General features: G+C 37.2%; 2 pseudogenes; both read right to left on the bottom strand.

Annotated features, from left to right (window-relative positions):
- Window positions 1-42037: 42037 nt before the first annotated feature.
- LOC149207071 (protein CHUP1, chloroplastic pseudogene) lies at window positions 42038-107736 on the bottom strand (annotated as a pseudogene).
- Window positions 107737-108255: 519 nt separating this feature from the next.
- On the bottom strand, window positions 108256-108856 carry LOC149207070 (uncharacterized; annotated as a pseudogene).
- Between the last annotated feature and the right edge of the window lie 35323 nt (window positions 108857-144179).

Below are 144179 nucleotides of genomic sequence, written 5' to 3'. Positions count from 1 at the left end.
TTTGGGTGTTCACAGCTACTTGTCGTCTTGCCAGTCTAATGTTAACGATACTTGTCTTCTCGTTATTTTTAACAGGTCTTATGCGGTACTTGTCTTCCCGTCAGCCTAACTTTTAACAGATCTTTTGCAAGATCGCAAGAGAACAGCTACTTGCGACAAGAGAGCAGCTACTTGCGACAAGAGAAGAACACTACTCAAAGACAAAACATTAATGTTATTGAGGGAGGCTTGCCTCTTTCTGGTTACCCAAAGATTGTTTTGTTAACACCATCAAACGAAAACATCTCCTCGGCACTGTCTACCGAAGTAGACAATGGTGAATGACCTTTGTCAAACAAGTAACCTTAACAAAAGAATCATGTTCCAGAACAACCCCTCTTCCTTCTTTCGGACGGGGTACGGACTAGTCATATTCTCCCGCGGAAATTCTACCTTATACCCAAGGTTTCCTCTGCCCGAAGCAGACCAGGATGCATGCCCCCTGGGTTCCAGTCCCATCTTTCCGAATCACTCGCGCTCATCGGGAAGGAGGACTGGGGGTGGAGACATTTCTTGAGTGAATAGACCATTGAGGGTTGGTATATGACTATTTGCGATGCGTGATCCCGGAAATGAAAGTTGGTCTACGAGCTTGACCATTCTTCCTTCGTGTGGAAAACACATTACTCTAAAGAGTGAGGAGACTATAGCTCCCATGCAATATATATAGTCTCGTCCAAGGAGTAGGTTATAATCCAAGGGTCCTTGAACGACCATCACGTTCATTTGAACGGTCTTCCCTTTCAATGTAACAGGCACATTGGGGAGGATCCCTAATGGTCGACTGGTTCCTTTATCAAAACCCGAGAGATTTCTTATCTCAGGCAAAAGCGCCGGGGAACCCAGTGCTTTCCAAGCAATAGAGGAAAGGATACTCACAGATGCCCCTTCATCAATGATAGTTCCAGCCATTACCATTCTATAAATTTGGACGATGATTCTGAATGGTATACTGGCTGGCAACCGGGTTCTGCCTAGTTGGTTCCAATCAAAGGACACAACCAGGTTGCTTGGTGGTTGGACCGAATACACGGCCGGATATGACCCTGACGATGTTCCTTCCTGCGATAAAGGAATGGGCGCATTGCCCTGATGCTCATCAGAGTCGGTGTTGATGAAAAGAATCTGGATGGTGTCATCCTTATTCTCTTCAGTGAGGGTGTCATTTGAAGATGAAACCTCTGAAGGCGGAACCGGGTCAACTGCCGTATCGACCTTTAGACTTTCGTCTGGTCTGGATTCAGTAGGTTCATTTTCAATGACTGACGCTTCAGCTGACCATTTGAGCGGGCCAGCTGTATTTTCAACCAACGAAGGACTTGGCACGAGTTTTTTGTATCCAGGAGGAAGTCTCAACGGTGAAACCGGGCGATCTTCCAAAACTCTCTTCGCTTCGTCTAAGAAGGGACAACGGTGGATGGCGTGATCGCCTTCACACAGTTTGCAGGGGGATCTTGCTCCCCCCCTTTGTCTTGAACCTTCACTTTCGCTGGTTGACGGTAAGCATTCAACATGGCTATCAGAGGTTGATGCTCCCGAATTGTGCAAACGAGGGGACCAGTCCCTTAGTATCCAGGGAATACAGGGACAATCTCTATGGAAGTGGTCTCCTCTACATATGACACATGGCGATTTAGGCCCGGTCTGTGCTGTGTGTGGATTTTTGTCAGATGTCTTTTGCTTGCCCCCAGTCGCCTTAGGCTCCTTCTTCTTCTTCTCTCTCTTCTTCTTCTCCTTCTTCTCCATGGGAGCTTGGCTTTTGCCGGCTCTACCTTGCGAAGATGAAGGATTGGAGGAAGAGTTATAGGAAGTAGAAGGCTGGTGGGCAGTTCTAGACTGATCTAACAGTTGACTCGACTGTTCAGGAACCATGGTGTTCTGAACTACATTGGTTGAGAATAGCCAAATCGGCAGGCCAATTGTCAGTCCTGGAAGCGACAATGTGGCCATGTGGGGCGCACCAAATTCTCCCCAAGAGGAGAAAGGACTAGGATTTCCATCATGTGGAATTCCTTGGTTGGGGCGTTCCATGTTCTCAACCTACAGATCAACGCAGGAATAGGAGGTGATTATGTTCCGTTTAAAATAAATTTTATAACGATGCTTTAGACACAACTTGCTTTTTCACTTTTTAAGAGTCGAGAAAAAGCTAAAGATGACTCTAGTCTCCTTCGATGTTTTAACGAGCCCGAAGTGACAAATGCTCGGATGGACTTTTTCAGTTATAGAGTTTGAAAAAGGCCAAAAGAAACTGCTCTGGAGATCTAGGCAGAGGGTGTGCCAAACCTTTCGCAAAACCACATAATACATTTTACGGTACGAGTGGTCGATCTTCGTGAATGCTGTGTTCACTGCATTGCGATCAGTAGGGCGGCCGACACGGTTTCCTATGGATAAAGGCTTTGTTCCTATAGGGGTCTCCCAATATATACGCGACGGTACGTGGGAGCACAAGTCCGTATTGATACTTATCGCTTCACCGTGGAGGAATCACCCAACCACTCAACGCTAAGATATCACGTTTAACGACGCCGGAACACGTCTCTAGCTTAGACCTCTATGTGTTTGCGTTATGTTTCAATGCGTTGTTATGTAAATTCAATTTATTTTAAGGTTGATCTTGCTTAGCAGTTTGCCTTTATGGATCACCACGAGATGTATAGTAACACTCCTAAATGCAGTCTAAGATGATAAGCAAGCTTTTCAATCTTTCAACTTTGAAAATCTTAACTACTGAGGGAAAAGAAAGACAACATCTTTTCACACAGATCATAGAGCACACACTAATGCACTTTTTTCCTAAATCAACATGCAAACTGTCATAATGCACATGCACAATGCAGGTATTTCTTTTCTCTTTCTTAATGTTGGTGCAATACAAAAAGAAAGCTGTTGTATAAATTCGAATTCAATTTCAAGTGAAAGCAAACAAGCTTGTCCAAAATCAAAAGACACCTTAAGATTTACTTGTTTCGACACTAGAAATATATAAATTCAAACCATATGACGAAAGCAAAAGCTCAATCAGCTATGAACAACAAATAAACTAACTCTTAAGATCAGAACGACACTTTATCACAGGTCTAGATCTAAGAGGCCACAGCAAGACTAGTTCACTTTCGTTATGGGAAACTGCAAATGATACAAGAAATACACAAAGAACAAACACAGTTTCTTTATACAACCGAGGCGGAATAGTGGCAAGGAAAGTTGGTTTCAGATAGGTACATTAACTGGTAACAGGCTGCAAAAACAAGAGTGAAAACAGGGCAATAACAGGAGGGAACCCCAGTAGCACTAGGCAAAACTGGTTCAGCGCAGGTAGTACACTGGCAGTTTGACCTTCAGCGCAGGTAGCCCCTTCGGGAACTGCGCTGAAATGCAGACTGCCTTCACAGTGCCTGCACTGAAGATTCAAACTTTCGTTTTCTTAGTTTCCGGGTCACAGATTGCTCAAAAATTCACAGTTTTTGGCCAAATCAGAAGCTATCATTCAAGTACACACTAAGGGATGAAAAGGAGGATGAAAAGCTATCACTAAGAGCTGTTTAGAGTCCTTGTGAATCAGCTCTTCAAATCATAAACTTGCCCAGAAACTGAGCTAGAGTAGCTGCCCTCTACTTTGAATTTGAAAGATCCAAATGCAGTTCGATTCGGTACTCCCTGTGTTTATGAAATGAATAGCAAAAACACAAACAACCAACAAGATACGATCCCCAGTGGAGTCGCCAATTTGTTGTTGGGAAAAGTATCCAATACGGAATGACCCTATCCCACTCTAAGGGTGATAGTACCTCAACAACAATCAAAGCAAAGCTATTCGAGATTACTTCTTTATGAGATGTAAGAGAAGGGAGAAAGAGATCCACTAACCGTTGTCTTTTGCTAATGATTGATCCAATCTTCCCTCTTTGCTGCTTGCTCCAGCTCCTTGCTCTTTCACTGGCCCAGCTACACCAAGATCCTGCAAAATGACAAGAGAGGGAAACTACAAGAAGCATACATTCATAATTGATTCAAGGATTAGAATAAATCAAATACACAAGTATAAATACGCCATTGAGACACATGCATATAGAAGAACCTCAAATGCTTTATTAATGGAAGAAGTAAAGTTCAGGAAGTGATACAACCATAAAAGGCCCAATCCAACATCACCTCCCAGCAGAAAGAAATCTCCTCTTCACCTCCTTCAAGCAAATCACCCAATAGTTCTATACTCAAACCAACAGCACTTCCTTACATTCACAAGATTCCAACCTCCCTAGACCTCATGAGAGAGCTCTATATATAGGAGTTTTGGAGAAAGGATGAGTCAGCTTGAGCTTGGCATGGAGCTGACTAGTGTCCTCTCCCACTTCAGTTATTCTTCAGTTCTTGAGTCCACTTGGAGATCTAGACCCTCTTACTCATCACTAGTCGAATTCCCTGATCCAAGTGTCATTTTGGAAGCTTCCTGGGCATTGACACCTTGAGGAATGACTGTGCCACTTGGCCAAACTCGCCTAGCGCAGGTAGCCTTCTTTGCAGTCGACATTCAGCGCAGGTACAGAGTGGAGCAGTTGACATTCAGCGCAGATGCTCAGTGGAGCAGTTGACATGATCCAGAATTAGCCTGTTTTTGAGTGTTTTCAGGTGGAGAACTGATATTTAGTGTTGTGGTTTGCTGACCTTGTTCCTCTAGGGGTAGGAACAACATGTTTAGGGACTTTGGATCCCTTAGATTATCGACATTTCATGCTTCATGCTGTAAGGCACAAAAATGTCTATAACAATACCCACCACATTTATACAGAAAAGGATGTGAGACCTGTTTGCCAACCCCAACAGAGACTTAACCCTCACCTCAAAGACATTGTGAAAGATGAATTACAAAAAATTTTGGATGTAAACTTTATTTATCCGGTCTCCAATAGAAAATGGGTCTCTCCGCTAGTAGTGGTACCAAAGAAGACTGGAAAGTGGAGGATTTGTGTAGATTATAGAGAATTATACAAAGCAACCCAGAAATACCACTTTCCCCTTCCATTCATTGACCAGGTATTAGATACATTAGCAAGAAAGAAATTCTTTTCTCTCTTGGATGGCTTTAGTGGGTACAATCAGATTCAGATTGCCCCTGAAGACCAGGACAAAACTACTTTTACTTGTCATTGGGGAATGTTTTCCTACAAAGTCCTACCCTTTGGGCTATGCAATGACCCTGCCACATTTCAAAGGGCCATCGTCAGCATCTTTTTAGATTTAATAAATGAAGGGCTCGAAGTATACATGGATGATTTCACACGATACGGAGATGATTTCGACCCAGCACTAGACACATTGGAAAAGGTGCTGCAGCGATGTATCGCCACCAGGTTCTATTTGAGCCATGAAAAGTGCTATATGATGATGATTGAAGGACTCATCTTAGGTCATTATATCTCAGCAACTGGAATACAAGTAGATCTAGCCAAAATTCAAATAATTTTGGTAATACCTACTCCTACCACATAGATAGAGGTATGCAGTTTTTTTGGATTTTCTGGTTATTATAGGAGATTTATAAAATATTTTTCTCAAATAGCTGCACCTCTATACGCACTAATAAGGAATATCGATTTTGTTTGGACAGATAAATGCGACCGTGCTTTTGAGGATCTAAAAAATCTTGTGTCAACAACCCCAATGCTCAGAAGCCCAAATTGGGATCTGCCATTTCAAATTTTATCAGATGCTTCAGACACAGATATTGGAGCAGTCCTTGGGCAGGAAGAAGACAAAAAACCATATGCAATCTATTACATTAGCAATAATTTGTCTCCTGTTGAGCTAAACTATACTGTTACTGAAAAAAAAAATAGCTGTAATACATGTCGTAAATAAATTTAGGCATTATATCACTGGATATCCTGGTGTTTTATATACAGATCACTTTGCCATAAAATATTTAGCAAATAAACCAATTACAAATGGTAGAGTAACAAGATGGTTGATTTTATTGCAAGAATTCGACATCATAATAAAAGATCGGCCTGCGAAAGAGAATCCTATAGCTGATTTTCTCTCACGAATGCCGAAGCCAGTGGAAGATCAATTTCCAGATGAACATTTATTCGCTGTTACTGTCAAGACACCCTGGTATGCTGATGTTGCAAATTATTTAGCAGTAGGCAAATTACCAAAGCATCTAACCCCCAATGAACGAAAATAGATTGTGCAGCGTAGTACCCAATTTTCTTGGATTGGGGGCTACCTATTTCATACAGGGGCAGATATGCACATCAGAAGATGCGTCCATGAAGACGAAATATTTGACATTCTGAAAGCCTGTCATGATGGACCATGTGGCGGACATTTCACAGATTGAAGAACTAGTCACAAAGTTCTGCAAATAGGGTATTACTGGCCCACAATCTTCAAAGACGCGAAGAAATTTGTTCAAGCCTGTGACAGTTGCCAAAGAGCAGGACACCCTGGACAGTCCAACGAAATGCCTTTGAACCCACAGCTAGTAATCGAACCATTTGAGCGTTGGGTGCTCGATTTTGTTGGTCCGATCAACCCATCATCAAACCAGAAAACATATATTTTGGTAGCAACAGAGTATGTTACCAAATGGGTTGAAGCAGAGGCACTTCCAAGAGCTATAGAGGACTCTGTCATTCATTTCATGTTCCAAATATTTGTGCGATATGGCCTCCCAAGAGACATAATCACAGATGGAGGACCACAATTTGCAGGTAATAAAATTGCTGCAACATTAAAAAACTATCATATTCAGCACAAGATTACCACTCCGTATCACCCACAGGCAAATGGCCAAGTAGAGAGCATGAATAAAGTCATAGAGGAAATATTAACAAAAACCATTGCGTCACACAGACGCAATTGGGCTACAAGATTGTCAGAAGCCTTGTGGGCATACCGAACAACGTGGAGAAACACCACCGGTTATTCACCATATCAGCTAGTATTTGGAAAGGAACCCATCTTTCCAATAGAGTTCGAAATACAAACGCTAAGAACAGCACAGGAAGTCAGTCTAAATTTAAATGAGGCCCAGACTAATAGACTACAACAAATCAACGAGCTAGATGAAATGAGGCTCTCAGCTCTTCAACATATTGCATTAATCCTACAACAGAAAACAAAATGGAAAGACGCCCTCATCAAAAAGAAAATCTTCCACGAAGGAGATTGGGCACTCCTATATGATTCCAGGTTTCAAAATTTTCCGAGAAAACTTCAGACTCGCTGGCTGGGACCGTATGAAATCCAGAAAGTGAATGATAATGGCACTATTACTTTAACTACTATTGACGGATCTGGACATACCTTTAAAACAAATGGCCACCGAGTTTGACTGTACCACAAACTGCTTACTCGGGAATCCTTGTACCAGCAACTCCGGGAAGATTCTAACATGCAGATTCTGGCTAAGGAAGGGAACTCTTCCTCGCCTTCGGTTCACTAAGTAATTTGATTTCTTTTAAAATTTTTTACATAAATTTTTCTGTTTTTTTTGTTTAAATTACTTTCTGTGCAGATTTCTACATTTCTGCAATTTTTTTACATTTTGTTGTTCCTTTTCAAAGGAACAACACTTTCACTGCTTTGTTGTTCCTTTTCGAAGGAACAACACTTTTTGCATTTTGCTATTCCTTTCCGAAGGAATAACACTTTCGTAGTTTTGTTGTTCCTTTCCGAAGGAACAACACTTTCATTGTTTTGCTGTTACTTTTTGAAGGAACAACACTTTTTCATTTCGTTGTTCCTTCAGAAAGGAACAACATTTTCGCCATTTTGCTATTCCTTTCCAAAGGAACAACACTTTCATGTTTTGTTGTTCCTTTCTGAAGGAACAACACTTCCGAATTTTTGTTGTTCCTTTCCGAAGGAACAACACTTTCGTTTTTGTTGTTCCTTTCCGAAGGAACAGCACATCCGCATTTTTGTTGTTCCTTTCCGAAGGAACAACACTTTCGTTTTCTGTTGTTCCTTTCCGAAGGAACAACACTTTCGTTTTCTGCTGTTCCTTTCCGAAGGAACAAAACTTTCGTTTTTTGTTGTTCCTTTCTGAAGGAACAACACTTTTGTTTTCTATTGTTCCTTTTCGAAAGAACAACACTTTCATTTTCTGCTATTCCTTCCCGAAGGAACAACACTTTCATTTTTCTGCTGTTCCTTTTTGAAGGAAAATCAATTTCATTTTTGTTGTTCCTTTTCGAAGGAACAACATTTCCGCATCTTTTGTTTGCACTTGCTTTATTTTTTGTTCCGATTAAGGAACAGTTGCTGTTCCTTGAGAGGAACAACAGTTTCGAGTATGTTTTTTTCCCTTTTGCTTACGGTTTTTGTGTGCAAATATTCCTTTGCTATCCCTCTAAAGAAACAACAATTGTTCCATCTAAAGAACAACACTTTTTGAATGCATTTTTCTTCTTTTCATGTGTATGTGTGCTTCACCATTTAGAAGATTTTTTTGAGCAATGGTCATCTAAGGCATAGCTATACATTTATGCAAGAATATAAAAACTAGAGGATATTGAAATCAGCAAATCAAAGAAAAATGTTATCTTTAAAAGAAATTGCTTTGAATTGATAAGAGAAAAGAGGAAAGGACACAACTATTTATGTTACTTTGTTGTCTTTATTTTCACTAATACCGATGTGATTGATTATTTTTATCATGATGGCTCTTTCTAAATCCCCATAATTCTCTTTGATCATTTTTATTGAATAAGAATAAGGCCATATCTTTCTCTATTGAGATGTTCAAACTTCTTCCACCATCCATACTCTTAAGAAGTGCTGAGTCACCCTCTATATATAAATAGGAAAGTGCTATATAAAAGAGAAAAAAGAATAAGCAAAAGATACATATCTATATGATTACTAACATGATTTGTCAGATGAAGGATAGGCGGTTTCATCAAGAGCTAGCCTACCATGATCATAAGGTAGAAAGTGAATTGGCATTCCCACTATGGCCACCACACCAGGGATATGATCTAAGAGGCACATCAGAAAAATAAAGATTCCTTGGAACAGGAGGTCTTATCATGAGCCAGTCTGTCCACCTTTCACTCCTTCCTCGTGAATGACATTGTGATTCATCTAGTTACGAAGCCAGCACAATGGCCTCCATTCTGATATCGCACAACACTTTCCTAGGCATACATAAAGGATTATGGTTCCAAGCGTGAAATAAGAAACTCTGTCAAGGTTATGGACACTTGTGGGCAATGAGCTCTGTTGATGGTATTGAAGTCATATTTCTTATACACCAATAGTCATTATAAACCCTTCTTCTTATATCTTTATAGTGATTTCAAATGAGATTATGTCATATCACCCTTTCGAACCTTTGATACATGAAAATAATTTACAAATCAAACATGACGATTAAAGTGGATAATGACTGCATAAGAACTTTTATTCACGTCAGATGTCTTATCCTCCATTTTTCATTTCATATCATGGAATTTCCATATTTATTAGCGATTTCCATCATACGCCTTGATTTTGGTAATCGGCTCATTTTTGTAAACATGTCATATATCTATACATGTTCCTTTATTCCTCTGTACAATTTCAGTTCAGCATGCTGCTCGTTTATTTGACGGCTGAGGATGGCCTATCACATTATAGGGGGGCGCGAGTGATCTCCATAATTCACTGGCATACATGTCAGCTCATTATTCAGAGGTATTATGACTTCACCAAAACTCTGGAACAACAAGTCTAATGGTATTTTGTTTCGCAATATGTATGGCTTGCTGTTCCAACACCATTTCCGTGTTTTGCTCTGCAAAAATTAGCAGTGAATTAAAAATTTGAACAACATGCTGTTTCATCATCTTCTCTGTGTTTTCTTAACAGTGAGCTAAAAATTTGAACAACTTGTTGTTCCATCATCGTCTCTGTGTTTTTACAGTGTGCTAAGTGTGAACAAGATGGGAGGAAGATCAATTCGTAGTGAGCCACAGGTGTTAATGGTCTCTAACGCTACATGAGAAATCTGAGCAAGGGCGGGATGGATAGTCTACCTTAAACGTCTACAACAATCTAATGAGACGGTGGCAATTGAGTTTCTGCAGAATTTGCAAGAAAATCATTCCATGGTGAGAGGGAGACAGATAACAGTCGCAGATGACATAATTACTGAAGTTTCGGGACTGCCAGCCGTTGGACCTGTGTGGACTCTGAAAAAGGTGAGACTACAAGATGCCATAACCATCTTCCGAGACAAAGGGCTGAACCTTACTATCAAAGGGAAAGGAGTCCTACCGGAAACCCTAGGAGAGCCTTGGGCAGAATTGGCAAGAATTATCCAAATCTACATCACTTGCGATGGTAGAAAAGATGTGGTAAGACCATGCCATCTCAAACTTTTAGCCGTGTTAAAGCAAAAATGTGCTATGAATTTGCCTGCGTTCTTAAATTTTTTATTACATGATGTTGCCCGAAGCATGAGAAAATCTCGCCATGTAGAGTCAGTAGTAAGCCATCATGGTTTAATTTAATTGATAGTTAGTTGCAATCTAGCCCAACAGCAGAGTAGTTGGGAAGAATTGATTTTCTTGATAGATGGTGGACTGGCCTTGCCAGCCTCAAAACGAAAACCTATTGCTAGCACATTGAGTAGACCACCGAAACGAAGACAATCTGTCAGATTGGCAAGGAGCAGAGGAATGCTGGGAAATTCCCAAGGAAACATTAGCTAACCTGTGGAAATACATGATTCAGAAGACGAACAACCCCCACAACTTGAAGGTGGGGAGAATGAAGAAGAATTAGAGGAAAACGAAGAAGAAGAACCAGAAGAGGAAACTGAGCAATCCGGTCAGGAAGAAGGGGAGGAAACAGAGAAACGCAACGAAAGTCCACTGCAAAACCCTCTGCAAGAAGATGAATTGGCCCAAATTTTGGCCAATATGGGCAAGTATGTCCAACCTCATAGCCCACTCAACCCCCATACCGAAGAAGGGCCGTAGGAACACTCTGCTCATGATAAAAGTGCATCCAAGGAAATGTGTGACGAGGAGGAATAAGAGGAAGATCACTCTGCTCATGATAAGAGTGTATCTGGGGAGAAGAGTGACGAGGAGGAGGAAGAAGAACAATCTGTTCCTAGTCATAATACACCCAAAGAATTGCATGATGAAGAAGAGGTAGAAGAAGAAGTTTCCCAGGAGACAACAGAACAAACCAGGGTTTCTACCCCTGAAAAACCTTATCAACAGAACACTAAGGAGGTGTTCCAAGAAGGAAACATGGAAATTGGCCAAGGCGAAGGTACAATACCTGAAGTACAAAGCCCAGGCCTGAGAAAAGAAATGGCTGTTCCTTCTAAGAAAATAGATGAAATTAAAAAATTGCGAAAGGAACAACAGAGATTGCTTAACGTAATTAAGCAACTTTAACAACAAATAAGAGTCTTAAAAATGGGGAAGAACTCAAAAGGAACCTCTGGAATAAAGCATGCAACCACCTAGGTAAAACCCCATAAGAAAAAGACCAAGAGGACTCAAGTCAAACTTGTTATTCAAAATCGCAAGGAACAGAATTTGGCTGTTGCAAATGCAAAATCACAAATGGACAACACACCGGCCTGTGATAAGGAAGTCCAGACAGACCAGACAGTTCGTGAGAACAAAACTCAAACCATAAAAACTAGATGTCGTAATAAGGATATCCAAGTAGATCTCCAACCCAAAATTGTCATGATGGATAATTACCAGAGGATAGTAACTCTGCAAAAAGATGTGGCACAAGCCCAACAAACGATAGAGAAACTCACAAAGGAAATTGTTCCTCAAGAAAAATATCAGAAGTTACAACAACAGTTAAAGGACATCAATGCTTTGGAAATTCAGGCCTTCGATGGATGGCGAAGGGTAGAGGAAAGAGTCAAAATGGTAAGCCATAGACTAGACACAATTATAAATCAAATGGATACCTTATGTTCTCTGTATACTGATGTTCTAGCGTGTAGGGCACCCGCTAGAAAGTATGCTTTTTTTATGGAAAAATATTTACAATTGAAAATTAAGGCTATCAAGGCAGGAGTGCCTATAGAGATAAAAACCATTGATGATTTCATAAACTATTGTAAGCATTACAGGGTGAAAGTTCAGCGATTGTTATGTGAATTTTATCTGCACAATCTTGTGTTAGATGGAGAAACAGAACAGAACCCTTGCCCTTTTGTAGGTGTTTTCCAACTACAGGCATTTATTTCTTTTGGTGCTAATTACATAAAGTGGCTTAAAGCCTACAATGTCTTCTAGAGATAGGAGAATGGATTAGATCTGTGGGTAAGGGGTGAACCTAGAGACCCATTGCAATTATGGAATAAACATAGGAGCTTAATGAGAACTCAGGGTGTAATCCAGACATTGGGACCTATTCACACAGCAGTCATCCGACAAGGGGTAGAATACTTCCTAACCATCAAAGACCTTGCCATAGCAGCAACCAAATTCTGATACCAGACTTCTAATCAGAATATCCAAAACAGAGAACCATTCAATTATGAGAATTTTAAGCTAGCTGCTGACTGCTTGGTTATCTATGGTGACCTCATCTTGAGAGAAGGCCCGTCTTGGTTAGGCTGTAGGTTCCGAAGTCCAATCATTTGGTATCCTGCACCAGGGTATAGAGCCTTATATGAATTGCCTGAAGGTCAAACAGGGCATATTTTTGAAATCTTAGCTAGGAACCATGGTTGTAGACCACCGACTAAGAATCGTTCTCCAGCCTATTCCCTAACTGCTTTTCATGTCAATTACAATGTTTTCATGAGGGCATGAAAAAGGGTATCAGGGGGTGTGTTGAACATTAGAAAAGGTATGTAATTTCCACTTATTTCATTATCTTTTCCTTTAATTCAAAATTTCTTTCCATTATGAGATGGGCATATGATGAAGGATTATGATAAAGTTTAAGAGATTTGTGAGTAACGTAAAATGAATAATTATTACCTTTTCTATGCAAAAAATGAAGAAAATGGAAGATCGCCATTTCAGAGGAAAAGACAAGGCAAAACCAACTATTGTGCCTTTGACAGGGAACCGCATCCAGACGAGGCAATCTAGATCAGAGTACATGAGCCAGGAAAAGGAAGAAGAAACGCCATATTAGCGCAAGAGGACGAAGAGATAACTGAAGGATAACGATATGGTGAATCCCTCAAGATCCTTTGATCCTGAGGGATTGCTACCTTAAGAATATCTGTATCTTTGGTATTTCCACCTGGCCACTATAAAAAGGGACAATGTTGCTAGCCCAAGGAGCAAATTATTGTTGTTTTATAGAATTTGTTGTTGCAAACTAAACTTTGATCAACGACTCTCTTTAAAGAGCGATTACTGAAACTATGTTTTTATGATTAATATATAAATTTCATTGTTGTTCCATCCTTGATTCTGGAGTAAACGCAGCAGTGCGTCCCTGGTGGCTAACGGCCCGACCCCAGTGGATCACTTGCTTTTTTTACCATTATTTTCGATTACAAGTCATTTGTGGTTTGATTTCTTTTACTTGCTTCATTCAGTAATCTGTTGTTCCTTGTCATTTCATTTACTAGCTCTGTTATATTTAATTCGTATTTGAATAGTAAAGTTATCATTTGCAATTGAAATGTTATGCTAAAATCATATCGCATTGATGTTCCTTTACAGATTGACATTACTGTGTAACATTGTTGTTCCTTTACAAATTGACATTACTGTTCATTTACAGAGTAACATTGTTGTGCATTTACAGATTGGTATTGTTGTTCATTTAGCTACGGTTTACCTCTAATTGTGATTGTTGTTCATTCGGATTACCGTTCCATTGCAACTGCAATTTCTGTTCCTTTATGACCGTAGTTAATATTTATTATGCTAAACTTAGATTACTGATTCCATCATTATAGATTCGTTGTGTGTTAACATTTGATTTAGTTCGTTGTGTGTTTACATTTGATTTAGTTCATTGTTCAATATTTCGTAGACTTACTTAAGTTTGTTGTTCCATTCTTGGTTTGTTGTTCAAATCATTTCCTAGTTAAAGATTTCTGCTCAATTCCTTTAGATTATGATTGCTTCTTAATTCATTCCTATAAGTTAAAGCTTTGCTGTTCGATCTTTTCAATAGATTAGTTGCTATTCCCTTTTCTGTTAATTGAATTATCATTTCAAGTAATTGCTTTAATGTGAATAGAACGATCTGCAATTGTAGTGAACATTGACTATTGCTGTCTGGTTCCTAGATTGGAGGTCTTCTCTTTGATTGCTTTTCATTTGCATTAGTTTACAAAGGAAAGAGTTATCATTACTGCATCCTTGATTGATGAGTGTTGCAGTTTCTTAAATGAATGATTTAGTTACAAAGCATTTCAATTTCTTGCCATTACATTTAGAGTTTGTTTCTAGCATTTATTTACTTTTGTAAAAGCACTATACTACTAGCATTACTCTTGACAAGTGACCACCTCAGACTGAGTACACTCTTGAGATAACAAATCATACCTGGATTGATAATTAATGTAGGGTAAATAGAGGTTAAAAAGACCCTTTTTACTGCTCAATAGGGGGTTTGAGGGGGGAAGTTAGGTCCCCTCTATGGGGTCTGGGGCAACGCCCTGGGGAAATTATTTTTTTTGGACCTATGGTTTTGTCCATGGTTTTGTGCATGGTTTTCACACATGGTTTTGGGAGCAATGGTTTTTGGTCCATGTTATTGGATATTTCAGCATATATATATATATATATATATATATAACATTGAAAGGAATATAATGAAAAATCAATCTAGTAGTCCCGGTTTTGGGATCAAGGGGAAAATCTTTGTGTATATTTTTTTTATGTGTTGTGCTCTCACTATTGTTTATTTTCATTTTTTTAGAATTCGTATGTAGGTAACTTCTGTACGGGATTAAAACCTACATTTGGTATCAGAATTATTTTGGCTTCAAGGGGACACCTTTGTTGCTGAGGGGTTTCGCTTGAGCCTATGGTAGAACCTGTTCAGTGGGAGATCTGTGAGATCGATTCTAGTGGTGAAAGAAGATGGTGAGCAGTGGAAAGATAGAGATCGAGAAATTTAGTTGACAAAGTTTTGAGTTATGGAAACTCAAGATGGAGGATCTGTTGGTGGATAAAGATCAGTGGATCGTGGTATATCTAGGTACTAAACCAACGGGATGTCTGATGAAGAATGAAAGAAGTTGGATGAGAAGGAAAAGAGTACAATATGATTGTGTGTCTCATATTCAGTATTGTTGAATGTATCAGGGGAAGCTACTGCGAAGGCGTTGTGGGACAAGTTAGGGACTTTGTACCAATCTAAGTCTCTGGTGAATAAATTGTTCCTACGGAAAAAGTTGTATAACTTGAGGATGAAAGACGGAGACTCGGTGACAGAGCATCTAAATGCATTTAATATTGTGGTAAGTCAGTTATTATCTGTTGATATTAAAATTTCAGAAGAATATGTGCATCCGTTTGTTGTGTTCTCTACCAGATTCGTGGGATAGTCTAGTTATTGCAATACGTAGCGATGCAACTCCAAGGCACTTTGTTGTGTCCTCTACCTGATTCGTGGGATAGTCTAGTTATTTCAATAGGTAACAATGCAACTACCTTGAAGTTTGATGAAATAGTCTCATCCTTACTAACGAAGGAGATGAGATAGAAAAATATGGAGAGCCAGATTGGTGATGCCTTGTCTATACGAGGATGTTCTCAGAACATAAACAAAAATAAGTCATCAAGTGGGAGATCTAAATCTCTAGGAAAACCTGTAAAAGTGTGCTGGAAATATGGAAAGGAAGAGCACTATAGAAGGGATTGTAAATCTATAGCTCCTGTCAAAGGGAGGGGATCTGATGATGCTCCTTCTACAAAGGCAAAAACCACCTCAGATAAAGGTCGGGATGTGTACTTGGCTTCTTCTTTAAGTACACATGTAGATCATGAGGCATGGTTGATTGACTCAGGTGCATCCTTTCACTTCACTCCCCATAGAGAGTGGTTCTACAGGTATGAGAAATATGATGGTGGTGATGTCTTATTAGGGGATGACATGAAGGCTAGAATCATTGGTCGCAGAAAATTAAAGTTGAAGTTGCAAGGTGGAAGGATTAGAACACTTTCGGGTGTTCTGCACATTCCTACATTAGCCAAAAATCTGATTTATGTAAGAAATCTGGATGATGCAGTTGTAAAAATAATGTTCGAGAAAGATACCTAAAGATGGTTCAGGGAGCACTGGTATTGATGCGGGGAGTTGAGATTGGAACTCTGTACAAGCTGCAAGGTAGCACTGTTTTTGATGGGTGCAACAGTTCTGTGGTTCTTGAAAGTGGAGCAAAAATGCTAGTGATCTTTGGAGAAAAGATCATGCTATGGCATCAAAGGCTTGGACATATTAGAGAGAAGTGCCTTCGAATACTTCATGGTAAAGGTATGGTAGAATATATGACTAATAGCTCTCTAGATTTTGATTTCTGTGAAAACTTTGTATATGGGAAGTAGAATCAAGTGAGTTTCCTCTCTAGTGGTAAGAGGGCGAAATAGATATTATAGCTTGTACACAGTGATGTGTTTGGACTTGTGAAGGTTGCATCACTGGGTAAGTCTATGTACTATGTATCATTTATATATGACTTCTCAAGGAATACATGGATATGTTTCCTCAAGAATCTGAAGTCTTTGACAAGTTTAAGAAATTTAAGGCTCCTGTGAAAGATAAAGGTGCTGAGGACAAATAACGGTGGAGAGTTTTGCAAGAAGGAATTTGAAGAATTCTGTAAGAAGTGTGGTATAGCATGGCAGAAGACTACTCCATACACACCTGAGAAATATGGACTTGTAGAAAGGATGAACAAGATGTTGATGGAAAGGGCAAGAAGCATGCTCAGTGGTGTCGGGTTAGGACATGAATTATGGGCAGAGGTAGTGGAGACTGCATGTTACTTGGTCAATAGATCACCCTCATCAGCTTTGGAGGATAAGACTCCATAAGAGGCATGGACTAGTAAGAAACCCTCTCTTTCACATTTGAGGGTATTTGGATGTGATTCATATGTACATTTTCCAAAGGAGAAAATAACAAAGTTGGATAGTAAATCTGAAAAGTGCATCTTTATTGGGTATAAGGATGGTTTAAAAGGTTATAAGATTTTGAACCCAGTAACAAGAAAGGTTTTGTATAGCTAAGATGTGGTGTTTAGAGAGGTGAAAGATGTTATTAAACATGAAGTCCCTTCAAAGGAACCTGAGAAGATAGAGTTTGAGCTTAAGGAAAAAGAATAAGACTCTACAACAGAAGAGGAATCAGAAGATGAAGAGCCACAAACTCTGGTTGTGAGAAGATCAGTTCGAGAAAGAAGGCATCCAGAAAGGTATAGTCCATCTGATTTCTGTTCAAATTTTTCTTTATCTATTACTGATGATGATCCAAGAACTGTGAAGGAAGCAGTAGATTCAGAGGATGGAAAACTCTAGAAAGAGGCCATGGTTGATGAAATGGCATCTTTGCACAAAAAATATGCTTAGGATCTGGTGGGGTTGCCAGCTGGAAGGAAACCCGTTCGCAACAAATGGGTGTTCAAGAAGAAGACAAATGTAGAAGGAAATGTGGAGAAATACAAAGCTCAGTTGGTAGCAAAAGGTTATTCTCAGATGTCAGGAATTGATTTTGGTGATAGTTTTTCTCCTGTTGCCAAGGTAGCTTCTATTAGATTACTTTTATCTGTTGTTGTTGCTTTTGATTTTGAGGTAGAACAGATGGATATGAAGACAACATTTCTTCACAAGGATGTGGAAGAAGAGATCTACATGAAGCAACCTGAAGGCTTTGCAGTGAAGGGTGAGAAAGAACTAGTATGCAAGTTAAAAAAGTCAATGTATGGGTTAAAACAGTCACCAAGGATGTGGTATCACAAATTTGATAAATTTATACAGAGACTTGGTTTCGCTAGAAGCAAAGAAGATCACGGTGTGTATTTTAAATTAATTGGTAACCGTGCTATTTATCTATTCTTGTATGTGGATGATATGTCACTGGTTGGAAATGAGAAAGAAATTATCTAGGATTTGAAGACCCAATTGTCCTCCAAGTTCGACATGAAAGATATTGGTGCTGCAAACTATATTTTGGGCATGGAAATTAAAAGAGATTGGGCAAAGAGGAAGCTCTGGTTAAACTAGAGGAAGTATGTCGAGACAATACTGCAAAGGTTTAATATGTAAGATAGTAAACTGGTGAAGGTTACTATTCATGTATGTGTAAATTTATATGTTAAACAGTGTCTCAAGACACAATAAGAGGAAGAGGACATGTCCCGTGTTCCATATGCAAGTGCAGTCAATAGCTTGATGTATGCGATGGTCTGTACTAGACCAGACATTGCACATGCAGTGGGAGTATTGAGTAGGTTTATGTCAAAACTAGGGAAGGAGAATTGGACTAGCGAGTTTTCAGGTATTTGCGTGGCACTAATGATTATGGTTTGTGCTACCAAGGAAGACCAAGATTAAACAGAGTTTTGGATATTTGTGGCTTTGTTGATGCATACTAGGCTGGAGATCTGGATCAAAGAAGATCTACAAGTGGGTATGTGTTTAACCTACTTGGAGATGCAGTCAGTTGGATGAGTAAGAAGCAATCTGTAGTGGCACTATCAACTACAGAGGCAGAATACATGGCAGCCACTCATGCAAGCAAGGAAGCAGTTTGGTTACAGATATTATGTTCAAGTATGGGATTAGTACAGGGAGCTATAAGGATATAATGTGATAGCCAAAGTGTAATTTTCTTGGCAAAGAACCCTGCTTATCATTCAAAGACAAAGCACATTCATGTTCAATATCACTTTGTGAGGGATATGATAGAAGACAAAAAGGTGTTGCTGGTAAAGGTGGACACTTTGAAGAATACTACAGATGCATTGACAAAATTTGTGAGATTTGAGAAGTTCTCTTGGTGGAGAGAAACAATAGGCGTTGCGGGGCTAGATAAATGACTAAGCTCTCATGTGGCCCCCTGTGGAAAGAAAACAACAAGTGGGAGAATGCCGGGTTGTGTTATATTCTTTCCATGACAAGACCCATGGTTTTGTGTATGGTTTTCACACATGGTTTTGGGCACGATGGTTTTTGGTCCATGGTATTAGATGCTTTGGCATGTATATATATATATTGTAACATTGAAAGGAACATAAAGAAAAATCAATCTGGTAGTCCCAATTTTGGTATCCAGGGGAAAATCTCTATGTATATTTGTTTTATATGTTGTTCTCTCGCTATTATCTATTTTCTGTTTTTTAGAATTCGTATGCAGGTAATTTCTGTACGGGGTTAAAACCTACATACATCAAGCAAATCATTAACATCCCATTACATGCATACTTGCTTCAGATCTAACTATTCATGAAATATTCACCACTTGCACACTTAAAAACTTTGATCTTCATCTCCTTATATAGCATAGCCCTTATCCAATACCATAGGTCAAAACCATACTAATGTCAATGGTATTCTTAGACGAGATCAAATATCCATTTCTGGGATCAATACCATATGTCAATACCATGGTAAAGACCCATGGTATTTAGAATACCATGGTGCGGAATATGTACGCACCTTTCTTCTTCATATCCACGTGTGTACATGGATTTTCTTTATAGAACCCACATATATTCTACTTTTTTTCACCAAACCTAAGTGTGTACATGAATTTTCTTCATAGAACCCACGTATAGTCGACTTTACTTCACCAAACCTACGTATACTTCTTCAAACTTCATCTTTATCATTCTTTTGTCTCTGAACTAATAATCATTTTTTGTCACATGTAGACATAACCTGTTGACATCTGCATGAAGTAGGTTGTCATCAAAGGACAACTCATCAAGTAGGTTTCCATTAAGAAAAACACATTAGTCATAATGCCAATAACTTCCCTACCAAATTCCTTTAATACTCATGATTGAGTATGCATTACATCCAAAACTTGATCTGAAAAAACCTTGATTACCCTCTGTCATTCGTATCAAATTTATTCATTGCCATGCTAATATGTTAGTAAATAGTGAGTATCACTTCAAAATATATATAAATAATTTGTTCTTAGTTGTTTCATGTTTTTTATTTTTTTATTTATTTACAATATTTTCCTGACAATTTATACAACCAAAATCCAATGGCATTTGCACATTATTTCGCAACAATTGTGGATCTGCCACAAAATGTTCAAACGATAATAAAATAAAAATAATTTAATATGTGAAAAAAAAACAAGTTCTCCCGCCCTGTGAGTTTTTAGCTACTAAGCTCTCCCCTCCTGTGAATTGTTGGCTCAGAGAGCTTTACTTATCCTAAATTAAATAATTTATTATGTGAACACAACTAGAATGGTGGTGGTTGTTGATGATGATTTTATTATTATTATTATTATTATTATTATTATTATTATTATTATTATAGTATTGTTAACCAATATTGAGTTTTATTTATACAAATTAGGATTCAACAGCTCAATTAGAATCCGTTTTAGTTTTCCTGGATCTAGGTGGCCCCACGACTATATTCTCTCACTCCAAAGCACCCATCCTGCAGCTCCCACCTAGCTCATCATCCTCACCATGTGTCATTTACTCCTCTCTTGTGAGCCAACTACCCTAGAATAGGATATCTCCATCTCTGCATCCTGCCATTAAATTTCCCATTCTCATGTTCATTACCCTTGACAAACTACATTCTTCTTCTATCATTCTCTTTAGCGAAATTTTTGGCATCATGTCTGCAATCTTGCACTGTGTGACCATGAATGAGGAAAGGGGAAGAGGCAAGCACCCCGATAGAGGGAGAGTTCGTGGGCGCCCTCCCACCAACTTCGATGATGCTATTATCGCCACCATGTTTTATAGGGGTATTCCTAACTCGATACACAAAGAAGTCCTAGATATGGAGGAAGGTGAATTGCACCAGGGTTGCCCAATGCCTTGGTCTCTTAGGAATCTCCTTGCATGCCAATTAAAGGAATGCGCCCAGGAGAAAATAGAAGCGGTTGATTGGATTATTGAACTCTCTGCTCAGCAAAGCCATAGAGTCTCCTCTCTTTGGCATATTGTTAGAGTCCTTCACCTAGATTTTCTGCCCAACACCCCTCCACTCCTTCCCCAGCCCCTTATTCAACCCACTCTCCACTAATTGGCTCCTCCTCCCTGCCCTTTCCTTGCACCCTTATGGCTCATACCCCTCCTCCCCAGGCTCTCGTCCCTTCAGTAACCTACCTGGCTCTGTCTCCTCCTTGCCCCAACCCCTTCAGTTGCTTCATCCTATAGGAGAACTGAATGGATACAAGCACGATGCAGGATCATGGCGCGACCCAAGTTTAATGTGTTTCTTGCATGGCTACAATGCAATTTTAGTGCGGCATAATTTAACTATCGACAGCATGGAAACTCTTAGGTTGGCTCTCTCTCCACATTTTGATTTCTCTTCAGGTCACCTATGTTCCACCACCTCGAAGGCAAACAATCCAGTGACCAATGGCTTTTTGGCACACTTTTTGGCCCACTACGCGTGAGAGTCCCATGGCTCATCTAAGCTCCTTTCTTTTGTACACTATGCATCATTTTGTTACTTCATGCAACACCTACACTATCTCAATTCTCAAATGCATGATTTTGATCAATAGTTGTTTTGTAATTCTAACAACAAAACTGCAAGGCTCTGGTTTCTCCCAACTAGGGTAGAGTCCTTTTGCTCTTTAACTATGGTTTCCTCCTTCATAGGAAAAAAAACACTCTTAATTATATTCTATGTAATTTCTCGGTTGTTAATATAATGTGAATATATTTACTTACAAAAGGAAGAGAACTAGTCTCAATTAATTAGATGAAATCAAAAACAAATTATTTATAACAATTTCCATATTTATCGAAATATGACCGTTATAATATTTTTTTCCCGTGGAAAAAGTCGTAATTTTATTGATAAGACATAATTACATTTTGTAGATGCTAGAGAGCATATGCAGAGAAACTATTCCGATTTTCACAGAAACCATAAAAAGATAAAAAATGATATATAAAGGACTATTCTTTTCTCCCTTTCTTTTTCTCTACCTTTCGCCATCCTCTAAAGTTGGGGGTAGTAGTTACGATGGAGAGCTAATTTTTTGTTATAGTTATGGGAGAGTCCTTTTCTGATTCAGATCCTTCTGATCCATGAGTTCTCTTGTTAACAGATATTTCCTTTCCTGTTATCTGAGGTTCTTGTTGCTGCAAAGGATTACTGAGGGCTTCCTCTTGTTTGTGCGTGTTGTGCTGGACTTTTTGGTCATCCTTTTTTGCTTTACATTTTCTAGTCTCTGTTGTGTCTTCATCTCCATCCAATGGCTCTGTATTTTTCCATCCTTTAGGCTTTCTCTGTTGCTGCTTGTTCTGATCATGGGTGTTTATTGCCTGTGGACAATCACTGAGAAGGTGGCCTGTTTGAAGACATCCTCGGCATTGGAAAGCTATATTTTCATAATCCAAGGATTGTATCCACTGAGTGTTATTGAAATTCAGTATTTTGTTTGCTGGTAGTCCCTGGCTAAGATCTACTTCAACACATATTCTGGCGAAGGTAAATATTCCCTTCGTGAGTCTGTCTTCATCAATCTTTAGAAATTTCCCCAAGGTGTTCCCAATAGCGATTAGAACCTTGTGGTGCAAAAAGTGTAATGGAAGGTTGTGCAACCTAACCCAGACTGGCATCATTGATACCACCATTGTATTGGCGTTGAAATCTGGGAACCATGGAGTGATGAATAGCCCTGCGATGCCCCAAAACCATGGCCCCTTATTAAGGATGTATTCCTTTTCCTGTTCTGTGTTGAATCTTACTATAAAAAAGCCTTTGGGGCATAAGTACATTTCGCAGTTTGGTGTCCAGGTATTGTGGATCCAGTGATGCAGATTGCCAGATCTGAGCTAGTACCCATTGAATCTACAGATGACTGAGTGGGAAAATAGATCTGAGTACAAAGTATTTACCTCAGGCATTGCAATGGTGAGAGCAGGATCCTCCATTTTTTGTTCAACAATGTAGGGTCCGGGAAGTTCAGGGGTTGTTTCAGGATTGGCTTGCGTTTTCCCTTTACCCTTGAAAACGTCCTTGAAGGCGCCTGTGTTCTTGGAGCTTGGATTCTTTGAGCTGGTTCCAGAGCATCCACCTCGCAGATGGAGATTGATCATAATGGTCAAGTCTATGGTTATGTTGTAATCTTGGAGGGTGTGGTTGTCCTGTAAACTACGTCCCATGTAGATGAGATTTTGCCCCTATTCTAGTATCCCAAGTAGGTTCTGTATTTTACACTGATGCTGCTGCCCTTCCATAACTTCAAGCAGTGTTGCCATCTGTGTGAGATCCACCTCTCTAGGGTTTGAGTCCGAGTGAGTTTGTCCTCGCTCTACTGCCCAGATCGTCCTAATCCCAAATCCTATATTGTCTCCCATCTGTTTGTTTGTCTGGCTTACCTCTGGGATGAAGGCCTAGGATTTAGGGCATAGGGTTAACTTGACAGTTGTGTGCCCACATATCTGGACTTTTTGAAGGCTGCTCGATCTTCTAAGTGCCTAATCTATTGGTTCAATAACGGATCTGAGTTGCTGGCTGCTTCCCGTGGCGAGTATGCTCGATCCAGATCTGTGCATTGGCCATGCAAGAGCAGCTTTGACAATTTTGGGTATGAGGAGAGGGTATACAAAGTACAGGGTGATCCTTACCTCAGAGATAATGCCACGTAGGCTGTTAGATATAGCCCCATTGGCATCCAGATATCCCCCTGCCACTCTTCTGCCGCAGAGATCTAAAACCTAGATCGGAGCTAATGTCCTTGGTGTTCTCCTTTGCGTCTGCGTTCCGGTGCTTGGTGCTTTTTGCAACATGTGGGAATAGTCTGTCGGAGATCGATGGGTTGCACATCCCTATGGATGGTTATGTTGTGGCCAGCAACGAAATAGAACTCGCCATTCCAGAAGCCAAATTGGACGTTTTGGCTGTCAGGTGAGAGAGCTGCGCTCTGAGCAAATTGTGTGCGTCCAGTCTCACGGCGCCCAGGGTTCCTTTGTTTCTCGGGCTCCTTGGTAAGATCACTGTGGATGATCGGCCTGTTGCTGGTTGTGGAGATCATGCCCAGGAGGTGGATCGAGTATATGATAGCCATCTCCGCAGCAAGGTTACCTTTCTTTGTGCCGCACAGAAACTGTGTTCCTGCCATGGCTCTCTCCTCTCCCCAGATCACTACAACTTGAACGTTATAATATTTTATATATATATATATATATATATATATATATATATATATATAACAATCTCCATACTTTTATATATATAATGTTTTGGGTTGAATGTTTATATTACTTTTGTTTTTCTAATTATATTTTTCTCTTAATCATTTCTACATGACTGAATGTGAATATGAAACCTTTTGTTTGAGTAAAGGCGTACTGGTAGGCGAAGACTGTATAAAACAAGGGATCTCGGGTGCGTAGAAAATATTTGAAAATGATATTGAGGCAGGAGGAGGGATTCTTCGATACCCAAGGGACCACACATCACAAGTGGTTAGCAATGTTACTCACAATACCAAAGACGATTTGGTTGAAAAGTCATGTACTTAATTTTTCTATACTGTCTTCTAATTTGTCAATATTCAAATTTTCCAATAAATTATATTCTTTCGGGACATTGTCCTTCTGTCGATCTTAACATTGATAAAAGCCAGTAATCTATTTCCAGAGGTAAATGAGGTGTTAAGTGCCACAATTTAAAATACGATAAAAAATGGTAATCCAACCATTAAAAAATAAAAAAAATCATATCATAGCTACTGAATAAATAAAGAAAAGAATCCCAAGCGGTTCGAAGTTTGAGTCTTTAACCCTCAGATTTCTGACACAACGTTTTACATTATAAATTAAATTTAACATCCCAAGGCATTTGAACTCATGGCAAGTAGAATTTCGATCAATATTTACATTATAAATGGAATTTATGTTGTTTTTGTACATGTTTTGAACTTTAGACTTCAAGCTGATCACCACGCTGATTACCAAACCCAACCCTTTCCCTCACAGTTAAGGAAAAAAATTAAACCTTAAAATACCTCCGCATCAATTCAAAATTTACTGTAACAATTCTTTTTAATGTTCAGATTCATTTAGATATTTTTTTGCTAGTACTATCTAAAAGAAATGAGAGAGTGTACAAACTTTACATATAGAGAAGCCAAAAAAACCCTATACAAAACCTGCTGACCTATTATCATATGGCTTCACTGCATTTCACCAGCATAACTTACTAATATCATGACAACATTCCGAGGATGTCTTTTGCCCTTCTATTTGCTTCGGATCCCTAGTACAACTAGAAGGTTGTCCAATAAGATATCATATAAATCAAATATAATAAATAAAGTTGAATAGTATTTTGATTGGTCTATTTATAGCCACGTACGTACATGGTCTTGAAAAGAGTTTCAGGGGTTAGCAATGATAGGAAAATCGTTTAATATGTACCATAGTGTGCATTTAAGGTGAGAGAGCAACTAAGGAAAGTGAAACTTTTACCCCTACTTAATTTGAAAACTGCTGAAATTTGTTTATAAGTTATCTCAGCACATGTAAGTACTCAAAAAAGATGCCATCTAAACATAAGTACTCTAACAGTTACAAATCTATAATATAAAAAAAAAATCTGAGATATCAACTATTTCGATCAAAATATTCTGAACAACAAAGTCAATGTATATGAAGAAACGAGCTTTATATGGAATTGGCTGAATAATCCAATACATTAGCTAGTTGTAACAATATATACACACTTTGCAATTCCATGAGATGAGTAATCTCCTTATATTTTAGAAAAATATTGAAGAGCTATCGTGCTTAATTTTTAAGTCAATCTAATAACCCTATGCTCTCATATTCCTTCGATATGCTTTCAATCAACCAATTTTTTGGTAGATTAGTTCCAAATTCAAATTATGTTGAGAAAACAATTATATCCTTTACTTTATGTTGGTAGATATTAATATTTCTGTATTCTAATGTGAGATAAACTTAAACAGTATAATTAATCATTGAACATTATATATTCTCAAATATTTTGAAAATGTATTTTAGTTGTAATTGTTAGAGTAGTTATGTTTAGATGACCATAACTTAATGATGTGATTAATCTGAAAGACAATCTCATAATGAATATGGATTACAAAAGTCTAAGATCAAGTATAAGAATTTTCCTTGCTTTTATATATGAGGTTTACTGTTGCATGGCATAATATACTGCATTGCATAATTATTAAAATTGTTAGGAACGGGTTAAAGCTTATCGCATAATCAAGAATGTACCCAGTTAGTTAATATAATGAGATATGCAATATTGTTGAGTGGTGTTGTTCAATTAAATCCAAGGACATCCTATTTTGAAAAATGTAACAATCCAGATAAAAATGATAATCAAATTAAAAAAGATAATGAAGAGACAATCTACTGACCCAAAAGAATGGCACTTGGAAGTTGGTTGATCCTCCATTAGGAACCAAATCGATATGCTGCAAATGAGTCTACAAGAACAAGTATAAAGTTGATGGCTCACTTGAAAAGTACAAAGCCAAGCTTGGTACAAAAGGTTTTGCACAGAAAGAAGGGTTCGATTATGAGGATACTTTTTCCCCCATAACAAAATGGGCTAACATTCGAACACTCTTTGCCTTGGCAGCTCAGAATGGTAGGAAATTCCATCAAATGGATGTAAAAACTACTTTATTGAATGGAGATATGAGAGATAATGTTTTTTTGTCTTTTTTTGTGAAGGGCCAAGAACAAAAAGTATGCAAGCTTGTAAAATCCTTGTATTGCCTCAAGCAAGTACCGTGAGCCTGGTATGAAAAGTTAAATTAGCATCTTATGAAACTCAACTTCAAACATTATGATCTTGATGGTGAAACTTTGTTTTTTAAGAAAGTTGGAAAAATAGTTGTATACCTTGTGGTGTATGTAGATGATCTTTTGATGACAGGGAACAATGAGAGCTACATTGCATCCATAAAGAAGGAATTCAGGAAATGTTTTGAAATGACTGACTTGGGCTATGTTAACTAATATCTTGGTATTGAAATAACTCAATACCTAAAGTTTATATTCCTCTCTTAGAAGAAATACATTGGAGATCTGTTGAACAGGTTTGGCATGGTTGAGTGCAATCCTTTGACTATTCCAATGGAACAAAAATTAGAGCTCACATCCATTGAAGGATAAAAATTTGAGGATGCAACAAAGTATAGACAACTTGTAGGAAGTCTCAACTACCTGACTACTACTAAACCAGACATTTAATTTGTTGTTGGAATCCACTCTAGGTTTATGAAAAAACCTTGTGAGGGACATTGGTCTACTACAAAAAGAGTTCTAAAATACTTGAAGGGAACTAAAGTCTTTGGATTTAAGTATACACAGGTGGGAAACTTCAGCTTGATTGGATACTCTAATTCTGACTTCAATGGAGACAAAGAAACTAGGGTATCTACTTGAAGTTATGCTATGATTCTTGGATCAGGAGTTGTCTCTTGGAGATCATGCAAACAAGCAGTTCCAATGGATTCCACAACTGAGGCAGAATATGTGGCAGCAGCTGAAGCAACAAAGGAAATTGTGTGGCTTAGGAAAATTCTAGAATATTTGCAGGAGAACAAATGCATTCAACTGCATTCGAGGCTTTTGAAATAAAGTTAGCCAAGAACCCAAAGTCACATGATTAAATGAAACACATCAATACAAAATACCATCTGATTCGACATCATATTGAGGCCAAGACAATCCATCTACGCCATTGTTCCATAAATGAGAAAATTGCAGACATCTTCAAAAAAGCACTTGGAAGAGAAAAGTTTGAAAGATTTAGAATAATGCTTCGACTCACCAACATCCATTCATATTAAGGGGGGGAATGTTGACACCTAATCTTTGGGATTAGAAAATTCATGTAAATAATGTAAATAGAAAATAAGGAGATTCGGAATATGAAGAGACATTGGGAGGTGAAGCCCAAGAGTCTCTCCCTCCATCTATGTATCCATGAGAAATTTTAATGAAAAAACATAATTTGTATTGTGGAGTTACCTCCTGGCCTAAAAAAAATACATAAATATAAATAATATATCTTACCTAAGGATTTTCAAATTGATGAGAGGAATCAAATTTCTTTAGTTGTAAACCTTTCTTCAATTTTTGCACTCAAAAATAACTTTGTATATGAAGAGATTTAATATCTCTTAATGCTTAATAGATCTAAAATTGATATAAATCTATACTAATTTAATGAAAAAACATACCAAATCATTTTTACACTACTTGTTTAAAACATTGTTATAACTTTTTCCCCGCTTTTTAATTTTTAAAACATTATAATAAATTTTTTCCCTGGTTTTTAATTTTGTTGATTCGAAGCTCGAACCAAACCGACAAAAAATTGAGAGAGGAGTATGAATTTAAGCATAAAAGGTTTTGAAAAATTGTTTGTCGATAGGCGTTTATATGTGAAATCTAGGTGGAACTTTAGATGGATGAAGGTAGGTGGACTTTTGAACGAACGATGTAGATTTAAAGTGTCAGGAATATCCTTCATTCGAAACATTATCCGCTGCTAGAATTTACACAACGCAACATGGGTTGAGTGAACAGGTTCAACGCCAAGTGTTGCAGAGAGTATTTCTCGAACTCCATTGTCGGTGGTTCTATTGTTTTTAGCCTATTTCTGCAAACTATTGCTTGTGTTGTTGGATGGACCAACAAACAAACAACCATGTTAACCTGCAACAAACAACACGGAATTTGGAAGTTACACCTTTAAGGCAGAAGGGTGGATTTGTCAGCCAACAGGATTTCCGCAAACTTCTTTACGTTCAACAAACAAAAGATGAGAAGTGTGCTTCGAATATTGTTGTGGAACCTATGTGTGAAAATGACAAGTCATGTCAATATGAGGTGTAAGTAGAGATAGAATGCGTTCAAACAATGGAAAAAAACCTAGATTCGGGAGCTCACCTGTTATTGTGCAAGCTAAACTATAACTTTTGTTAGTATTTCGCCACAGTCACTGAGTATTCTAGCAACAAGGAGAATCTTAGTACCAAATCTTAGCAACGTTAATCCAAAAGCATAAATTAATGGCTAATTTTTTTAGAAAACCCTAGCCATTTGATGCAAACAATAGAGTTATGAACGTTCTTTATTTGTTGGTGGCTGAAGACTATCTGGGACCTTCGATGGGAGCTGGTGTCATGCAGCTTGCAGAGCTCGGGCAGGCTCAAGGACCGTAGCGAATGGGGATTCTGTGTGGTGTATGGGATAGGGTTTGGTTACCCTAACTTTGTTTATTTTATAACCCAACCTAATCTATGGATAGATGTTGCCTCGTTGATTAATAAATGAGTAGTCTATGTCAAATTTTATATACATAAGATATATATATATATATAGATATAGATATGTATATATAGATATAGATATATATATTGCATTTATGTTGTTAAATTTCATGGATAGACCTGTTACAAAGATCTATAAGTAATAGTTCGAAATCATAGTGTGGTTGTTGAATAAGATGCTAATTTGTAGTTAGAGATGGACCAACAACTCCAAAAATATTTATAAGTGCAACAAAATGAATGTCTTCATGAAACTATTCATGTGTGTTCATACCAGATCTAAAAGGAAAGGAAGACATGAGGTAGACATGGCATTGAAATTAACGAGGTTTCATAAGAATTTTAAGAGAGTTACTTGACCAGGTAATTGTAGCTGGTGTCATGCAGCTTGCAGAGCTCGAGCAGGCTCAAGGACCGTAGCGAATGAGGATTCTGTGTGGTGTATGGGATAGGGTTTCGTTACCCTAACTTCTTGTTGTTGAATCACGACCTTCATATCCATGATCCACTGTCTACAATGGAGACTAGCCCTCATGCCAAACATTTGATATGCAACTGCCAGTTGTAATCTCTTACCTTCAAGAATGTTCCACGAATAGGCCTGTTATGTGACCTCTAAAATGTGAATAATAATATCGTTCATCGTCGTGAGTATTTATGACCATTGTTTATTTTATAACCCAACCTAATCTATGGATAGATGTTGCCTCATTGATTAATAAATGAGTAGTCTATGTCAAATTTTATATACATAATATACATATATATATATATATATATATATATATATATATATCAAACAAGGTCCTGATGAAATCATTTGGTGCATGGCGGATCATGGTATATACGCTCCAAAGTTTGGATACAGAGCACTCATCTCTCACAGAATACCTGATCCAATACCTTCGTGGTGGCATGTCATTTGGAAGTTAAAGGCTCCACCTCGCTCCAGACTATTTTTCTGGTGTGCCCTCAAAGGTATCATTCCCACGGGAGAACATCTTACTCGCAGATCCGTTTATGGTCCTTCCTGGTGTATATTTTGCAAGGCTGCATCTGAGACCTCGGATCACATTTTTCTTCACTGTCCGGCTGTACACACTCTATGGAACAACATATGCACTCAATTGGGCATAGCAGGGCATTAGAATGGGGATGAACTATCGGGTGCTTGGACTGCATGGACTCACAGTCACCCGGGCTCCAAACTTTTAAATCTTCCCCTCGTGGCAACATGGTATACCTAGCTTGCGCGGAATCGTATTATATTCGAGGATCATACAGTATCTTGGCCCCGGACGGAAGCCACCATCATCGCCGCGTACCAAGAATTACCCGACCCTCCTCCCCCTCGAACCAAGTCGATTCAGGCCATGCCCTCTATTGACAAATCGACCCCGTGGGCCTTCTTTGACGGGGCAGCAAACCAAACGAGATGTGGAGGTGGATTCGTATTGCACATAAATGAACATCACAGATACCTTGTAAAAATGGGATTCGGCAGAGGATCTAATAATTTTGCTGAGCTTTCTTCCATCCGGAATCTATTACAATTTGCTTTAACACATCAACATTCAAATCTCAACATTTTTGGGGATTCAATGATGGTCGTTAACTGGATCAATAACGTCACTTCATGTCATACACACACACGCAGCAATATATTATATGATGCTCTCACACTCAAAGCAGCATTTAATCATTTCTCTTGTTTACACATTTACAAAGAACATAACAGCGAGGCTGACAAATTATCCAAAGAGGCCACGATACTTCCTAGAGGCGAATGGCTAATTGTGGAGCAGAAAGGAACTGAAGAACACAGGTTCTACCACAGGCCATACGTAGACCAGAGAGAACAGCGGGACAACAGTCCCGATAGCTGACAGTAATGGATAATATATTTTGTCATGATGGAACTGTACATAACTATGGTTATTATTTTGTATACAATGGATCCTATGTGAACTCGAATAGGCTAAAACAGCTAGACATATGCATGTACCTAGCTCAATTTTGAAATATGCTCTGAGACAATCACCCTGTGAGGTGAATTTTGTATGAACATCACAGCAATGCCAACGGCATCTACTATATGTAATTTTCTAATCTTAATGAAAATTACTGATTTTTCCAGTGGAAAATATATATATATATATATATATATATATATGCATTTATGTTGTTAAATTTCATGGATAGACCCATTACAAAGATCTATAAGAAATAGTTCGAAATCATAGTGTGGTTGTTGAATAAGATGCTAATTTGTAGTTAGAGATGGACTAACAACTCCAAAAATATTTATAAGTGCAAAAAAATGAATGTCTTCATGAAACTATTCATGTGTGTTCATACCAGATCTAAAAGGAAAGGAAGACATGAGGCAGACATGGCATTGAAATTAACGAGGTTTCATAAGAATTTTAAGAGAGTTACTTGACCAGGTAATTGTTCCCGTAGAATCAGGAAACCATAGAGTTGTTTTTCTTTTCCACCCTATTCAAAAACTGTTATTATCAGGCTACCTGTCGAAATTCGTTTACTAAATGTTTTCACCATTAATGTTGCATAGCATAATTTCAAGATGATAGTGCTTGCTATTCTTGTTCAATCATTAGATAAGGGAGAACTAGTAGTGCCCACCAACGGAATGAGATCTTTCAAATAAATGGAGAAGTGACGAGCACAATAATTTAAAATAAAAATCAAAAATGTTTTTAATATCGATTATGGTTCAATAAAACAACCACACGTACTCACCCTTTTGGTAGGGGACAAATGCCTTTAAATTGGATTGTGCATTAATAAAGAAGTCACATTGTTTATAAAGCATGTATATTTTTAAAATGAAGATCATTTTTTTCAGTTATTGTTAAAATAATAGATTAATTCTGAGATATGTTTGTTTCCTTCTATTTTGGGGTAATCTTCAAAAATTTCACAGGAATTTCTAGGAATTTTAAGTTTTAGTCATACAAAATTAATTTGTGGAAAATTGAGTGTGTCAATAATATATTTATACATTGAAAATTAATGAATTTATTGTAAAATATTATTTAATTTAATGTAAATTTATTGTAAAATATTATTTAAACTAATGTAAATTTATTTTAGTTTTTAAATTTATTATACTTTAAAAGATTAAATCTCTTTATATTTATAAAAAATAAATTAATAATTTTTTAAAAAAGATTATGGGTCAACTTTAACTTGAAAAGAAAAAGGAATTATACATCTTATTGTAAAATGAACCATTTTGCTAAATAAAATTTACTTATATCTTAATTTCCCAATCTAATTAGAATATGAACTTATTAGAATTGGGATAATCTCAAATCTGTAGGAAATTGGTGGGGGTAGCCACATGGCACGAATCTAATTTAACTTGAGAAAAAAAAAGGAATTACACATCTTATTGTAAAATGGACCATTTTTGCTAAATAAAATTTTCTCATATATTAATTTCCCCATCTAATTAGAATATGAACATATTAGAATTAGAATAATCTCAAATCCCTAGGAAATTGGTGGGCAGGGAGCCACGTGGCACAAATATAATTTTTTAAATTTATTAAAAGTCAATCCAACCTAACAAACTCGGTAACACACTACAATTGTTGATAAACATTAAGACTAAGCATTTGCTGAGCATAGCCCTTGAGAATCAATTTTGGGTGTCAATTAAAAAAATAAAAATAAAAATGTCAAAAGGTCCTCATCCACCTTAAGTTGGAAGCTAGATTAGGCATGAACTTCAATACATACCTAAAGCAATCACAAGGTATCGGTGGAATTTGGAAGTTAGATTAAGCATGAACTTTGATGCATAACTAAAGCGATCACAAGGTATCGGTGATGTCTAGAAACTCTATGGTTAGTTGCGAACGACAGAGCCATTGACTTGGACTGGAAACATTCTGAACGAAACTTGCAGTTAACCAACCCACAAAATCTTAGGCCATCTGATACAAAAACCTTAAGATCTTGGTAGTGGAGCTCATGTTAAATGTGAGCGACACAGTTAACTTCAATATTTTATTTATTGTTGATATTGAAATATTTTATATATCTCCATACATAAAAATGTTGAAAGAGTATCACACAACTAACTTGGATAGACAAAATCCTAAATTCAACCTAACTTTGGATTTATCAAGTACCTAAAGAGATCAAATGCCTCTACCTACATATTTTTCCTTAATTTTTAAGTTTGAAATTATGATGAAGTTTGACATTATATATATACAACCTGTGAAAATAGATTAACCGTTAAAAAAATTACATATAACGAACATTGTTAAAATGCTTTTTAATAATAATAATAATAATAATCCTTTGGGTTTAATATTATTCTATTGGGTTTATAATCCCTCAAATTTATAATAATAATAATAATAATCCCTTGGGTTTAATATTATTCCCTTAGGTTTATAATATCAATCATGGTCAACTATCATCAATCATAGCCAACCATGGTCAACTATGGTCAAATGTTGCATTGTGACAAGGATTGTATCAATATGAAAATCAACCATGGTCAACCATGTTTATTTTAGTGTTTATAATATTTATCTTAGGGTTTATATACTTTGGATTTATAATATTAGTCCCTTAGGTTTAATATTATTCCCTTGGGTTCATAGTCTCTTGGGGTTTTAGTATTAATCCCTTGGGTTTATTATTCTCTTCGGTTTATAATATCAATCCCTTGGGTTTATAATATAAATTATGGTCAATCATGGTCAATCATAGTCAACCATGGTTAACCATGGTCAACCATGGTCAACCATGGTCAAATGTCGCATTGTCACAAAAATTGTCTCCATGTGAAAATCATGGACAATCATGGTGAACCATGGTCAGCCATGGTTGATCATGGTTGACCATGTTTTATAGAATGAAACATGGTCAATCATGGTCAACCATGGTCGAACGTCGCATTGTGACAAATATTGTCTTGATATGAAAAACATCAATGGTCAACCATGGTTCAACATCGCATTGTGACAAATATTATCTCGATATGAAAAACATCCATGGTCAACAATGGTCCAACGTTCATATGGATTGTCTCAATATGAAAATCAACCATGGTCAATCATGTTTATTTTAGTGTTTATAATATTTATCTTAGGGTTTATATACCTTGGGTTTATAATATTAGTCCCCTTGGTTTAATATTATTCCCTTGGTTTCATAATCCCTTGGGGTTTTAATATTAATCCCTTGGCGTTTTGGTCTTAATCTCTTAGGTTTATTATTCTCTTTGGTTTATAATATCAATCACTTGGGTTTATAATTATCTTAGGTTTATAATATCAATCATGGTCAACTATCGTCAATCATAAGCAACCATGGTCGAATGTCGCAATGTGACAATGATTGTCTCAATATGAAAATCAACCATGGTCAACCATATTTATTTTAGTGTTTGAAATATTTATCTTATGGTTTATATACCTTGTTTTTATAAGATTTGTCACTTGGGTTTAATATTATTCCCTTTGTTTCATAATCCCTTGGGGTTTTAGTATTAATCCCTTAGGTTTATTATTCCCTTCGGTTCATAATATAAATCCCTCAGCTTCAGAATTTCCTTGGGTTTATAATATCAATCATGGTCAATCATGGTCAAATGTCACATTGTGACAAAAATTGTCTCCATGTGAAAATCATGGATAGTCATGGACAATTATGGTGAACCATGTTTAGCCATGGTTGATCATGGTCAACCATGTTTTATAGAATAAAAAATGGTCAATCATGGTCAATCATGGTCAAACATAGCATTGTGACAAAGATTGTCTCAAGATGAAAAACATCCATGGTCAACCATGGTCCAATGCTGCATTGTGACAAAGATTGTCTCGATATGAAAAACATCTATGGTTAACCATGGTCCAACGTCGCATTGTGATAATTATTTTCTCAATATGAAAATCAACCATGGTTAACCATATTTATTTTAGTGTTTATAATATTTATCTTAGGGTAATACTTCAGGTTTATAATGTTATTCCCTTGGGTTCATAATACCTTGGGGTTTTATTATTAATCCCTTGGGATTTTGGTATTATTCCCTTAGTTTTGTTATTCTCTTTGGTTTATAATATCAATCCCTTGGGTTTATTATTCTCTTAGGTTTATAATATCAATCATGGTCAACTATCGTCAATCATAGCCAACCATGGTCAAATGTGGCAATGTGACAATGTTTGTCTCAATATTGTAATGCCCCACTTAATATTATCATGCAAATTTTATTGGTGTTTAAATTACCGAAAAATATTGACTTATAATTATCAATAAATATTGGTAAATACCTACATTTGGGAAACTGTAACTTTTATTTACTGATATAAAATTTATTATTGTTATTATTCAACTCCCAAACTTGTCTTCTCAAATCTTGGATAGGATATGGTCTCCTTCCATTATTCCAATTTAAATATCTTATCCCCAAAATGTCCTCTCAAGTTTACCTGGAAGAAGATATGGTCCTCCCCAATTAATTACCAAATTATATATCCATATCTTATCCCCAAAATGTCCTCTCAAATTTACTTGGAAGAAGATATGGTCCTCCCCAATTAATTACCAAATTAAATATCCATATCTTATCCCCAAAATGTCCTCTCAAATTTACTTGGGAGAAGATATGGTAAGAAAAGTCAAATGAAAGGATGAGGGGGTAGTTATGACATTAATGATAGGTGGTTGAGGTGGATGGGAGGAAGAGGCATAAAAGGGGAAGGATGATGAGAAGGGGGGCATCCTTGGTCTTGGTTTTGGTTTTGGTTTTGCTTTGGAGGATTTGATTTGGAGGAGGGATGTGGAGATAGAGAAGGGAGATCAAACTTGGATCTAGAGAGTGATTGTTAAGTTTAGACACACTACATTTGGTTGGACTTGAGCTCAGAGGGATAGGGAACCTATGGAGGTTCCCTGGGCTAGGAAATACTTCCTAGTTGGCTGGGAGGCAAATCCAGTTGGGTTTTGAAGAGGAGCATGGAGCTCAGGAGCATCTCAACTAAGCTACTGGAACATCTATTATCAGTCATTTATTTTAGTTATGTAAATTATTACAAGTTATACATGTTGCAGATAAATTGTTACAAGTTATACATGTTGTAGATTAAATTAATTTATGTTCATGCTTATGATGTTTTATAAACCTAAAATTTTCCTTGTTATGAAAATTAGCGAAATTTATTTGAATGAGTGTAGTAGTAGTTAGAGGACCTATAGTTGGGTCTTCACACGTGGTATCAGAGCTTAGGTTCAAAATATGGACCTTGAAGCATGTTACTTTGTCGAAAGTCATAGCCAAAACCAAAGAGAGTAGTACCCTCTTGATATCCCCAACCTAGCATCTTTCCTATCATGTTGTGGAAGTAGTAAAAATATTCATCCGAATAATCAGATCATAATGTAAGGAATTTCACCTCTAGAAAACTGATTAACATTTTCAAATCATGAGATATAGCTGAAGGTATGCAATGTGTTGCAAGAATATGAGGAGTTGCTTCTTTCGATTTTCTTTTGTTTCCAAAACAACAATTTGTTGATACTACAGGTCAAACCTCATAAATTCATCCTCACAGTTTTCAATCCTTGTCTACATCCACCTCATTAAAAATGTTGTTCACCACATCTATGTCATTTGGACCATAGTCATCAGCTAAGGCTTCTCTAAACTCCTCGATTTCAATGTAACCACTACCATCTTTGTCAAAGTACAAAAATTCCTTACGCAAGTATTAATCGTTGTCTATGCTCTGCATATGAAGTGAAGCCGCAACAAATTCTCGATAATCTAGCCGACCATTTCCATCAGCATCTGCAGCCTCCATTAATGTGTGAACTTCTGATTCATCAATATGGGAACCAATCTTATGAAGACCCGCTTTCAGCTTTTCATATCATATTGTATCACTGTTATCAGTGTCCATCATCTTGAACATATCTTTGATACCTTTGGTTTCTTGCATAAATAAATGGTCAGCAATGACCCTTAAAGTTTTCTTTTGAACTTATTCGTCATAGAAAATTGTTTAAGCCTAATCTTCATAACATCATCGAGGGGAAACACTTGGAGCCTTTTTCGAATTCTGTAACCAAGGATGCTCAAGTACTTGTTGAGTTGTTAATCATAGCTTGGGATCAGGCTCTAGCATCTAATGTACAAGACCTTTTGCAGCTTCAGAAATTTTGGCCATGCCTCTCTTTTGAATCCACTTTCCATTTTGTTTTCTCTCTCTGCTCTTGCTGCGAAATAGCATCTTGACGCCATATCTATCTAGGTTCTGAACCTTTTCCAGGTGGGCCAGAAACTCCTCCAGCATCTCTGGTGATAGAAGAAATCACTGCACCAAATGGTTTGGACTTTTTCTTATTTTTTTAACTTGAATGATGTATTTGTGACATCATAAATCAGATGGCTTCCACAAGCACCTGCCGAATCAACCTCTGTAGTTTTCCGGAGCTGAGATACAACTCCTGATGTACTGAAGGCCTCTTGTTGTGAACTGGTATCTCCACTTGAGGCCTCTGTATTATTTCCAATTCCTGAAGCAACAATTGTCCCTGCATTGGGAACTCCTACTGGACGTCTTGTCGCAACAGTGGAATTACGGATGCGCTTTGTTGGAATGACACCAACATTCAAATTTCCAGAAGATCTCTTCCTAGGCATCGGAGGTGATAGGCTAATTGAATCATTTTCAGGATTGTTTCCCACAGAAAACCGATGGCTTATTTCTTGTGAAGTTCTGTCAAAATTCTTGGGCAGATATGCCTTCAGTATGTTTTTCCTTTCCTTACGAGGAAATATGGCACCTTTATGACCCTCAAAATCACCTGGGAAATACTGCATTCTCATGTTATCTTCATTTCCATATAAGCCTCTCCCTTTAGGAGAAAGTTCGCCGTAGGGGTATTCCACAAAGCCAGGCATTTTGTATTCCAGAAGTCCTTGTGCTTCATCACTGCCTTCACTGCAAACTTGAGCACCTATGTCAACCATGGAATTTGTATGCTCTCTATTTTTAGCTGATGCCCAATCTGATTCCACTGAAATTCTATATGCCTCCATGGCACCATGTCTACAAGATGTCTCAGATTTGTTTTACATGCACTCCATTGGAAGCCAGGACCTGTGTATTTACAATATCCTCATAACCAATATTTATATCTACACATTTATTTGGATATAAAATATTGGATATCTCTATAGCAAATAGCAGTGCATACTACACTTGTGCAAGAAATTGAGATTTCATGAAGTTGTTCTATTTGTAACTGAAGTGGCAGCTCCCTTCCTACAACATAAGTTAGATGCTGGTAAACATAGGAAAATAATTCCTCCAACTCAGAAACTCGACTGTAAAACACTTATGCTTTCTCTCTATCCATCAACATTACATTATTTCGATGAGCTTTCTCACCAATAGTTGGACAAGATCCCAAAGAGAGCCACTAATTTCATTGTGCTATAAATCAGTGTTTAGAGACTCAACCCTACTTTGTGGCCTAGCCTGGGCAGATGCATTATGCAGTTCCCTGAGTCGAATCATGGTAGAAAGTTTTTCACCATGTCCTGTGATGGATTGTAAAGCTTCTCTCTACCTCATCTGAAGCTCTTCATGGCAATTGGAGGCAGCAAGAAACTGCATAAATTGTTGATATCAGTGCTGCTTTTCTAAAAGCTGGGAAGATACAGCATCCATTACTACTATATTTGCTCCTCTACTTGTTGTCTAGTGTTTTGCAAGTGTGTCAACAATAGCTCGACTTGCATGGGTAAATACATTCATTTCCCTGTCTCTTTCAAATGCACTAGCCTGATGGAGCTTTTCAAATGCTCATTCAATTTTCCTTGAGTTAAGAAAATTTTGAATAGATGCCCAATTAAACTTTCTACTTCCTCATCTTGGGTAGTACGCTAGCTAACTCCTTTCAATACAACCTTTTCTCCATTATCTCTGGCGATCCATGCCTCAATACTTGCTCTTCGAAGAGAAAAATTACCTCCAACCACGCAGTTTTTCCTTTCTTATTCTACAACTCCTTCATTGGAGGTCCCTTTTGTGGGACAAACTTCGTTCTGGGGGTTCAGCACCACCCAGTAGAATAGATTTTTCTGGGATTGCCCATAAAACTACTTTCTCTGTGAAGACTATCCACACACCTTCCTCACCACCATCCACCGATGGAATGATTAAGGCATTTAGAACCTTCCCTACATCCCATGGTAACTAAAACTGATATAGGGATGTAGCTTCATTCCAATAGTGAGTAATGGTTGTTGTTCCATCTCTAGATAATATCGTTGTAGATCCAGCAGGCTTGCCACCTACTCGTAGATGCATGGAAAAGAGGAAATCCTCCTCCACTTGTGATTTTACAAAAATCACCCAAACTGGAGCCTTTCTTTCAAAAATTTCCAGAAGCCAACTCATCACCTCTCATCTTTTGACCAGATGACTTGTAACACAATTTCAAAAGAGAGTACTATGGTATTTTGTTTTGTTGTTTGTTCAATAAGCTTCACAAACTATCCCCACAATGACATAATGTAGCCTGAAATGTTGAAAATTATGAGCATCCATCACCAAAAAAATCTCCCATGACAATTAGATGAGTGTGGTGGCACTGTCAATGTCACCCTTCACGCATGCGATTTAAACAATTTCTATAGGGCATGTGTTGTAAGCTCATGTGCAATCGAATATATACCTTAACCTCTTCCCATTTAATATCGCAAAGAGACAGAAACATACCCTAAATTCTTCATCTACATGGAGATTATCAACATGGCATATATGTTCCCTGACTGTGGGTGTGATCAGTCTCCTCCAAAGAACACATGGTTCCTTGTATTGACTTCAATCTAGCTGCATCCTGGAATTTTTATCAAGACCTTGCCTTTCATCATTGCTCTGACCTTTGCTACATCATCCCATCTTCCTACAACAAACAACCTATACATTTAAAGATGCTGCAAGAGAACTAATAGATGTCCAGACTCCACATAACTCATGTAGCCATTTCATTATGAGCTTTTTTGACAAGGTATTTCAAAATGTTCAAACAAAAGAACCAATAATTTGAGAAGGGCATGGAAACATAAAGGGAAACTACAACAAATGATACCTTTTTCCACAGGTAGATGGCCAATGTCACCAGGATACTAGACTCTGGACAATTTTAGACATTTTTCTCAACAAATTGAAGGGATTCCACATATAGTATCCTAAAGAAGGAATCTGTTGGATTGATAAGGAAATTGGATCTAAGATATATAAAAAAAATAGACAGATATCCGCCTATAGATTAAGATGGACACCCATCATTTCAGAAGGCAAAAGTAGAGTTAAAAAATTAATAAAATTAGAGTTACGAAGGTTATAAATAGCACAACAAACTCATTATGCAGTAACTTCACTGGAAAGTGGTGCAGAGAGTTATATGATTGATCCAAATTCTCACTAGAAAAATTAACAGACACAGAGACAATAGTGATAAGCTCAGATTACATATACAGCCACTAGATTATGGCACCAAACCAACCTACTTATGAATTTGCAACTATATTGTCTTACATAATTAACAAAAAATTAATTTGACAAAACAAACAAATTTTAACAAATAAAAGATATGCAGATTTGTTTCCAAACTCTCCAATCATGTTACTACAAGCATCTGAAATGTTGGTTGATGTTGTGGATGCCACATTTGAAATTTCCTTTTTCACTTCTCTTTTCACTAGCGATTGATATAACTCAACTACCTGTGGCACTCTTTGCACTTTATCTCATGCTCTGCCTTGAGATTCAATTGGGATGTTAGTTCGAGGTGCCGGTGGAGTTGGAATCATACAAGGGGAAGCTGGAGGTTGAGGTGGAGGAGATTAGGACACAGGTATGGCATGGGAAGCTTTTGATGAAGAATTATTGTATGTCAAAGAACCAGTGGATGGCTTTTGAGGTTTCTTTGCAACCCTCGGAGCCCTCTTTTATACTCTTTTAAATGTCATTTTGCTAATTTCAAGTTCCTTGCTTTCACGGTCATTGCCATTTTTTGAATCAGTTTGAGATCCCCTTGTTTGAATAGTGTCTATAAACTTCTCTGGCATAACCCTTTCAGCTAGTGCCTCAGTTTTCAATTTTTCAGAAAACTTTGTTGCTCTTGCTTGCTCTTCTCTTTCTTTGATGCCATTCTCTCTCTGTATTGATAGATTATGTTTGAATTTAGAGTCAGGATGCTCCCCACCATGCATGCCTCCCACAAACTTTGACATAAGTTGAGATGAATTTTCCACATTGATTAATGAGTCACTCATATCCATAGTTGTTCTTGATGTATGATAGTCATCCTTTTTAGGAGAATCAACCATTGCTACAAGATCATGTGTCTCAAGGAAAGTATCTAATTTCGACCTTGCCTTTGTTTTGGGGCCATTGTGTCTTGTTAAAGAGGCAATGGAAGCATCAGTGCTTGAACTTATCGGCATTATAAATTCTAATGAGTTTCCTTAAATAGATTGTTTGTGCCATAGACTTTCATGCCCTGGACTTCCGTTCCCTGGATTTCTGTGCCCTGGACTTCTGTACCCTAGACTTTCATGCCCTGGACATCTGTAACCTGTAATAGGCCTAGTTCCTCTTTCGTCTCTAGTTGATCTAACTGATGACACTGCAGAACCCTCCTTACTTCTCCCCCATCTTTTTAGCTTGTGAATTAGGCTTGGTTTCTTCGATTGAGTTAGTCTGGTAGAGGTGTTGTCTAAAGAGGATTCATCAAAATCACAACTCTTAGAAGGTGTTGATGTATGGGATGATGGACTATTGGAGTCATTATCTGTACACTCTTTTTCATGTAATGCTAGAGAATCATGTCCTGAATATTCCAACATAAGCTTCTTTGCATTCTCCTATGACTTTGGGCTTAAGCTTTTATTGAATAGTCGTGCTGTTAGATTTCCTAGAGGGGGTTGATAGTCCCTTAATTCATAGTGTAGGCATGCATTAACCCATCTTAAATATACCAGTTCTTCTACTTCACTAAATCAATTATTTTGCAAACCTTCCACTTGCTTTAACAGATCTTCATTCACATGCCTCAAAGTTTTCAGCTCTTCTCTTGCCTTTTGCATTGTCTTTGTCTCTATTATTTTAGAGAGGGAAGCAATTTGGGTTACTGCATTGTCTAGTTTCAGCATCAACTCCCACTTCTCATGTTGCAACTCTTTGTTGGCCCTTATTAATTCCACCACTTCGATTTCCAGCTCTTTCAAAGTATGTAGTTTCTTCTCAATCTCGAATTTCCTTTCAAAATACTTTTTCTCAGTGTCTTGAAGAACTACAACTTGTTGGTTGAGGATAAGAAGTTGCTCTTTTGTCTGCATAGATTCCATTTGCATCTATCTCTGAAATTCTTTAATCATTGCTTTGGCATATTCAAGCTCTTTCTTTACTAGGGAAGATTCCTCTACTTCCTCTTCAAGTTTCTTCTTTTGAGTTTCCAAAGAATTCAGTTTTAAATTGAGCATTTCAATCTCAACCGTGTTTAGTTGGAGCCATTTTTGTAATTCTACTATGTTTGTTTCCTGTTCTGTGAGACCATAATACTCCAGCAATTCCCCTTGAATATTTTCTTCACTTTTATGCAATTCTTCTACAAGATTCTTCAATCTCTCAATTTTGGGAGCATTATCTAAAATTGCCTCCTCGTACATGTGCTTATATTCCTCAGAAATTATATCAGGATATACTACAATAACCTGCTTCTCCTCACCACCAGACTGTGTAGGTGCAAAATGGGTGTCATCTACAAAGTCAATGTGGTCTCCAAACTTCCATTTTCACCAGCAATATTAGACTCTTATGTGAGGCCAGATGTAGCAAAATCAACAAAGTGATCAGGAAAGCGAAGTGTAAGGTCAAGATTTATGTGAGCTAAAATACACACTACTAGGTCAAATGTGGTGTTTGGAATGGTGGATGACTTTGTATGCTTCTTGTACAAAATTCGCAGTGGCCCATGGTTCCTCTTACCAGTCTCAAGGGCTAATGACATATATAGCCTCAAGGGTGAACTAGACCCCAATCTTGTTGGCCTCTGAGTGCTCCTCAAAATTGTGCTTCCAATTTTCCCATGCTAGTGCCAAGTAAATTAAACTGCCATGGGCAATACAATGTCTTTATCAAATTGGTGAAGGCACTTCTTTAAATCATAAATCTCTCTGAAAATGCAACAGCAATAGTGAGACATAGAGGCTCTCAGATAAGGACCAATAGAGTCACGTTGATCCCAGGGAACCAGTTAGGTCACTCAGTGTCAAGCCCTCTACCAAAATGTGGAGCTCCAAACTAAATCCTCAAGCCAAACAAGAATGATCGTGCTTATGTTTCAACATACCGATAACCCTTATTAAGCAGCCAATTTAAAAGCTATAAATGATAGCCATTAACCCTGGGTAAGGCTATCAAGTTTCACACACGGGAATCAAATACCGCTATATATATATATATATATATATATATATATATATATATATATATATATATATATATATATATATATATATATATAGATAGATAGATAGATAATAAAAATAAAAAAGCCAAAAAAAAAATTAATGACCTCCATTTATTATTAATCATGGGAGGGGTTTGGTCAACACCTTAGCCCCAGTGCAGTTGCTTATTAAAATTCCCCCTCCCAAGGCTGTTGGAAGCAAAATTCCTATAGTAGAGGAATGTTTCAAAATCATTTTATATACATGTTTTAATATAATTGTTTCATATATATATTCAAAATAAAACATGCAAAAAGTTGAGTCAACTACAGAAAAGATGAAAGCATATATTTAACTACTAGATTAATGATGACCATTAAAGCGCCAACTATTTGGTACACAAATAACATCAATCATTTAGTAGTTATAGCATTATCATCAACCACATTCCACAACATCAACCTTCAAGTTTCAACATATGAAATTTGTCATCGACAAAAGATAATAAATAACATCAACCATGAAATGAAGCAAAGCATCATATTCATTACCAAAGAGTTGTTAGATTCAGTCAACAGTTCAAACTTTAAAGGCAATTTCAAAGTTCAATCTTAAAAAGTCATATAATATTTACGAAATAGGCCATAATCAAAACAAATTACTAATTTCTAGGGACTACTTTTAAACAATAAAAAGGGAGAGATCTAGTATCTACTAAGCTTTCTTCTTGCCACAAGAAACTTCCAATTTCTTTTCCCATGATATATGAGGAAGAGGAGCAAGATAAGGTGAAAGTGTTCATGGAACATGACCAGAAACTACATGGCCCCCATGTAACGCTAAACATTGTGAAGCTAAAGGCAAATCCCCAACATCGGGAAAACTGCTAGCAGATGGGGCTGGTGTGTTTTCTCCATGAATATAATCACCCAAAAGTTCAGCTTCCAAGCACTCTATAACTATGAATCCATCCTACAAATTATCCTCCTTTGGATTATTGTCCCTCATGACATTGGTGATCACCTCTGGTGACTGTTGAGGTGTCTTAATAAAAGTTGTTCTTATGTGCACTTACCTAGTGTCATTGCCCTTGAAATCACATAACCATGGGGGTTTGTTACTATGATTTATTATTGATATCCCATGTTAGATAATGCACATTATGTCCTTGGTTGGCATCATCATTTCTTGTTTGGAGGCTTGCATCTCGCACATATGGTGTTTGAAATGTGATTGAGAGCCTTTCATAACATTGCTCACACATTTGATTTACCCTTAGCACATTTATGATGAGGGATATCCATCAACGAAGAGTTTCCTTAAATATTATTGGTTAATTATTGCTCCTTGACATAGTGAATTAGTTGTTGGGCATGTTTGCATGTGTTCATAGGGTTTCACTTGGATTATTGTTTCATGATTTTGATTGGTGAACCTTGAAGTAGTACACCCACCCTTTGTTGCATAAGTGATGTCCCTTTTGGTGGATGTCTTGATGACTTACTTGGTGATTATTTATCTAGTGCATGACTTATCAGAGCTATTGTTGTTTCATGTATGGCTTAAGTGGATATGATTTATCTAATGAATGACTTAGTGAAATTATGATTTAATTCTAGTATGAACTACAAAATTGACGTGTGGATACTAGACTTAATAACATGATGTTTAAGATTACTCATCTATATATATTTTGTTGTTATATATATATTCATGAATGAGAACTAACCTGCAAATTCGAAAGAACTATATGATAGCCAATATCTACTCTTCCATTGGGGAAGTTCGAGACATATAATGAAGAAAGGTATGATGTACATTGTTCTATTACATTTTGTATCTATTGGATATCCACTCTTATGACATGGGTAAAATGTAATGCAAGGTGAGAAGACTACCTGACTGGATTATTTGATGACAAGTATCCAACCAGCGCTATAGTGTGGTCCATATTAGGGTGTTGACCCTAGTGTAAGGAGAGGTGGAGGTATTTCCCACCATGCAACCTCCAAACCTGAAATTGTGGGAGGGCAGTGATGGACATGCTCCCCTAGACATGTTATGATGATTGCCAGTTGGTGTTGACCCTAGTGTAAGGAGGGGTGGAGGTATTTCCCATCGTGTAACCTCCAAACCTAGAATCATGTGAGGGCAATGATGGACACACTCCCCTAGACGTGTGATGACGATTGCTAGTTGCCTGTTGGGGAAGTTAGGTCAATATAGTCGACGCTTCTGCCATATTGGTTTTGTCAGTGGTTAGACTGGTATAGTTGATGCCACATTACATAACAACAGAGGATGGATATTGTGGGAAAGGAAGTAGGTTAGGAAGGATATGAAGATATAGATTAGTCAGAGACTCTTGATGGGAAGTGGTATCATTGAATGACTTGTTAAATTTTACTACTATAACTCTCTCTCTATTTTGTTATGCCTTATTGTCAAACTGCTTTCGAACTCCTTGTATCTTTTTACTCTAACTTTGAGATGAAATTTTCTGAAGGAGGCATGTATGTAATGCCCCACTTAATATTATCATGCAAATTTTATTAGTGTTTAAATTACCTGAAAATATTGACTTATAATTATCAAGAATATTGGTAAATACCTACATTTGGGAAACTGTAATTTTTATTTACTGATATAAAATTGATTATTGTTATTATTCAATTCCCAAACTTGTCTTCTCAAATTTAATCTTAGATAGGATATGGTCTCCTTCCATTTATTCCAATTTAAATATCTTATCCCCAAAATTTCCTCTCAAATTTACTTGGAAGAAGATATGGTCCTCCCCAATTAATTACCAAATTATATATCCATATCTTATCCCCAAACTGTCCGCTCAAATTTACTTGGAAGAATATATGGTCCACTCCAATTAATTACCAAATTATATATCCATATCTTATCCCAAAAATGTCCACTCAAATTTACTTGGAAGAAGATATGGTCCTCCCAAATTAATTACTAAATTAAATATCCATATCTTACCCCTAAAATGTCCTCTCAAATTTACTTGGGAGAAGATATGGTAAGAAAAGTCAAATGAAAGGATGAGGGGGTAGTTATGACATTAATGATAGGTGGTTGAGGTGGATGGGAGGAAGAGGCATAAAAGGGGAAGGATAATGAGAGGGGGGGGGAATCCTTGGTCTCAGTTTTGGTTTTGGTTTTGGTTTGGTTTAGAGGATTTGATTTGGAGGAGGGATGTGGAGAAACAGGAGGGAGATCAAACTTGGATCTGGAGAGTATTTGTTAAATTTGGACACACTACATCTGGTCAGACTTGGGCTTGGAGGGCTAGGGAACCTATGGAGGTTCCCTGGGCTAGGAAATACTTCCTAGTTGGCTAGGAGGCAAATCTAGTTGGGTTGTCAAGATGAGCATGGAGCTCAAGAGCATCTCAACTAAGCTATTGGAACAAGTATTATCAGTCATTTATTTTAGTTATGTAAATTATTACAAGTTATACATGTTTCATATAAATTGTTACAAGTTATACATGTTGTACATTAAATTAATTTATGTTCATGCTTATGATGTTTTATAAACCTGAAATTTTCCTTGTTATGAAAATTAGTGAAATTTATTTGAATGACTGTAGTAGTAGTTAGAGGACCTATATTTGGGTATTCACAAATATGAAAACAAACCAAGGTAAACCATGTTTATTTTAGTGTTTGTAATATTTATCTTAGGGTTTATATACCTTGGGTTTATAATATTAGTCCCTTGGGTTTAATATTATTCCCTTCATTTCATAATCCCTTGGGGTTTTAGTATTAATCCCTTCGGTTTATTATTCCCTTCAACTTATAATATAAATCCGTTAGGTTTAGTATTCCCTTGGGTTTATAATTTCAATCATGGTCAATCATGGTCAATCATACTCAATCATGATGAACCATGGTCAAATGCCGCATTGTGACAAAAATTGTCTCCATGTGAAAAACATGGACAATCGTGGACAATTATGTTCAACCATGGTCAGCCATGGTTGATCATGGTCAACCATGTGTTATAGAATCAAACATTGTCAATCATGGTCAAATGCAAAAAAATTTCAAAGATTGTCTCGATATGAGAAACATCCATGGTCCAACTATCAATCCCTTGGGTTTATTATTCCATTAGGTTTATTCCATTGGTCAATCATGGTCAATCGTAGTCAACCATGGTTAACCATGGTCAATCATGGTCAATCATAGTTAACCATGGCCAACCATGGTCAAATGTCGCATTGTCAGAAAATGTGTCTCCATGTGAAAATCATGGACAATCATGGGGAACCATGGTGACGCATGGTTGATCATGGTTGACCATGTTTGATAGAATGAAACATGGTCAACCATGGTCAACCATGTTTTATAGAATCAAACATGGTCAATCATGGTGGAATGCAACATTTTGACAAAGATTGTATCGATATGAAAAACATTCATGGTCAACCATGGTCCAACGTTGCATTGTGACAAAGATTGTCTCGATATGAAAACATACATGGTCAACCATGATTGAACATCGCATTGTGATAAGGATTGTCTCAATATGAAAAGCAACCATGGTCAACCATATTTATTTTAGTGTTTATAATATTTATCTTAAGGTAGTGCATTAGGTTTATAATATTAGTCCCCTCATTTTAATATTATTCCCTTGGGTTCATAATCCCTTGTAGTTTTAGTATTAATCCCTTGGGTTTATTATTCCCTTCAGTTTATAATATAATTCCCTTAGCTTTAGTATTCCCTTTGGTTTATAATATCAATCATTGTCAATCATGGTCAATCATACTCAACCATGGTTAACCATGGTCAACCATGGTCAAATGTCACATTGTGACAAAAATTGTCTCCATTTGAAAATCATGGACAATCATGGGCAATTATGGTCAACCATGGTTGATCATGGTCAACCATATTTTATAGAATCAAACATGGTCAATCATGGTTGAATGTAGCATTGTGACAAAGATTGTCTTGATATGAAAAACATCCATGGTCAACCATGGTCCAACGTCGCATTGTGATAAGGGTTGTCTCAATATGAAAATCAACCATGGTCAGCCATATTTATTTTAGTGTTTATAATGTTTCTCTTAAAGTAATACCTTAGCTTTATAATATTAGTCCCTTGGGTTTAATATTATTCCCTAGGGTTTATAATATCAGTCATGGTTAATCATACTCAACCATGGTTAACCATGGTCAAATGTCACACTATGAAAAAAATTGTCTCCATGTGAAAACCATGAACATTCATGGACAATAATGGTTAGCCATGGTTAATCATGGTACACCATGTTTTATAGAATCAACCATGGTCAATCGTGGTTAATCATGGTTGAATGCAACATTTTTCCAAAGATTGTCTCGATATGAAAAACATCCATGGTCAACCATGGTCCACTATTGCATTGTGACAAAGATTGTCTCAATATGAAAAACATACATGGTCAACCATGGTCAAATGTTGCATTGTGATAAGGATTTTCTCAATATGAAAATCAGCCATGGTCAACCATATTTATTTTAGTGTTTATAATATTTATCTTAGGGTAATACCTTATGTTTTTAATATTAGTCTCATGGGTTTAATATTATTCCCTTGGGTTCAAAATCCCTTGGGGTTTTAGAATTAATCCCTTGGGGTTTATTATTCCCTTGTGTTTATAATATCAATCCCTTGGGTTTATAATATCAATTATGGTCATCTGTGGTCTAATGTTGCATTTTGATGAGGATTGTCTCTATATGAAAATCAACCATGGTCAGCCATGTTTATTTTAGCGTTTATAATATTTATAATATCAATCATGGTCATCCATGGTCAATCATAACCAACCATAGTCAAATGTCGCATTTTGAAAAAGATTGTCTCAATATGAAAATCAATCACGGTCAAGCATGTTTCAATGTCGCATTATGACAAAGAGTGCCTCATTTGTTGTATTTATCTTAAGGTTTATATACCTTGGGTCTATAATATTAATCCATTAGGTGTAATATTACTCCATTGGGTAAAATTCCTTGGGTTTTTATTATTATTCACTTGGGTTTATTAAATTGTGTTTAATTATTTTTTATAATATTTGCTTATGTGTACTATTATTTATTTCTAAAATTAATCTATATTAATTAATAATTATATAATACCATATATTATATATATTAATAATATTGTATTATATTATCAGTGATATTGATATTAGTTGATATACACCTATCGACGTTTATCAACCACATTTATATTAATATAAATGTGGTTGTGCTAGTATGATTCTCAACTAGATCTGTATGTTGTGCAGTACTAAGCAACTAGATCTGTATCTAGTGGGATCCTAAACACCAACACAGAAAGGAGTAAGCATTTTTGTTTACGTTACACTTTTAATAAAACTGACGAGTATCTCTATGGAATCGGGTTCGCTTTAACGTTGTTCAAGGGGAGTGTATATGAGAAAGTTGTTCATTGCGTGCGAGGATGTTAAATTGGTCTTATATGTATGGAGGATTGGTAGGAAAGGTGTGATGATGTCAAATTGATTTTAAACTCACCACTAAAATCAAATGACATCAAGTTGTTTGTATTTATTTTTTAAAATTGTTTAAATATAATAATGTAAGTTAAAAAAAAAAAAAAATTAAAGTAATGATGAAACCTTTGAATGTTGTGATAATGTATTAGTTGCATATTATCAAGAATAAGACAAATTATTTTTACTGTTTTTAAAAGTTAAAATAAAATTGGTTAAATCTACTTGTTAGTAATTATTAATAATTTCAAAAGTGATTCTTTTATCATTGATGATGATGATGATTCACGTCCATTAAGACCAATGTAGTCTATCGGACCTTAAGAAAAGAGAGCCTAATTGTCCTTCTTCAAAATCTTGTTTCTATGGTCAAAGAGAGTATATATATATATATATATATATTAGTCCATTCTAAATAATTGGTTAGTTTTTATGGGGAGAAATTGAGGTGGGGAGTTACTTATGGGTGAAAAAAATTGTCTTACAAGGTGTTGAGCCTTAATTGAGGTTTTTACAATCTTGAACACATAATAGTCCTGGAATCCATACATTTACACTAATTTATAATTCCTTAACAATATGGTCGATATTAAACACATGCCTAAATATAAGACTAAACCTTGAGAGTTATAATGTAGAAGATTTAGGGAGCATTATGTTCGTGGATAGATATGGAAAGCTAATGTATAGGATTTTGTGAGCATGAACAATTATGATTCAAATTAAGAATTATTATTATATTTTTTTTATGAAAGTGTTAAATGGTTGTTACACTATAGTGATTGAGATGTGATACCTCTTTATATATATATATATATATATATGTTAGTGTGTGCCTATCTTGTGGGACTTTGAAGTTTCAAACATTTGTTGTTTTATAGAAGTAAATCCTCAAAATCCAATTTCTCTAGCGAGATTTAACATCTCTTATTTCATATTGAAAGACCTATCTTTAGACTCATCTTAATATTGACATATGGGAATTGAATTTAGGTGGTAAAGATAATAATCATTCCTTAAAAGTGATACCTCTTATATATATATATATCAATTTGGTTTATTTCAAATTGTTAAAAGTGAGCCACCTAATAATAATATTTTCAATAAACAAACCATAATGTTCATTTGTCAAAATGAAAAAAACATCATAACATTCATTTTCCAAATGTATAGAACATCATAACATATTAATAAATTTAGAGATTTTCATATATGCATTCTATTAGAAAATGTGACATCATATATCAATACATATGGAAACTCATTTTCAATGGAAAACTTGTTCCTAGTTCAACTAAAGCCTAAAGTACAAAGTTCATATGTTATAAATGATAAAGGAAAGTAGGCATTATCACTTGCCACTCTAGCCATTGTTAGAGGCATCTCCAAAAGTGTTACTATACCTCTTTGTGCCTCAAAATCATCAAGGCTATTAGGATTTTTTTTCACAATTTTAGATATCATAAAACAAAACAATATTTATAAACTATTTTCCAAAATTTCAAATATTGACAAAATTATAAAATAAAAATAAAAATTCAATGTAGAAAAATATCACCACATACATGACAATCCATGTAGGAGGTGCCTCCTCATAGACCTAATCCGCTTTACGATGCCTCCCTACAATGATTACATGCAATTACTTAACGAAAATTTTTATCACTAAAATGAAACCCATATTTGTACAAAACCAGCACCATGAAATTTTCATCTGGTTGAGAAAATTTGAGGTTATTTTGGATACTTTCCTTCCTATCTTATAGGTGAATCCATGGATTTAACCACATGCTTCAATGCCAAAATGGTAGATTCTATAGTAGTTTATGTAAGAAAAAGTAGATGCAATTATAATAGTTGAAACATAATTGGTAGGAGTTGTCATAGAAAATGAACATGTAGGATTTGTGTGAATAAAAGGGTCAGGTGATGGCATTTAGAAGCATGGTGGAGTTTACCAATGATGGAATACCATAAATAGTTATAAACAACAATTCTTAAACCAATCAAAGGCATTAAACTCGTCATTCTAATAAAATTAAACATGTCAATAGTCACATTTAATTTGTTCAATGATTAGGTGATGTTGATAGGAAATACATTAATAAGCGACATATTGGCAGAGGATACATGACCAAGATATGGATAACATACATGAGGCGGATAAGTAATAATTACCGTTAGAGCCTAGAAACACAAGTGTTAAACTAGTTAATTTTTTCTAAAACAGTAATAAATTTTACCTAACATCTATCTAGCATATTCTAATTAAATAAATTGAATGTCTTGTTGAATATTTCCATGTGGATCATGCTGATAGTTGGCGGAAATAGTGGTAACTAAGTTAGCAATCCAAGTTGGCCATGAAAAACATCTACCATGGACTATAAACACCATGATTTGACCTACTGAAATTGTTAAAATATAGTGAAAATTTGTCTTCAGCGTAAACAAAACTTAATTGAATGTGAAACCTAATTTTGTTACATGTTAGTATAATATGTAATGCTAAAGGGGTTAGGTACAAAACTTTCCGTGTACAACAAACTTGGAAGATAAAATTAAATAGGGTATATACAAGTACAAAGAAAACGAAAAAATATAAAAATAAAAAATTTGTTTTAACTTATTCCAATGTGGTATGATAAAAATGTTGTGATTCCAATGAAACAATGTATATAGCTTTGGATGGTTTAAAATAACCTGGCCATTAATTGCATATATGTGTGTAATATTTTTAAATCTAGTGCAGAAACATGAAAAATGAACAAAAATAAGTCACATTTTACATTTTCAATCCAAATTAACTTGAAAAAATACTTATCTACATTTAGATGCAATAGAAATTGGAATTTTAAGGGTGTAATCTACATCCTATATGAAAAATGGTATCTCTTGACCATAGCTAGACATGGAAAGTCAAAATCTCTTGTTGGCATATCCAAAGAAACACGTATGAAAGTAATTAAATGAAGATATAAAAGAAAAAGGAAAGAAACATAAAAGCACTAGGGTGTTATTTAAGGAACATATCATGTAAATAAAAAATAGATAATGGTCTAGGTTTAATGAAAATCCATCAAATATACAACCAAATGCAATAACATTCTTGATCAATGTAAGGGTTTTCCCTAAAGCGTGCTTCTTAATGCAACAATCTAGACATATGTCATGAAAGTAGCCAACCGTTAAATATATTTAATTTTGACTATTTATGAGGTTTGACATTTATACATGGTTTTGGTTAAAAGAGTTGTAAACAAATTGTCATAGCATAAGCAAGGTGGAGATGAATTTTATAGTTTGGAAACCAAATTAATCATGAAAGACTAATTAAAGTTGAAGATATTGAAACACCATAGTAGCCTTCATCTGAATATATAACAAGACATGAAGTTTGGGAAATGGAGCTTTCGGGTTACATGAAAAACCTTTAGGATCTGTTACTTCACTCTTAGTACTAGAGATCTTTCAATATCATCTGCAACTATATATATTATGAATTTTCTACTACAAAAAATAGTTGCGTAGAAACAATTTCATTTATTTTTGAAATATTTAATGTTGACACTACAGCCATTACTGATATAGTGTAATGTCCCGTAATAATAATAATAATAAATAAAATAAAATAATATTAATATAAGCAAATAAATAATAAAGAAAATATAATAACAGTAAATAAATAATAAAGAATGAAGAAAATATAATAATAGTAAATAAATAAAATAGTAAATAATAAACTTCATAGACACACACACATGTATATATAAGAGTAAACTATAAAAATAGTAGGAATAAAGAAAAGAGTTAAATTACATAAAATATTGAATTAAGTAAAAATTAAAATAAAGAAATAAAAATTGACATGTTGACACATGGAATGTGTGCATGCATATTTCTTTCTATTTTTGGAATTGGTTGATCTATTTAATGGACGACAAGGAGGATGATATTATTCATTCATTCTTTTGGAAGAAAAGTATGGTGAGACAAAGGATTCCTTGGCAATAGTAGTTGATTAAGGGCTTGGGGATGACAAATTGTAGAATGGTTATGTGTAGTTGAGCCTACATTTGGGTGTAGAGTCGTCCCCAAAAACTGTGTTGCGGTTGGCGGAATTCAAATAGCGTTCAACTCTGAAATCACCAGTGAGAAATCTCGGCACTACAGGCAAGTCATCTATGGTCGTGTTTTCAAAAATTTTATGCTAATTAGTTAAATAATTTGAGTATTGATTATAAATCACATCATTGATATAATATATATATCTTTTGATTGTCGGGTTGTGATCGGAGTATAGATTAGGGGCAAAATTTTGCTCAAAAATAAAAGTGCTCAGAATCGATCAAAGCCTGAACGACATCGTCCTTCTTAGCGATACAATCCCAACGCAACCCGTTTCACTCAAAACGAAGTTTGTATGAGAAAGTTAGAGCCTGTTGTCCGTTTTGTCAAACATGCAAAATTTTGTGGTTGGGAAGATGACTAGGCATCCATACAACCTAGTCAACAAAAATAATATTCCTTGGAATATTCCCACAAGTGGCTTAACCGGATTTTCACACTTGTCGGCATCAAATTGGTCAACAACACATTGGGTGGACCAATGGGAGGGGGAAATGTAGCAATCCTAGAGGACGCCACGTGCCATCTCAAAGGTCATTTAAAATTATAGTGGTAGGCCAGGTAATCGAACTTGTGACCTCGCCCACACAAGCACAATACATTACCACTACACCACCACCATATGACTTAACAAGTATGGGGCACATGTTGTATTTGAATTTTAATACGTGGCATATTAGAGGTAACCACTAGCATTCACCTCCCTCATTTGACCAAGTTTGCAAACCTTAACCACTAGAATTAAGTGCTAACTTGGTGGCCTAGGTGCAGGCGATATCGACAAACCCTGTAATCCTGATACAATTTCCTATAATTCTGGCTGAATCCCTTCATCTTCCTCAATTGGAGTATCAGTCATCTATTTCTAGACTGACTGTTTTATAAATTTTCCTTTTTTGGCCACTATCACCAATCCTTTTCCATTAATTGGCCCAACCCTTGTTATCGAGAACAATTTCATAACAGAGGCCCTTTTTAGCACTATAGGCGTTGTAATTCCATAGGAATTACAATATACACTATCGGTGCTGTTGAAAATAGCAATAATGCAATTATACGTAAAATACACTATCGGTGGGTTAAAATTCCCATAATGAAATTATACATGAAAATACACTATCGACGGGTTATTCCATGAGAAATGGAACAACACTATCGGTGCTTTGCCATCAGCCTTTCCCCAATGCGATAATACTATAGCATTATCGGCAATCGCAATCGACAGGTTCAATGCTCCCTTTACACATAACGATGCGATGCGATAATGCTTCACCGACCCGATAGAATATAAGTCCTCCTCTATAATATTTCGGATCTTATTGTATCGCAATATCGGATTTCGGCGGTTCAATAAGCCTGGTTCCTCTCCACTAAAGCAATGCGATGTGATAGTGCTTACAGACCCGATATGGATATAAGTCGCGCTTTATAAGATTTCAAGTCCAGATTTCAAATTAGGACTATGTTTTTCGCTGTTTCTTAGTGTAAACAAGAATTTAGCTTGCAGGACTAAAATGATGCTTAAATTGGAAATAGAGTAGGCCGATATGAAGGAAAAACACTCAAACCGACTCTTATTCAAGCATTAACTGAAAAACTAGGCCGAACCACTGTTATAAAGACTTACAAGTAAGCAATGCGAGAAAACCAAAGATATGCATAAATACCAGATTTAATAGACAAACAAGTGTTCAGATGCATAGAAAGGGTTTCAAAGGTCACAATGCCTCTAGGATCGACCAATACACAGAGATATCCTCTTCTTTCCTTAAGCAATATGAGATAAAACCACTCGATCAAAATCCATTTACAATAGCATGAAATTTACATAAATACTGGTTCATCTTAATAACCAAATCATAATACAAAGGCTGAAATTTATTAATCCTATCTGTTCTGTGAGGTATTCTCCTCGAGAATCTCCACTACGCTAACTAATCCTATCTATTCTGCGAGGTATTCTCCTTGAGAATCTCCAGTACAGTGAACTAATTAACACCTATTACATCATGATCTAACCCTGTATTCTAGCTCTATGGTTAACTAGAAAAACATGGAAATTGATGGCTAAAGGATCCCACTCCTTTGCTTGTAGATTTTTTTGTATTTTTGGAATAAGTTTGAAGTCTTTTCCCTCCAAGTCTCATGCTCCTGCATCATAACTGCACCATTAATGAATTAAGCGGGTTTAATGTTAATTCACCATTACTTAACCCTTAATTAATGGAAGATTAGGTTGGCGGAAGTTTGGCGGGTCAAATAAATTCAGTGCTAACTCCAAATTTGGTGGAGTTAAATGGAGTTTCTCTAGATTTAGTGGAGATTTCCTAGGAAAAACTGAAGAGGCCATAACTTTGGCAGTTTTCGACCAATTTTAGCTCAAAAAGAGTCATTACTAGATGATTTGGATGTTTTGAACACAATGGAATAGGCTGCAAAGGGAAAAAGACACTTCTATACATGGTTTTTCTATCTTGAAGTTTAAGGAAGCTAAGAGCCACCAGGAGAGGAGGTCAAGCCTAAATCAGCTGAACTCTAATTGCAGAGCTTGGAGAGTCATTTTTGGGGTTTTTGGGTCTTCTAAATCCAATGGAGTAGGTTGCAAAGCCATTGGCACAATACAGGTGCATGTAATCAGAGAATTGAACATTAATCGAAAGAGGACATATCCATTGAAGTAGGTCCAAGGAGATGTAGCCCATGAGGGGTGAACTCCTTTACCATCTTTGCGCTATGAGTTTGGTGTGTTTTACTTCTCTACAATTTACTTGTTGTATATGTGTTTTAAACAACTAATTAATCTCATAAATTGGTCATAAAAGACACTTAATACTTGACACATAATCCTTCACATTTTGCTTAATTTGAGACAATCCTAAACACATTTTTAATATTGATGAGGAAGCTTGCATAAAATTAACAAGTTTTCCCAACATTTCAGATCAGGTTGTTACACATGGTATCCGAGTAGGTTTCAACTCTATGTGACCTCTAGGTAAAAGTTTGAGAAAAATGTTAAATTTCCATAAGGAAATCTATATTATCTTTAATCAAATAATGTTACAAATAAATATATGAAGTGTTGTCTCAAGATATAGAAACTATCTTAGACACACGATCACTTGGTTGAGAGAATATCTCAACCACACACCAAACTAGGAAACACCTCCTAAATAATAGGAGCAGAATCCTTTACATAACAAGAATCACAACTGAGACAAGTAGGAATTACATTTTCCAACACTCCCCTTAATGACTACTTGTCTCAATATCAATCTGAAAAGTCTAGTTGTGGTCAAACAAAACAAAAGAATATGTCAATATCCATATAAAGGAGTAACCATCCACCGAAATGCATGGGTGCTAACCACTGTAACTGCCAGTCTACTAGGATGTGCTTTGCATACATGGTTTTGTCAACCATTATAACTGCATACATATACCTGTACATGAAAATCCCCCTCTATCATCATCATGGGTTTGATCAAATTAACCATAACCATGCTCTGGGTTTTATCGGATTACCCTCAACCATGCCAACAAGGGCTCACAGCCACCGAGGCTCAACTAAGCCACCAAGGCTAAACACAACCACCAAGGCTCAACTTTGTCATGAAGGCACTCAATTTAGCCATGAAGGCTCAACTTTGCCACGAAGGCTCAACTCTGCCACCAAGGCACTCAATTCAACCACAAAGGCTCAACACAACCACAAAGGCTCAACTCTGCCACCAAGGCACTCAATTCAGCCACCAAGGCTCACCACAGACCCAACTTAACCAGGCCCAGGGTTTTCTCAGCTCACCCTCAACCATGTCAAGGGTTTGTCAGCTCACCCTAAACCATGCCTACAGGAATCCCTGTTCACCTCACTCTCGCACGTGGTTACAAACCAACACTGCAAATATAAAGTGGTTTTAAGATTACCACGAACTTTATGGGGGTACACATGCCTCATCAGGCTTACATTACACACTCCAACTCTGGAGTTACCAATTACTAATTCACACAAACTCGATTGTCCATCATCCTCCAATCTCTGATACTGCCATTTTTAGTGTCGTGTCTTCATTATATCTGGTAGTCAATCATTCCTACAAATAAATTTATTTATTGTTAGAATGCCCAGTTCCAACAAAGACACAAATGTGTGACAATAGTTGACCAAACTAAATGCCACTATATTCTTTTAACCATAATTACCTCACCAACATAACACTTTCTGAGAAATAAAATTTAAACAATGGCTCTTGAAATAAGAGCTCCTTTGCAATGAGTCAACGAAAAACATGGTCGAGACAAGTGTGAAGCTCTTCAATTTAATTACCGGCTCAAAAGGTCATCATGGGGTATTCCATGATTAAAAACCTGTCCAATTCCTTCTTTGATTATAGCAGATTCTCTGCTAGAGGACACGCCCAAGATCGATCCTCGCAGCCTTCATCAGATGTTAGCTGACAAAGTTGCCAATAGTGTCGGGCTGAACAAAACCATGTTGTTCAATCCTGACAGGTTTCCTCCACAGTCACTGGTTTTACATCTTCCAAACCCTCGGAAATTGAACTTACAATCAATCCTCCCTTCAATGTATACCGACCAATACACATTTGTGTTCCATACATAAGACTTCCTTGTTTGTAGTTCTCACAAATCAGCAGATCAGGAATCATGATCACCGGCTACTCCATTAACATAAAAAACATGTGAGCCCAGGTTGGGCTCTCAACACTTCCACTGTGCATATCCACTCTTTCTAATCTGCACTAGCACCGATATTGTCGCCGTCACACATGGGCCCAAACAACACACTCCAGCTCCCTTTCTCGGCTAGTTGTGGACTGCAGGCACGAACAGGCCACTCCATGGTTCTACACTGCCAATAGATGGAACCACAATATCTTACTTCCCGCAGTCACACTCGCCTGACTTCATATACGCTCGACGACCTTTCCAAAAGATAAATATGGCAGGAACAACAGAATGCTAGCTCCACGCTCTAGAATTTCATGCGCTATCCAACAACTCTACGAATATTTCTTATTTGAAATCTCCTCAAATAACGCGCTAATGGTTGCATCTGAAGCAAGCCTTGTGGTAAGAAACTCCATACCAACCTGTAATGTTGCTATGTCCACCAATTCACACATCCTCCACTCCAAAAGGCCATTGCCACTATACAGATCCAAAATTTACAGCGTGAATTGTGCTCAACGAACAATCAAACGTTTACCGCTCCACACTAACCACAATAGGCACGAACAACCCCACGAATGAGGCCAATTTTCAATGCAGCGAAAGAAAATAACACTTAATTTGTATATGTTAATCCAAGGCCTACTCGAGTATTTTTCCAACCATGATCAGTGAGACCACATATGTTTCAGGTTGTGCAACGCCCTCATATTTTGAATGAGGCCTTCTCCCTCGAACAATTTTCAATCCCACAAAAAACCCTTAATGACAGAAAACTCCAAAAAATCGACGAATTGTAATAATAAAAACCCAAATCAATTTGTAAGTGTTGTATTGGCCACCCACCAGTGTCCAATCTGGATGCCCTCTATTCTTGGACTCTGCAAAACTCTCTACGTTGGACATCTTGTTGCTTTTCCATGCTCTCTCCAACCACATAGAAACAAAAAGATGGAACACCAGATCTGACGCACTCTCTCGAACACATGGGTTTCTCACATCGCTCTTTATCGTCTACACTTCACCGAGCTCCACCAGAATGAATGGAAAAACAAAAAAGTAAAACAATAGAAATATACTCTCTTATTTCATTAGCCTAGGAGGGGCCAAGGCCCAGTGCCTCACGAGCTCTGATAGCATGTTATATTTCCATAAGGAAATCCAAATGATCTTTAATCAAATAATGTTACAAATAAATATATGAAATGTTTTCTCAAGATAGGGAAACTATCTTGGACACATAATCACTTGGTTGAGAGAATATCTCAACCACAGGCCAATCTGGGAAACACCTCCTAACTAATAGGAACAGACTCCTTTACATAACAATAATCACAACTGAGACAAGTAAGAATTAGATTTTCCAACCAAAAATACTTAATTAAATTCATCAATAATTATTTTGTGATGACAACAAAAATATTAATTAAAATAAAATTGAGAGATAAATACAATTTCTATCTTTTTCTGCCATAATTATATAAATGAATAAATAAATATCAATTTTTTTTACAATAATTATCATAAAAATGATTAAATAAATATTATTGCTATTAGTACATAAAATTTCTTTGATTAAATCATTAAATATAAACTTGGTTGCTTCTTGTTTATTTATAATTGTATGCAGGTATAATCTTAGATATGTTATTATAATTTTTTTGAAATAATTTTAATGAAAATAAACTTTATACAACCTTTGTTTACATTCTTCATAAGTGAATACATGCATGTTCTAATTAAAGTAAACTTTATACCACCTTTGTTTACATTCATGATAAGTGGATACATGCATGTTCTAATTATAATTATTTTTATTTAAGGAAAATAAAATAAAAGATTCTAATTTTTGTCTACGATCTTCTTACCTACGAATTTATTCTAAAATTAAATTTTGTGAAGGTTGGTATTCTCAAAGTTTGTTTTGGGGTGAGAAAAGCACAACGCTCAATTGGTCCAAACGGAAATTTGCCATTAATTCAACAACTCTTGATGTGACCCTCCATCATGTTATTAGTCATTATTGCCAAATGATCAACGAGATCTAGGTTATGGGTGAGATAAAGAGTGTTAGGGCAACGAACTGAAATGAACATGCCTAGAAAGTTTTGGCCTAAACCGAGACCTTTAATTAATTCATAGCAATCTTTAAGTCTGTACGGTCACAAATATACTCTTCTAAATGTTTCAATGTATTCTTCATACCTCATGTAATTACACTTTTATATTCATAATACTTCGTTTTAATTTATTTATTTAATCACCTTGTATATTTGCTTGACTTTAAAGGATACTTGGACTTTTCTTTTCCAAATATAAAGTAATTTTTGCCACTACAAAGAAATTAAGTTGTCAATGAGTTCACCTATGTGGACACAGATTATTTGTAAGAGATATCTAAATTGTATGGGCTAGCAGATATAAATGAAAAAATAGGAAATCACCATTAGCGACCAAACAAACTTGATATTGGAACAATTATTAAAGGGAGCTCTTGTACCAAAAAAAATTAATAATGACTATGAATTTCCTGGCAAATTTATCCAATTGTGACAGATTTTTCGGTTTAAGTTTTGATGGTAGATCTAACTATTGCACTGAAGACTGGTGTTACAAAACCCCTCATTTAATTTTAGCCAACTCAGAGTTTTTTTTAATAATGCTGACTTGAGTTTAAATTTTCTTCTCACAAGCCACGACAAATTAATGTTGGAGTTAATGCTTACATCATATATTTGAGATATTGATTTGAGATGGTTAAAAAATTCTCTCAACCTCTTTTTCTAAATTAGTATTAAATTAGATATGAGAAACTCTATCTATTAGAATAATCTCTGAATATAAAGTGTGTGTGTTGACCCATACACCTTTGTGTGAAATATATGAGTGCTTTCAACCATTCTTTAACATGGTATCGGAGCTTCAGGCTCACGATGGGATTATGAGAGAGGTTGTGTAATTAATTAATAGTGTGTTGTTGGTAGATTGTCTCTAAGCTTGCTATGACGTGGATCTGCGTGTAGATGCAAAGGAGGAGCCATAGCTTGACGGCGAGGTGGAGGCTACTGTTAGAAAAAGTCGTGGAGCGTAGATGAGGAAGTTGTTCATACGACATACATGTTAGGTGTGATGGGAGGAAGTGCGCTAGACAAAAACGGGCAATATCACACTTCCATACCCAATAAGGTAATGAGCAGAGGTTTCCTTCCGGGCATTTAAAGCGTTCTATTGATTATGGAATGGAACAACACGCGGTGTCATCCAATGTCTGAAACGACATTAATTTCGTGGGTGGAGTACATACTGTTGACAGAGGAGCCTACGTTGAACGTAGCCACAATCACGTTTTCTCCGCGTTGAATCTGATCAACACTCTAACAGGTGACCACGTTCCTGTAAGTCAAAGAGTGTTGGAAAATTAGAAGAGAGTGTTGGAAAATTAGAAGATACGTGAGGACAAACTTGTTGGTTTTCATTGAGTGGTGTTTTCACAAAGCAATTGAAGCATTTTTTTTAATTGCAGAAAGGTACCTCAGTGTTGAAGTTTAAACAAGTATTTTTTTAATATTCTTCTTTGATCATGGAGTTTATGGTTTTATAAAAATTCAGTGGCGCAAATTTCCGTTCATGAAAAGTAAAATTTCAAATGAAATTAATGAAGGAAAAGTTGTTTGGCATAGTGAATGTTCAGAAGTAGCATCTACAAAAGTTAAACAATTAATTGAATGGAAAAATAGAGGCAATAAAGCTAAGTTTATTATTGGACTTGCTCTTTCAGATGCGTAATTACATCTTGTAGATCTCACTAAACCATCTAAGGAAATATAGGAACATTTGACTCATCTATTTGGTGTAAAAGCTACAAATGCAAAAATTTTCCATAAAATTGCAATTATTTAGGCTGAAAATGAATGAAGAGACATCTATTTCCACTCATGTAAACAATTTAATGTCTCTTATAAGACAATTAACTAAAGCAGGTGCCAAAGTAGAGGATGAAGATGCTAAAGAAATATTACTAGATAGTCTTCCTTCAAGTTATAGTAATGTTGTCTTGACTTTGAGTCAAATGTCTTCACAAAAATTGCATGAGACAATTGCAACACTTCTCGCAAAAGAAAAGAGACTAAAACTAGAGGATACAGAAGAGAACTCTGTAATAGAAAATGCATTATTTACAAAGACAACAATGAAAAAGAAAACTGCAAACAAAAGTGAAATTGAATGCTACTGTTGCAGGAAAATTTGGCATACAACGCAGAATTGCAGAAGTCGAGCCATTGATATGTTAAAAGGGAAAGAATCAACAAATATAGCCATAGATGAATATCCATTGAATTCTGATGATGAATTCAATGAAAAAATTGAACCTCTTAAACTTTTTTAGAACAACTCAGTGAAAAGGCTCAACATGGATGATTGTCCATATAGTACAGTAGTTGCGGATCTTGGGAAGAATCCCTCATTCGTTGAGGACATGGGGGTGGTCTTCTAACGAGGTTATGCGATGGCTTGGGACACTGTCCGGTAATTGACTTCGAGAGGTCCTTGATTCGGGAATCGAACTCGGGGATCCAACTTGTCGACTACACCTTTAAGAGGGTTATGAGGCAACCTCATGGAGTCTATACTGATAAGTTGTAAACCAGTTAAAGAATTATTGTGTATTTTGTTGTTCGTGGATGATTTCAATAAATGTATGTAATGTAAGCATTAATAGGGGATGTTGGAGTTAAGGCTTACATCCTATATTTGAGATGTTGGTTTGAGATGGTTGAGAAATTCTCTCGAACTCTCCTTCTAAGTTAGGAACAAATTAGAAATGAGAAAATCTATATATTAGAGCAATCTCTGAATGTAAAGTGTGTGTGTGTTGACACATACACCTTTGTGTAAAATATATGAATTCCTTCAACCATTCCTTAACAATTAAATTTGCATGTAATAAATCCCATGGAGAACTCATAAAAAACCTCGAACCAATTAAAAGATGAAAATTTTAAATTTGCATGTACCAGATCCCATAGAGAGTTCATAAAAGACCCTGAACCAATTAGAAGATGAAATTTTCTTACAAAGTCACGTACTCTATCGTTTGAGCTAAGACAACCCAACTTACAAAGTCTGTGCATGCACCCAACTCAAGCAGACCACTAGACTTCATTACTTAGATAAATTAATTTACCAAGTCCATTCCTTCCTTATTCTTATACTTATTGATGTGGTTGAATGCGCATGAAGAGGGAAGATAATAACGTTTTTACCTAAACAAAAAGATATATGTTAAATAATGTAATTTCTAAAATAAAATTAGATGGGGAAGAAATATTATGCAAAGGTTTTAATGATTAGAGATGTATTTTCAAATTATTATATATGTATTTAAATAATAATTATTGAACATAAACAATTGTTATATATATAGATTAAATTAATTAATTAATTAAATGTTAAATAAGTAAGGTTATTAATGTGTTTCGAATGGGGATACTATCATATTTGTTTGTAAGACTATTTTTAATATTTTTTACTCTTAACTTGTTTATAAAGTGACAATTATGTGAAAAAAGTTATACATTTATATAATGTAGAATAAAGAATAAATTTTGGATTTTTTTCTCTCTACAATTTTTATATTTATTTTTAAATTTATAAATAGTTTTAATGAGCCATGCTTATCCAGTGGTATTCATGATATTAATTAAAAAAAAGAACAAATTTGAAATCAAATATATATGGATTCAAACAAATAAACCCAAGGTAATAAAGACTTTTCACTTTGATCACTTCCTTAAGGTTTTAAAATAAATGTCAATATTGATACATAGGAGGTACGCTTATAATTGAAGCTAAGATTTTGGGTAAGTAGCTTTTTTAGAAATTGTTAATTATTTTTGTATTTTCAAATAACAAAGAATTATATTACTCTTATTTCTTAATTTAAGATATTTCCAAGGAGGGAATGTTTATATATAAATGTGAAATCATGTTTACAATTAAATTTTAAAATAAATAAAAATAAGATGGATTTATGGAGATTATTATGTATATTGAAATAACATTTGTCGAATATATTTTTATTTTTTTCTATGAGTCATTTCATGGAGGGGGAACAATGGTAATAATATTTTGACCAATTAGCAATTATAGTGTCCTCAATTATTTCTTAACTTTGTGGTGGTATGTAGCTTGATAATGGAAAGTATTAAATCTCAATCTAATATTTGCATTATGGGTTTTTTGGTTTTTTTTTTAAGAGTTATCTAGTATAAGTTGTTCACTTTAAGGAAATTTATTGCATTTATGGATCTCCAATTTATGTTGCATGATGATTAATATACATTAATTATTGTAATATGTATGGTTAATTCCTAAAAACTGTGACACAAGATGTTTATCTAGATCATTAAACCCAAAAAATGCTCAACATACAATGGGTGTAGAATAGAAGCAGCTAATGTTGATAGAAGATGATGACTTTTTTATGACATCAAATAAATTCAAAATGGGAAGCAATATATAAATTTTAAGAATTGAAGGAAAGTTCTAAGTTTCATACACCATATTAGCAATATATGTTGAGAAAATTACCTCGTGGATGAAGGGATATGGATGAACTTGCAAGTTTCATAAATGAGTGTAAGAAATCAACGACGAGTAGCCTATTCTAGAATTTGAGGGAATTTTTTTGGGAATAGTTTAAACATAGATAATACTCAATAAAATTGATCAATTGCAGGAACATAAGTTTTATTTTCATAAAAATATCCATAATAGTTGAGGAACTACAATTAGTAGTGGTGAAAAGTTAAAGTTGACTTGATAATATGTTTTTATTTTTTTTCTTTAAATTCAAGAAAGTGAAGATTTTTTCATGTATGAAGCTAGTAGACATGGAATTTTAAGAAATTGATATTAGTAGGAAAAAATGTATTTATATAGTATGAGGAAGTAAAGGAATGTCTCCTTCAAACAACAAATTTTCTTAAGGATATTGATGAGTGAACTAAGTAGCATGAACGATGACTAAATATTATTGGTAAGGGTTGTACTGATGATTTATGCAATTTTAAGTGTCCATATATTTAGTTACGAAAACTTATAATTGGTGAGAAATGAAAAAATGAAGAAAATGATTAAGCATTAAATATTCAAGAATAGCAACAATCTACTTTTGGAAAAGGAGATAGACTATGAAGATTAATGAGGAAAATCCTAGCATGAAGTGTAAGAAAGGTCTATGAAAATTCTATAATAAGTCCTTGAGAAGGATTATGCGTAAATTGACAAAAGAAGTTAGAATCAACTAAAAGAGGATGTACTTGACTAAATTTCACTCATCTTTCAAGACTAGATTGATAATATACTGAGATTTTTTCTAGAAGAAATTTATCAAGCTTGTGCCCTAGGAAATGGAAGAAGTTATTGCCAAGCACACCAACTATATAAAATATTTTGGTGGATGAAAATGGTGGTGACGATTCAATACCTCAAATTATGAACCAAAGATAGTATTTAACAAGCAAAAAATGAAGTCGAAGAATCCCTAGTCCAACTTGAAGAAGGGTGAATCTACAATAACAGAGATCAAGTGGTATTGAGATGGGAACTTGAGGAGATAAGAAAATATTTGAGGGTGAGCAACAATAATTACGAAATTGATGGATACATCAACAAGGATCAACCAACCCTTTGTATGGGTGAGTTAATCACGAGAAAAAATCAATGCATAATGACCTATTATTTATACGCGATTACATACAACAATCTTGGAATCAGTAAGCCAAAGGTGTAAATTGAAGTAAAACTAGAGGATTTTAAATTTGATATTGGCAATTTAAGGAATTATTGTACGACCAATAATATATTAATGATGAATTTCACTAAATTCCATTGGGTAAGGAAGAATACATGACAAGATATTAAGGCTTAAAATGTTGAGGTTCATTCAAAGTTTAATGATGTACATAAATGACTTTAACCACTGCGTAAATTATCAACTTCCTAGTTGAAAGAATATGAAATGATCATTAAAAGTAATTGATATTTTGACGAAAACATGAAACTAATAATATGGATGAGATAACCTATATTCTAGATGGATGTTGAATAATCTTATTTCATAGTTGATATTCATTGCTTATATAAGAAAATGAAATTGATTCATGATAATAATACTTAAAGTGTATTATTTCTCCATATTTGATGTGTATTGAGATGATTTTCATATTTATGATATGTTATGAGGATATGTTGACATGTGGTTCTATTTATTATGAGATGTCATGATATATCTTTCAGAAGATATGTTGATGTTAAAACTTATGATGATATTTCATGATGTGAAGCATGTGGTAATTGCATGTAGATTTTATGAGATGCATGAGCATGCAATTCTTTATTATTCAAAATACTATGTTTAAAAATGATGTTATGTCTCATGATGACATGCAAGACTTGGCCTGTGGAATATTTTCTATGATACTATGATGTTATAATTAATGCATTGGTTGAATATTTAGATGTTTTGATTAACAAGAAATCCACAAATGGACCAAGAGTGCTGGTTTATTTGATGATATCCTGGGAGCCCATATTTGTGAGGGAGAATATGTAACACAATATGGGATGGGGACATAATCAACACTAAATATGTCATTGGTTACTTTGTCCTGTACAAATACTGAGGGGCTATGAGACAATCCTGAGGAAGTTGACCGTGTAATATTAGGTTGGTATGCCGAAGTCCTGAGGGGGTGTGAGGAATTTGATGGTTGGGGTTATGCACCTTAGTGACTGTGGAGGGAGTGGGCCAGCCTTATGAGATTCCCAGAGTCCAAGAGTACTAGGACTGAAAGCCTGCCTTGGGGCAGATAAGATATAAGCCTTGGCGCGAGCCTTGGGGCCATCCTTGGGCTATGGTATAGATCGATGACGCTCTATGTATGGTTCTGAAATTTGGTTAAAAGGACAGAGATTCCTTAGGTTTTCCCTTGTGATGTGTAAACTTTTGATGCCTACTGGTATACTAGTTCAACAGAGGGTATAGGGAAAACTTGAAGTAATAAATAACCAAACAAAATAAAATAAAAGTTAAATAATTCAACTTGACTTCAGGATGAATTTCCTTAAAGAGAGGGAGTATTTAATGTCCCTAAATAATAATAATATTAAATTAAGTAAAATAATATTAATATGTAAGCAAATAAATAATAAATAATGAAAAAAATATAATAATAATAAATAATGAACTAGAGTTATATATATATATGTAAACTATAAAAATAGTATGAATAAATAAAGTTGACACAAAAGTTAAAAAAAAAAAAAAATAGCTAAATTTAGGAGAAATATTGAATTAAGTAAAACTTAAAATAAAGAAATAAAAGTTGGCATGTTGACACATGGAATGTGTGCATGCAGACCCCTTTCTATTTTTGGAACCGATGATCTATTTAATGGATGATGAGAAGGATGAGATAGTTCATTCATTTTTTTGGAACAAAAGTGTTGTGAGACAAAGGATTCCTTGTCAGTAGTAGTTGATTGAGGACTCGAGGGTGGCCTTTTGTAGACAGATTATGTACAACTGAGACTAGGGTTGGGTGGAGAGTCATCCCCAAAAATTTTGTTGCAGTTGGCAGAATTCAAACAATGTTCAACTCTGAAATCACAAGTAAGGAATATTGTCACTACAAAGTCATATTTGCTCTTGTTTTCGAAAATTCTATGCTAATTAGTTAAATAGTCTGTGTGTTGATTGTAAATTGCACAATAGATATAGTTAGATATACATTTTAAAGGTGAGGTTTTTACTTATAGATAATCATGTTATGGCTATGTACATTCTGACATGGTTTAAAGTACATTAATTTGTTGATTATAAGGTTCTAATGGTTGTTATTTTACTATTTTTAAGAGATATATTCATATTTTTGAGCCTTTTACTATGATTTCACAATTTCACTTGGAATTTTGAGGCTTTATATCTCATAAGAATCCTAATTTCCAATTTGAAAATTTCATAAATCACTAATTTTAAACTATGAGTGTACTTCTTTCCCACAAACATTAAAATAATGCTAAATCATATCAATGAGGTAAAATTAAACCAAAATACTAAAAACTCAAAGGAAAAAGGTATTGAATGGATTTACTCTTAAAAGGTTCTAGAAGAAGCTAAGTTGAAATGTAAATTTTGCAAAACAACAATATGCCAAAGGCGGCTAAGCTAGAAAATATATTTTACAACACTCACTATAATAAGTGCATACACAATTTTAAATACCACTTTGCATATATTTCAATCTTGATATACTAGTTTCATCCAAAGTTTGACATATTAATATTAAATAAAATTTCTTATAAAAACCCTTAATGAAGTAAAAAAAAACCACCAAAAATACATGTAGAATGGAAACATTTGGAATTGGAAAAAATCATCTCTCTCCTTTGGAATCTACAATGCAAAGTTTTCCAACGATCCCTAAAAATCAAAGCCACGTATTTTTTCTTCCTCCTACAAATATTAACTATTAACTATTAGTGTGGTAATATAAACACAATTTATTTTCCTCATGCAAAAACCAACACATAACATAGATCTAAAAGTTAAAATGGAAATTGAATGTCTATATCTCCTTTCTAGAAGCCTTTATAAACAATATTTGATTATTGTAATGGTTTTTGTAGATACATATTTCAAATCTCTACATGTGAGAGATAATGCCCAAGTTAAATATGTCTTCTGAGTTAGGTTTATTACTTTTCCCTAACATGTGTATTTCTATGTCTTCTGAGTTAGGTTTATTACTTTCCCCTAACATGTGTGTTTCTATGTGAAACTATAGAGATATGTCAATAAATAAAATAAATTTAGAATATAATGCATTTCAACTTTTTATTAGATTCAACATTTTTACATTATTGTTGTAAATTGTTATACACAAATCATCACAAAATATTTTTAATTAACAATAAATTCTATCTCTCTTAATAGACTAATATCTACTAAGAATAACTAATCAATTCAATGAATAATTATTTAAAAATATGTGTTTACATATGAATGTTTTAATTTCTTTTGCCCTAATCACTCAACTATGGGTCTCTTAAAATAAACTTAAGAGATTAGAAACATAAGCAGGAACACTTCCTTTTCATGGTTAAAAATTGTATTTCTACTCAAAGGAGGCTCCTCGACATGGAATGGATTATAGGAACTCTGGCTACACTAACTACAAATGGGATCGTTTCTAAAGAAAGGTTACTAACTAATATTCAGAATAACAGGAACAAAGAAATACAAAGTAGGCATTATTATGAATTTACAAAATGTTTACTAATGTTTACGTTTACTGATCAATTTTATGTTGTTCTATATGATATATTAAGACGGTTATACCCGCTCTGTAATGAAGACTTAAATAGGTTTATATAAAGCTTTATGTGGTTGATATATTTCATTCATTTGAAAAGTCCTTTTTGAAGGCCATAAAAAAGTGCAAATGTATCCCATCTTAACTACATTAATATTGTTTATAAACATAGAAGTTAATTTCAACAAAGACACATTTATTATTAGTTGCTTTGTAGTATTACGGAAAGCATGGGTATTAAATAGGATGGATCTCGGTTAATAAGCATTTTTTTACATATAAAAAATAATCTTTAGATCATCGAAAAAATAATATTGTTAAAATAATTACTACAACAATATTAGAAATTGTAGTGGTTACACAGTATGGAAATGATAGAAATGTAGGAGTATTATGATATTATAGTAACTACAAATATGAAAGAATTTGATATTTACAAGGAATAACATAATAATTTATATAAAAAGCATCTCGTACATACATAATTAGTGAAGTCTATAGAGATGATTTCATATTAATATCATCTAAGAAATTATCTTATAGAGGAATCTCTATCAATCCATAACAAGTTTTTCTAAAAATCAAGCATTGTTGAGGATCACATGAGCTATTGCCAAATTTCTTAGTTTATCCATGAGACCTCACCTTGTTGAACTTTTTATATGGCCTGAAGGCCAAACCCATTCTTCCATCATCATTCTACACATTAATTAAAGATATCACATAACACAATAAAGCAATGAATGTGATATGTTGAAGTAAAAAATGGGTTAGGGTGGAAATTGAACGTTGGGTCTAACAAATGGTATATGAAATCATATCATATTGGGCGTAGGGGTTAAGCCTATGCCTAAGAGTGTAAGGTACTTTTAATGGCTCATGCTTGGAATTCTTTTGATTTTGTGTATGCCCATGACCTACCATTTATAATTACCAATCTCAAGGTACTTGACATAGTGACCTAAAACAAATTTAGCTTACAATATTTTAAGAAAACATAGTAACACCTGTTGGAAATTAAGTTGATACTGGGAGGGTGGGTGAATAATATCAATCACTTTTTAACAATTTAAAGAAATAAAGAACACAATCGTTAATCAATTAAAATTCACACCATATCAACACATAATTTACGCAAAAACCCTTATGATATTAAAAAAAAAAAAACCTTCTTTTGATTTTAGTGTAAATGCAAGCACCAACTTTAATTTATGTTAGATTTTGTAGGAAACAACCTACGGGAGGCACTGAACCCCTTTTATTTGCAAGTACTCATTTGATGGAAGCAGCAACTCCCATTTGTATGTAGGGACAAACTTGTTGAAGGCACGAACACCCACTTGTTTGGAGGCACCAACTTGCTAGAGACACCAATCTCCTTGATTTGAAAAAATCAACTTTATCTGGCCACTCAAATCCCATTTCCATTAATTTTTAGACTTAGATCGATGTTGCTTCAATTAAAAGGTCACCCTAACAACAATATTTACTCAAAGATCTACTTCGTCTCTCTGGTTTTTTTTCTCAATTGCAAACTTTATTTCTTAGGTTCTCTGAGCCATTTGAATTTCCACCAGATCATAATTTATCCCTCGTAGATGTACTTATTAATACCTTTTCTTTTCAAAGATAAATCTACAAATAAAGATTTAACACTTCATATTTTGTATTCTACCTTACATAGTAGCTCCATATCTAAGATATTTTACATTCTCAACATAATTTTAGCACACTTCAATAATATTTGTCTCTTATCTACTTAGTTCAACACTCACAATGGTCTTTTTGTAATAGTAGTACTCATTTTTATAGCTCAGCTCTTTGTCTCTTCTCATTATTTTTCAAACTCATGTACCTCTACTATTGGCATGTAGAGGTCAAACCCGGGTTTGGAGTGAATTAGCCAACAAAAACCCTCAATCACTGGCCCTTTTAGCATCACCCATGACAAGGTGAAGTCTCTCTTGAAGCATCTATGAGGGATTGCAAGAACTTGGACAGTTCTGTTGTGATGAAGGAGATGTAGATTATACACTTGTAGCCTTCATCCAATATCTTAGTTATTCAAAACATAAAGTTTAAATATACCCCTATTCTATACAATAAATCCATTATGTTCAACATAATTATAAAACAAAACGAAAAAACAATTAACCACATTATACAAAGACACATAAATTATCCCAAAATAGATCTTTATTAATATTGTAAAGTCTCCATTACATTCCAATTGTCGCAACTCACCAATTTAATAGATCAATTGTTACAATGTAAAATCTTTACAAAACATCAACTACATCATCAAAATACTCAGGTATCAACGTATACAACATCATTCACATATATGGGAACATATCTCTCTATGTATGTCTATATATTACATTGTGGCTTTATCTATTTATAGATTTACATTAGGGTGAAAAGTAGACAAACAGCCTATTTATATTATGGGTGGTAACTATACAATGGGAAAAAGCACGCAACCTAAGCCTAACAACTTCCTTTCTTTCCTGCATTTTGTGGAATGATCCTTGGCTGACTTTCTTGTGCAGTATCTGTATGTGCAATGCTCCTCTTTGTGGTTCCCAAAATCCTTCCTCAAAATGCTACTCCAACAGGCCCCAAACACTCACTTGTGGCCCATCCTAAGCCACTAAATCTGCTTGTCAAGCTACTAATGGAATTTTTTCCATTACTTTTGTAATGAGAGCCTCTACTTTCTGATTCTTTATGGTGACCTTTATCTAGATGTCCTCTGATTGTCCCCAAATCTGATTTGCAAGCTCAATTGTCATGGGGGTATTAAACTTTTCTATATTGTCCTGTATTTCTTTCTTGACTACTTGAGGCATAGTCCCAATATCATGAGTGACTATGAACCCCTTTTCCTATAAGATCTCAAACTTGTGTGAAAATTACCGCTTCACAATTCTCATATTATTTAGTTTTTTTACCAATTGTGTTTCTTCTTGTATGGCATCCCATTGCTTATCAAGTTGTAAGGAGATTAAGTTGTCCATGATCTTATGAGATGTTTCCTATGTAGTCTATACTTTATGTATTATGTTAACATTAAGTTTTTCATTTCTCATTGATGTTGTCCATATATGGAGTCCTTTCTCATTCAATTTGCGACACTCCTCATCTAATCTTCTTAGTTTGTCGATAGTTGTTGTGATCATCTATTCCTTTTCTCTACACTTATGTTCTTCTGGTGTAGTGGTTGGCTTCATCTGTGAGTCCATCACTACAATATTGTCCTTAAGCCCTTGTATGTCTTCTCTAATATTTGTTACTTTCTGTATTGTTGGTATGTCTATCACCATCAATGTTCTTAGGAGGTTGAGATAGACCTCCTCGACTACTTCATTTAGCTTTTATTCTAGCTATTCTACTTGTTCTCTCTCGACCTTTAGCTACAGTTTTATGCATTTAGTGCATCATGTGTCATTGAAAATTGTGTTAATTCTGTTTTTGTGGTTTCTATTTAGATTTGAATCTCTTGGGAAATATCATATTGTAATTGATGTAAACTATCATGCATCGATTGTGAAAAAATAAATTCTATATGTATTAGTTATTTTGCTTGTTTTTGTATCCCCTCCAATGGAAATCTCATTTCCCTTGGTGATATCTAAATGATGTGATGCTCCCTTGTTGTTGTTTGCAATTGTGATGTTGTTGAATATGGTTCAATTATGATAGGGGTTTTTTGTGTTGCTACATGCTTTGTCCCTCCTGGTTTTGCTATGGGGATTTAACTAATTCCAAATAATTGTCACAGTTTCTCCAATTGTTCCTTTGTCTTGGCAACTTTCTTCAATATTTCATCGGTTCTTTCCTTTACGTGGTCCCCATTTTCCAATTCATCTTCAATCAACGAATAACTCTCAGTGTTTGTTGGTTTGGTGGATTTCCACTTTGGCTGTGTACTGGTTTGAAGGTTGTCCACTTCTCCCCTACCTATGTAGTATCTTCCTCCTATGAATATTTTATACCATTCCCTTGATTAATATATGATGCACAGTTGTGAACTAACTGGTCCTTACTACTTTTAATATTTTTGGGCTCCTCTTCCTTTGTTAATGGTACCTTCCAATATGTGTCCCACTCATTAATATTATTGTTGACTTTGTGTTCCATTAACCTGTAATGACTTAGTATTGATTACTTTTCCAAATCCCTCTTTGGATTTATACACATGAAGTGTGGTGTCTCTTTGGAGCATGCGATCATAATATATACTTCAACGATATGAGGATATATGCACAAGATGCGTCCTATTATGTGCTGAACTATTTCCTTATACACATGGACGATAGAATTATTATCATGTTGCTAACTCTTATTAGTGGTATGCCGCAAGGAGGCATATCAAAGTGCCATGAACAATTTATATTATGTAGCTGGAAATTGTGTCTCCTCTAATTCCCTCCATGTGATGAGCGAGTTCAATATTAGGAGCGACGAAAAGTGGAACTCTATATTTTTATCTTGTGCCCCCAAAAATCAATCAAAAACTAGTTATGTAAAAATGTGTCCTAATTTATCTGGACCCCTGTTGTGCACTTAGTAGTTGTTATTATTACTCATATTGGGACTTGGTCCTATCATTTGCACAATAACTAGCATTCCATAATTTGTGTTGCAAATATGACCACATGTTGATTTATACTAGGAATATAAATCCACATGCATCCCTGCGTGTGCTGTTGGCCCTCAATTTTGATCTATTTTTGCTTGAGGAAACTTACTTAATCCTTATATTTTCCATTATATCCATCCCATTTTGATGTATTTCATGCATATTCAAGTATTTAATTTTAATTTTTCAATTTCTAAAGTTTTTATGAAAATTTGATTTCAAGTGCAAATTTTGACAGAATCATAAATTCCCGTAATAGCTATGTGGATGACATGTTTGCAGGACACTTGGGCTCGAGTTAGATGCATGGATGGAAAGCTTGGGAACTAGGACTGAACTAATTCCACTTGGTTTGGTCAAAACAAGCTTTATTAGGCCCGGTCAAGGCTGGTCAAACATGACTAGTCACCTAGAAAATCCCTAGGAAATAAGGCAGTTTTGTGATTTCATGGGATTGTCCATATTTCTTGGGATGGATTGAATGAATTAGACTTAGATAGATGGATATGAATAGATATGATTGTTAGAGAGACTTTAGATCGGTTTGTTTCATAAACTTCTATTGCCATGACTTTGAAGGCTTATGATATGTAATTTTTGTATAATTTTATACTGAGACATTTGAATTTTGGAGATTAATTTGAAGAACCTGTTCTACTTTCATTTTTCTATTCATTGGTGTAGATGAGTGACTGAAGTTTCAGCATTTGATAGCAGCCTCAAATGTGCAAGGCAAGGGTGGAGGGCCCCCACTCCAAGCTAAGTACACTTCATTGTTAGATTAGCTTAATTTTCTATGAACTGATTACTTTAGAATTTGTTTATTTGCTTTGTTTCAGATTTGCTTATGAATTGATGTGTGATGATTTATATGATTGAATTTTATTTTGTTTATCACTTTAGTAATATGGGACAACAAATTGTTCAAGTTGAATTCTCCTTCTATTGAATTGATAGATTAAAACTAGAATTCTCCTTTGTTACATGCAAACAATTTTTCTTATGTATTTTCAGTTTTCAAATGACAGCATAATGATGAATGAATTGTGATGAAAAATGCCCAAAGATCTCTTAAGTTAAGAGTCTCCTTCATTGTTTATTTATGCATCTTAAGCTATTATCAATTCATGAACTCTAATTTCTATTCATTAAGTGATAATTGAGAGAGAAGAACACAAATGGATCTCTTGAATTAAGAGCCACTTCATCTTTCTTTCATTGCAAAAGTGAGTTATAAATTGGTAATAAAAACTTATATTTGTAATATGTACTTATTTAATTCTTCAAAATTCATCTTCTAAGCTTGGCTATACCTGATATCCACATACTGTGGACTTGCCTCCAAGTTTTACAAACCTGTATTGATAATGAATAATTGTGTTAATTTGTGATAATAAATTAGCTCAACATGTGCCATGCTTTTTCTTGAATTCCTCAATGAGTTCTTTTTCTTTGCTTTTATCCATAAAGTATGGTTTCAAGTCTTCTCCCATTATGGGAAGCACTAAAATTTTAGCAATAACCTTCATGTTTATGGATACTAGATGATGTAGCCATAAGAACCATCCATGAACATACCTCACTGGGTATTTAACACATATAGTAATTTTTGTGCTTCTTTCAAAACACGGGATTTAAAGCAAGTTTAAGATACCTAATCATTTTAGGGTGCATGCCTAATTCTGTGTCTCCACTATGATGACAAGGTCATCTAGGTTCTCAACATCTCTAAGGTATTTTCTAGTGTCAACCATGGGAATTTCCTTGTGTTTGTTATCTCATGATAAAAAACTTTAAGTTCTCTATTGTTCTAATCATGTTTCCTTCTCTGATCACTATAGATGGAATCAATGGTGGCACCATATAATTCTTTGGGTCCTTCTTGAGGTAGAACAATGGTGTGGTGGTATTTCTCTGTGGCATATTTACTTTTTAATTGTCTAATAATTGGCTTAACAAATGTTGTTTCTTCCCCTTCTATTTTTGTAAGGGGTGGAGGAACCCCTAGTGTCTTTGTACTTGTTTTCATAGACACCTCCTTTGGGTGTTGTCATGGCTGCTTTTATAACTCCAAACTTTGTAATAGGAGTGTGCTTCACAACTTTGGATCTCTTTCTACTCCCCAAATAACTTAAGAAAAATGAGTCTTGCTAATTATGTATAAGCCATTTATACTTGCTTACCCTTCTATGTGATATTTTAGCCATAATAACTCCCAAATTGTTAAACATGATTGAATACCCATTCATATTGATTCCTTCATATGATTTATGCCTTGATGCATGAACTGAGTCAGATGACTGTCCTATCCATGACTACACTGATAATATTTTCCAATCTAAAAGAATTCAATTACGAAATTTTTTCTTAATGGGCATTAATGAATGGTTTTTGGTTTTTTCCATATATTGATTTTTTCTGGCACTTCTTTCCTTTTTCTCCTCACATAGTTTTTCATCCTATTAGTTCTTGATAGCTAGTTCCAACTTCCATAGGTTTATGTGGTTCTACAACATTCTCTTTTTTGCGTTCTATGCACAATCTACAACAAAGTTCTATATTCCTATTGGTCCTCTATCCTTTTGTTCATAGCTCACCATTGTGTAGTAGTTTCTTTGAGAGCTACATCCAAGGTAAGAAATTTGAGCCACTCTAGTACCTTTGTCCCAAATTGTTCCACAAGGGCACATACGTCTATTATTCCATCATATTCCATAGCTTCACATACCTCTAATCTGATATGGTGCACTTCACGGGTAATACATGCACATCTTCTAGTGGATACTTCATGCAACCTATGCTTCCAATTGTAAAGTGCTTCATCTGAGTCGAATGCATAGGAATTAATAGTTTTCTAGTTTAGTACCCCATCGACAGTTGGATTTACGTAATCATTCTTGTGCACCATACATTGTAAATATTATTGACATCTTTTGTGCTAAATCCATCTCTCACCGGTTCCACATATCAATCTCCCTCCATTGGAGCTAATGGTATTGTCATGCTCAATTCACCTAATTCAAAAATCATCTACCTTCTCTTAAGTTTGATTATAACTTGGTTGTCAAAGGCCCAATCAATCCCAAGTAATGCAAGATAAAGATTAATATTATCCACAATCTTGATTACCTCAAAATTAGCAATTCTCTTAACTCCATCAATATTAAATTCTACTCCCACTAACCTGCCAATTGTAAAGATTCTTGATTGATTTACCATTCTTAGTTGGATAGGTGAACAAATCAACTTTGGTGTACCCATTATCTCCCATTTCTACTTTGGAATACTGTTAACATCCGAACCTAGGTCCATGATAATGCGGTCCATAGCATATGCTTTGATATGTGCATTAATTCTTAATTCCATACTTGTTATTTTCTTCTGCATAATCTGCTTGGCTACAAACCTAGAAGTTTTTGCTATAGGTAGTAGCTATTCTTGCACACGCTAGTTAATAATCGTGTGCAATTTCTCTAGGTATGATATGTCCTTTATTAATTATAAACATTTTTTTCAAGAAATTCTTGATGAGGATTATCTCTCCATCTACTTCCATTGGTGTGTACTTGTCATATATCAGAGGTATATCATATACATGTATGGCTTGCTATGTGGTCAAACCTGAGGGACCCCATTCTGTCAGAGCCAGTTCCCTTCTAACTTCCTTATATGTTTCTTTTCCTCTCACTAGGTCAAACCTAGGAGGTGCCTCTACTACTTTTTTCACCCATTGGTATGGTTGGCTTCTTTGTCCACTAGCATCTGTATATTTCCCTTCCTCCTCTCCACATAAATTATTGTACTTGTGGTTGATATGCATGCTCTTCAATAGCTATCATGTCCATGTTTTTTCCCCTTCTCTCATGCTACTTAGAAATAAGCTTAGGATAATCTTTGGTAGCATGGTAAATTTTTTCATAGTAGGTGAAATTCAGGCAGGGGTTAGGGAAACCCTATGAAATATATTTGGGCCCTTATCTCTTCCAAATCCTCCTCTACCCTTACAATGAAATCCCCGTCCTCTTCTTTGCATCCATTGGCATCTTATTGGATTATATGCTCCAGGTGTGTTATAGATTCACATTGCAACTTCAAATCCTTCTGCTTCATATACTCTGTGTGTATGTGTAGTGTGCTCTCTTAGTAAATCCAACCTACAACATGTATTTCATCCCCAATCAACTTGGAAAAGTCATAGAATAGATTTTTTACCATGCTTTGATACTTCTACATCATTGTACAGTATATAGGTATATGACCCTAAACTCTACAAACCTCACACCATAGTACCCTACCTTGCACCAACAATTTTTTTGCTCTTATAGCCATATACTTTAGGACAGTTGTCTATTTGCTCCTATGATGTCCCTCCTTTCTACATATATTGCACCAAAATTCTTTGCACTTCTCCTTTCCTTTCGCTACGTCCTGCAACTATATTATTAATGCTACTAGATGGAATTATGTCCCTACATTGTTTTCACTACCTACAGGGAATGATTTTAGCTTCATGAAAGTTTCCAAGATTTAGAATGTGAATTTTTTCTATTGAGTTAACGAAACACATATACGCGACAATAGACCCGCAATAAACCATTCTATATGTTTTGCATTTGGAATTGGAAATGATAACCATTCCAACAAAACTTTGAACCTCTGACCAAAATCCAATACTAACTTGATGGCATGTTGTTTAATATCCTTAATCTACATGATACATTTAAAATTTGATTTTGGCTTCTATAACGTACTTCTTTAAAAATGCTTGCTTGATTCTTTCCAATTCACTACCTTGGCCTCTTGGTGCAGTATTCTTATATTTAATGTACCAGGTTAATGCACGATCCCTAAAAGTGGTCTCCAATTGCACCACTTTTATTTTTTCATCTTGGACTTTCTTGAGATTCCATCACAAATGAAATTATGTTTCTCTAGATCCTATGATCCAATGCCATTAAATATTGGTATTGATGTGGTAAAATAAACATTTCTCATGATTCTTTTTGTAGTTATTCTTTATGATTCCCTTGGCTGATTTACTGTTATCTTAGGTCTTGTCTGACTACTTCCACTATCTTGACTAGCTTTGATAATCTCATCACTAATTGAAAGTAGCTGCACAAATTATTTGGTGATCTTACTTCTTGGCTTGGAAATGCATGCAGGGTCATGGGTTCAACATAGGGTATGGCCCAAGCAAGGTCAATGGCATACACTAGTTCTTCTTGTCCTAAACTAAGTTAAGGGTTTCCTACCTTGTCCTTTCCTTTTTAGTTTTGTAATCTCTCAGCATCATCTAGGCGTGATATTTCATTGAGAAAGTGTTTGATGTTAATATCTTCTTCACAACCTCCAATATGTGCTTCCTTTGATTGTTTCTTTGTCCTTTCCTATTGTCCTTCTATCTATCGCAAGTGCAACACATACCTCCCATATACTACTCAACCAAAAATCAATTATGCATGAAATCTTGTTGTTTACATAATTTAGACTTCTCACTAATTTAGGATTCCAATTGTGCAATACAACAGGGCACTATTTTTTGACCTTCTCTGAAAGTATTGGTAACCAATCAACCACTTATTTGTGACCATTTATCATGACTAATTTAATCATTTTTCAACTATTCTATCACAAATTTGTATTCCTTCTTATGTACCCACTTCTATACCTCCTCCTTAGTCGGAATCCACATCCCCTTCAATTACAAATCTCTATCCCAGGAACAAAACCATTTGTTGGTGCATAGAGGGAAGACATAGGTTTGGGGTGAATTAGCCAATGAAACCCCTTAGACACTAGCCCTTTCAGCATCACCTGCAAGTAGATGAATTCTCACCCTAGGCATCTATGAGGGACTATGGGAACCTAGACAATTTTGCAATGATGAAGGACATGTAGAATCTACACTTGTCATTATTCCTTATCGGAAATATCTTAGTTATTCAAAACAAAAAATTTAAGTATACCCCTATTTTCTGCGATAAATCTATTATGTTCAACACAACTATAAAAAATAAACACAAATAGTTCAATGCATTATTTGTGTACAAAGAAATTATCCCAAAACAAAGATTTATTAATATTGTAATGTCTCTATTACATTCCAACCATCATGACTCACCATCCTAATAAATCAATTTTCGCAGCATGAGACCTTTACAAAGCATCAACTACATCATCTAAATACTCAAGTATCTATGTTTATACCTATGCATTCACATTTATGGGCACATATCTCTATATGTATATCTATCTATTATGTCATGAATTTATCTATGTATATATTTACGTTAGGGTGTGAAGATGAAAAACAACCTATTTTTACTATGGATTGTAACTATTACCATAGTTAATAACCCACAACATAAGCCTAACAAATTTCCTTCTTTCCCACATTCTGGGTGCTAATCCTTGACAAACTTTCCTGCATGGTGCTCTTATACATGGTTTCGAAAATCCGTCCTCAAAATGTTGGTCCAATATCTACCTATCCAAAACACTTCCTCACATTGATATGCATAGAACTACTTTATAAATCACATCATTTTGTTTCACTTATATACCAGATGACATCACTGGTTTGTTCCTATTCAAGCTTCATTTGTTTTTCAACCTTTAACTGAAATTGGCACTTGAAAACACCAAATTTCCAGCCTCAACGCTTGAGTTTTAACCACCTTGAAACATGGTACTGATTGCTAGAACCAAGAGCTTATCTCAATGGGTGCTAATCCAAACAGCCTATGCAATCCAATCAAATTACAATATAAAATCCTTTCCCTGAAATTTAGTATCCCATCAACTCGGTGCCCCGATACTTCCCTTTATGTAAATTTTCACTTGTTGAACCTGATAGAAATTTCTTTGTTTACTGATCCATGATACATCAGGCTACTCTTCAATCCACTAAATGTTTTCCTCCTAGTGCTCCTATGCCTAGTATGGGCCTTACCTTGACACATCACAACAAACCACTCTCAACTAACATACATAGATTGCAACAATTTCACTAACAAGGGACCCACGTGGTCTAATCTTGGCCCAAATTGCTCCACTTTTATTCAACCCAAAACTATGATGATATGTGGCTCAACAAACATTCAGACAATACCACCCCACCTCATCATGTTGGATCCTATGAGGCATATTGGGTGTTAGGAATTGGGAGGAAATAAGCCTTTTCCAAGCCCACAACAAACTTAGGCCAAGACCAAATTCTCGACTTGGGATCCACTTTACCTTTCAAAATATATGATACTTTGTTGTTTACCAATATTTTGAAGAGCTATGAGAAAACCAGTAACAATAAAAAGTTTTGAAAAGCACAAGATGACATAAAGGGTCCCATACACTATCACATCACCTCTCATGTATGCTGCAATGTCCCTGCCAAATCATCTACCACATTAATAAAATGTGGATGAGTTAGAAACTACCATGTATTCTTGTTTTCCAATTCAACTACCATGTACTCACCCTAAGGGTTCAATGTCATCTTCTCAACCACATTACTGCCACTCTATCATCTACATGGAGTTGTCTCATCTCTTGCCATGTTTGTTGGGTTCTTAGGTTGTTGGATTGGTTTAATGCCTTTTGAAACAAGACTGATGGGATGGTGGCCCAATAGGATCTTATCCCTCAAGTGTCTATCCTATTGGCCCTTTGAGAGCTAGGGTTGTGACTGGAGACCTATAATCTTGGTCTTCATCCTTTATCGATCTTCTCTTCTTTGACGATCCACTCCATTATGATGAGGGGACCAAATGACATGATATGATTGTTTTTCAATTAACATTTGATGTATTCTCCAATTGATGACAATGCTCTCTCAAATCTCTCAAGAGGTTTTTCTGGCCTTCTTGCTCTATGCTTTAACCTCTTTCTTGGTGGGCTTGTTCAACCTTTGTGGCCCTTGGAAATTTACATCAATGCCAATTATCACCAATAATGCCCCCGTGTTATTACAAGGAGTTTTTTCAAAACCATAAACCATATATACATCTAATGGTTTATGAAAACATGGTATGTACATTAGTCCATGAAAACATGCTTATTCATCAAAAGCGTGTGCAAAAGTCACCATATATCCCTAAATGGCTTTAGGAATAAAGTTGCAGCTGGACATAAAATTCAATATAGGACTTAGATGAGTGATTCATCAATTCCATTAGACTCTTTGCTCTAGGTAATAGCCAGGGAAAGCTCCTTCATAGGATTTTATATGCCAAAAGATGATGTATTTGAATTTCTTTAGGGCTATGATTTTGTTCAATAAAGACCAATGAAAATTTTGCAAAAGAGGGTGGATCCCATTCAATTACAAGTCCTTTTCTGGGGAACATAACCATTTGTTGGTGCATAGAGGGAAGACCTAGGTTTGGGGTGTTTTAGCGAATGAAACCCCTCAAACACTAGCCATTTCAACATCACCTACAAGGAGGTGAAGTCTCACCCTACGCATCTATGACCGACTATAGAAACTTGGACAATTTTGCAGTGATGAAGGAGATGTAGACTCTACTCTTGTAATTATTCCTTATCATTAATATCTTAGTTATTCAAAAAAAAAAATTAGTATACCCCTATTCTGTGCCGTAAATCCATTATGTTCAACACAACTATGAAAAAGAAACACAAACAATTCAATGTATTATGTTCATACAATTAAATTATCCCAAAACAAATATTTATTAATATTGTAATATCTCCATTACATTCTAACTTTCTTGGCTAACCATCCTAATAGATAAATTTTTATGGCATGAAACCTTTACAAAAGACCAACTACATCAACCAAATACTCAAGTATATAGGTGTACACCTATGCATTTGCATCTATGGGAACATAGCTATCTATGTATATCTATCGATTACATCATGAATTTATCTATTTATAGGTTTACATTAGGGTGCAAAGATGAAAAAAAACCTATTTTTACTATCACGGGTCATAATTATTACCAATGTTAAAAACCCACAACATAAGCCGAACATAATTCCTTCCTTCCCACATTTGGGTGCTAATGCTTGACAAACTTTCTTGTGTGGTGCTTCTCCACATGGTTCACAAAATCCTTCCTCAAAATGTTGGTCATCCATATGCATAGAACTACTTTCTAAATCACGTCATTTTGTTTCACTTATACACTAGCTGACACCATTGGTTTTTTCATATTCAAACTTCATTTATTTTTCAGCCTTTAACTGAATTTGGCACTTGAAAAATCAAATTTCCATCCTCAACCCTTGATTTTTAAGCACCTTGAAACATGGTATCAAGGGATAGAACCAAGATATTAACTCAATGGGTGCTAAGAAAAAAGACTTATGTGATCCAATAAACTTACGTTATAAAATCCTTTCCCTAGAATTTTGGTATCCCAACAACTCAGTGCACCAATACTTCACTTGATGACAATTTTCACTTATTGCACCTGATAAAAATTCTTTGTTTACTATCCCATGGTACATTAGACTACTCTTCAATCCACTGAATATTTTCCTCCTGTTGCTCCTATGCCTGGTATGGGGCCTTGCCTTGACACATCACAACAGATTTATATCAACTAACATACATAGATTGCAACCCATTTCATTGACAAGGGACCCACTTGGTCTAATCTTGGTCCAAAGTGCTCCACTTTTCTTCAATCGAAAACTTTGATGTTATGTGGCTCGTCAACTTTTGGGACAATATGACCCCACCTTGTCATTTCATGTTGGATGCTCTAATGCATATTGGGTGTTAGGAATTGGGAGGAAATCATCCTCTTCCAAGTCCACAACAAACTTGGGCCAAGATTGAAGTCCTGACATGGGATCAACTTTACCTTTTGCAATATATGATACTTTGTTGTTTATTGAGATTTCAAAGAACTCTGAGAAAACAAATAACACTAGAAAGTGTTGAAAAACAGGAGCCAACCTAAAGGGTCCCGTAGATTCAATGTTTCTCATGAAATTTACTAAATCACAAGAGTTGAAGCTACTCTACTGATCTGCAGAAGTTAATTCACCATCTAAAACAAAAATCATAGACATGTAAAAGGAAACATCACATAGGCACAAATATTTATCTAGGGGAAAAAACTACTTAAAACCCCTTACTATCTATATCGTATTAATCAGAGAATAGAGATGAAATACATATGCTTTGTCAAGCCTAAGCACACACTGCAAGTGTATAGTCTATCCTCCTGCTTGATTGACTGAGTCTGGCCAACACTTAGCCAATTTTCAAGCCCTCCAAGCTCCTATTTCCTTGCGTTGTTCCCTTGAAAAATTACACATTATTTTTAGGAATTTCCCACCATGGAATTGTGCAATTTCCTTAGGTAATTTATCTTACTACATGCACCACCTATACACATTGGAATATGCTACAACTGATAGTACACTACCTTTCAATATACATCTCAACTAGGTAACTCAAATTCTCTGCATGCAACAATTATTTTGATTTGATTGATCATTTAACTAGTTGATAACTGAGTGTGGCTGAAGTTCCACTTCCACAACTTGATCTCCACTAGTTCTTCTGATAGTTAGAACTAGTTAAACTGACAATAACTCAAATTAATTGAAATAGATTGCTACAAATTAGAAATCAAACATAATGAATTGAACTCAAGCTTCGCCAACCTGAATTAACGGAGTTAAGTGAGTGAGAAGTGCAATGCACCTCATTTAACTACCTCCAAGATTTCTGCTGAAATAGAAATTCGAATTGTCTCTAGATTGACCAAGGAAAAGTCAAACTGAGATTTTTTTGTTGCATTTTCGACACTCCCTCTCAGGAATAAAGGGATAATCAACCACCATTATCCTGCACCTATGGAACTCGAACTTCCCTCTTGAAAAGGCCTTTGTAAAAATATCAACATCTTGTTCCTCTGTTGAAATGTAATGCAACAACATAATCTACCTCTGCACATAATCTTGTAGATGGTGATACCAGATATCAATATGCTTGGATCGATCATGAAAAATAATATTTTCAAAAAGTTTGATAAAACTCCGATTATCACAATAAATCATAGTAGGATCCATCATCTAATCAAACAAGTCAACAAGTATCTCTCTCATTCGAATCACCTCGCATGTTGCTTGACTTGCAGCCATGTATTTTTCTTCTACTGAGATGAGTGGAATTAATCTCTGCTTCTCGTTGTACCAAGAAACTGTTGCGGACCCAACACTGAAAATTCGACCTGATGTACTCTTTTGGTCTGATGGACTTCCCACCCAATTTGCATTTGTGAAGCCACATAACTTCACTCCCTCTACCCATCTATACCAAAATATAAATTGGTTAGTGCCTGTGAGGTATTGTAGAACATGTTTTTCTGCCCTCCAAAACATTTTGGTTTTCCTAACCATAGCTTGACACAACTGGATGACTGCATAACATATGTCTGGTCGTGTGTTCACAATATACATGAGTGAACACAAAAGGTTTTGGTAAACAATAACATCCACTTCCTCACCTAAAGTGGCCTCCTCTTTCCTCCAGTTGGCTGCTAGAGGAGTCTCCATGGATTTACGCCTGCCCATGTGGAATCTCTGAAGTATCTCGTTGGCATACTTTCCCTGAGAGAAAAAAAATTCCCTGTCACCTTTCCATACTTCCAATCCGAGGAAGTAGTGCATGAGACCCATGTCCTTCATCTCGAACTCTCTTGCAAGGTCCTCCTTGCAAGATCTGATTAGTTTCTTATCACTAGTCAACATAAAGTCATCAACATATAAAACAATAATCAACAATTTACCTTCTACCAAATATGATATAGGTTTTCATCTACTTCATTTTTGGTGAAGCCCAAATCGATGAGATAACTGTCGATCTTGGTGTACCAAGCAAGATGTGCTTGCTTGAGACCATACAACACTTGCTTAAGTCTGTACACATGAGACTCTTGATCAAAAGTATCGAAGCCTTCTAGTTGCTCGATATACACCGCCTCCTCAATAACTCCATTAAGGAATGTTATTTTCACATCCATCTGGTGGATCTTCCACCCCATGTGTGCAGCTAAAGCAAGGATTTATCTTATGGATGAGTACATTTCAACAGGAGCAACGATCTCCTCATAGTCAATCCCCTCCACCTAAGAGTACCCCTTTGACAAAAAATTGGCCTTGTACTTTTCTATGCTTCTGTTTGATTTCTGCTTCACCTTGAAGATCCATCTTGAACCCACAACTAATTTCTCTATTGGTATTGGGACCACTTCTCAAACAATATTCCTCACAATGGATTCATACTCCTCCACCATTGCATCAAGCCATACTAGTTTCTCTACTGCTTCCTCAGAAGTGGATGTTCAGTCTCTACTAGCTCAGTCATTAGAGCCATTTAGCCAGTGTACCGATCTAGTGACCTTCTTTCTCTGCACTGATTTGAAGAAGTGCCCACATTCTCCCTCACATCCTACACAAGTCTTTCAACTTCCCTGGTTATCTTATTTCCTTCTCTAAATGGTTATGCTTGAGCGCATGTCTCCACTCTTTGCTCCTCAACTTGTGGTTGCTCCATAACATCCTGAAGCTCCTCATTTGGAGCTAATAGCTCCTCCTCTGGTGGGATCTGAAGCTCCCTATCAAGAGAGAACCACATGGCTTTGTCCTCATTAAATTTGACATCCTGTCCCACAAGTGTCATTATGAGGGATGGAAAATACACACGGTAGTTGTGTGGAGTTTTTGTGTAACCCACAAATACCCCCAAATCTGCTACTAGCTCTAACTTCTTCCTTGATTCTTTAAAGACATCAAAATAGACAGAGGCTCCAAATATCCTGAAGTGCAACAAATCTGGCATCATGAAAGCCTCCTTCAGTGTGATCATGCCAAGAATTCGATGAGGACACTTGTTATGCAAATAGAGCGTTGTGTTGCATGCTTCAACCCAAAAATGCAGAGGTAGGATTTGGTCATGCAACATTACTCGTGTTGCTCCCACAATGCTTTGGTTCTTCCTGTCGGCCACCCCATTCTTTTATGGTTTGTGGGTTGTTATCAACTCTCGTCAAATTCCTTCTTTTGCAACAAAAATAAATAAATTAAACTCATTCGACACATAATCACCTCCATTATCTATCCTTGGAGACTTCATCTTCTTCCATGTTTCTTTCTCCACCAATGCCTTCAACTCTAAGAACTTGGAGAAATTCTCATCCTTCTTCTGCATGAAGAAGATCCAAAATTTTCGTGAGTAGTCATCAATAAAGATGAAAACATACTTGTCCCTGGAAGTGGAGGCTATTGAGGAAGGTCCACAAACATCAGAGTGGATCCTTTCAAGGACTGCATGTGCTCTACTGTCCCAATCATGGAAAGTGGCTTTTGTGTACTTCTCCAAGGTACACCCTTTACATGTGTCTTGCTGCTCTAGTGCTCCTTTAGGTGGGCTTGTCATTATTTGTTGCATGATCTTTAAAGGGCCATGATGCAAATGGCCAAGTATTCTATGCCAAAGTTCATTGAGATCGAGGCTCTGCACCTTCTCGGCTTTTGTGCTCAATGCAACACAATCCTCCACATCTAGCTTGTAGAGGTTCTTCACACAAACCCTGATTTTCTTCACCTATCTTGTGGATATGTGTCTTAGGAATTCATTTCCTTTGTTGAAGATCACATCATAACCACAGTCTTCTAAAAATACAACAGAAACAAGATTTTTCTTTAAACCTGAAATGAACATCACATTCTTGAGCCTGAGAGGGCACCCTAACTCGCTCTGAAAGGTGACTGTACCAATCCTAGTTGCATTATACCTTCCCACATCTCACATATGGATATGCATCTGGAGATCCTTCTCCTCGAAATCACTGAAAAATATCTATTCCTCATTATATGGAATGAGGCACTGCTGTTGAGGTACCACACACCTCCCATTACTGTGTTATCCATGCATGAAATGAGATTAAAATCAAGCTTGAACTGTGAAGCCAAAGATTTACCCACTACTCCTCCTAAGGTCTTCTTTCTTGTATTCTTGTGTGGGCATTTCATGGCATAGTGCCCAAATTCATGACAATGAAACCACTTGATTCTGGACAAGTCTCTCTTATTCCCCCATTGAATAGATTCCGCTTTGGATTGGGATTTCTCCCCTTCCCCTTTCTTTTCACTTCCATCCAAGGCACATTTCTCCTCATCCTCACCCTTGGATGAAGTCTCGTCTCTGGTATTCCGACTTGTTTCCTCCTGTGCCAAATTAGACCATAGGCATTTCCAATTTGGTAGTTTCTTCCTCCCATTCATTGAATCTTGGTAGTTGTGCCATCTCTTGGGAAGGCCTAGAAGGGATAGGCTCACCAAACAATATTTTGCTACAATAACACCAACTTGATCAAGTTCATCACAACATTAGGTGAACCTGCTCATGTATTGTGGAATGGTCTCACTCCTTTGCATCTTGATATTTCGAAGCTTGTCAATGAGTGCCAGCTTCATGTGGTCACTACTATTCTGGAACGAATATTTCAAGGCTTTCCACATTGCATATAGAGTCTCTTTCTTGTGGATATTTGATACAATATGGTCTCATACTCTGTAACAAACAAGGTTCATTATAGCAGGTTAAACAATCCATAAGACTTGGAATATGTACATCTCCATTGATGATACAAGAATATATATTAAAATTTATGAACGAGAATATGATGTACAAAATAATAATGAGGGCCTCCATATATACCCTAGGCAGGTGTCCCTTTATGAACGATCATGTCCTTTAGGGACATACCTCTTCATTAACTAATTATTTATTGGTTTTCAGAGATCTGTGGCTTGAATCTTTTGAATCAATGTCTGGAGAATCCACAGTTTTAACATTTTTGTACCAACGTTTCAAATCCCAAATGGGATCCATCATCAGGATATGAGAATGATGATGACAGAAGAGCAGCAAAGAATAATAAATAGTGATGAGGATAAAAAATTTTTAGAATGACAAACTGTCGGCTGAAATAATTTTTATTTAATTAATTTTTTTTTTTTAATTTTTATATATTAATTTGCTTTAAAAAATTTTAATTAATTTTAATTAAATTTATATAATCTAATATTAATATTAATTTGATTTTTAAATTTTTTTATATATTAGTTTGTTTTATTAATATATTATATATATAATATTAATTTGTTTTAATATTAATAAGATTTAATATATAGAATTAAAATGCTTTAAAATTATTAATATGTTTTATTAATTTGTTATAATATAACATTGATTTATTAATTTTATACCTAGATCTAAATGAAATTAAAATTAACCCTAATATGAAATTAAAATATACCTAGGGAAATATTAATTCTAGAATATTAATTTGTTTTATTAATATTATATAAATAATATTAATTTTGAATTAATATTAATTTTTATTAATTTGAATTAATTATTTATTAATCATTAATTATGATGTGATATTATTATTTATATTTAAAGTATTTTTATATATTTTTTATTCATAACATACTCCCTCTAATATGATCCTCCTCACCTTGGATAGACACTTCTTCCATTATGCTATATCCATAGCATCAAATGTTATTGGTTTTGAAATATCGTTATCAATGAATTCCTTTAACCCATTATCCTCTAGTACTACCTCCATGCAGTCCTTCCATGCAACATAATTCGAGCTTCCAACAAAGGCATACTCGAGCCTTAGTCCATTGAAAGTCATATTCTTAGTCCTGAAGAGAACTTGCAACACTGCTCTTCAAATTTGAATCTCTTGCAATGACATATTGGAAATATCTGCTCTACAATGATTCTAACTCTGATACCATGTAGAAATTAATGTGTAGATTCAATACTTCTCATGAAATTTACTAAATCATAAGACTTGAAGCTACTATATTGATCTTCAGAAGTTAATTCCCAATCTATAACACAAATCATAAACATGCAAAAGAAAACATCACACATGCACATATATTTATCTAGGGGAAAGAAACTGCTCAAAAACCCTTACTATCTAGATTGCATTAATAAGAAAATAGAGATGAAATGCATATTCTTGGTCAAGCCTGAGCACACCCTACAAGTGTATAGTCTATCCCCTTGCCTGACCAACTAACTCTAGCCAACACTTAGCCAATTATCAAGCCCTCCAAGCTCCTACTTCCTTGCAGTGATCCCTTGAACAATTACCCATATTTTTTAGGAATTTCCCACCATGGAATTGCGTAATTTCCTTAGGTCCTTTCTCTGATTCCATGAACCATATGTACACATTGTAATATGCAAATGTTGTACACTACCTTGGAATTTCCCTCTCAACTAGGTGACTTGAATTCTCTACATGCAACAATTATTTTGGGATAATTTATGAGTTAACTAGTTGATTGCTGAGTGTGGTTGAAGTTCCACTTGCACAACTTGACCTCCACTAGTTCTTCTCACAGTTAGAACTAGTTAAACTGACAATAACTCAAATTAACTGAAACAGATTGCTACAAATTAGCAATCAAACATACTAAACTGAACAGAAGCTTCCCCAACTCAAATTAACTGATTTAACTGAGTTACAAGTTCCATGTCACCTCATTTAACTACCTCGAATATTTCTACTGAAATAGAAATTCAAATTTTCTCTAGTTTGACCAAGGCAAAGTCAAACTAATATTTTCTTGCTGCATTTTCAACACTACCATGTATTCTACCATGTCCCTACCAAATTATATGCCACATTAGTACACTATGGACCAGTCAAAACTTACCATGTAGTCCTCTTTTCCAATTCAACTGCCATGTACTCACCTTGAGGCTTCCACGTCATTATCTCAGCCACATTACTACTTCTCTATCATCAACATGGACATGTCTCATGTCCTACCACGTATGTTTGGGTCTTGGGTTGTTGGATTGGTTTGATACCTTTTGAAAGTGGGTTTATGGGATGGTAGCCTGATAGGCGCTTAGCCTGTAAGTGTATAGCCTATTGGCCCTTCGAGAGCTAGGGTTGTGACCAGGGGGCTATCATCTTGGTATTTAGCCTTTATTGATTTTTTTTCTTTGACGATCCACTCTGTTACGATGAAGGGGTAGAATGACATGATATACTTATTTTTCGATTGAAATTTGATGTCTTATTGATCAATTTATGATAAAGTTCACTCAACTTTGTCAGCAGGCTTTTTTGGCCTTCTTTCTCTGCGCTTAAAATTCTTGCCTGGAGGCCTTGTTCAACTTTTGTGACCCTTTTCAATTTAGATCAATGAAAATCATCACCAATAATGCCTCGTGTTATTACAAGGATGTTTTTCAAAAACCATAAACTGTATCTACATCTAATGCTTTATGAAAAAATGGTACATACATTAGTCCATGAAAACATGTTTTTTTTATCGAAAGAGGGTGTAAACAAATTTTGTAATCAATAAACAAGCTCATAGGTTCTTATTTTAAAATTTGTAAATATCCATTTGGTTTCTATTTAACCTCATCTTATATTATTCAAACATCCTAGCCCTGTGTTCAAAATTATTAGATAATTACCCATGAGAATTGAAAATGGAAGACACGATGGTATTGAAGTAATGTAGCAAGTAAAAGAGGTGTGACGAATTTTAGTGTTTTGAAAAACAAAAATTAAGTTTGTTAGCGATTCAAGGCCAGGATTAATTTCAAAACTTATATTATAAAAATAGCTAAATTTTAAAGACAAGTCTTCATTCATGATGGTAGATTTTAATTATATTTATGTTCAAACTCTTTAAAAATATATATATATTTTAGAAAACATAAACAATTAGATAAGTAAACCTAACTTTAATGAAAGGAATCAAATTGTTCCCATTCTCAAAACAATCATTGTATTGTCTTGATCAATGGACTACCCTTTGAATTTTTTCATGCAAAAAGGGGCCTCAGGCAAGGATGATTGCTCTCACCTCTCATTTTCATTCTAGCTTTGGATGGCCTTAGTTTAAATATCAAGGAGGCAAAAGATATGGGTTGTTTCCAAGATATCAAGATCATTGGGCAGGTATGCATTACTCATCTATTTTTTGTTGATGACATCCTGACTTTTGGCATTATTTCCAGATCCCAGTGGTGTGCCCTTCATCGGATTCTGGGCAGATTTGGTGATGCTTCAGGATTGATTACAAATGGAAGTAAGTCCACTTTATTTTTTTCCCATGGGGACATGCAGGACATTGAAAATATTGTGGCACTATTTGATGTACAAAAGGCTCCAATTCAGACGGGCTTCACTTACCTTGGCTTCTGACTTAAGCCCAATTGTTATTGCCCAGAGGATTGGATGTGGCTGGTGGACAAATATAAAAAGAAATTATTCTCCTGGAAAAATCGATTCCTCTCATTGGGAGGTAGATATATCCTTGCTCTCATTGTCTTACAACAACTAGTTGTCTATTGGGCACATTTGTATCAAATCTCGGTTTCCATACAAAACTGGATCCATTCTATTTCTGCACAGTTCCTCTAGGTTGGGAATAGCTCGCATTTTAAATACCACCTTTGCTGATGGGATGCTCTGACAATTCCAAATGACTGGGGGGATGGGGCTTACTAGACCAGTGCATATTTGGGAAGGCACTACTTATCAAATCTCTGTGGCATGCTATTTGGGGATGTGGGATCTGGCAGGAGATATTTAAACATAAATACTTGAGAGGTCGTGAACCAGAACAAGTTTACAAAGACATCAACATTCGTTTGTCCAGAGGTTCTTTGATCTAGAGATCGTTCCAAAAAATCTGGGAATGTTGGCGAAATGGGTTGGTCTAGAGTTTTGGGAATGGCCACAAAATCATGATAGGCTCAGATTCGGTGATGGGAGTTACCACTACTAATACTTTGGGAGAGCGGACTCTATCCATGATTCATCGTGGAGGTTATTTCTACCTTTCAAAAATTATACAAAGGTTGGAGTCGGGATGCCCAATTTGGAAAAGTGGTGTGGATTTACATCTACCAGGTAGCTGCGCCATGGAATGGAGCACATACATCAATTTATTGAACAACACAGGGCCATGTTTTGACCATGGGGGTGACAGTTTAAGATGGTTCGGGAGGCTATCAAAAGGGGCTCCTATTGTGGCCGATACATACAGGTGGTTAATGACTCTATCTGAAACCCCTTTAGAAAGATCGTGGTTTGCCAGGATTTGGAAATGGAAGATCCCCACAAAGATTATCCTATTTGCCTGGCTGGTTTGGAGAAACAAGATTCTCACTTGGGATAATCTGCGAAAAAGGGGACATATGGGGTTGGGTATATGTATACTTTGCATGGCAGACTCTGAGACAACCACTCATTTGTTCTTCCAATGTTCTTTCACTATCCACATCTGGAACTTTTTTGCTGATGTTTTTAAGTTCACTTTCTGGAGGATTGGCAACTTTGAAGAGTTCATGATTGAATGGATGAAGGGTCAGCAGGAACAATGGACCCTCCCACTATTCATCATTTGGGAAATATGGAGAGCTTGAAATAGGTTCATATTTGAGGAATTGTTGTGGGGAAAAGTATCCGACTCGGATGACCCTATCCCTACTCTAAAGGTGACAGTCTTTAGCAACAACTGAAAGTAAAGCTTTAATGTTTTCCTTTATGAAAGTACAGAGAGAAGGAAGAAAAGATTAACCAACCGGTGTCTTTCGCTTTTGTCGATCCTTATCCTCTCTCTTTGTCTCTTGTTCCCAGCTCCTTGCTCCCTTTGCCGGTCCAGCTACACACAGATCCTGCACAACAGAGAGAAGAAAACTACAAGATACATGTACTCATAACTGATGCATGGATTAGAGTGAATCAAATATACAAGTAAATACAATACATCAATGCAATACAAGTATATAGGAGAACATTCAAAGCTTTATTGATAAAAGTAACAGGGTTCTGAGAAGGTTACAACCATCAATGGCTCCAATCCAGCAGCACCTCCCCAGCAGCAAGAAATCTCCTCTTCACCTCTATAAAAGCAATCACCCAATAGCTCTAACTGTAAACCAACAGCACTTCCTTGCTTTGCACAAAATTCCAGCCTCCTTAGACCTCATAGAAGAGCTCTATATATAGGATAGAAGAAGAGAGGATGAGTCAGCTTGAGACTGACATGAAGCTGCCTTGTGTCCTCTCCCTCTTCAGTTAATCTTCAGTTCTTGAGTCCACTTGGAGATCCTTGGTTACACATGGTGATCAAGTACCTCTTACTCATCACAGGGCGAATCTCATGAACCAAGTGTCAGTTTGGAAGCTTCCTGGGCAGTTGACACCTTGCAGGATGACTGTGCCACTTGGCCAATCTCGCCCAGCGCAGGTAGCCTTCATTACTCTTGACTTCCAGCGCAGGTACAGAGTGGGATAGTTGCATTACAGCGCAGAAGCTCAGTTAAGCAGCTGACATGATCCAAAATAAGCCTGTTTTGAAGTGTTTTAAGGTGGAGAACTGATTGGAAGTGCGGTTGTTTGATGACCTTGTTCTTTTAGGGGTAAGAACAACATGTTTAGGGACTGAGGATCCCTGTAATTATTGACATTCCATGCTCCATGATGCGAGGCACAAAAATGTCTATAACAATTGCCCCCTAAAGTATGAGGCCGTTTATCGGGTGAAATGCTTTATCTAGAGGATCCGAAGTTCGTTCCAGTGCTGAGGAGAGTGCCCTGTAATACAATACAATACAATACATTATTTTTCATTCATCATTATTCTCATGATCTAGCTGAGGCGGGCATTCCCATGCTCAGCTTTTTATAAATACATTTTGGTACATATGACAGACGATCGTCTGAAGATAGACTGATAATTTTCTGCTGAAATTATCATCCTTTGAGTAGGATGATCATCTGCTGCAATGATGTACAGGGCAAATGCTTTTATATTTCCTGAATATATATCGCAGCCCGGATGGATGAAACTAGATCCGGGGTCTTCAAACTCGTTCGATCTTCACTCTAAGTACAAGTCGATCCATGTGAGAATTGCGCTGAAGTCGAACATGGAAAGACATCGCTTGATTACCGGTCAATAATGAAAACCGTTAACAAGCACGAGAGGAATCACCAATAATGACGATGACCCTCAAGGTACTGCAGTACAATTCACGTGGCGTGAAAAAAGGACTTGGCATCGAACGCCACGCAAAATCTTCTGGTTGAAGGTCATCGATGTATACCTGTCGCCGGAAGTGAGAAACTTGCCATTGAGGCATGCAAGCTTCAAAGTACTGATGGGGGTGTTCCTAGATCAACTTCTTGGATAATGAGCTGAAGTCGACAAGAAGCGATCCGTCAAAGGAGGGCCTTAATGAATCCCACATCAATGACACGGAACGGAGCTAATGACTTTAGTGGAGGTGAAAACAAACTGTGACATATGATTCAGGGTGGCGATCATGAATGGATGAAGGATAATGTATGGCAGTGGATGGGACACGGTTGACACTTTCAGAATGACCCCTCTTGAACATATAACGACACTGATGCGATGGATCGGTAGCATTACCCCAAATGTGGATGGTTTGGCGAGGACCATGGTGATGAGACCGGTGAATGAAACAACCCAACCCGATGTGGTACGGAGGAAAAGTGTCATGTTCAAGAGTGACTTGCTACCATTAAACTTTGATGTTCTCCCAATTTTTCCCCAGTCATTTCTGACCAATACCTCTTTATTTTTGTCAAGCTTGAGGAGGATAACATATGCTTGTTCTATAACCTGCCCTTCGGGCAAGCCCATCGCTATGATTTAACGAGCTTAGCGATAGGGAAACTCGTTCTCGTCTAAAGACAAGTTTGTCACTATTTAATCATTTTAACGAGTCTAACGACAAGGAAAACTCGGTCCTTTTCATTTTTAGAGAGTCTGAAAAGGTACAGAAAGTTAACTCCAAAATTCCTTTTTCGTCATCTAATCCCTTAAGTCCGAAAAAGTATAAAACAATACAGAAGGGATGAGTGTTCAGTACTTTTAACGAGCCGAACAAGACAAGCGCTCGATCTTTTTGTGCAATAATCCCTCAAGTCCAAAAAGATTAAAATCTAGAGGAGGGATAGCTTTCCGGTCGCTTTAACGAGCTGGAAGGCCAAAACTCGGCAATCTTTTCATATTTTACGAGTCAGTGAAAAGAGCTTAAAGACGACTCGTCTTTCGAGGAACGAGTGATTAACAGGGCAACAGCAGATTCCAGGTACAGGTTGGAATATTCCAATCACGGCAGTGTCACAAGGATGGCTTAGTGGCATCACTCTTCGCAGCTGTTCCTCAAAATGGGTAAACAAACATATGGAGATGAACGATTGGCCAAATGAACGGATGGAGGTGAGACTGCAAGAACACGACCAAGGGCTTTAATATGGCTGTCAAAGGTTACATTTACCAAGGTTATTTACCGGTTCATTTTTTCTGGGTGAGCTTGAACTCTAAGGGAAGATTGCTCACAACTTATGTTTATTTTTTAACGAGCATGAACTATGCGCTAAAACTGCTCGGATCTTGCGTTTATTTTTTAACGAGCATGAACTATGTGCTAAAACTGCTCGTTATGCCCCCAGCATAATAATGCAACCGAGGTGCATGCCCCCCAAGCTTCATTGCATTCAACTTTGTTGATTGGAATGAAGGTTTACCATTGAGATCTGGAAAGGGGATTGTTTCATTTTTTAATGAGGTTGACATAGGAAAAGAACTATCCTCATGGTTTTTCATTTTTTAACGAGGTTGACCTGAGATAGGAACTATCCTCGAAGCCGACCAAATATCTAGGAATCTTCCGAATCCAACCAGAAGATTGGATTAGATTTCATTTTGTAGGTTTCCATCGTGGCCACTCCCGCCAGATTAATTGGAGGCGGTAGGGCGAAAGTACCCATTAAGGCAGGGTCTTTTAGGAGACCTACTCCGATATTTTGAAACGAATGGTCGCTTCCATGGATCAGAGGAACGCTTCCTGTAACTTGTGAACCATTAGGGAGGAAATTTTGTTGGTCAATGATCGTAATCTCTCCTTGAAAGGGGAATGCGATTTTCCTAAAATAGGTCGACACAACAGCTTCCATGGCATAAATCCATGGTCTTCCCAGTAGGATGTTATAGTCAAGATTGCCATCGATGACTTCAACATCTATTTCTACTGTTTTGCCCCCTAGTTCAACTCTCAAGTTACTAAGGATACCGTAAGGGGTATATGTCCTTCCGTCGAATGCTTTTAATGTTGTTGATGATCGCGTCAAGGTTGGAGATCCTAAAGTTTTCCAGCAACTCATCGACATAATACATGTTGATGCCCCCTCATCAATAATTGTTCGATGAACAGTTTTGTTGAGGGCTTTCACTTGGATGAGGAAAGCTAGTTGAGCTGGTAACTGAGGATCATATCCTTTGTGATCAAAGGATACAAGATTGGAATCTTTAGGATCCACCCCACCAATTGCTGATAACAATGCCTGCCTTTGGGATGGGCAATGTTGTAGTACTTCAAGAGTCGACATAGCAGATGGCGATTGCGCCAAATCTTCCACTATATTATAATGTTGTGCCGCTCTGGCACGAGGATTAAATGTCGACTTGTGTACTACTCCCTTTGGCGGTTTTATTGTTAATTCATGTGTGATGGGGGGTACAACTTCTGCTGAAGTTGTTGTCGAACTGCTAGGTTGATCTTTACTTTTATCGTTCGACACCTGTGGATTCCCGTAATCCTTGTTCCTTGTCGAAATTAAAGCATCATCCTGTTGCTTCGATATCGATAACATAAGCACTTGCGACGGTGAAGCATTTCCACTACCAACCAGATTTTTTCCCCGATCGGGAAACAGATCAGTTAACACAGCTGGAGTTTGCGAACTCTTTAAGAATCTTTTTAGATCAGCTTTGTATGGACATTCTCTCGTCCAGTGATCCTCATCACATATCTGACACCCATAAGGTGGTTTCCTATCTCGAGGAGGGCTTGAAGAAGTTTTTCGAGGAGATGACTCTCCTTGTTTCTTCTTCTTCCCTTTGTTTTGATTCTTCTTGCTTCCTGGTTGATTGGAGTTTTTGCCTTTATCCGTAGATACAGCATTTACCTCCGAAGCAAGAATCTCTTGATTTGCTTTTTGATTCGAAGTCTTACAGGCTTTCTTATCTGAATCCCTTGTCGACTTAGCGTTTGCAGTTCCAATCACGCCATCACCGGCATGAGAGTCACTATTTGATCCGGGAGGAGGAGGGATTGAAAATTCCGGTCTGGGGGCGTCAGGTATCTTATCATAGAGCGTGCCCGACTGAGTATATACTAAGTCCAAATATTGAGCACGAGCAATAACCTGCTCCTCTGTTACGACGCCTCCCTTGGCCACATCTTCTGTTATAGCAGGCAGAAGCGACTTTATAAACCACTCAGCCAATAGCTGATCTGGAACATAGGTCTTTACCATTCTGCGACGACGACGCCACTCATGTATATGATCTGATATATGTGTGGCCGTTGTCTGCTTGAAATTGGTCAAGATCTCCGTTCCAGTTTCGTACCTTATAGGTAACTGAAAGTGTGTTAAGAAAGTCGTGGCTAGGGAACTAAAATTGTCGAACGAGGCTCTAGGTAATTCAATATACCATTTGGCCGCCGGACCAGTCAATGTCCTCTGGAAAAGACGAAGCCTTATCGAATCATCATTCAAGGTATTCGATGAACACCACAGATGGAATGTCATCACATGATTCGACGGGTCTTCACTAGGATTTCCATTGAATTTAGGAATGTCCAAAGGAAGTTTGTGAGGAATCGCTGGCCACCAATGGGCATAGGCGATTGGATCGTTCGTTAATCGATGTAAATCTGGTAATTCTAGGGTCGCCACGAATGGCAACTGCTGATTCAGGTTTGGCGAGGCGTACCCAGGGTACGATGGAATCGCCTGAGCAGTAGGTCTTTGCATACCAGCATAATGCAACTGATGTTGATATGATTGATACGGCTGGTGGGCTTGGCCACTGTAAAGTGGTTGATTTAACCCGTTCTGAATATAGGGTTGCCCACTATTCGCAAAGATTTGTTGTTCAGATCCCTGGTACACCTGTTGAAACTGAGGTTGTTGGTATTGCACCATCCATGGTTGTGAAGCCATGTTTTGCTGTGCGACACTAACCGACGGACCAAGATGCGGGGTTATAGTTCCCGTTCGTATCTGTGTCGTCCTGGCAGTTGGCGATTGTGGTTGTGTTGCAGGGTCAATAGGTTGTTGCATTACAACTTGGGGTTGACATACAACAGGCATCGATTGAACTTGCGACATGGTTACAATTGCTGGCGTCGTCGGGATACTAGACATAGGTACACACTGTTGCATGGAATATACAACTCTTGGTTGTTGGGGTAACATAGGTACCCAACCACTCGTCGTTACTTCAGTCAAACCTGAATGTTGTTGAAAACTGCCGTATGGGTATCCCCCCGGAAGGGGAAGTGAAAGGGCATATTGCCCCCCATATGGTAATAATCCGGAGCTCAAGGGTATAGATGGCCTTTGAGGATTGGATGGCCCAAACTGATTCCCAAAGGGATCAATTTGTCTAGTTTCAACATAAGAATTACCGGGTATTATACCGGAAGAACAAACTGGAACAGACCAAGTTGTCATAATAGTCCCTGGGTGGACTCCTTCTAGTTGATGAGAACTAGTTGGGACAGATGGTATGCCGACAAACATCGTTGGAGTGGCAGCAGGAGCTTCTGCTATCGCTGTGTCATTTGGCACAGTCCTAGATGTCGACGGTTGTTCAGACATTTTAAGTCTATCCAATAAACTTCCTAACGATTCTTCAGGAACTTTTGGTGGCGATAGACAAACTTCTGATGCAGAAGGAAAAAGAGGGGTACCTACTCCAAAATGAATTGGAGTATTTGCTTGCTGGTCCTCTACGATTTCCTCTATTGCAATCAGACCAGGAGGAAGAGGAAGACCGTCAGGTCCGTAAAAGATTTCTGGTGCCGAAGAAGGGGTTGCTTCGACAGCGACAGTCGTTTGAACAACAAGACTCTGTGGATCGGTTTCAGATGGAACTGGTTCAGTTATGCAAGTACTTGTCTTCAGACTAGGATCAGTACCACTGTCCTTCTGTTGCTGTTGAACTTCTTCAATAGAGGCAGGGATTCCAGAAATATTGGGAGTGACAAGAATCTCAGATGTTGTTGGAACTTCCGTTCTAACTTTAAAAGGAGATTTTGACCTGGTCCAGCGAGTTCGCTTTGTCCGTACTACTCTCGGTTCCGGAGACAAAGGTGGTTGACTCGCAAGTCTCCCCGAACGACGGAGTTTTAATTGACTTTCCTCCACGGTTGCGGATTACTTGATCAACTAAAATACAAAAAGGGTAATTATGTTTCCGTATTGAATGAATTTTATTAGACGCTTTTAGACACAACTTTGCTTTTTCATGTTTTAAGAGTCGAGAAAAAGCTAAAGATGACTCTAGTCGCCTTCGATGTATTAACGAGCCCGAAGTGACAAATGCTCGGTTGGACCTTTTCAGTTATAGAGTTTGAAAAGGGCCAAAAGAAACTGCTCTGGAGATCTAGGCAGAGGGTGTGCCAAACCTTTCGCGAAACCACAGAATACGTTTTACGGTACGGGTGGTCGATCTTCGTGAATGCTGTGTTCACTGCATCGCGATCAGTAGGGCGGTCGACACGGCTTCCTAAGGATAAAGGATAATTGCCTATAGGGGTCTCCCAATATACGCGACGGTACGCGGGATCACAAGTCCGTATTAGTGCTATCGTCCCTCAGGAGGAATCACCCACCTTCGTAGAGATCGACAGTCACTACGTTTAACGACGCCGGAACATGTCTCTACCTAGACCTCTATTGTGAGCATTATGTTACAATGCGTTTTTAGATTCATTCAATATATTTTAAGTTGATCTTGTTTATCAGTTTGTCTTTCAGGATCACCACGAGATGTATTGGTACAAACTCCTAAATGCAGCTAAAATGATAAGCAAGCTTTTACAATCTTTTTAGCTTTGAAAATCCTAACTACTGAGGGGAGAGAAAAACAATATCTTTCCACACAGAGCACAAAGCACAAACTAATGCACTTTCTCCTAGATCAGACACACAAACTTATCAAAAATGCAAATGCAAGATGCATGTATTTCTTTTCTTTTCCCTTAATGTTGATGTAGACAAAAGGAAATTGTTGTATAATTTTCGAATTCAATTTGAAGTGTAAACAAACAAGTTTCGTCTAACATGAAAAGACACCTTACAGGTACTTGTTTTAACACTAAAAATATACGAATTCAAACCATAAGATGAAAAACAAACAAACTCAAACAGCCATGAACAGTAATAAAACTAGCTCTTAAGATCACAAAGACACTTTTACAGTTCAGGATCTAAGAGGTCACAGCTATACTGGTTCGCTTTTCACAATGGGAAACTGTAACTGAAGCAAGAAATACAAAAAGAACATTCACAGTTTCATCACACAACTGAGGCGGAATAATGTCAAGGAGAAGTGGTTTACAACAAGTACAATGACCAGCAAGCAATTAGCAAAAAATCAGTGAAAACAGGGCTGAGACACAATGGGAAAACTGAGCAAGACAAAGGCTAACTGGACCAGCGCAGGCTCTGGTCTGTCAGTTTGACTCTCAGCGCAGTTCCCGAAGGGAGTACCTGCGCTGTAATGCAGACTGCTTGTGGACAGCCTGCTCTGGGACACGAGAGTTACGTCTACAAAGTTTTCCGGGTAATAAAAAGCTCGAAAATGCACTGTTTTTACTGAAATAAAAAGCTATGGGTCAAGTACAGGCTAAGGGATGATCAAGAGGATGAAGATCTATCACAAAGAGTAAAGAGTCTTTTGTAGATAAGCTCTTTAAATCTTGAATTTGCTCAGTAAATGAGCAAGAGTAGCAGTCCCTCTACTTCGCTTTTGATATAGTCAAAAGCTTTTCGATTTGGTACTCTTTTCTTCAAGAAATGAATAGCAAAATACTACAAACACCAACAAGATACTAGGCTCCCCAGCGGAGTCGCCAGTTTGTTGTGGGGAAAAGTATCCGACTCGGATGACCCTATCCCTACTCTAAAGGTGACAGTCTTTAGCAACAACTGAAAGTAAAGCTTTAATGTTTTCCTTTATGAAAGTACAGAGAGAAGGAAGAAAAGATTAACCAACCGGTGTCTTTCGCTTTTGTCGATCCTTATCCTCTCTCTTTGTCTCTTGTTCCCAGCTCCTTGCTCCCTTTGCCGGTCCAGCTACACACAGATCCTGCACAACAGAGAGAAGAAAACTACAAGATACATGTACTCATAACTGATGCATGGATTAGAGTGAATCAAATATACAAGTAAATACAATACATCAATGCAATACAAGTATATAGGAGAACATTCAAAGCTTTATTGATAAAAGTAACAGGGTTCTGAGAAGGTTACAACCATCAATGGCTCCAATCCAGCAGCACCTCCCCAGCAGCAAGAAATCTCCTCTTCACCTCTATAAAAGCAATCACCCAATAGCTCTAACTGTAAACCAACAGCACTTCCTTGCTTTGCACAAAATTCCAGCCTCCTTAGACCTCATAGAAGAGCTCTATATATAGGATAGAAGAAGAGAGGATGAGTCAGCTTGAGACTGACATGAAGCTGCCTTGTGTCCTCTCCCTCTTCAGTTAATCTTCAGTTCTTGAGTCCACTTGGAGATCCTTGGTTACACATGGTGATCAAGTACCTCTTACTCATCACAGGGCGAATCTCATGAACCAAGTGTCAGTTTGGAAGCTTCCTGGGCAGTTGACACCTTGCAGGATGACTGTGCCACTTGGCCAATCTCGCCCAGCGCAGGTAGCCTTCATTACTCTTGACTTCCAGCGCAGGTACAGAGTGGGATAGTTGCATTACAGCGCAGAAGCTCAGTTAAGCAGCTGACATGATCCAAAATAAGCCTGTTTTGAAGTGTTTTCAGGTGGAGAACTGATTGGAAGTGCGGTTGTTTGATGACCTTGTTCTTTTAGGGGTAAGAACAACATGTTTAGGGACTGAGGATCCCTGTAATTATTGACATTCCATGCTCCATGATGCGAGGCACAAAAATGTCTATAACAGGAATGTAATTCTAACTTCTCCTGGATAATATACAAGGTACTAACTTGGATGAAGGCCACCTCCACAGATACTGTAAAGTCACATGACCGATCCTACAGGATGAGGCTTGTGGAATGTACTCTCCCTACTGACTTCTTTGATGGTGTTGCCCAATTGGGAATCTGCAGGTGTGGTGCAGTGCTCCACATTGACTGGACTACTGAATATCACTTGTGGTGACATGGAGGCTCTAGATCCAACACCAAGGCAGAGGCTATGGATTTATGGGGATTACTCTGGTTCGCTACACAAAAAAACATTAACTCTCTAAATATATATGGGGACTCCAAGGCATTGATCGATGACATCAAAGGGACTTCTGGTTTCTACCCTCCCCTCCTTTTGGGATGGCTCAGGAGGATCAAGCACATCATGAGCTTGCTTATCACATACACCATCACGCATATATATAGGGAAGGCAACACAAAGGCTGATAGCCTCTCCAAGGCCGGCCTGAGCTGCGATTATGGTAAAATACAATACAGATATCTAGTTGAAAACAGGATCCTAGAGGAGGGTTGGCTTTTCCTACCTTGAGCACCATGTCTCCCCACATGCGGGTCTCTATATTGCCACAACTCTTTCTGATGCTTTCTATCTTTTTTACAATATGTTGCAAATTTTGTTTTTCCATAGTACTCAAATTATGCTTCGACTTTATGCTTAATTTTGGACAATATCTAAGTTTTTATTACCTGACTGGATAGTCTTATATAAGTTTGATAATACTCTGGAACTTTATATGCCAGCACATATTTGACTGGATGGATGATGCTATGAACCATGTATATGTACTGTTTTTATTTATAATAGAAGCAACATTTTTCCTTCTGAAAAAAAAAAGTAAGGTGTTTGTATAAGCTTTTTAATTTATGAATAAGAATTTGTACACTTATAGATATTTAGAAATTGAAGGAGTAGACATGGTGCAAAAAGAACACATGAAACAATTTTTCTATTACACACAAAATCACACAATTACATCAAGTATATATGGTGCTTATGAGATCCAAAAATTTCTAAACTAAGATATTGTTTGTTGAGAAAATATCTCGATAACCCAACTACTCAACAAACCAAATCTACCTATTTACTTATGTATGCATTATTTCGAAGTATGTCTTTAACGCTAACACTTACAATAAAAATTTACGATTACAAAGGTTAATACAATTCACATATAAATCAGATATGTCTAACTGGTCTTCATCAACACTCACATCCACTCTAGAATCTTGTAGACACCATGCTTCTTTCACCACAACTCGAGCTACCGCTTGACCTCCATTTAAAACATAATTACCTCTGATCATTGTTGACGAAATTTGCAGAATTGACACTTCTTGACCTCTCGAAGTATAATCTCGGTATTAAGTGTATCTAGAGGTCAATTATACAATTGACCTATTGATCACATAAGGATCTCATAAAATATCTTTAAAATGATGCTTTTGCAGCCCAATGCACAGCAAAACCTATCAACATATAACAAAATCACATAATTAAATTAACGATCGAAAAAAAGTCGAAAACCACTGTTTTGAACTATGTTATTCTATTGAATTATAGTATATGCACTTTCACTTATGTTACGAGTAAAACAATAACATGAGATATGATAATTTCAATCCCAATATGGCATAACTTTATTTAACGAATAAAAGAGATTAGCTAAACTCTTTTGACAAATGAAAAATGTATCACTTGAGCTTCACTTTGTGATACTATGTCACTGGTCTATCAACTCCAACAACATGTCGTCAGTTCTAGCAACATGTAATCGGAGCTTGCAGCAACTGTAACTTCAATTGTCAGCGACAATAAGAGGAAAAATATCTCGTATTGCATCCAAAATCCTGCAAATTGCTAGAGAATACTATGGATAGAACATAGAAAATTCGTAGAGGACCAGACTGCAAATGAATTGGATGAAGAAATAGCCTCTAACTATGACTGATTCTTTGAGGTCATATCCTTGTCGTCTTCCCTTGCCAGCGACAGCACTTGAGTGTGTGGACAACCCGACTGGCTAATTTCGCAGGAAACAGTGTTGGGGAGCCTTTGCAGTGTAAGAGAACAGAAATAGCCAAGCCTAACTTCCGAAGCAATTGCTATGAGTTCGGAGAAACTATGGTTAGAGAGGACGAATGTGCCATATTCCAAATCTAAAAGTTTGCGTTACACGGTATTTTACAGGCAAAACCATAGCCCTCAATCAATTCCCGATATGCCCAATCATCAATTGGAACTTATGCAGAACTAGACTCTCATATGCCATGCGTCGGACTTGAGCTCCAAGGACAACAATATTATCAGGGTTTCCATTTAAGGATTATGCTCTTTTATCCAATCTTATTATCATTGACCGAATTTCTGAAATAATATTCGACACATGACCATTCTTCAGAACAACAGAGCCTGCCACACCCTCAAAAATGGCAGTCCATGGCCACAACCTCATCTAAGTTGACCCCTATACAAATTCCTGAATCTTTGGTGCTCGAGTCGACAAGGTGAATCTGCCCATGGTGAATAAGATAAACAATTCTTCGATGGTGTATTCATTGTAGAGCAGGTAGGATTCCTGGCCTACCTAGATCTCATTAGTGCATAATCCGTAGAATGGTTGCATGGGATAAAGTTTTTTTATTATATTTTTTAATATAAACATATATATTTTTTAATTTTTTTTTTTTAAAAGAACATGTAGAATTAGGAATATGCATTTATATTAATTAGGCTGCATTTATATTAATTAGGCCAATAGGCCTTCTTTTGAATCAGTTTAGTAGTCTACACTTTGATTCTCTGATTGACATCTGGCCTATGGTCTGGCATATGGTCTGATTGAAATCTGTTCTTTGCTCTTCTCTAACATCTGGCTAAATATCTTGAACTATTTCTACCTCTTCTCCCAGACCATATGGTCTGATTGAAATCTGTTCTTTGCTCTTCTCTAACATCTGGCTAAATATCTTGAACTATTTCTACCTCTTCTCCCTCTCCAAAACCGTTCCGATTTCTGCTCTTCCACGACCTGCTGCCATAACAACGCTTCTGGTTTCTGCTATGCACGACTCGGTTTTTGCTGTGCACGACCTGCTTCCATGACCTGATGCCATAACACTGCTTCCATGACCTGATGCCATAACAGTGAAATTATGCTGTCGTCTGCTCTTACAGTTCGGTTGTTTAGTGCTCATTTTTTCTGTTCAGAAGTTGTTCGTTCAGTGCTCAAATTTCAGTGGTTGTTCTATTCAGAAGTTTTTCATTCAGTGCTCAAGAGACCAGAGAAGGAGCGCTAAATCCCTTTAGGTAAGTGCTAAATGCAAGACCAGAGAAGGAGCGCTAAATCCCTTTAGGTAAGTGCTAAATGCAAAAATTTATAAGTATCTTCTATTTAAAATGCTTATCCACACTTGATAAGCATAGAATTCAACCTTCTACAATCATTTAACCCTGCCATCTCTTTAATGTTTTTACAACCACAGATATCCAACAATTAACGTTTTTCAAGACCAGAAACCCCTGTTATTTCCTTCAATGCAACACAATTGTGCGAGTCCAGAGATCTTTGAAGGTTGGGGCAAAAACATAGTTGAAGCATGTACATGGTGTAATAGAAGAATCCATCATTCTGTGTCCTCTCGGATCTGCCAATTCAGTGTCAAAAGGAATTTCACTTAGCGAACAATCTCCTGCATTCAAATTTTTTAGATTGTTCAACTCCTTGACACCTTCTTCCCTATTTTCTATGCAGCCTGGCCTGCATTGTCTATAACATCTTGGGTTACCTTCTTTCCAATTTCATAGCCCTTGGTTGTTGTTTCCTTCACTGTTTCAGTTGTACCATGAGAATCACTGTCAACAATATCAAAAGATGATCAGTAACTCTTGCAATCAAATTAATCAATCCCATAATGTACATTGTTAACATGAAATTGTGCATTTAAATGAAATTAAACATGACCATATAAAATTTCTATTCTAGGTCTTACTAGGAAGTCGGCTCTATCGTATTCTTGAAACTGAAGGATTTAGGCAATTTCTCAGAGGCCACGTTGGCCCAAGTTTTGAATGTATCCCACGATGTTGTACCTGCACCTTCCACTGCCTTCTCACTAGTTTCCATAGCCTCTCCGACCTTCTCCTTTACATATCCAATCTTGTTGTCTTCTGCTAATTTATCCGCCTTGTTCTGATCGGACTCTACTGAAGTGGCCTGCCATATGGTCATGGGAAAACCCGCCAAGATAACCAACACCACCACATTAATAACTCCCCATCTCAGATCTGCAGCCATATTCAAATTACCAGTGATTATTTCACTGTATATTTTAGTCAACTGTATCAATACAGTTGAATTCACCAAGGCTAAGCACCGTTTATCTTCCTGTATTCCCTAATTTTTTCAGAAGTTGAGGGATGAATGCTGCAAGTAATGAGCAGAGGATGGATTCATAGAAAAATAACATGGTGGGAAGTCACGTGATGAATCTCCATGTTGATCCTTCTTCTCTCACACTCTGTTTCTCATCGACACGTTTATAACACTTGTCAGATAGGTTACCGTCGTGCCACTTTATGCTACATATGTAGGCTGTTTAAATTAGAGCTCCATTGGATTGAAATGACAGAAGGCAGAGCTCCATAGGATTGAAATGACAGAAGGCAGCTCTAGGACCATCCGATATTTACATGATAATATATTTGAAAAATTAGAATTTGATGACAGAACTTTATAATTAAACAAACATTTTTATCTTATAGTATGTTGTAGCATACAGGGATAATTGTTGAAGTTTTCGGAACCATTTTCTTTTTGTATGGGTGGAAATAATGTTATTCAAACTTTTGAAAACCATTTTCTATATATATATATGGGAGGCAGAAGAAAATAATGTTGTTCCCTATAGTAGAATGATGGAGTTTACACTTAAAAAAAGTGAAGAAATGCAAGTGTATAATTTTAATTATGTGATTTTCCCTCATTATATATTTTCCTTCCATGCAACACAGTTCTGTGAGTCTAGAGATCTTTGAAGGTTGGGGGCAAAAATATAGTCGAAGCATGTACATGCACTTGTAGTTTGCACCAATTTCCCGATTTCCTATTAGTTGAATTGTAGCTTTGCTAAGTGTTGGTAGACCTTTGCACTAGTATTGTCTTCCACAAAAATTTTCCAGGTGTTTATATCACCAGCAAAGCAGAGGAGATTGTTGAATAAATTTGAACTTGTGTTTCCTACCACAAAATTTTTATAGGTGTTTATAATGTCACCAAAGCGGAGTGTTGAAAGCTGAACAACTTTCATCAATGACTCAACTGAAAAGTTAAAATCTAACAGTGAATTAATTGCACTGAAGGGTCTTCTTCTGAGGAGTTTGTTGAAATCTAAACAACTTTAATCCTTGAGGGATGTTATCCTAAACAATCAAAAGTGTGATCAGTAACAAATCTGACAATTAAGGACGACACTAAACAACTCAATAATTAGAGCTGATTTCCTATTAGTTGAATTGTAGCTTTGCTGAGTGTTGGTGGACGTTTGCACTAGTATTGTCTTCCACAAAATTTTTCCAGGGGTTTATATCACCAGCAAAGCAGAGGAGATGTTGAAACTTAAACAACTTTCATCCTTGGACTCAACTTAAAAAAAAAAACTAACAGGGAAGGACTTGCATAGAAGGGTCTTCTTCTTAGGTGACAATTGAAAATCTCCTATACTCCATCTAATTTGATCTGTCTTTAAACAGTGAAAACATATTTTTGGAGAGAACGCTCACTTGATAGATCTATACATATTTGACACCCCGAGATAATCATTTAGAAAGATTGGTGGAACAATGAATGCAACTTTCTTTCTTTAGAGTACAAATATTGTTTGATAGGATTTTTAAACTTCTCGACTGCAGATCTATGCTGCTTATGCCATTTGACAGGATTTATATTCCTAGTTAAATGCAACTTCTGTAAATAAACAAAGATGTCAACACTCTTAAAAAAAAGGGTTTGGGTAAACCAACATTTCACAAAATGTCTTATTAAAAATATTAAAATAAGTTTTTTACAATCAGTTCCATAGCATTAATGCTTCCACATTGATTGTTCTCTATTAGAAATCTAGAAACACCCCTTCTAGGTTGAAAATAGTTAGCCTCTAGGAGGTGGCTAGGAAACAACTTAGAAATGTTTCCATGAGATTTTCCCAAGTTATCTTATGATCTATAAGAGCATTTATGGCTTGGATTTTCGAACAACTAAATATTCTTTGAATGAATTACTTGTGTTCTACCATTCCACGCTTTTTCAAGAGGTGATCTTCACATCCTTACTGGGGCTTATGTCAAGTGTATACACTGCTTCAGCACAGAAGTTGTTTGAAAGATTTATTCCCTTAAGCATGATCTTGGTCATCTATACAATGGTCCTATTATTTCTCTATATAAGTTTGCTTTCTTTCACTCTCTTAAAATAGATCCGCAACTTTGTAACAAAGATTAGGGATGGATAAGGGTGATGAAGTGATTTGGTCCTTTTGTCAATGAATACAAACTATATAATCTAGATGGGTGATATATTAGTCCTTATGTGTCCTTAAACAAGGCTTGTATGCCCTCCAAATGATTTCGCTAGGATTGGTCTATTCATGGGAAATGCTAGCTAGCAAAAGACAAATGAAGCCTTTAGTAGTGAGTTCATTGGTCTCTTTCTACATGGCATGTAAGGCAAATTGCATATCTGACACATACCCTGCTGCTTCCATCTGCAGTTGCAATTTCTCCAACATGGGATAGATTCTGCCAACCAGTGGATGGGATCTGTCTCCTGCCACAAATCTATGCACCCTCTTTCTGGTTTGCATCCAACTACATACACATATCTTACATACATAGCATGGAACTTACATAAAGAATTTTTAGTTTATGTCAAAACATGATAAAAAATTATGTGCTAAAAGGCTAGCCCATCTTAGCTCATGTGGTAAGTTGAGTGGTACAAATTTTGTACTTGATGTTTGTATCTTCAGAGTGATGTGTTTGCAGATTTGGTGTTCTGATTTCCACTGGCTTCAGAGGTGCTAATCAGTTTCACAATTACTAGTCTTAATGTTTAGATTTTCTGAGTGTAGCTTTGCATGTTGTTCTGAAAATTTACTTGTCTTCAAAATGCCATGGTATAGTAGCTGATTTATTTCTTCTTTCTTATGACCTAAGTTTCATGAAACTTGGAATTATGTATGATTCCCAAGTAATATTATGTCATGCAATGTCCAAAATTTGGCTTGTAGATTTATGCCATAATATAAACGCTTTATAGAAAGCTTACTCAGCTCTTAAAAATTGAAGAGAATACATTTACGTGTATAATCATTAGGAGTTTCCTACAACCTAGGGTTACTCAGAAAGTTTTAGTCTAAGCCACCCACCTTGTTAGAACTCCACTACTATTAAGGGTTGATTTCTTCTAGAATATGCAGCTACTTGTCCTTGTATGCACACTACGGTGATAGTAGGTCATGGTGACAACTATCTAGGTTGTAGTACATGTAATTTTAAAAAGTGAAAGAAAGGTGCAAAGATGCAAGACAAAACATAACTTTTAGAGCTTCTTTTTATCGGCAATGTGCTTTTTAATTTTTTAGGGTTTGTTTTCATCCCACATTATAAGGCTGGAAACACCCCCTCTAGGTTGAAAATAGTTAGCCTCTAGGAGGTGGCGAGGAAACAGCTTAGAAAATTTTCTATGAGATTTTTGCAAGTTAGTTTATGATCTAGAGGAACATTTATGGCTTGGATTCTTCAACAACTAAATATTCTATGAATGAATTACTTGTGTTCTACCATTCCATGCTTCTTCAAGGGTGATCTTCACATCCTTACTGGGGCTTATGTCAAGTGTATAGGTAGCTTCAGCACAAAAGTTTTTTGAAAGATTTATGCCCTTAAGCATGATATTGGTCATCTCTATAATGGTCCTATTATTTCTCTATATAAGTTTGCTTTCTTTCACTCTCTTAGAATAGATTTGCAGCTTTGTAACAATGATTAGGGATGGAAAAGGGTGATGAAGAGATTTGATCCTTTTGTCAATGCATACAGACTATAGAATCTAGAAGGATAATATATTAGTCTTTGTGTCTCCTTCAACAAGGCTTGTATGCCCTCCAAATGCTTTCACTAGGCTTGGTCTACTAATGGGAAATGCTAGCTAGCAAAAGACAAATGAAGCTTTAGTAGCAAGTTCCTTAGTCTCTTTCTCCATGGCATGTAAGGAATTCGCATATCTGACAGCCTCCATCTACAATTGCAATTTCTCCAACATGGGATAGATTCTGCCAACCAGTGGATGGGATCTGTCTGCTGCCACAAATATATGCACCCTCTTTTTGGTTTGCATCCAACTACATCTTGGCTCCTTTTTGACCCCCTGTCTTTCATCATTTCCTCACCTTTACTACATCCTCCCACTTTCTAGCAGCAGCGTACATGTTTAAGAGAATTAAATAAGTTCCAATGTTATATGGTTCGATATCAATCTAGTAAGTTGTTTATTAAGTTCTCTGCCTCATCCATGTTCCCAACACAGGCAAGAAGATCAATCAGGTGGCTATAGTGGTTTGTATTTGGTTTAACCCGTACTAGGAACATGCACAAAACATAGCTATGCATGAGACAACATGTTCAGGTAGATTATGAGCACGTTATAAGATTTTTAGAAATATGTTATAGTTTTGAGAAGGTTTAGACACATACCTTACATACATAGCATGGAACTTACATAAAGAATTTTTAATTTATGCCAAAACATGTTAAAAATTTATGTCCTAAAAGGTCAGCCCATCTTTAATAGTGATGTGAATGACAATCTCACCAACTCATGTAGTAAGTTGTTTATTAAGTTCTTTGCCTCATCCATGTTCCCAACATGTGCAAGAAGATCAATCAGGCAAGTATAATGGTATGTATTTGGTTTAACATGTGTTGGGCACATGCACAAATCATAGTTGTCCATCAGTCAACATGTTTAAGCAGATTCTGAGCATGTTATAAGAGTTTTAGAAATATCGTTACAATTTTTAGAAGGTTTAGACACATACCTTACATACATCGCATGGAATTTACGTAAAGCAATTTTAATTTATGCAAAAGCATGTTAAATATTTTTGTGCTACAAGGTCAGCTCGTCTTTAATAGTGGTGTGAATGACATGTCACTCTCATATCTTGTGCCCTTATTATTGTTTCACCATCAAAAGTTATCCTCGTTAGATTACATTCCGCATTCACATCACATATTTCTTTATTAGAATTTTGTGCTGGACTCCAACTTGGTGAATTCGATGAATTACAGGTATTACTATCACGGAAAAAAGATTACCCTCTGTTAATATTATGGAGCAGCCTTGACTACGAATGCCACTCCTCTGTTGTTGAATGGTTCCACTGAGATTCAACCAATACTCCAGATAATCGATATTGGTTTTTTTACCTCATTAAAAACTAAATACTCACACTTCCACATTACCCTATCTGATGGAACACATCAACACATGACTTTGCTACTATCTACATATATCCCACAAGTTGCATCTGAAGACATCCAAATTGGCTCAATAATTCTACTTAAAAAGGCAGCTTGCACAGTGCTTCAAAACTCCTTGTAAGGCCCAACATTTGAATTTACCCTCTTTTATTTTTTGTCTTCTATACTCTTCCTACATTACAAAATTAAAAAACAAAAATGGAATCTTCATTAATTCATTTCTCATTTGTTTACATAAGGTCCATCCGAGTGGTTGAGCTTGAAGTTGTGATGCATAAAGCAACATTAACCAGGGACTCATCAACACTACTACATGCAAATGCAGGTACATCCCAGTATAGCTCTTCATCAGCACAAGAGAACTTGCCCTCTATAGTTACTCCACTAATTACGATGACAACTACAACTATTCCATTCAAGGCGCTCAATCCCTACCAAAAGTATTGGTCAATCCAAGGTAGAGCATCTGCAAAAACAACATTGAAGACTTACAACAACGTGTGAGGCTTACGAAAAGTTTTTGGATTTGACCTTATCAATCATGATAAAGAATAGATCCACCTTTTTGCATTTGCTAAATTGGCTGAATCTCTTTACAGTCTAATCCAAGTTGGTCAGCTGTACATTGTTTCAAATGGAACAGTTAAAGAAGCAAACCCAAACTACAACCACCTCAAGAACAAATGGGAAATTTACTTGTTTGTTGCTTCCACTGTCAATCCATGTTCCATAGATGATCCAACATTTCCTTATCAGAGCTTTCACTTCAAAACTATTGCTGAAATAAAAAATGCAAGTCCAAATACGAATGTGGATGTCATTGGTGTTGTTACCTCCACCTCACTTGCATCAACAATTCGATGAAAAGACAGAACTGAAACATTAAGGAAAACACTCATATTAAAAGACAAGTCGGGTTTTAGCATTGATGTAACATTATGGGGAGATCATTGTGACTCTATAGGACAAAACCTTGTTGAATTCTACTCTTTTGACAACCCACCAATCCTTGCAATCAAAGGAGGTCATGTATCTAAATTTAATGGAACCACAATAGGGACGATATCAACGAGCACTCTCATCATAAATCCACAATTTGAAGAAACTCATCAACTACATGCATGGTTCCATGAAATAGGTTATAGCTCTTCTTCTCCATCTTTGAGTAGAAACTATGGTGTTGCTTCGAAACGTTCCCTAGCACAAAAGACGATTCATGAAATTGCTTGCATGCAAGTCTCCGAGAAAGCAATATGGGTTTCAGTTCGTGCAATGATAACTGCTCTTCACATGGACAACTTCTACCTTCTTGCAGGTCCATTAGATTTCAATGGAAAACAATGCATGAAAATGGTTATGGAGCAATCTAACAATCTTTGGCATTGTACAAAGTGTAACAATGACTTCCCAAAATGTGACTACCATTACAAACTTAAAATTGAGCTGCATGAACACACCGGGCACCTACAGAACGTCACATCTTTCAATGATGCAGGAAATGATCTCAAGGGCATCACAACAAAAGAATTGTTCCTTCTTTCTATCGAACCAACTGATCTTAAAGAAATTTGTGGCCGAATTTCAGGGCGCTACTTCCTGCTAACATTTTCCATTAAAACAGACTATGTCAATGGTGTCGAGCGCTTGCAACCAATACTGATTAATTCGGAATAAATTCAATATGCCTCTTCATGCAAAGAAGCCCTCAATGACATTCAAGCAATGTCCACTTCAAAATGACTTGTTGTTCGCCATGTTTGAAATTTTTTCAGGGTTTCTTCAAACACTATTGTTTGTACATAAATTGACATTTCCACATAGCTCTTTATTCCATATTGTTGTAAATTACACCCATGTTGTTGTGCTGCACACATTCACTGCAAAAACTATTTTTCAGTTATTCCAAAATATGCATGTTTACCCCTTTGCATTTTACATAATATAGATATCAACATTTGTAAAGACTTTAATTCATTTTTTTCCGTTCATTGTTTACATGGCTATACATTGATTTGTTGCTTGCTAATCTATTCATGCTATCATTCAATCTTGTTGAAAAAAATGAAGAAGAAGAAAACAAAAAATTGGTTATATTTCTCTTCTCCTGTCAATAATAGATGCCATAATAACATATATTTTTGTAATACTCCTAATTACTACTTTCACCATATGTATATTTACCATTTCAAAATTTATGTAACCTATATATCAAGCTTTGCAACAATGTCAAATCATTCTTAGCCCTTCATTTAGTGTCTATGAATTGCATGTTTTTTATTTTACCTATTCTACCTATACTTCAACGAGGTTCAAATAAAAAAAATGTAATTCTAAAACTTGTAATACATTCTCCATACATGCAAAACTCATTTATGAGTCACTCTAAGTTGGTTATGTGTTCAAACTAACAATAATTATTTGTACTTGTTTAGATATTTCAAATAACACTCAAAATGTGGATAAAAACGAATGGCGCCGTCTTCTTTATGCACAACACAAGGATACAATAAATGGACGTCGGTGACTTCTTTATAAAAACTGCAACAACCCTACTACTTCCTCTACATCCCTTCCCACCTCAAATGCTCTCCCAACTATGAAAACGAACCCACCTCACCTTCATCAAATCCAATATAACCCTCCCCTTAATGAAGAACATCATCGCTTTCGACAAAGGGTCGATGAACTTTCTACCATGAATGTTTGCACAATATGAAAAGAATCATACCCAGGAATGAAAACAATACTTTACACGGTAGCCTTTCTTGTTTTCGTTGTGCATCATCTAATTCTACCAATCGTTTTTCTCAACTGAACAGCATGGACCCTAGTGAACAACCATATGTCCTTCAACATTTAACACAAGTTGAATAAATGCTCATTGCACATATAAACCCCATTCTACAAGTCACTCATGCCCATGGTGGTCAATACAAATATAGTGGTCGTACAATTAGCTTACCTCAAGACATCACTACTATTGCCAAATACTTACCCTGAATGATTTATGTCTTAGACATCCTCATTATGAAAAGGAACAGTCCATCTGAAAGGTCTTATGAATTATTCTTTTGCAAATCACGTGTCCTTGCAACACTTAAATACAAAATAAAAAATGACCCTTACTACAGTGATGTCCAATTCAGCTCATCTGCAATTTCTGCTCTACCAGATCACCCTACAGATTTTTCTTCTCTTCTCCATAGTGTAACCGCCTCCTCTTCTGAACCCCTTCAAACAAATATTGATTCTACTTATGATACTAATGTCATGCTACCTCCATTAGAAATCAAAACCTCTTCTTTTGTTCCAATACTCCCAAATTCGTGTACTGAACTTGAGCGCATTTGTGATTATTTGCACTTGACCGATTCAAATTCAACAAGCTCAGTTGACTGGCCTCCAATATCTTTAGCAACTATGAATGAATACAACACCGTAGGCCTCTTTTCCATGGCATTCCCTACACTCTTTCCTACAGGCATTGCCATGATCATGCAACCAAGAATTACAAAAGTTGAGATGCATGAATACGCTTTGCACTTGTTGCACTACCATGATAACTGCTTTGGGAAACACCTAAGATTCTGATACTATATTTATAACATTCTAATGTGCCACTGTAGCCAAACAACTGCTACTGTTTTTGTGAAGAAGTAAATTGAGAACAACTTGCCAACTACGGTTTCAGACCTACAACAGTGTCTTTGTGTCTCTCCAGATTCAAAATTACCTGAGAAAATAATACGATTCGGTTCAGGCCTATGAGGAACATGGTCTTTCTGGAACAAACGATGATCTAAGCTGACTAACATGATCACACAAATACGAAGTCTGACATTATTTTTCGCTCTCAGTGCAGCTGATACTAAATGGAATGACTTGCACATGATCATGCCTACCAATTTTCCTTCCAATTCAGACAACCACTTCCAATGGAGAATTCAAAACATAATTAAAAACCCACATTTAACATCCCAATATATGCATTGCAGATTTACAATTTTCCTCAAAGAAATCCTACAAAAAGGCCTCCAAGAAATAGATTATTGGTGCAAGTATTTTTTAATATCCCCCTCTACATTAATTTTCTGCATTGCATATATGTTTTAATGAAATTTTACCTTCATATTATATTCAGATACGAATGGAAACATAGAGGATCCGCACACATTCATGGCTTCCTCTGGTTGCAAAATGCACCAAATATGGACACTATTGACTAGAACAATGCATTAGAAGTTGTTGATGCACAGAAGTATTTTGATCACTATGTAACTGCCTGGAATCCATGCCAACCAGAACATCGAAATCTTGCGCTTCACCAATCAACAATTCATAAACCATGTCTTATTGACACAACATCAATCTTCAGGTCCACCCAGTCTAAGGACTATGCAAAGCTCGTCAACTACATTCAACGTCATACAAAGTGTCATGAATCTTCTTGTATTTGTAAGAAATACAATGTACTTAGCTGTCGGTATGGAGTACCGTGGGAGTTAAACTCCACATATTCACTTTTCATTGATAATAAAGGTCATAAAACCTATGTCCCTGCTTGCAATGATGAAATATTGAATATTCACAATGCCTATCTACTTTCTATCTGGAGAGAAAATGTTGATTGTCAACCAGTTCTATCTCGCCATGCTGTGTTAAACTATATTTCAAAGTATGCAACAAAAGATAAAACAAGATCTGAGAGCTACTGACAAGTTCTATCACGGCTTTCGCAAAGTACCACTCCAGAAGCACCTACTATTTCTATTATCCAGAAACTCCTTATGGAAACCATTGCAGATAGAGAAATTGGATCGCAAGAAATATGCCATATGTTACAAAAGCTACCTCTCTCTCTGCTGACATACATTTGTTTCTTTGAATTTTAACATGACTGTTTTCAAACATGTTTCTCAAGATACTAAGAATCCCCTTTCGACACCAAACTTTATCCTTGCATACATGAACAACGCTATTTCATTGGAATCACTGCCCCTCCTTGAAGTTGCACGCTCTTGGTCATATTCTACCCATTGGAAAAAAATCAATGGAAACACATATTCCCTCCAATGATTGTACATGTCTTGCCACGATACAATGTCATTCCTTCCTCTAATGATCCTTCTTATGCCACTTTTTGTTGGAGTGAATTACTATTGTATTTCCCTTTCCACACACTCCCCAATGATATTGGTTCAACTAATGCAGAAATAATTGCACACTGGGAACAAAAAAAGGGTACATATACACCATGGCATGTCCACCAAGAAATTGAAAACCCACAAACCCCACATACTGAAGATCAATATAACTCGGACACCCCTCTTGATTCCATGCAAATAAATGAATGGAAAACCCTCTATCAACTCCACCCATGTTACAATATTGAAGTTGATGACCTCGACATGATTAGCTACCAAGACTTCGATGCTAACCACAATTGGTAACATACTACTATCCCTCTCCACTTGCAAGAAACTGCCATAAATTTCGCTGAATTCAACCGCTCAACTATTCAAAACCAACATCATTATTTTTCCAACCTTCCCCAAGATCACACATTATATCCTACCCAAAACATAGCTTTTACCACTATTTTTTCTCACTTCAAAACCCCTTCGCCAGAAACCCCACGCAAAATTATCATACAAGGAACAGCCAGGACAGGAAAATCCCATTTGATTAAATGTCTACACCATGTATTTGTGGAAAACTCACCAAGAAACAAAAACCATTTGTTGTTACTTGCACCAACTGCCGTTGCAGCTTTCAACATAAATGCCCTTACAATCCACTCTGCCCTCTGTATCCCTATCCAATCACTGCATCCTCTTGAAGGACATCCACTCCTACAACTTCAAGAGCAAATATTTCATGTAGAATACATTCTCATTGATGAAATGAGCTTCGTCAATCCAAAAATACTTTCTCGCATTGACGATCATCTAAGGGAGCCATTTCCCCTTCATCAAAATGCACCATTTGGTAATCGCTCGATTATCCTTGTCGAAGATTTAGGCAAGCCACCATCTGTAAAACATATTCCTCTATACGCTGGGACATCATGTGGCACTGCACTTTGGCACAGATTTGACACATTCATAACACTTTCAACCATTTTTCGCCAACAAGGAGCTAGCCCGTCCCAGGTTGCTTTCCAGCAAATACTCACAAATCTCAGAAAGGGAATATCTACACTTGAAGATTGGCAACTCCTAATGTCAAGGACAAATTCCTCTCTTACATATGAAGAGAATCACATATTTGAATAATCCATCCACCTATATGTAACGAACAACTCAGTTGTCTTGCAAAATAAAAAAAATGTTTAAAAAATTGAACATTCCAGTCGCGCTTTGCTCTGCAAAACAACAAAGGAAGAAAAATTCTACTACAACAGAAGATGAACATTTCCCACAAAAGTGCTCTTATGTAATGAACAAAAAGTTATGCTCACCAACAACTTGTGGGTAAATGCAGGCCTTGTCAATGGCGTACTTAGGAAAGTCATTTCAATATTTTATTTAATTGACTCAAAGTCCCCAGAATTACCATCCTTCGTGGTCGTCGACTTTAGTCAATACAAAGGAACACCATGGGACATTTCACACCCAACATATGTACTCATTTCTCCCATCACAAGGGGTACACACCGTCAGATACCACTTCAAATGGCATGGGCTTTAACGATACAAAAGTCACAAGGAATGACATTAGACAAAGCAATAGTAGACATCAGCACTAAAGAATGACAAGGGATAATGTTCACTGCAATTTCAAGAGTGAGGTCATTGACAGACATTCAAATCAATCTAGCATTTCCATTCTCACGCATCGCACACATGCACGAGAATCCATATCTTAAGCAGAGACAACAAGAGGAATCATTTCTCGCATCAAAATCTGTGCAAGAGAATACACTCTAGCCAATCATACACCATGTGTTATAGCTCCAAATATCACCCTTGGTATTTGTGAAGCTTGGCTTATGGCCTAGGGCAACCCCTCCTTCCAGACTTGGTCCAAATATTTTAAAAACAGTGTTTTACTCCCTGTATGCTACTTTTCCCTGTGTTAAAAGCGTGTATAGGCAGGTCAGTCTATACCCAACCCATGTATATGTGTTAAAACAATTTAAAAAATGAAATTTCCTTAACTATGGGTGGAGATCATTGGTTTTACTTGTTGATTACCTATTAGTGTCGGTGGCCCAACTATTCCCAACGGTTTTCCAACTAAAAGAATAATTTGGGAGAAGTATAAAAAGACTTCAATGGGAATGCCTTAAGGAGGAGAGAAATGATAGAATTATTATACTGTGATTATCCCCTGATCAAGTCTAAATAATCCCTGTTGTTCAAGCACTTCCCCATGTTCAGGAAACCCTTGTTTCCTTGAGTGTTGATGTTCTCTCATATGCTTGGAGATATCATGGTCTTTGTTATGGAAGGAGGTTGTTGAAGGCTAGGATTGGACGGACCTTGAGGATGGTTCTGCTTGGAGCTAGAAGAGGAAGACTCAAGTGAACTCTTTCCATGTTTTTATTATAGTTTTCTACAATAAAAGAAACATTGTCTTGTTCCTGATATCGACTTTGTTTATGCATCTGATGTTATTGTTATGGTTTATATATGAATGACTATTTCAATGTATAATTAACCATCTACTTATATGATATAAAGTTGATTTCACTACAATGCTTTATCTATATCCTGCTATGTGTGTTTGAATTTGCTGATTTGCAGGTTCGAAGATCATTAGGAGTTGCAGAAGGTTTGAACCCTAGCAGGAACTACCCAAACGAAGGACATCCAGGTATGTTCATCCTCGCATAGTTAGTTTGTTTAAGCATGTTTCCTGAGTTGAATGCTTGTTTCTTGCTATAGAATACTCCTTCTCTGCTAGGGTTTTGACCCAAAGTCCTAGGGGACTTATTCCCTTAACAGAATTGGCGACTCCACTAGGGATAACAATCTTGTTATTCCTAGTTTGGGTTATTTAGTGCCAATCAGGGATCAGTTCTTAGTTTGCTTACTTTCATTGTACTGCCTGCTCCTGTAGGAACTCAGACTTCAAATTTGATCTTTTTCATCAGGCCTCATTTTTTATTTTTCTTGTAAAACTTCATATATGCACCTTTGTCTGTTTACAAAAGTGTACACACGCTTGTTTCTGTGAACTGAAACTGCGTATACAAGAGTTTATTTAAGCAGAAGCGCGTGTACATGCAGCTGTGTAGGGACACAGTCGCGTATACAATTTCTTGCATGATTTTTTCAAATCTTTCTGCCTAGAAATATTTGTTTCTTGGTCTGTGTGATTTATGAGTGGTCAGTTTCTGTTTTCAGAATTTAATTTTTCAGTGAACTTACTGTTATGAAGTCTCTCCTGATTTGAAAATTTTTTGGCCTCGGTTTGCTTTATAGTGAGTTTTATTATTTATGTTTGAACACACAAGGCTTCTTATAGAGGTTCTTGATTGTTCTGGTCTTCCGGAACAGAAGATTGTTTGCAATCTTTGTGTCAAACTTCATTTTTATGCTCTGTTTGCTTTGCTGCCCAACATTTTGGTGGTCATTCACTTTTTCTTGCTTTTTGAATGTGTCTTGTTGATGAATTTGAAAGTGTGTCTTTCCTAATTCCTTGATCAGTTTCTCAAAGCTCTTCTTGTTGCTTTTGTATCGTTTCGTGCAAGTTGAAACACCTATTTTGTTCAAGTTTTCGTTCGTGTTGAATTGATAACTTGCAAAGTTTCCTTGTGATTTGGTTTCGGTCTTTGAGTCTTTGGTATCATTTTGAGTGCTTTTGAAAAGTTGTTTTTATTGTTCCTTGAAAAAGAAAAGTCCTTAAAAAACATTGTTTTTTATTTCTTTTGCCGAATTTGAGTTTGGTTTCTTTTGGTTTTTGAGAGTGATTTGAAATTTTTTTTATTAATCCTTATTTGGGAAAGATTTTGCTTTCAAAATTCATATTCTTTTCAAAACACTTATGTTGGATTATAAACAAATTGCTTTCATTTTATTTTTAGAGTAATCTAGAATTTGGCATTATCATGTACACCTTGCATTAGGGTAGTTTTGCATCATTAGAGCATCAATAGTCTTTTAGTTTTTGTGAGTGTGAAGTTTGTTATAAGAAAAGAAAAGGAAAAAAGTTTTTTCTTTGTAGAAGTTTCTTAGAACCCAAGTAGAAGTTTCTTTTCATCAAAGAACAAACAAGTGCATTGCATATAAGTTAGTTTTTCATTAATTTCTTTTGCATCATAACAAACACTATCAGTTTCACTTCCATATAGTCCCTTTGACTTAAAAAGAACAGCCACTTAAAATCAAGCACTTAATAAAATAAATTAGAACTTTTTATATTGTCAATCAGATACACCAGCAAGTTTTAGGTTTATTTAGGGCCTTGGATTAGGCGAGAGGAGAGTAAACTCTCCAAGACCACTCTAAATTGTGAAACATAGAAGTCTAAATAAAGATTGAAATTCAATAGCGTTAGGGAGACTGGGAAAGCTCTGTGACTCGGAGTTAAGCACAAGGGCTTGTGAAGATAAGGACGAGAGATACCCCTCTCTTACCTGTCGGATCTTACCTCACGATTTTTCTGCCAGGCTTCTGATACAAGTTGGTTTCTTTAGTTTCCAATCCTAGGGATCTACACAGGTCGCTGCGGAGGGGAATCTCGTGGCACCTGAGGTTGACGTTGCATCATGTTCAATGGTACTTCTGGAGGGCACCCTTGCGAAGCTTAGGGGCTTGCACCAGCAAAGGCTATTATCTGGAGGTCGGCGTAACTGCCTCTGATACCTTCGCTAGTAGACCTAGGGCATAATTACCCCAGTCTATTTTCGGAAGGCCCTTTTTATTCACTTTCTTGTATTTTGGTGTACGGTCGTAATCACCGGGAGTGGAAATACATGGAAGTTCTATGACTGCTGAATTCTTTAGGGACATTTTTAGTGTGTGTTCTGTGCTCCCAGTTGGCCTAGATTTTAATTTTCTTGAGTCTTTAAGTAGATCTTATTAAATAATTCAAAGTAGCTCACTGATCACTTAGACGGTCCTGCAGACTTCGTGGGCTTTCACCTGCGAGTCCAGATCCTTCTCCTAGAAGGCGTAGGATCGATTCTGCCAGTGGTTTCCAACCAGTGGCAGCTAGTGCATTGGAGATCGATCCTTGGCTTGGGGGCATCAATGTACAAGGTAGACCTGGCACTACCACAGAATTAGAGAGGAACAAACCAGTTCTTTCTCGAGTACTCTTCCAGTCGGAAGATAATATTGAGGTAGAAGAGCTCTCAGAGTCAGTTTCGGCTCCGAATTCTCCTCTCCCTTTTGATCATCTGAACGTATTATTATACGTCGAAACTCTGACACACAGGCCTTCAAGCCGAGGTCCACACACAAACATCCCTTCGATGACCACTGCTGGAAGCATGGCATCCACCACGAGTGCTACGAGTATGCAAACTCCCATATCAGTGCAAGGGGGAGGAACTATTTCCATCCCCTCTACATCTTTGTTTGGGTCTACTACCAACACATCCTTGTTTGGGTCTACTTCCGTTCCTTCGACGAGTGGAAGTTCCCAAGCTCATGCATTCAGTTTTGGATTCTTCCCTTTTGGAATGCCCTGTCAATGTATTCCTTCAGTTCCTTTAATTGTACCATTAACTACCTCCATGTCCATGATGAGTGGATTGGCTTCTTTTCAGGGTTTCCCTTTTGGAAGTGGTCATATACCACATTCCAATCTAATAGTAGGGTCTATTCCTTTTCCTTTCACGAGTCACGGCAGCAATCCTTTTCAGAGTTGGACTAACCCTACGATTAATGGTATCGGAACTGGGAATCTATTTTTCGGCCAACAAGGGAATGTTCCGTACTCCTCGGTCAATTCATTTCAAAGTTTTCCACCCTTAGCTAATGCTTGGAATCCTTACCAGGGGCTGTCAGCTCCTTACAATAATTCATTAGGGGGAAACTTTTCCGATTACAGAGGTTTTTCGGCTCGAGTTAGTCAAACTCTGAGTTTTGCTAGACCATAAGGGTCACCTTTTGGTCCAGCAGGTTCTACCAGTTACTTCGGACAACCTGGTGCCTTCCAAAATCCAGGTCATTCTTTTTAGAGTTTTGGGAACTCTGCCCAATCTAGGTGGAATCCCTAAGGTCCTCCGAGACTTCTGTTTCTGGCCACGCTTAATCTACTAGACTTGACTAAGTTGACGAACAATCTAATCAGATACAATCGGGCTTGGCCTCCGGTCCCAACCAAACTTCCATCGGATATTCCAAAATTCGAAGGGAAGAGCAGTGAAGACCCGGGCGACCATGTAACCATGTTCCATTTATGGTGCTCATCTAACTCCCTAATCAATGATTCAATTAGGTTGAGACTATTTCAACATGCCTTAATTGGGAATGCAGCTAAGTGGTATATAGAGTTGCCAGGGGGCACATTTATGTCTTTTGCCGATTTGGCTAACATTTTCTTAAATCATTTTTAGTTGTCTATCCGTTACAAAGCCGAAACTGAACTTCTGGCCAATTTTCATCAGGACATGGCTACTCATATTGATGGCTACTCACATTTCGGATCATATCCAGGAATGGAGATGGAGAAAGAGGCTCATTAAAGCTGAAATTCCACCTGAATTCCATCTCGAATGTTTTTTAAAATCATTACAACCTGAGATCTTCAAGGATATTTCTATGTCCAGAGTTTATTCCGAAGATCAAACTATCTTTCGGGCCCAGTAGTTAGAACTGATATATTCTCAGTCTGGGACTCTTTAGAAAATCTTGCCTGATGCTCCTAGATCCACGGTTGATAGAGCCAAACCGAAGCCAGGCCCGCATGCTAATGGTATTGTTGGATCGACTGATGCAAATGCGTTGAAGCTTATGAGCCAATTGCAACAGTTGTCTTTACAAACTACTTCTTCCAATCAAGTTGCACTGTCTACTACTCCACCTTCTCAACCTTCTTTCGTAAACATCATTCAGACTTCTAACCCCAAAGGAAATCAAAATTCCGATGGGAAGAAGAAGGGATGAGGTAAGAAGAAGAATCAGGATGGGAAGGGTAATGTGAATAAGCCCAGCAATAATGCTGGTGAGGGTGGAAAAGAGTCTAAGAAGAAAGTTAAATTTCCATGCAAGTTATGAAGTGGAGATCATTTGACTCATCTCTGCCCGAAAATTTAAGATGCTCAGCGCTTGTTAGTATAGCAAGGGTCTTCTAGCTCCCAAGCTGTCTTAACTAACCATTTCTCCCAAGGGCATCAATTGCTTGCTGGCGCGAACTCAAACCCTGTTATCTCTGCAGGGGGCAACTAGGAGGGGGACAATTCCTCAAATGTTTTCATGATGGGTTCTCACGTCAATGTGGCCACACAGTCACGTGATTATGGTGAAGCTGAAGCATCCAAGGATAAATCTATTCCCAGAACTATAGATCCACTTCATATTGAGCAACCCTATGTCAAGTCTAGACCTCAAGTACCGAAAGGTTCCACCAAACGTGCGACTATCAACCCTAATGCCAGGGTAGCCCAAAAATACTCCATTGTATAAGATCTGGCTCAAATTCCATGTGCTATGTCTACTTTAGAGGTACTCCAGTCGTGTCCAGCTCAACGAAGTGCTTTTCTTTCAGTGATAGGGGCAGTTGATCCAAAAAATTCTTTAGTGCTCACTTTTGACATGCTCAATGTCAAAAAGTGACTTCCTCATCATATGGATTTTCAAATAAAGTCTACTTACCAAAAAACTAACATTTTTCGAATAGTTATAGAAGAGGGAGCTTCCACATGCATAATGTGTATGTCATGCTGGAAGGCCATTGGATCACCTTTGATTGTTCCTTCACCCACTCTCTTGACAACATTTGACCGGCATTCTCATAGGCCACACAGGATTATCTTGGCCTTTCCTATATGTGTTGGAGGAAATGTTGTTAATATCAAAGTAGAAATCGTTGATGCCAACCTAGATTACAATCTTCTCTTAGGACGAAATTGGATTTATGAAATGGATGTTGTAGTTTTGACTCTGTTTCGAGTCCTTTGTTTTCCTCATGAGGGGAAAATTGTTAAGGTTGAGCAATTGGATTATTCTCCAGTTGACCCTCGTGCAACTTCGGATTCTACTGTTCTGTTGGTGGATAACCCCCATCTACCCATCAAGAATCTAGGAGTTATGATGTATTCTTCATTGATGGGTACATTTTATCTTCCCACTCCTATAGCTAGAATCAATGCCATTTCGTCCTCCAAAGAGTCTTCATGGGAAGAGTTCTTACAGACTCGTTATATTTTAGACCCTTGGACCTTGCCTTTGCTTACAACCACATAAGATGAAGGACAAGTTAGTGGAATGGCATTCTCTATGTCTGCAGCAGAGCTTAGATATCAGTTTATCACTAAATCTACAGACAACCATCCTACTCCTTTTTTAGAAAAAGAGTTAGATGGTGATGTGGCCCCAGCTTGGACACTTGACTCTACTTCTACAATGGATTTCTTAGATACAGTTTTACCATCTGAGGAAGCAATCCTAGAAGCAATGATGGGTGTAGATCGACCTTGGAAATACTTACACCATCGTTCATATTTTCTTCCCCCATTGCAAGAAGTCGAATCCAGGTTCTCCAATTTGCTTACTAGCGATGTTTGTATGGTTTCAAATCCTTTGGCTCCAGCACACATCCATGCCGAAGGTAACATGTTGGTCATTTCAAAAACTGTATTGATAAACATCTCTAGGAACCCTAATGTGATAGAAAATGTCTTCATCGGAGCCGAGTGTTCCCCTGAAGAGATTCAAATTTACACCGACCTCTTTAAAGAATTTTGGGATGTATTCGCTTGGTCTTATGAAGAAATGCCTAGTATTGATCCATCCATTGTTTAGCATGAGATTAGGACGTATGAAAATGCTAAGCCGATTCGTCAGAACCTTCAGCCAATCAATCCTAGGAAAGCAGCAGATATTAAAGTTGAAGTAGAAATCTTGCTCAAGGCAGGTTTCATATACCCCGTTCCTCTAACAGATTGGGTTTCTAATCTAGTCCCAGTTGATAAAAAGCAAGGAACGATCCTTGTGTGCATTGACTTTATGGAATTGAACAAAGCTTGTCTGAAAGATAATTACCCCACACTGTTTATTGATCAGATAGTTGATGAATGTGCGGGTAATGAGACTTTTTCCTTCATGGATGGATTCTCCGGTTATAATCAGATATCTATCCGTCCAGAAGACCAACATAAGACAACTTTCATATGTCCCTAGGGTACCTTTGCATACAAAAAGATGCCTTTTGGTCTTAAAAATGTTGGAGCCACATTTCAGCGGGCCATGTCATATGATTTCCATGACAGCAAGCATGTCATCGAAGCATACTTGGATGGTTTAACTGCTCGTTCTCGAAAGGGAATCGATCATCCTAGTCATCTTCGATTGGTTTTTGAGAGATGTTGTTTTTACAAGATCTGGTTGAATCCAAATGAATGTGTTTTCGCCATTACATCTAGTTGGTTGTTAGGGTTCATTGTGTCAACTAAAGGGATTCGAGTTGATCCCTTCAAGGTGGAGGAAATAGTTCAGTTGCATCCCTCGTCTTCCATCCAACAACTTCAAAGTCTTCAGGGGAAGGGAAATTTCTTGAGATGGTTTATAGCGAACTACGCTGAGATAACTAAAGGATTTGTGTGTTTGCTGAGGAAAGGAGTTCCATTTTTATGGGATGACTTTGCGCAATGATCTTTTGATGCCTTGAAGCAGGCATTAATCTCTGCCCCGCTTTTGAGTCCACCAAATTATGGTAGAGATGTCTTTTTATATCTTGCAGCCACAGAATCAATCATAGGTATGGTTTCAGTTCAGGAAGATGATGCTCTCATGGAGCATGTGATTTAATACTTGAGTCGAGGCTTGGTAGGCCCTGAACTACACTATTCTCCGGTTGATAAATTAGCCTTGGTAGCTGTGCATGCTGTCTAGCAGCTCCACCATTATATTCTACTACGCAAAACGTTCATCTTAACGGTAGGTCAATCCTTTCCAATTTGTCCTCAGTAGGCAAGTGATTGGGGGCAAATACAATCGATGAATTGTTATTTTACAAGAATTTGATCTCTAGTTCTTGTCGGCCAAGTCCACGAAGTCAATGGTTTTTGTGGAATTAATTTCCAAGCTTCCTTGTGGAGAAGATATTTTTTATGAGGAAAGTTTCGCCGACGAACATCTATTCCTCATCTCTTCACAAGATCCCTGGTATGGAGATATCATAATCTATCTCCAGACTTCGAAGTTCCCTCCTGCTTCCTCCAAGGATGAACGTCGAAAATTACGTCACCTGGCTAAGAACTATGTCATCATTGGTGATACATTATATCGCCGAGGGGTTGATTCAATCCTTAGGCATTGTTTAACCTTAGAGGAAGTAGAGTTTGTGCTTAATGATTGCCACAGTGGAGCTTGTGGTGGTCATCTTTCAGGGCTTGCTACAACCCAGAAAATCTTGTGTGCCGACTACTTTTGGCCTTCGCTTTTCAAATATTTTATCGAAGCGGTCAAACGTTGCCACCCTTGTCAAGTCTATACTCAGAAGATGCGTGCGCATCCAGCTCCTTTTTTCCCTATTATCACTGTCAGTCCTTTTAAAAAGTTCGTATTGACTTTACTACTTGTAATCCGCCTTCAGTAGCGAATCACAAGTACATTATTATGGCCGTAGACTACTTTACAAAGTGGGTTGAGGCCATGCCCACTTATAAAATGATAGTGAAACAACAACATTGTTCCTCTTCAATCAGATTATTTCATGGTTCGGTATCTCGAGAGAGATTGTCACTGACCATGGTAGTCATTTCCAGAACCAACTGATGTCCGAATTTGCTCTTAAATTGGGCTTCCGGCAGGAGCATTCGTCTCCATATTATCCTCAAGCCAATGGGCAAGTCGAAGCCATGAATAAGTCACTCAAGATGATCCTGCAAAGGATAATTGACAAAAATCACTCCAATTGGCATCTCATGTTGTATCCGACTCTCTAGGCATACCAAACCTCGATAAAGACTGCCACCGATTTTACACCTTTTCAGTTAGTTTACGGGCTGGAATCTATCTTTCCTGTTGAATGTGAAATTCCATCTCTTAAGCTAGTTATTGAGCTCCTTCCAAAGACCTCTAGTCTCGAAGAGTGCCTCCTTCATTTGGAACATCTCGATGAGCAGCGTCGAGATGCCGCCACAATCAATGAGGCTCATAAGAAAAGGATTAAAACTCAGTACGATAAAGTTGTCTGTCCTCGAGTCTTTTCTGAAGGCAACCTTGTCTTGGTCTACGACCGAGATAAATATGCCTTGGGGGTAGGAAAATTCAAGTCTATGTGGTATGGTCCCTTTATAGTGAAATGAGTTTTAGAAAATGGGGCTTATGAATTAGTCGATTTTGAAGGGAACAAGTTGGCGGAGCCCTAAAATGGGATCTACCTCAAGAAGTACTTTGCTTAGATTACAGCTGAGCAATGACTTCTTTGTATATTTTGTATTTTTGTACATATTCTATTGGAATTTTTTGTGATATAGACACTTTTTTTATCTGCTTTGGCAAGTGTTGATGGATGACCTGGTCTATTTCGGATTCGCCAATGGTGCTAGTCGGCACACTCGGAATCTCGCTTTTGCAGCTTGGGTGATTTATTATCCATCTAGTCAGTTGACAGTGTCAAGGGGAGTATGTATTGGTTCTGCATCAAATAATATTGCCAAATATACTACCGTCATTAATTTACTATCCGAAGCTATTTCTTATGGAATTGATTCATTGGTAGGTATCTTGACTCATCGTTGGTAGTGTCACAATTGAATAACACTTATTAGGTTCGGGATCCTTATTTATATCGCCAATTTTTTAGAGTGAGGGTGTTGCAAAGATCATTTGTTTTTATTACTTATTTTCACATTCCACGATCTGACAATTCATTAGCGGATTCTATCTCTAATCAAGCATTAGATTGGAATATCATTCATTCATCAAGATAAAAACAAACATCAAAAATCTGAAACTGTATATATATATATATATATATATATATATTTATATATATATATATATCATAAAATCGCCCATGTGTACATAAAGCTTTTCAAAAATAATATACAAAATCGGGACTAAATGCCCATAATCATGTCCAGTATATCTAATGACTTGGCTCAGGATTAGCGGCTAAGTAGGTGACTACTGCTTTGGCCACACGCCAAAAAAGGCGAACACAGTCGCATGGCACTCCTACCACGCAGCGCTACATGTCCTCAGGTAGATCTTCTACAACCTCCATCGGTACCCGATGAGTCAATCTCACCAAGTTTCGTTGGACTGCGTATAAGACCCTCTCTGTCTCTGTAGTCACCTCTTCAGCGTGATGCCTATGTCGGGGAGATCCATCTGGTCGTACCGGACCCACATCTGGAACATGATCATTATATCAGTCTTTTATTCCCATCAAAAACATCTTTAAGTTCATTTTCATATTTAAAACAAAAATCTTAAAATTGATAAAACTTAAAAAATGGTTACCTATCTCTCCCCATGCGGCATTTGGTGGCAGCACCAAGTCCGAATCTCCTTTGAAATCCATACTAGCATAGGAATAGTTGTCCACAGCGATGATTTGTTGTTCCCACCAGGAGAAGAACTCATCATCGAAAGCAGTCCTCGGCACGTCTCCACCTCCAAGGCATTTCATCAGGTCAGCCCACTTGCCCATCTAAGGATCTCGGGGGCTACTGATAGAAACTAATACTCTGGGACGTAGCCCTGGAACCTTCTCAAAGAATAAGGAGCACAAAATGGTCCCATATCCAAAATTCTTGGTCTGTCCTTTCTGAATGGAGGATAACTAGCTCTTCATGTTAGTAAGAAGAGGTGTGCACCAATCAAAAACAATAGTGAAACACTCCACGATCAAGCTTATGGATAGTCGTGACACTTGGTGCAATGAGGCTGATCCATTTATCCTAGCTATGGTGAACAGTAAGATCCTCAGGGACAAACTCTCTACATGTTTTATTGGAATCTGGCTTCCAATCTTCTCCGGATGCCCCGAACAGTATATATGTACGTAGTCTTCCACTGAAAGACTACCTCATGTCTAGCCAGTTGAATGTACAACTTCTCCTCTCCAGGAGAGACCAGTGATAAAGTAAATATCTTCTACCTCTATCCTCAAAGGCATTTGATCAACCATAAAAGCATCATCTTCGATACTCCAATAGTGGATCAACATTTCAAGCAAGCTAGTGTTGGCCTTCATATTTGGCATTTTGAAAATTTTTAATAAACTGCATCCCCTCAATGCATCTAAGGCATGCTGATCATTCATAACTTCATTATCAATGGTAGTATGCTCCTTCTCTCTCCAGGTGATTGTCATCCTGAAAGAAAAATGATTTCCAACCGTTAGCTTTTTGTGTTTAAATTTCAAACCACGTATACGCAGGTCCCTTTCATACACAGTCATGTGTAGGGCCTGCATGTATGCGGGTTTATAATATCCAACCCGTGTATACGCCGCGTTGAAATTTTTAACATAAATTCCTACGGTAAAATCCCAATAAAAATTTCTAAAAACAATCATAAATTAATGCAAGCTAGAATTGGGGGTTACCTAATGATTTTGATCCAAATTGAGCGGTCCAATTCTTTGGGGGGCAAGTTTGCTCTTTTTTCTCCACAACTTTTTCTCTCAACACAAATGGTACAAATGGTGAGTCAAAAAGTCATTTTATAGCTTTGAAAATGTCAAATTTTTTCAAAACTTGATTTTTTTCGTCTCATGAATCTTTTAACTTGTGAGCTTGGATTGTCAGGAATAGGTTGTTTTTCAGGACATTTTGGATGCTTCTTCAGAAATTTCACATCGGTTCCATGACTGCTAACCCGTCATGGCAGGTATCGTTTACTCATTGGCATATAGGTTAGGGAAACCATTTTTCCATTGCATTTTGCATACTAGCCTCCATTTGTCGATACACTTGCCATAGGGTTTATCCCATCGTGTTATGGTTAGTAAACCATGTTCACTTGCCAATTTTTAAATCATGACATGATGTTAGAGCCATCCTTTACATGGGCATCGTAGTTAGCACCTCATTGACATTAGTTTCCCATGCTGTTTCATTGAGTAGGCTCAGGAGTCCTCTCTAGTCCCGCCATGACTTGCGTTGAAGACTCATTCCTCTTTGCTTCTTCGCTTTGTTCTGGCCTTATACCCTAGAGGCTCCTTTGTGTTGAGTTGTACTACTGCATTGCATTTTGACTGTTTTGCACCTTTTGGCCTTGAGCCAGCTTCACTTGGACTCGTGTTTAAGCCACTTTTTTACCATGTCTTCTGCAAACTCAAACTTACAATCCCTTAGCTTCTGCAACTTGACACACCCTCAGACCCGTGGAAGGAACATCCCTTTGAGTGTCCCTGACTAGCTTCACCTCCCTGCATTGAGCATAGGATTGTTCCCATCCCAGGAACTAGACCATCTGCTTCACTGACACTCATACTTTCCACTATAATATAACATTCTTTTATTCCTTTTCCAGCTTAAATAAAAAGAAAAAAAAAATTATATATTCCAAAAAAGAGCGGGAACGAGACAACATTTCCATATATTGTTGGCAGCTAGAGTCAGTTGTGTCACCCTTGAACAAAGCACTCAAAAGAAAGTCTCTCCTCCATTTGGGCAGGATTTAGTTTGACTTAGGCACGCCTTAACCTTGTTATTGAGTCAGTTCTCCTCCAATTTGTTATCTCTTCCAATCATATGGAGAGTTCATTCGTGCCTCCTGCATGACGAGCTTATACTGAGTCATCATATGCTGCCACATGGCCATCATTGAGTCGTGCTTTTGTTCATGATCTGATAATCACCCTATGAGTGACCTCAATTGAAGATTTATTAAACAAAAATGTATTACAGACCCATGTGCTAGTGTGTGTGTTCTGTGTTATTGAAACAACGAACCGATCAGATTGCCAATACACCGAAAATAAATGGAAAGACAACAGAGAAATACAGTAAGAAACACAAAGACACAAGAAGTTTTTAATAAGGAGTTCACCCTATTCTCCAGGGCTACGTCTCCGATCCAGCTTTAGTGGTGGCCTTGTTTTATTGCGTCTTTCAGCAGAGAAATTACAATACAGGGGCTCAATATGAGTTCTCCTGGAGCAGATTTTTCTTGGCAGGGTGGTTCTTGGATTCCCCAAGCCAATCGGAGTACACAGACTCTTGTTCTTCCTACCAGCTCTGTGACCCTTGGTCTACAGTGGAAAGAGCCAACTATGATGCTCAATCCTGACAGATTCCTCTATGGGAAGGCTTGATTCTTCAAGCTCTCTGGTGCCCAATGATGCCTGTGGTCAACTCGGCCCTCTGTCTCCTCTGCTTGGCTTTATTGTTCTCTGTGTTCAGTCCTCCTCTCAGGGTTCATTGTTCACTATCTCTCTTGGTCACTTGGACTCTTCGCTCTCTCTATATCTGTTCAATTATCTCTGTTCATGGCTTTAGCCATTCGGTCTCCATGCATGTTTGGTTCCTCTCTTGCCTGCGACGATTCTCCTTCTTCCTGTGTGCTTGAAGTTCCCTGTTCGGTGTCAGCATGAACGCTCAGGAATTAGCCACGTGTCCTCATTGGAACAGCGCCATCTCGTTCGTCGATTCATTTCTTCCATTATGTCGTGGATACATTCTTTCTCCACCGTCGTGGTCAACAGATTCCAAATCCCCTTAGATCGCAGCTTAATTTCCTGTCGATTTCGCTTTTATCTATCGGGCGCAATCTTAGCCGTTTGATCTGGGCTCCTCCAGATCCAACGTCATATGCACGTCGAGCGTGGTTGACTTGCTCGACCGATAACGCCTGATCAAGGCGGTTTTTCTCTCACCTCCACTGCCACACGTCAATCCCTGAGTGGGATCGCTCTGCTCTCCTCCAAAACCTCTTATCGTTCAAGGGCGCCCCGATCAATACCTCCGATTTCCAGGCCGTGGGTCCCACCTTCGTACGTTGGCACTTTTTGTTTCTCTGCCCGCGGTTCTCCAGCTTCCAACGTGACCAAGGGCTTAAGGCTCCTCCATTTCGGCCCTATAGCACATCGAAAATCAACTCCTTTTCCCATTCCAGGGTTCCCAGGGGCTACATCAACCTCCTACGCAGTCTCCATGGGCCTTGGTCAGTGCGCTTTGACCGGGGTCCTCATCGTTCCACGCCGGCTTCCATGGCCACTGGTTCAGGGTGTTTTCGATTGTTGTTTTGGATTTCATTCGAGATTTGTTCGACCTGATTTAGTCACGGTTCTTTGACAGTCGTTTATGGATCTGATTCGGATCACGGCCTCCCTACTGAAAAAGCTTTTGGACCACCAAAAGTTGGTTTTCTTCAAGCATCGACTAAGTGAGGAAACTGTTGTCTCACTTGTCCAATCTCAATCCACTTCACACTACTCGGCTTCAAACCTTTAAGCCCAATCCTGAGGTATTCCACCTATCCACTGCATGTCGTCCTTACCTTCTTGTCCAGCATTGTGTCTTCCTGCAACTCATTAAGATATTCAGGTAGCAGGTCATCAATAGAAGGCAATTGACTCTGCTCTTCAGGGTCCTCAATCATTGAAGGTTCAAACAACCTCAAGCAATCTGCGTTCACGACTGAGAAGATGTGCATGTAAGCTGGCAGATCAAGGCGAAAAGAATTTTGTTAAGGGAAATGTTCCCTTAGGGCTTTTGGGTTGAAACACTAGCAGACTAAAAGTTGTCTATACAGAGAAACACACATTCACACAACCACTATGCTAATATAAGCAAATTCTATGATAAGGGGCGTACCTGAGGTCCTACGTTTGAGAAGGTCCTTTAGGGTCCAAACCCTTCTTGGAGTTCCTTTTGCTCCTTTGACCTGCAAAACAACCAATTCAAGAGAGCACAACAGTATATGGACTAAACCTTATAAAGAAACCATCTTCATATTATAAAGAAAGGTAGTTAGTTATGAAATTTAAACAACCATTCACATATGAATTCTAACATGAATATCATAAACATGAAGAAGATTTATATCAGGAACCAAGACATGTGTTTCTTTTATTATAGACAAATAAAGTACAGAAAAGGAATAATTTCACCTGAGTCATCCTTTCGCAGGCTCCAAGAAAAGCCTTCTTCCGAATTTGTCCAGTCTCAAGCCTTTAACAAACTCCTTCCATGACTTACTCCATGATATCACAAGTAGTGGATGGACATCAACACACAAGGAAACAAGGGTTTCCTGTACAAATGGGGGAAGTGCAGGAGGCACAAGGATCTTCAGACCTGGTCAGGGAAATCTCAGCATAATAACCTTTCTCTCTCTTCTCTCCTCCCTTAGGCCTTCCCATTGAAGCTTTTTTATACTTCTCCCAAAGTAGTTTTTTAGTTGGGAGTTGGTTGGGAACAGTTGGGCCATGGGCACTAACAGGTGATCAGCAGGTAAAACCCACGATCTCCGCCCGAAATTAAGGAGTTTTATATTTTTTTAAGTGTTTTAATACATATATGCGGGTTGGGTATATGCATGCCTGCGTATCCAAGCGTTTAACTCAGGGCAATGTTGCGTATAAGGGATAAAACACTATTTTTAAAATTTTGGACTAGGTCTGGAAGGACGGGTTGCCCTAGGCCATGAGTGCAGCATCAAAAACCATAAGAGTGGGATTTCGAGCTATAACAGATGCCCCCTAATATATGAGGTCAGAAGGGGTACATGATGGCTGAAATGTATTAAGAAAGTACATGGAAAGGAAATCTGTCAAAAACTGAGAAGGACTTCACCAGAGTTCAGCCTGCCAAGCCACAAAAGGAGATCAGAAAGAAACTATGTCTGAGGTAGGCATACCCATGCTCAGAAAAAGTAAAGCATGTCCGCATATCAACTACAAGCGGATCCACTAAGTATACAAGTATAAATGACTGGAAAATACATAATGGATCATCTGATCATGATCGAACAAGTACATGTCTGAATATCATATATAAGATTGTCAATGATGCTGAAAGATGCAATGGATCACTGATATCAAAGACTGATCCCAAAAGGTACCAACTGAACATGATGGAATAGGATGGTACTACACTGCAAACTCAGGTGCTAGCATATAGAATGTCACCATGACTGACTGTAACATATAAGGTGGAGTGGTATCAACTAGCAGCAACAGGAGCAACTGTCAAGTGAACCAATGAATGCTGATACAACCTGAGGTCTTCACCGACCGTCGTGGTACATTTCTACACCATGGGAATAAATGATCTGAAGTCAACCATGTGAGAAATCGTTTGATTACCGGTCATTGATGTATACCATTAACAAACGCGAGACTACTCACTGATAATGATAATGAGCGTCAAGGTACCCAGTACAATCTAACAAGTGTGAATAGATGAGATGGAGTCGAACACCTGTAAGAATCTATTGATCAGGAGACAATGATGGTTTCCCACTGTCGATAGTGAAGGATCTGCCACTAATGACTGCAAACCCCAAGGTACTGCCAAATGGACTCTAGATCTTTGCCCTAGAGCAATGAGTCGGAGTCGATAGGGAAAGATCCGCTAGAAGGAAGGCATTAAGGCATCCTTCATCAATCTAGTGCGAGTGTAACCCGTAGGCCAATAATGTGGAAGGAATCGGACGAAAGAGATGTAGTAACCCAACCGAAGTACGTTTCCGGCGTACACAAGATGTGGCTAGCACACGATAGAAACCCTCTAAACCAACCAATAATGGAAGCTAACACAGAGGCGAGGTATCCACCAATAGGGTCAAATGGAAACCAAGGTACTGCACGAATCCCAATGTGTGATAATGTAAGCTGATGTCGAACACAAGGGAAACCACTCAGTCAAAGACCCATGATACTGATCGATGCTAAGCACAAGGTGACCTATCAATAATGAAAATAGGGCTAGGGTGCAGCTCTAGGCCTGTCCTCAGAGCAAGATGTCGTCGTCTATAAGAACAAGACCCGCCAGCAAGAAGTCAATGGAAACCTTTTCAAACCGGCATGAGTAAAGGACCAATATAGCTGATGTGATGATAGACACGATACTAACAACTAGGGATGGTCGGCTGAAAAATGAGTCAAGAGACACCACAGATAGGCCGACTCAGGCTAACTTCCCTTGAACAAAAGCACGACTCAATGTGACTATGTGGCAGCATATGATGACTCTGTATAAGTTCGTCATGCAGGAGGCACGAACAAACCCTCCATATGATTAGAAGAGATAACCAATCGGGGGAGAACTGACTCAATAACAAGGTTAAGGTGTACCTAAGTCAAACTGAATCCCGCCCAAACGGAGGAGACTTTGCTTTGAGTGCTTTGTTCAAGGGCGACATGACTGACTCTAGCTGCCAACAATAAATGGAAATACTATCCCATTCTCGCTCTTTTTTGGAATATTTGATTTTTTTGTCTTTTTCTGTTAAGCTTGAAAAAGAATAAAAGAATGCTATGTTATAGTGGAAAGAACGAGTGTTGGTGAAACAGATGATCTAGTTCCTGGGAATGGAACATTCCTATGCTCAATGTAGGGAGGTGAAAACTGGTCAGTGACACTCAAAGGTGCGTTCCTTCCACGGGTCAAGGTGTGTCAAGTTGCAGAAGTCAAAGGTATGCAAGGTTGATTATGTAGTCGTCATGGTGAAAAGTTGGCTTAAACACGAGTCCAAGTTAAGCCGGCTCTAGGCCAAAAGGAGCAAGTGGTCAACATGCAATGCAGTAGTACAACTCAACACAAAGGAGCCTCTAGGTTATAAGGCCAGAACGAAGTGAAGAAGCAAAGAGGAATGGGTCTTCAACGTATAAGTCATGGTGGGACTACAGAGGACTCCCGAGCCTACTCAAATTGGAGCAGCATGGGCAACAAATGTTAGCGATATGCTAACTACGATGCCCATGTAAAGGATGGCTCTACCATCATGTCATGATTTAAAGAATTGGCGAGTGAAGATGGCTTACGAACCATAACATGATGGGGTTGACCCTATGGCAGATGTATCGACAAATGGAGGCTAGTATGCATAATGCAACGGAAAATGGTGTCCCTAACCTATATGCCAGTGAGAAAATGATACCTGCCATGATGGGTCAGTAGTCATGGAACCGTCTCGAAACTGTCGAAAAAACGTCCAAAATGTCTTGAAAATCAAACCATTCTCGACATTCCAAGCTCCCAAGTTAAAAGTCACATGAGGCCAAACAAAATAAAATTTTGAAAAAAATTTGCATTTTCAAAACCTATAAAAGAGCTTTTGGACTCACCATTTTCACCATTTGAGTTTGAGAGCAAAGAATTAGAGCAAAAGGAGCAAACTTCCCATACACAAAATTCAATCGTTCAGATTCTTCAAAAACCTCCAGGTAACTCTTATACTTATCATGCAATTGATTGTGACTAGTTTTAAGATATTTAATTAATGTTTTACCATTGATTTTTTTGCCAAAAATTTCACCGCGGCATATACGCGGGTTGGCAATATGAAACCCGCGTACACACGGGCCCTATACGCGACTGTGTACACAGGGACCCGCATATACGCTGCGAACATTTTTAAACAAAAAACTAACGGTTGAAAATCATTTTTTCCTCAGGATGCCGGTCACCTGGCGAGAAAGAGAGCATGTCGTGGTGGATAATGAAGTCATGAACGATCCTGAAGCTTTGGATGCCCTACGAGGATGTGGTTTTCTTAAATTCTTCAAACTGTCGAATATGAAAGCAAACACACGTCTGCTTGAGATGCTCATTGATTATTGGGATATCGAGGAGGATGCCTTTATGATTGACCAGATGCCACTCAGGATAGAAGTGGAAGATATCTATTTCATCATGGGCCTTTCCCGAAGGGGAGAGGTAGTACATTCCCGGGGCAGGACACGGAGCAGTCTCACGATCGAGGACTACGTACAGATATATTGCCCGAGACATCCCAAGAAGGTTGGGAGTCAGATTTCCATCACACATGTGGCGAGTTTATCACTGAGGATAATCCTGTTCACCATAGCTCAAGTGAACAGATCAGCCTCTCTGCATCAGGCATCACGGCTAACCATGAGCGTGGCAGTTGACTGTCTCACCACTGTATTTGACTGGTGTACTCCTCTTCTGGCCAACATGAAGAGCCAGCTCACTTCTATCAAGAGGGGACAGACCAAAAACTTTGGATATGGGACTATCCTATGTTCTTTCTTTTTTGAGAAGGTCCCCGCACTCCGCCCTAGGGTAGCAGTTTCCATCAGCACCCCACGAGATCCACGCATGGGCCGGTGGGCTGACCTGATGAAACGTCTAGGGGGTGGGGAGGTCCCACGGACTGCATTTGACGATGACTTCTTTACCTGGTGGGATCAGCAGATCATCGCCATAGATGACTACCCCTATGCTGGGTTGGATTTCCGAGGAGATCCTGATCTAGCATTACCACTGACCGCAGCATGGGGCGAAATTGGTAAGTATTTTATGATTTTTTGGATTTTTCAAATATAATGATGAATTTTGAAAATATTTTTGGTGGGATTCAAATGACTAATATGATGATCATGTTCCAGATATTGGGCCGGTACGACGAGACGGGTTCCCGTGGCATGGACGGTGCGACCGAGGAGCCGAAGAGGCGGCTGCTAATACATAATGACTTCTACATAACATCCAGCAACACTTGGCGAGACTGAGTCACCGAGTACCGATGGCTGCCGTAGAGGACCTTCCTAAGGATATGCAGTGTCATGTGGTTGGCATGCCACGTGACTGGGTTCGCACTTTTCGGCGTGTGGCCAATGCGATAGTTACCTACTTAGCCGCTCATCCTGAGCTGGGGCATTAGATATGCCGGACATGATTATGGGCATTTGAGTCCCAATTTTGTATATTTTTGGACAGACATATGTACACTCGAGATGCTTTATGATATATATATATATATATATATATATATATATATATATATATATATATATATATATATATATATATATATATACAGTTCGACTTTTTGATGCTTGATTTTATTGTGATGAATGATTGATATGCTAGTCTAATACTTGATTAGCGATAGAATCAGCTAACCAATTATGAGATCTTGGAATGTGCAAATAATTAATATAAGTAAATGATCTTTGCAACAACCTCACCCTTAAATACTGGCGATATAAACATGGATCCCTTACTCGATAAATGTTGTTTAATTGTGACACTATCAATTGAGAATCACGATAAACTACCAACGAGTCGATCTCGTGAGAAATTTCCTCTGATAGTAAATTAATAACGGTAGTATACTCAGCCATATATTTTGAAGTAGGACCAATGCATACTCCCCTTGATACCATCAACTGACTAGTTGGATAATAGAGTACCCAAGCTGCAGAAGCAAGATTCCGAGTGTGCCGACTAGCACCATCGGTGAACCCAAAATGGACCAAGTCATCCATCAACACCTGTCACAGCAGACCAAAAAGTGTTGATATCAAAAAAATCTCGATGATATATGTACAAATATACATAATGTACAAAAAATCCATTACCTAACTCCTACTTAAGCAAAGTACTTCTTTAGGTAGAGCCCGTTTCGGGGCTCCGCTAGCTTGTTTCCCTCAAAATCGATTAACTCATACGACCCTTTTTCTAAAACTCGTTTAATAATGAAAGGACCGTACCACATAGGCTTAAACTCGCCTGCCCCCAAGGTGTCCTTATCTTGGTCATAGACCAAGAGAAGGTCACTTTCAGAAAAGACTCGAGGACGAACAGCTTTATCATATTGTGTTTTAACCCTTTTCTTATGAGCCTCATTCATCGTGGCGGCATCTCGATGCTGCTCATCGAGATGTTCCAAGTGAAGGAGGTGCTCTTCGAGATTGGAAGTCTCTGGAAGGAGCTCAACAGCTAACTTAAGATATGGAATTTCACATTCAAATGGAAAGATAGATTCCATCCCATAAACCAACTAAAAAGGTGTAAAACTAGTAGCAGTCTTTATGGAGGTTCGGTATGCCCAAAGAGCCAGATACAACATAACGTGCCAATTGGACTGATTTTTGTCGATTTTCCGTTGGAGGATCGTCTTAAGATTTTTATTGACTGCATTGACCTGTCCATTGGCCTGAGGATAATAAGGAGACGAATTCTCCTGCCGGAAACTCAATTTGAGATCCAATTCAGACATCAGTTGATTCTGGAAATGACTGCCATGATCAGTGAGAATCTCTCTCGGGATACCGAATCTTGAGACAATGTGATTAAAAAGGAACAACGCTGTCGTGTCACTATCATTTTTATAAGTGGGCATGGCCTTGGCCCACTTCGTAAAGTAGTCTACAGCCACGATAATGTACCTGTGATTCACCACTGAAGGCGGATTACAAGTTGTAAAATCAATACCCCACTTAGTAAAGGGACTGATAGTGACAACGAGAAAAAGAGGAGTTGGATGTGCACACATCTTCCGAGTATAAATTTGACAGGGGTGATAGCGTTTGACCGCTTCCACACAGTCTTTAAAGAGTGAAGGCCAAAAATAGCTGGCACGCAAGATGCGCTGGGCTGTAGCAAGCCCTGATAGATGACCACCACAAGCTCCACTGTGGCAGTCATTTAGTACTGACTCTGCTTCCTCTAAGGTTAAATAGCGCCGAAGGATTGAATCAACCCCTCGACGGTATAATGTATCACCAATGATAACATAATTTTTAGCCAGGTGATGTAATTTTCGACGTTCATCCTTGGAGAAAGTAGAGGGAAACTTCGAAGTCTGGAGATAGACAATGATATCTCCATACCAAGCGTCGAGTGAAGAGATGAGGAATAAATGTTCGTTGGGAAAAATTTCCTCATAAACAGTATCCTCTCCACAAGGCAGCTCAGAAATTAGCTCAGCGAAAACCATTTCTTAGACTTGGCAGACAAGAACTCGAGATCAAATTCTTGCAAAATGACTATCCATCGATTATATTTGCCCCTAATCACTCGCCTATTGAGGACAAATTGAAATGGATTGACCGCCGTTAAGACAAAGGTTTTGGGTAGCAGGATATAATGACAAAGCTGCTGGACAGCATGGACAGCTGCCAAGGCCAACTTCTCAACCGGAGAATAGCGAAGTTCGGGACCTATTAAGCCTCGGCTCAAATAATAAATCACATGCTCGGTGAGAGCATTGTCCTCCTGAACGAGAACCATACCAATGGTTGATTTTGCTACAGTGAGATATAAAAGGAAGTCTCTACCATAATCCGGTGGACTCAAAAGCGGGGCAGAGACTAATGCCTTTTTCAAAGCATCGAACGACCGCTACGTAAATTCGTCCCACATAAATGGAACTCCTTTCCATAGCAAATGCATGAACCCTTTAGTGATCTCGGCATAGTTTTCTATAAACCGTCTTAAGAAATTAGCCTTCCCTTGAAGACTTTGAAGTTGTCGAATTGAGGATGGGGGAGGCAACTGAACTATTGCCTCAACCTTGAAGGGATCAACCCGAATCCCTTCATTTGACACAATGAACCCTAACAACCGACCGGACGTAACCGCAAAAACGCACTTGTTGGGATTCAACCGGATTTTATAAAAACGACATCGCTCGAAAACCATTCGAAGATGACTAGGGTGATCAGTTCTCTTTCGAGAACGAGCAGCAAGATAGTCCAAGTATGCTTCGATGATATGTTTGATGTCGTGGAAAGCATATGACATGGCCCGCTAAAAAGTGGCTCCAACATTTTTAAGACCAAAAGGCATCTTTCTATATGCAAAGGTACCCCAAGGACATATAAAGGTTGTCTTATGTTGATCTTCAGGACGGATAGAAATTTGATTATAACCAGAAAAACCATCCATGAAGGAAAAAATCTCATTACCCGCACACTCGTCGATAATCTGATCAATGAATGGCGCGAGGTAATTATCTTTTGGACAAGCCTTGTTTAGGTCCCTAAAATCGATGCATACTCGGATTGTTCCTTGCTTTTTATCCACAGGGACTGGATTAGAAACCCA

This window comes from Pinus tabuliformis, chromosome 1_2, assembly GCF_031772625.1.
Source record: "Pinus tabuliformis cultivar Carrire ecotype Pingquan chromosome 1_2, CPIR1, whole genome shotgun sequence".
NCBI lineage: Eukaryota > Viridiplantae > Streptophyta > Pinopsida > Pinales > Pinaceae > Pinus > Pinus tabuliformis.
The sequence above is the reverse complement of the archived record's forward strand: the minus strand, read 5'-3'. Positions and strand labels throughout refer to the sequence as shown.